This window comes from Ornithodoros turicata, chromosome 2 (genome assembly GCF_037126465.1).
Source record: "Ornithodoros turicata isolate Travis chromosome 2, ASM3712646v1, whole genome shotgun sequence".
Lineage (NCBI taxonomy): Eukaryota > Metazoa > Arthropoda > Arachnida > Ixodida > Argasidae > Ornithodoros > Ornithodoros turicata.
The window spans coordinates 58,928,224-59,065,087 of record NC_088202.1 but is presented as its reverse complement, the minus strand read 5'-3'; the positions used below and the strand labels follow the sequence as shown (position 1 = coordinate 59,065,087).

Sequence of the window (136,864 nt, the reverse complement as noted above, 5' to 3'; positions counted from 1 at the left end):
GTTCTTGAACACAGCTCGACCTACATGTGCCTGTTGCTGGGTTAATGCTCGCATGTGATGGTATTCCTTGATACGGGGTTCGATGAAGGCCACAAAAAGACAAGAAGCACAAACACTGTGCCTTTTACAACACCGCCAGGAGCATGCATTTCAGATGCCCGCAAGGCTGGATATGACAACAGCAGTAGCGACAGCACATTCAGCAATAGCTCCAAATTGAATACTATGCGAATATTAACAATGCGCGCCTTAAACTTATCAGGTAAATTGTGAATCTGATAATAATTAGTGTTTATACATCGAGAGGTTACTATGATAATGAGCGAAACCACAGTGATTGTTCTATGGCTTAATTTTACGAACTTGCGCTTCAATGCGCGCTTAAATTTAAGTTGAACTTGGATTTTCAATACTCCACTGCTGCCTTTACTATTCCGACATCGTGCCGTGCGTCACTGTGCCACGCGTTCCGTCTCTAGCACAGCACATCCTCCACGTCTGCAGAGTTACATGCTGTTTTGTTCTCCCTCTGATGACCGACGGCGTCTGCTGCCGGCAGAAGAAGATGACACAGCGTTCCCCGGAAGCTTCGGAACAATTATGCAACGCATACATAGATGCCTGCACTGCAGTGTTGCATTGGGTGCTTTTTCTCTACGTGAGGAGAAACAGAAACGGAATACAAAGTAGGAACTTTATGGAAGCTGATATTTCTTTCAGAGAATAAACTTTGACTTTAACGTCGTTTTCTCCAAAAAGGAGTGCAGGTGCTCGTCTGTTCGGATGAAACACCTGTTTTGAAAAGGAAAGGCGTTCCACTGGAGCGGATGAACACAAGTTTGCTTTTTTAAACCTTAAAAATACAGATTTCAGTGTTCACAATAACAACAAAAATTACAATATATATACCGTAATTGGAAGCTACTCTTCCAAGCGAAAGGGGAATAAAGATTGAATCCATATAATTTAATTTAGATAATTATTGCCTACTTGCAGCCACATATCGAAGCGTCAACGTCAGTCTGTCACTTGCCGGCACGCTATCGCGCATATTCGTGTGCAGCTTCGAAATACGTTTCTCTATTTTGTAGAGGATGAAATCAAATGTCTCAATGTCCATTTTCAAAATACTATGATGGGCGTTTGGATCGTCCACACGCAGATCTGGGATAAGGCTGTTTTGCATTCCATGACGTTTCTCAGTAACCCTTCCTTTGTCCACATCTTCTCTCGATGTTTCATGCGGCTGTACTCCACATCATCCATGAGGAGCGCAAGTGCAATCAGTTTTCTCATTCGTGGGTCCATCCTGCGCCAGACACAAACGAGATGCAAGCGCGAAGACAGAAACAAAATGAATCGGAAAACTCATGGCCTACAGAAAACTGACCCGTGTGAATGCTAGAAGACGAGCGAGAGTGTTCAGACGGGTGATAACCCCGCTTCTCTCAATCACCCTCTCACTCCTTCCAGATGATCTGCCGTCTGAAAACTGACCCGTGTAAATGTTGGAAGACGAGCGGGAGTGTTCAGACGGGTTATAACCCCTTTCCCTCAACCACCCTCTCACTCCTTCCAGATGATTTGCCGTCTGAAACGTGACCCGTGTGAATGCTAGAAGACGAGCGGGAGTGTTCAGACGGGTGATAACCCCGTTTCCCTCAACCACCCTCTCACTCCTTCCAGATGATCTGCCGTCTGAAAACTGACCCGTGTGAATGTTGGAAGACGAGCGGGAGTGTTCAGACGGGTTATAACCCCTTTCCCTCAACCACCCTCTCACTCCTTCCAGATGATTTGCCGTCTGAAACGTGACCCGTGTGAATGCTAGAAGACGAGCGGGAGTGTTCAGACGGGTGATAACCCCGTTTCCCTCAACCACCCTCTCACTCCTTCCAGATGATCTGCCGTCGGAAAACTAACCCGTGTGAATGCTAGAAGACGAGCGGGGGTGTTCAGACGGGTGATAACCCCTTTCCCTCAACCACCTTCTCACTCCTCCCAAATGATCTGCCGTCTGAAAACTGACCCGTGTGAATGCTAGAAGACGAGCGGGAGTGTTCAGACGGGTGGTAACCCCGTTTCCCTCAACCACCACCTCACTCCTTCCAGATGATCTGCCGTCTGAAAACTGACCCGTGTGAATGCTAGAAGACGAGCGGGAGTGTTCAGACGGGTGGTAACCCCGTTTCCCTCAACCACCACCTCACTCCTTCCAGATGATCTGCCGTCTGAAAACTGACCCGTGTGAATGCTAGAAGACGAGCGGGAGTGTTCAGACGGGTGGTAACCCCGTTTCCCTCAACCACCACCTCACTCCTTCCAGATGATCTGCCGTCTGAAAACTGACCCGTGTGAATGCTAGAAGACGAGCGGGAGTGTTCAGACGGGTGGTAACCCCGTTTCCCTCAACCACCACCTCACTCCTTCCAGATGATCTGCCGTCTGAAAACTGACCCGTGTGAATGCTAGAAGACGAGCGGGAGTGTTCAGACGGGTGGTAACCCCGTTTCCCTCAACCACCACCTCACTCCTTCCAGATGATCTGCCGTCTGAAAACTGACCCGTGTGAATGCTAGAAGACGAGCGGGAGTGTTCAGACGGTGTATAATCCCGTTTCCCTCAACCACCCTCTCACTCCTTCCAGATGATTTGCCGTCTGAAAACTGACCCGTGTGAATGTTGGAAGACGAGCGGGAGTGTTCAGACGGGTGGTAACCCCGTTTCCCTCAACCACCCTCTCACTCCTTCCAGATGATTTGCCGTCTGAAACGTGACCCGTGTGAATGCTAGAAGACGAGCGGGAGTGTTCAGACGGGTGATAACCCTGTTTCCCTCAACCACCCTCTCACTCCTTCCAGATGATCTGCCGTCTGAAAACTGACCCGTGTGAATGTTGGAAGACGAGCGGGAGTGTTCAGACGGGTTATAACCCCTTTCCCTCAACCACCCTCGCACTCCTTCCAGATGATTTGCCGTCTGAAACGTGACCCGTGTGAATGCTAGAAGACGAGCGGGAGTGTTCAGACGGGTGATAACCCCGTTTCCCTCAACCACCCTCTCACTCCTTCCAGATGATCTGCCGTCTGAAAACTAACCCGTGTGAATGCTAGAAGACGAGCGGGAGTGTTCAGACGGGTGATAACCCCTTTCCCTCAACCACCTTCTCACTCCTCCCAGATGATCTGCCGTCTGAAAACTGACCCGTGTGAATGCTAGAAGACGAGCGGGAGTGTTCAGACGGGTGGTAACCCCGTTTCCCTCAACCACCACCTCACTCCTTCCAGATGATCTGCCGTCTGAAAACTGACCCGTGTGAATGCTAGAAGACGAGCGGGAGTGTTCAGACGGGTGGTAACCCCGTTTCCCTCAACCACCACCTCACTCCTTCCAGATGATCTGCCGTCTGAAAACTGACCCGTGTGAATGCTAGAAGACGAGCGGGAGTGTTCAGACGGGTGGTAACCCCGTTTCCCTCAACCACCACCTCACTCCTCCCAGATGATCTGCCGTCTGAAAACTGACCCGTGTGAGTGCTAGAAGACGAGCGGGAGTGTTCAGACGGGTGGTAACCCCGTTTCCCTCAACCACCACCTCACTCCTTCCAGATGATCTGCCGTCTGAAAACTGACCCGTGTAAATGCTAGAAGACGAGCGGGAGTGTTCAGACGGTGTATAATCCCGTTTCCCTCAACCACCCTCTCATTCCTTCCGGTTGACCTGCCATCTGAAAGCTGACCCGTGTGAATGCTAGAAGACGAGCGGGAGTGTTCAGACGGTGTATAATCTCGTTTCCCTCAATCACCCTCTCACTCCTTCCAGATGATCTGACGTCAGAAAACTGACCCGTGTGAATGTTGGAAGACGAGCGGGAGTGTTCAGACGGGTTATAACCTCTTTCCCTCAACCACCCTCTCACTCCTTCCAGATGATCTACCGTCTGAAAACTGACCCGTGTAAATGCTAGAAGACGAGCGGGAGTGTTCAGACAGTGTAATCCCGTTTCCCTCAACCACCCTCTCACTCCTTCCAGATGATCTACCATCTGAAAACTGACCCGTGTGAATGCTAGAAGACGAGCGGGAGTGTTCAGACGGGTGATAACCCCGTTTCCCTCAACCACCCTCTCACTCCTTCCAGATGATCTGCCGTCTGAAAACTAACCCGTGTGAATGCTAGAAGACGAGCGGGAGTGTTCAGACGGGTGATAACCCCGTTTCCCTCAACCACCCTCTCACTCCTTCCAGATGATCTGCCGTCTGAAAACTAACCCGTGTGAATGCTAGAAGACGAGCGGGAGTGTTCAGACGGGTGATAACCCCGTTTCCCTCAACCACCCTCTCACTCCTTCCAGATGATCTACCATCTGAAAACTGACCCGTGTGAATGCTAGAAGACGAGCGGGAGTGTTCAGACGGGTGATAACCCCGTTTCCCTCAACCACCCTCTCACTCCTTCCAGATGATCTGCCGTCTGAAAACTAACCCGTGTGAATGCTAGAAGACGAGCGGGAGTGTTCAGACGGGTGATAACCCCTTTCCCTCAACCACCTTCTCACTCCTCCCAGATGATCTGCCGTCTGAAAACTGACCCGTGTGAATGCTAGAAGACGAGCGGGAGTGTTCAGACGGGTGGTAACCCCGTTTCCCTCAACCACCACCTCACTCCTTCCAGATGATCTGCCGTCTGAAAACTGACCCGTGTGAATGCTAGAAGACGAGCGGGAGTGTTCAGACGGGTGGTAACCCCGTTTCCCTCAACCACCACCTCACTCCTTCCAGATGATCTGCCGTCTGAAAACTGACCCGTGTGAATGCTAGAAGACGAGCGGGAGTGTTCAGACGGGTGGTAACCCCGTTTCCCTCAACCACCACCTCACTCCTTCCAGATGATCTGCCGTCTGAAAACTGACCCGTGTGAATGCTAGAAGACGAGCGGGAGTGTTCAGACGGGTGGTAACCCCGTTTCCCTCAACCACCACCTCACTCCTTCCAGATGATCTGCCGTCTGAAAACTGACCCGTGTGAATGCTAGAAGACGAGCGGGAGTGTTCAGACGGTGTATAATCCCGTTTCCCTCAACCACCCTCTCATTCCTTCCGGTTGACCTGCCATCTGAAAGCTGACCCGTGTGAATGCTAGAAGACGAGCGGGAGTGTTCAGACGGTGTATAATCTCGTTTCCCTCAATCACCCTCTCACTCCTTCCAGATGATCTGACGTCAGAAAACTGACCCGTGTGAATGTTGGAAGACGAGCGGGAGTGTTCAGACGGGTTATAACCTCTTTCCCTCAACCACCCTCTCACTCCTTCCAGATGATCTGCCGTCTGAAAACTGACCCGTGTAAATGCTAGAAGACGAGCGGGAGTGTTCAGACAGTGTAATCCCGTTTCCCTCAACCACCCTCTCACTCCTTCCAGATGATCTACCATCTGAAAACTGACCCGTGTGAATGCTAGAAGACGAGCGGGAGTGTTCAGACGGGTGATAACCCCGTTTCCCTCAACCACCCTCTCACTCCTTCCAGATGATCTGCCGTCTGAAACTGACCCGTGTGAATGCTAGAAGACGAGCGGGAGTGTTCAGACGGGTGATAACCCCGTTTCCCTCAACCACCCTCTCACTCCTTCCAGATGATCTGCCGTCAGAAAACATCGCTGATGCATAGGCTCCGTCTCCGGGTTGTGTTCATCCCCCATTTCAAGCATCTGCTCGGCCGCTCCGACTCCATGCTCTGCTCTCGCTGTGCCGTTTTGGTAGATATCAAGCATTTGCTACCATGTAATGTTATCTTGACAAGTCCCAGAGAGCAGCACTTCAGTGTCTCCTAAAATCGATTGCTGCCGCACCATTCACATCGGCAACAATCCTCTGCCCTTGATCTAACATGATCAAACATCATTGTGCTCTGCAGTATTTTCTTATCTTCCTCCGTGACACCGGTATCCTCTCTATCCTATGATGTGCCTGCGTACCCCTGTGTGCTGTGTGTTTTTGTGTGTTGCGTTTTTGTCTAGTGTTTTGTTGATGTTCTCGACGCCCCTAATGTTGACTCACCGACTCCGCTGACTGTCAGCCACTTACTTCAACGTCGTACATCGCTCATCATCATGTCACATCTCATTCCCTCCATTCTGCCTTCGGGTAGTGGGCCGCACCACATGTGGCGAATTTCCATATTCATCATCATCAATTTGTATGTTTTTTTTTTCTTGTTGTTGTGCTGAAATTACTGTACAAGGGCCAGCATGTGTAATGTCACTTGCAGGGGAACACACGTCTAAGCACGACGTGTCTGTTTGCCAGAGTCATGCCTGTGTAGTAACTTTGATGTACATTTTGAGTGACTTTTGAGCTACCGGAATGCGGAAAACGGTAACGAGATTATTTTGTTTCAAATTCCGGCACAAGCTCCCGTGACATAGTGGTTAGTATGATCGCTTTCCACGCCGAGACTGGGATGTGACACGAGTTCGAATCCTGTCACCGGGTGTGCTGTCTGAGGTTTTCCCTGTGTTTTCCGAAGACTTTCCAGACGAATGTCGGCACAGTTCCACCTGAAGTCGGCCCAGGACGTATAATAACTCCCCTGTCCCCCACTCCTTCCTGCTGTCCTGTCTCCATCTGTACGCTCATAGCCACAGTTGCTTCGCGGCGCTAACACGGAACTAAAAAAATCAATTTCCGGCAACGCTCATGTTTCAAGTGATAAGACACCGTGACTTTGCTCAGGCTTCCATTCACGTAACGTTTTCACTTATTTGCTTAGTTATTTATAATGCTTCTGGGATTAAATTCACTGTAGCGCATTTCCTGCAATGGGGAACGTTTCGCACGATCGAATTTTCGAATTTCCGAAAATTTTCCAATTTCGAAACGTTTCCCAGTCAGGTGACTACAGTTGATGCTTCCACATTGTTCCTGAGCGTTTCCGAAAGTTCCCGAATGCTTTGTTCTTTCACGCCAGATGAAGCTCATGTCAACCTCAACCGAAGTGATTCTCGGCCTCGAGCACGTCACTTGTTCCTCGTTGAATTAGGGTGCCTATATAGGGGTACAGCTTAGGGACAAAGGCTTACGCAACACGGTACTGGCATATTTCTTCATCGGAGCGGCGCCCAGCTAGCCATTAGGAAGAGACCGAATAAGAAACTGGTGATCGGCTTTGCTGTTTGTTTCGCAATATGTGTGTCCGCCCCTGCTTGCTGCTAGGGTGCCGCCCCAGTGGAGAAATGCGACACCCTGGTGTTCCGTAAACCTTGGTCCCAAGCTGCACATGAAGACTAGTCTAGCAGAAACTGTTTTGAATAGCAAAAAGCAAACGTGGTTGCGTTGGTATTGACCTATATTCTGCTCCACAGAACTTCAGGAGGAGGAGAAGCTAGTGTTATCCTGAAGCTATGAAACAGCTGAGAACAGTGTGTGGACTACCTTTAACAACTCCGTCCAGGGCAGTACATATGCTAACATCGAGGGTGCTCGAGAACCGAGCCTGTATCATCTCGTACCATAATTCAGCCATAGCAGTTGAGGCTGCAACAGAACCAGATACACAGACAATTTGGGAACGTGCTCACAAGCCATCGTAGCCGCTATACTGTGGAAGACGCGACCGCTATTCACCCTCGTACGAAAAAGAAAGGAAAATCAAGGAGAGCTAGTGAATAGGCGGAAAATATGGGAAAACCCTTGCGTATATACCACTATATGCATTATATGCATTGTTTAATGGGCGTTTTTTAAACATTTTTTTAATAAACATATAGGCGCAACATATATGTCATTTTTGCAATTATACGGTCAGGCGGACATCCTCTTGAATAAATATGCAACTAGAAGACGTAATTATCTAAAATTAATTAATTATCTCTTTAATTAGAGAATTTCGAGCAAAGGCGAGATAGCAGAATGGGAGACAATCCCCGTTGAAAGCGATTCTATGCTTTCCAAATTGGGAAACGTGCACGTGCGTTGAAATATACATCGTTGAGTGTTGATACGCAAATCAGCCGAAAGCGAAACCGCGGCGACCTGGAGCGCCACGGAGCACAGCTCTCAGCAGGCGCTGATCTGCTTCTTTCTTAAATACAGAACGGAGTAGCAAGCCGCTTTATCTAGCTGAGCTCTCCGGAAACCCATAAACCAACGAACGAACGAACAACCGCTTTCCGCTCTGATAGACATGCGTCGGCGAAGGGGTGTGCTCCTGGTGCGCGCTGTATTGGTTTCCGCTCATTTGCATGATCGAATTCAGCTATGGATATCTCGTACCATGCGCTCATGTCAGGATTTATAGAAGGCACAATGGTTTTCAACGAGGATTATCCCCCATTCTGCTATCTCGGTGTTGCAAGTAAATGACAACGGTGCACTTTTTGGTTGAGAAGCGTGCCATACGCGAGGCGCTCGTGTTTTACTTCGGTTTTGGGATTAAAGACTCTGCAGTGTCTTTGGTCTCTTTATCCTTCACTTTGGTGCCGAAACCCGGGACCCCCTTCGTCGAGTAATGAAATCGAGTGAGTAATGTCTGAAGCAGACACGCAGCTGCCTCCGCTCATTTCTGACAAAGACTATGGGTCAGCTCAGTGAGCTGCTCACCAAGACAAACCCCTCATAGGCCGACGTTGAAGTTACGTTGGAGTACTAAGCGCCAACTTCTATATGAGCTTGACTGACAAATTTCACAACTGACGGTTAAAGAAGAGTTGGCACCCGAGCTCGACGGCGTCTTCCAGTATGAACGAAACCTCGAGGACGTCATCTCACGTGCACGTCGGAGGCTAAGACTTCAGCAGAACCAGCCCCTTCAGCAACGTTGCGAAGTCTCAAAGTCTGTTGTTCTTCCCAAGGTCCAAGTAATCAAGTTTTCCGGTAAGATCCATGACTGGCATCACTTTTGGGAGCACTTTGACGTCACGATCCACTCAAACACGTCGCTAGCGCTCGTTGAGAAGTTCGAGTACCTCGCCAATTAGCTTACCGACCAGGCTAAACGCGCTATCTACGACATTCGAATCAGTGAAGACAATTACGCTGCTGCAGTGGATCTTCTCAAGCACAGATTTCGCCGTCCCGACTTGCTTCCGGCGAAGCATATTGATCGTTTGCTGGCTCTTCGCCCCATCACCAGTTTCGAAAATGTTGCCCAGCTTCGACTTCTGCTCGATGAAGTAACCTCTCGGATAACGGCCTCGGACGCCCTTGGCATCTCTAAGGAGCACTATGCGGTGGTTCTGTATCGTGTCATCACGCGTTGTCTTCCCGAACCGCTTTGCGTTCTCTTTCGGCAGAAGAGGGTGGAAGTAAGCAGCCAGACCGCCACTAATCCGGAGTGTGCCAGGTGCCCGGCAGAAGATATTCAGGCGTTAATTTCCTTTCTCAAGGTGTAAGTCGAGACGTGGTAAGACGTCTCCCTAAATCATATACCGGTGCAAGCTTCCTGTCCCCAGAGGCTCAAGCAATACCGGTGGCCCTCCCACAGCTTCTGCCTTAGCTGCCACAAGCAGAGGTGGGCAAAACTCCTCACGGTCTTTGCCCTCACCTCGATTTTCCTGGACGGAGCTTTGTCCTCACCTCACCTCACCTCAACTACTTTTCGGAGAAGTTCCCTCACCTCACCTCACCTCAAAAAATATTCAGAGAATTTTCCTCGCCTCACCTCACCTCAAAACATTACCAGAAAAATTTCCTCACCTCACCTCAAAACCTTTTCAGAGAATTTCCCTCACTTCACCTCACCTCAGCCTTGCATAAAAAAATTTTCCCTCACCTCACCTCACCTCAAATTCCATGAGGTGAGGGGTTCAAGGCGCCCTCACCTCACTTGCAGTTAGGAGGGTGCCCCTCCCTGCTCGAGGTCGACGCTTCTCACTTTTTTAAATGACGAAAGTACGCAGCGTAAAGCAAGTATCGAGACTAAAGCATCAGGTCCCGACTCTCTGTTTCAGTGGTAGATTGTGACTGTAGGTGTTTGTGGCGCAAGCGCAACAGAGGCCAGAAAGCGCCACGACTGCGGTGAGTACCTGATGAATGGCGATGATAGCTAAAATTATTTACGGATCATGTCCTACGCATTATATCATGGCCGCTCGCCATTAGCTAGTGGGATGGCATGTGCATTGCTAATTGTCTCGTTCACCGCCTTCGCATGACATCCGATAGGGTGAGCGCTACAGTGGTGGCCGAATCGAAGTGCAGCTTTGTGAATCATAATCGTATGAGTGTCACGTCATCAGTGCACCCAATGTCGTGCCCATATTGCCCCCTACTTTCTGTGGGATGTGCAGCCAGAGTCTAGACCCATCGTCAGGACTCAGGACCAGCCAATAAGCAGCGATTATTGATAGTTCGGTTTACAACAGTCACTGAAAAAACAAATAAAGTAAAGTAAAGACAGCCCTAGCAACTACCTTTTGCCGACTTGCTTCATATCACCTAAAAATTTTCGGACAAATTTTCCATTTTCTTCTCTCGATATACGAAAAAAAGTCCTTACCTCACATGAAAAACGAATCCTCACCTCAGAAAATTTTAACAAAATTTTCCTCACCTCACCTCACCTCAAAAATTTTTCGGAAAATGTATCTCATCCCACCTCACCTCAGCCTTTCTCGAGAAAAAGTTTCCTCACCTCACCTCAAAAAGTTTTTCAGAAAATTTTCCTCACCTCACTTCACCTCAGCGTCTTCTAGGAAGATTTTTCCTCACCTCACCTCACCTCAAATTCCGTGAGGTGAGGGTGAGATGAGGGTGAGGGAGCCCTCACCCTCACAAGCCCTCGCGAGGGTGCCCACCTCTGGCCACAAGCGAGGCTTGTAGAGGAGCTGGTGTTCCGCTACGTGAGTCCTGACCGGCGATGATGGAATGTCCCAGCAGCCAAATGTGCGTGGCCTCACGCTAGGACGGTGCCAGCAGAACTGGCTGCGAAGCGCAGTGGCGCGCCAGCAGAGGCACGTCGTCATCGTCGTCCACGGGCCGCCACATCACTCCCCCCCTCAGACGCGAAGCGGCGAAGACCTAGCTGTTGAGGTCCGCGTCGATACGTGAAGAGGAGAAAGAGGGGCGTCACGTGGAACAGGGACGTCTGGGCTTGAGTCTTGTTCAGGACTTGCAGTAGCAGAGGAATGAATGGCGTGGGCGAATTCCACTGGCGGGCCGAAGTGGCGTGGGCGTAAGGGCGACAGTACCGCGACCGGTACGTGAGCGGTTAGCTCCAAGGGTTGTCGCCTGTGGATTGCGGGGAGGACCGTCGTGAAGCGCGTGGACACCGGGACTAGGACTCACTGTGGCCTCTATGCGTGTCCCCGGTGGAACGGTGGTCCCAGTGCCTCTTGCCTACCAGAAGCTGGTTGACTGCTGGGTTGCCGATGATTAGGACCGACGTGGAAGGTCATGTGGGCAGATGGCGCGGGCTGGATTCCTGGACCATTAGCGTAGGAGATGCAGGTGTCACGGTCGATAGCGGCATACCGCGGCAGGTACAGGAGCGGGTGGCTCTGACAGCTCAGCAAAATTGTCTGGCAGCTCTGCAACACTCTGGAAGTGTATAACAGCTCTGGAACACTGTCTGGTAGCTCTGCAACACTGTCAGTCAGTGTCTGACAGCTCTGCAAGACTGTCTAACAGTGTCTGGCAGCTCTTCAACACTGCCTGGCAGCCTTCCTACATGTCTGACAGCTCCTCAACATCTCTAGCAGTTCTGCAACACTGACTGGCAGTTGTGCAACTCTGTCTGGCAGTGTATGCAGATCTACCACATTGTTTGGTAGCTTTGCAGCACTGACTGGCAGTGTCTGGCAGCTCTTCAACACTGTCTGGCAGCCCTCCTACATGTCTGACAGCTCTGCAACGTTGTCTGGCAGTGTCTAGCACCTCTGCAATATTATCTGGCAACTCCGCAACACGGTCTGTCAGTGACTGGCAGCTTTGTAACACAGTCTGTCACCTCTCCAACACTGTCCGGCAGTGTCTGGTTGCTCTGGAACACTGTCTGACAGTGTATGGCAGGTCTTCAACATTGTTTTGGAGCCCTGCAACACTGTATGGCAGTGTTTGGAATCTCCGCAGTATTGTCTGGCAGTGTCTGGCTGCTCTGCAAGACTGTCTGGCAGTGTGTGGTTCCTTTGCAGCACTGTCTGGCAGTGTCTGGCTGCTCTGCAACACTTTCTTGTTGTGTCTTGCAGCTCCGCAACACTATCTGACAGTGTATGGCAGCTCTTCAACTCTGTCTTGCAGTGTCTGGCTGCTCTGCAACACTGTCTGGCAATGTCTGGTAGCTCTGCAATATTCTCTGGCAACTCCTCAACACTGTCTGACAGCTCTTCAACTCTGCCTGGCAGTGTCTGGCAGCACTGCAAAACCGCCTCGCAGTGCCTGGCAGTTTTGCAACACTCGCTGGCAGCTCTGGACCACTGTCTGCAAGTGTCTGGCAGTTATCCAACAGCGTCTGGATGTGTCTGGCAGCTCTGCAACACTGCCGGACAGTGTCTGAGAGCTCTGCAACATTCTCTGGCAATTCCGCAACACTGTCTGGCAGTATCTGGCAGCCCGGCAACACTCTCACAGTCTCTGGTAGCGTCTGGCATCCCTGCAACACTGTCTGGCAGTGTCTGGCAGTTTTGTTTCACTGTCTTGCAGTGTCTGCTAGCTCTGCAACACTGTCTGACAGTGTCTGGCTGCGCTACAACACTCTATCAGTGTGTGACAGCTCTTCAACACTGTCTGGCAGCCGTGCTACATGTCCTGCAGGTCCTCAACATGTCTGGCAGTTCTGCAACTCTATCTGGCAGTTCTGAAACGCTGTCTTGCACTCTATGGCAGCTCTGCAAGAATGTCTCGCAGGTCTGCAACACTGTCTTTCAGCTCTGTAACACACTGGGAGCTCTACAACACTGTCTGGCTGTCCCTAGCAGCTCTGCAACACTGTCTGGCAGTGTCTGGCAAATCTGCAAAACGGCCTTGCAGTGTCTGGCAGCTCTGCAACACTGTCTGATAGTGTCTAGCAGCTATTCAACACTGTTGTTTAAAGTAGAGGTGGCGTCTATGAAGTAGCAGGTTGCAAAGATGATGCTTTAATAGCTGAAACAGATGATGAGAGTGAGAGCACGCCCTCTTGGGCTTGCGCCACATGCACATAGATGCACGCGAAGGCGGAAAACAGGCCTTGTCTTCGTCAACAATTGTCCGGCAGAACCGCTACATGTCTTGCAGATCCGCAACATCTCCTGCAGTGTCTGGCAGTTCTGCAACAGCGTCCGGTAGTGTCTGACATTTCTGGAACACTGTCTGGTAGCCCTGCAACACTGTCTTGCAGTGTCTGGCTGCTCCGCGACAGAGTCTGGCAATGTCTGGCAGCTCTGGAACACTGTCTGACAGTGTCTTGTGGCTCTGCAACACTGTCTGACAGTGTCTGGCACTTCAACACTGTCTGGCAGTCCTACTACATGTCTGGCAATTCCACAACATGTCTTGCAGTTCTGCAACACTGTCTATAGTAGCTCTGGAACTTTGTCTGGTAGTTCTGAAACGCTGTCCTGCACTGTCTGGCAGCTCTGGCAGTGTCTGCTGGCTCTGCAATATTCTCTGGCAGTGTTCGGCGCCTCTGCAACAATGTCTGGCAGCTCTACAACATTGTCTAGCAGTGTCTGCCAGCTCTGCAACACTGCCTGGCAGTGCCTGGCAGCTCTACAACATTGTCTGGCAGCGTCTGCCAGCTGTGCAACACACGGCAGTGTCTGGTATCTCTGCAACCCTGTCTGGCAGCGCTGCTACACTGCCTCGCTGCTCTGCAACACTGTCTGGCAGCTCTTCAACACTGTCTGCTAGTGCCTGGCAGTTTTGCAACACTTCTGGCAGTGTGGCAGATCTGCGACACTGTCTGGGAGTGTCTGGCCGCTCTACAACACTGTCTGGCAGTGTCTGGGAGCTCTTCAACACTGTTCTTTAAAGTAGAGGAAGCGTCTACGAGGGAGCAGGTTGCAAAGCAGATGCTTTAATAGCTGAAACAGATTATGAGAATGAGAGCACGTCCTCTTGGGCTTGCGTCACATGCACGTAGATGCACGCGAAGGTGGAAAACAGTCCTTGTTTTCGTCAACAACTGTCTGGCAGACACGCTACATGTCTGGCAGTTCCGGAACATCTCTGGCAGTTCTGCAATATTGTCTGGCAGTGTTCGGCAGTTCTGCAACAATGTCTCACAGCTCGGCAACACTGTGTGACAGTGTGTGTCTGCTGCTCAACATTATCTGGCTGCGTCTGGGAGCTCTGCAACACTGTCGGGCAGTGTCTGGTAGCTCTGAAATATTGTCTGGCAACTCCGCAACACTGTCTCTGTGGTGAATGAGCTTGTTCACCTCATGGTGAGCTGGCCCACACCTGTTGTGGGGAGCATGGTGGGAAACACTGAGGCGTAAGCACAAAAGAGGGTTTAGAACGTGGTTTTACTGGCTGGAGGTTTGGGCTGGCAGAGACGTCGCAGAACCAGACCGGGTACCGCACAAGGTAACTGGATCCGTGTCCAATGGATGGCTGAACCGACGGAGGACACACGGAAGATGCGGCAGCGATGCGACAGCTGGAGTGGACCGTGGAGCGCAGTGTAGGTTGAAGTCGACCAACGTGCACAACCGAGAGCCGGGGCCCGCAAAAGGCTGCTGTTCCTTTCTCGCGAAGCCACCCTGCACCTTTCCTCGTGCTGCACCTGCAAGGTACAGTCCCGGCAGCTTCTCTTCCTCCTTCTTCCAGCACTACCATGCACGAGCGCCACCACAGTCTGGTCCTTGTTCCAAAATGGTAGAACAACGAAATATATGACATTGACCGCTAAGTCCGCTGCCATTTCGATAACTAAAGTTTAATCTCGTGCTATTTACTCATCGTCTTCCTCTGTATTCAACACACTCCCGGGCCGACGGGGTGGCTGCGTCGACCGCGATCATATCCGTGCAGTGTTCTACTGACGACAGCCGGGGACGTGGCGGATCAAGGAAGGCGTCCTCTCGGTCTGGGTTTACAAAGATTTGCAATCTTTCCGTCATCCGCGACGTCGTCTGACGTGACTGAACTCTGCAACACTATCTGGCAGTGTCTGGCAGCTCCGCAGCACTCTCTGCCAGTATCTGGCAGCTCTGCAACACTATCTGGTAGTGTTTGCAGCTCAGCAACACTGTCTGGTAGTGTTTGCAGCTCTGCAGCATTGACTGGCAGTGTCTGGTAGCTCTCCAACACTCTCTGGGACTGTCTGGCAGCCCTGCAACAGGTCTGGCTGCTCTGCAACACTATCTGGCAGCTTTTCAACACTGTCTGGCAGCCCTACTACATGTCTAGCAGTCTCTCGAACAATGTGTGGCAGCTCTGTAACAATATATGACCGTGTCTGGCAGCTCTGCAAGGCTGTCTCACAGTGTCGGGCAGTGTTTGGCAGCTCGGCAACAAAGTCTGGCAGATCCTAAACACTATCAGCTCTGACAACACTGCCTGGATGTGCCTGGCAGCTCTACAACATCGTCTATAAGTGTCTGCCAGCTCTGCAACACTGCCTGTCAGTGTCTGACATTTCTGCAACACTGTCTGGCAGTGTCTGGCAGCTCTGCAACACTACCTAGCTGCTATGTAACACTGTCTAGCAGCTGTGCAACACTGTCTGACAGTGTCTGGATGCTCTTCAACACTCTCTGGCAGTGTCTGGGAACTCTGCAACACTGTCTGGCAGCCCTGCTACATGTCTGACGGCTCCGCAACACTGTCTAACAGTGTCTGGCAGCTGTGCAACACTGTCTGGTAGTGTCTGGCAGCTGTGCAACACTGTCTGGTAGTGTCTGGCAGCTGTGCAACACTGTCTGACAGTGTCAGGTAGCTCCGCAATATTATCTGGCAGTGTAGTGTCTGGCTGCTCTGCAACACTGTCTGGCTGCTCTGCAACAATGTCTGGCAGCTCAGCAACTGTCTGGCAGCTCAGCAACAAGGTCAATAAACTCTGCAACACTGTCTGGTATGTCAGCAGCACTGACTGGCACTGCCTGGCAGCTCTGCAACAGTGTCTGGCTGCTCCGCAACACTGTCTGTCGGTGTCTGGCAGCTCTGCAACACTGCCTAATAGTGTCTGCCACCTGTTCAACACAGTCTCACAGCACTGCAACATGTCTGACAGTTGTACAACACTGTCTGGCAGCTCTGCGACACTCTCTGACAGTGTATGCTTACTGTGGTTCTGCAAGATTGCCTGCCAGTGTCTGGCATATCTGCAACACTGTCTGGGAGTGTCTTGCAGCTCTGCAACACTGGATGACAGTGTATGGCAGCTCTGCAATATTGTCTTTCAACTCGGCCAAACTGTCTGGCAGTGTCTGGCAGCCCTGCAACACTATCTGGTACTATGTGGTATATCTGCAACACTGTCTGATAGTGTCTGGCTGCTCTGCAACACTCTCTGGGAGTGCCTAGGTGCTCTGCAACAATGTCAGTGTCTGACTGCTCTGCAACAATGTCAGTGTCTGACTGCTCTGCAACACTGTCTAACAGTGTCTTGCAGCTCTTCAACGCTGTCTGGCAGTATCTGGCAGCTCTGCAACACTGGTAGTGTCTGGCAGCTATGCAACACTGTCTGGCAGTGTATCGTAGCTCCACAATATTGTCTGGCAGTGTCTGGCTGCTCTGCAACACTCTCTGGCAGTGTCTGGCTGGTTTGCAACACTGTCTGGCAGTGTCTGGCTGCTCTGCAACACTTTCTGGCTGTGTCTTCTACCTCTACAATATTATCGGCAGTGTCTGGCAGCTTCGTAACACTGTCTGGCAGTGTCTGGAAGCTCTGTGACACTGTCTGGCAGTTCTGCAAAACAGCCTCGCAGTGTCTGGCACTTTTGCCACACTATCTGGCAGTCAAGTAGCTCTGGTCCACTGTCTGGCAGCATCTGGCAGCTCTACACCACCGTATGGCAGCCCTACAACACTCTCTGGTTGTGTTTGGCATCTCTGCAGCCCTCTTGCTGTGTCTGGCTGCTTTGCAACACCGTCTGGCAGTGTCTTGCAGCTTTGTAACACTGTCTGGAAGTGTCTGGAAGCTCCGCAACACTGTCTGGCAGTGTCTGGCTGCTCTGCAAAACAGCCTCGTAGTGTCTGTAAGTTTTGCAACACTCTCTCGGGCAGTGTCTGATAGCTCTGGCCCGCTGTCTGGCAGTGCCTGGCAGCCCTGCAACACTCTCTGGTAGTGTCTGGCATATCTGCAACCCTCTGGCAACTCTTCAACACTGCCTGGCAGCCCTGCTACATGTCTGTCAGCTTTGCAACACTGTCGGGCAGTGTTTGGTAGCTTCCAAATATTGCCTGTCACTGTCTGGCTGCTCTGCAACACTGTCTGGGACTGTCTGGCGTCTCTGCAATATTATCTTGCAGCTCAGCAACACTATATGGCGCCTCTGCAACACTCTCTGACAGAATCTAGCAGCTCTTCAACACTGTCTGGCAGTGTCTGGCATCCTTCCAACATTGTCTGACAGCTATACAACACTGTATAACAGTATATGGGAGCTCTTCAGCACTGCCTGGTGGTCTCGGCAACAATGTTTCGCAGCTCTGCAACATTGTATGAGAGTGTCTCGCAGCTCTGCAACGCTGTCTATAGCTCGGGAACACTGTCTGGTAGTGTCTGCCAGTTCTGCAACACTGCATGACAGTGTCTGGCAGCTCTGAAACACTGTCTGGTAGCTCTGCAAAACTGTCTGCCAGATCTTCAACACTCTGTGGTAGCTCTGCAACACTGTCTGTCTGTGTGTCGCAGCTCGCACCACTGTCTGGTAGTATCCGGCAGCTCTGCTACACTGTGTGGCGGCTCCGCAACACTGTCTGTCAGTATCTGGCAGCTCTCCAACATTGTCTAACAGTGTCTACCACTTCTTCAACACTCTCTGGCAGCTTTGCAACGCTGTCTGGCAGTGTTTGCTAGCTCTGCAATATTGTCTGGCACTGTTCGGCAGCTCTGCAACAATTTCTGGAAGATCTGCAACACTGTCTGGCACCTCTGCAACACTGTCTGGCAGCTCTGCAACACTGTCTATCAACTCTGGGACTCTGTCTGGTAGCTCCGCAACACTGTCTGGCAGCTCTCTAACACTGTGGCATTGTTTAGTAACTCTGCAACACTGCCTGGCAGCTCTGAAACACTGTCTTGGAGCGCTGCAACGCTTTCTTGCAGCTCTGCAACAATGTCTGGCAGTATCTGGCAGCTCTAGAACACTGTCTAGAAGTGGCTGGCAATTTTGCAACGCTGTCTTGCAACTCTGCAACAGTGTGGATTGGTGTCTGGCAGCTCTACAATATTGTCTTACAGCTATGCGACACTGTCTTGCAGTGTCTGGCAGCTCCGCAACACTCTCTGGTGCCTCTGTAGCACTGTCTGGCAGTGGCTGGCAGCTCTGCTACACTGTCTAACAATGTCTGGCAGCCCTGCTAGATGTCAGGCAGCCCTGCAACATGCCTGGCAGTTCTCCGGCACTGTCTGGCAGTGTCTGCTAGCTCCGCAATATTATCTAGCAGTGTTCGGCAGCTCTGCAACAATGTCTGGCAGCTCTGCAACACTCTGCCAGCTCTGCAACACTGCCTGGCAGTGCCTGGCAGGTCTACAACATTGTCTGGCAGGGTCTTCCAGATCTGCAACACCGTCTGGCACTGTCTGGTAGTCCCTTCAACAATGTCTGGCAGCTCTGCAACACTGGAATCGTCTGACAGCTCCGCGACACTCGCTGGTACTGTCTGACAGTGTCTCGTAGCAATGTTGTCTGTCAGTGTCTGGCACCTCTTGAACACTGTCTGGTTGCTCTGCAACAGTTTCTGGCATTGTCTAGTAGTTCTACAGCACTGTCTTGTAGCTCTGCACACTGTCTGGCCGTGTTTGGCAGCTGTGCAACACTGTCTGGAAGCTCTGCAATACTGTCTGCAGCCCTGCAACACTGTCGGACTGCACTCCTACACCGTCTGGCAGCCCTCCAGCATGTCTGGCGGCTGTGCAACATGTCTCACAGCTATGCGACGCTGTCTGGCAATTCTGAAACGTTGTCTTTTAGCAATGAAATCCTATCTGGCAGCTCTGCAACACTGGATGTGTCAGGCAGCTCTGAAATACTGCAAGTGTCTGGCAGCTTTGCAACACTGAATGTGTCTGGCAGCTCTGCAACACTGTCCGGCAGTGTCAGGCAGCTCTGCAACTCTGTTTGACAGTGTCTGGCAACTGTGCAACACTGTCTGGCAGTGTCTGGTAGCTCGGCAACACTGTCTGGCAGTGTCTGGCAGGTCTGGAACACTGGTACCTCTGCAACACTGTCCCGCAGTGTTTGGCAGCTCTCCAACACTGTCAGTTTCTGACAGCTCTAAAACACTGTCAGTTTCTGGCAGCTCTGAAACACTGTCTCCTAGTATCTAGCAGCTCTGCAGTAGCCAGGCAGTTCCGCAACACTCTCTGGCAGTGCCTGGCAGATCGGCAATACTGTCTGGCAGCCCTGCTACATGTTCTGCCGCAATTGCAAAAACGTCTGGCAGCTCTGCAACTTTCTCTGTCAGCTCTGCAACACTGTATGGCAGTGTGTGCCAGCTCTGCACCTCTGTCTCACATCTGGCACACGTCTCTGTCTCACGTCTCTGCACATGTCTCACAGCTATGCAACACCGTCTGGCAACTCTGAAACGCTGTCTGGCAGCAATGCAACACTGTCTTGCAGTTCTGAAACGCTGTGTGGCGGCAATGCAACACTGTCTGGCAGCTCTGCCACACTGAAAGTGTCTGGCAGCTCTGCAAAACTGTCTCACAGTGTCTGGCGGTTCTGCAACACTGTCTCCCAGTGTCAGGCAGCCCTGCATCACTGTCCAGCAGTGTGTGGTAGCTGTGCAAAACTGTCTCGCAGTGTCTGGCAGTTCTGCATTACTCTCTGGTTGTGTCTGGCAACTCTGCAACATTCTGTGGTAGCTCTGCAACACTGTCTGGGAGTGTCTAGCAGATCTGCAACACTGTGTGGCAGTGTCTGGCCACTGCAACACTGCAGTTCTGAAATACTGACTGGTAGCTCTGCAACACTGTCTGGCAGCAATGCAACACTGGCAGTGTCTGGCAAATCTGCAACACTGTGTGGCAGTGTCTGGTAGCTCTGCAAAACTGTCTCGCAGTGTCTGCCAGTTCTGAAACACTGTCTGCCAGTATCTGGCAGCTCTGCAACACCGTCTGGTAGTGTCTGGCAGCTCTGCAGCACTGCCTAGAAGAGTCTGACAGCTCTGCAACAGTGTCTCGCGGCCGTGCAACATGTCGGGCTGCTCTACAGCGCTATCCTGCAGTTCTGCAATACTGTCTGGCAGGTCTGCAACGATGTCCTGCAGTTCTAAAACGCTGTCTGGCATCGATGCAAATCAAGTCGATGTGCAGCGGTTATATCGCCATTGCCATCCGGCACATCTTCACCATCATGTTCTGTGGCACGGCCTCTAGACCTTGCACCTAGGTTATCTGTGCACGTACTTTCATCTAGCATTAAAACATCAGTCCATTGTAGAGTAGAGTCATGTTCCCTTCCTCTACATTTGATGACCCGGACGATGAACATCTAGTTCGGCGCAATTAGGCCCTTCACCACCCCCAATTTCTGACGACACCATCGACGAGCACTACCAGGGCAAGCTGCCCCTAGAAGCCACCGCCATTACTCGACGTGTAGAGGAGATGGAGTCCCTCTACCTGAGCACTGACCGGTGAAGGTGATATGCCATGGAGAGGCGATGGCCGCGTCCGTGGAACTGAAGCCGCTGCTCCAGGAGCGTGGCTCCCCCCAGACGCGGAGCGGCGAGAAAGAAGAACCACGTCTGCACCGGAGGAGGAAAGCAAGGCCGAAACAGCTGTCCAATGCTGGTGTGGCGACGTTTGGGACTTATAAACATATGTTCAACGTGCAGCCAAAGAGCGTATACTATTTTTCTTCATTTAATACTTTACTGGCTTCGCACTGGGCTTTCAGAGGTGAGTCACGTACCCTGACGGGAGGACATCACGTTCCACGTGACCTTCCGACGCCACTCGCTCAAACGTCGCCCACCTACGCATTGCTGATGAAGGCCGAAATAGCTGTCCAATGCTGGTGTGGCGACGTTTGGGACTTATAAACGTATGTTCAACGTGCAGCCAAAGAGCGTATACTATTTTTCTTCATTTAATACTTTACTGGCTTCGCACTGGGCTTTCAGAGGTGAGTCACTTACCCTGACGGGAGGACATCACGTTCCACGTGACCTTCCGACGCCACTCGCTCAAACGTCGCCCACCTACGCATTGCTGATGAAGGCCCAATAAGGCCGAAACAGCTGTCCAATGCTGGTGTGGCGACGTTTGGGACTTATAAACAGTTGATCAAGTGTAGTGTGGCGTATCTCGTTTGCAACGGTGCGAATGTCGCTACAGTTAACTTGTGTGTCTGCAAACGACGTCAGCGTATGCCTGCGAACGTTCCTGACACCCAATCCTGGCAAATATTGTTTTTTTTAATTCAAGCTGCCGTGTATAATGTGATTACTGGGTAAATACAGTTGTAAGTCCCCGTTTGCTTACGTCATGCTTCTCAGGGTCACGTGTCCTAAACGTCTCCGAAAAATAACGCGCGCTTGCTCCTTTCTTTTTTACATCTACCAGATGTCCCAGGGATATAGAAAGTAAGAGACTTTTCGAAATCACATGGTGAACGTACAGGTAACGTCGCACAGACGTGGCGGACATGTGCGACGTGTGCGCCCTTTGTGGGACGTACATGGGATATTTCTGGTTTACTGGGGTGCTTCTTTCGATTCGACCATTTGTAGTGCTTGCTTTCCATCGACCGTTCCTACTGCTTGCCTTCCATCGGCCATCTTAAGTGCTTCTTTTGATTCGACCATTCTTAGTGCTTGTTGCCCATCGGCCACACCTGTTGTTTGGTTTCCATCGGACATTTCCAAGTGATTCTTTCTACTCTACCATTCCTAGTGCTTGTTTGATTGATTGATTGATTGATTTGTAAAAGAAAAAAATGGAGATGTTAGTCTCGAGCCACTCGGGACTGGCTAAGCCAGGACGCGTTATTCAGAAAAGAAAGGGAAACTACACAAATCGATACACTGTGAAACGGAATGGAAAGGGAATGAATGAAAACATCACCACAAAACTTGGCACCAAAAGCAACAGTGTAGGAGAGACCACGTGCGAAATCTCAATGCACAAAAAACAAAGAGCGTCACAATGTGTCAAAGAGGTCCGTCGAGACGTGAAATTGCACAAGAGCGCGCATGGCAGGTATGAGCATATTTGCTGGCCAGCACCCAAGAACCTTTTCGGTGGAGTATGGCCGATTATCCAGGCGGGTCAGCGACGACGCAAGGGTACAACGGTGTGCACTGTACCTCGAGCAGTCTTCGAGTATATGATCCACGTCCTCAACTACATCACACAGACCGCAGTTTGGGGACGGCACCATGCCGAGCTTAAACAAAAGTCGTCCACTATATGTCACGTTGAGGCGAAGCCTGTATGACGTGATGGGTCGAGGAAGCGCTGACGGCATATAAAAACGGAGATCTGGGTCCACCTTGCGCACGAACGATGTAGAAGGGACACTTCGTCGCCAGTGTTCACTGCACAGACGTCTCATAAGAGTACCAATTGCTTGCTTCGCGTCCGCTTGGGTGAAATACGTAGGGTGCGTCCGTATGCCACGTGCCACATGAGCCTGTCTCGCAAGTAGGTCGGCAGCCTCATTCCCAGGGACGCCACAATGACCTGGGATCCACTGCAAGGTGATGCTATGTGTCTGTGTGACAGCTCACGAATACTCTCTGAGGATGTCACACACCAGTGGAGCGAGAGAGCTGGAGCCCATGGTTCACTGAGGTTTTGGAGTCACTGTATATGGTCCAGTGCATCGGTGGTTGACGGGACACAATGAAGGAAATCGCCATAAGAATGGAATGCAGCTCGGCCACAGCAGCCGACGTCGGGTGCGCCAGCCTTGCGCTTCTTTCAATCGACAGCTCAGGGATTACGAATGCACAGGTAGAGCCGGTCTGTGTCGATGAGCCATCAGTAAAGATTTTAATTCTGCCTTCGTCGCGATGAAGCAGGCTCAGACTGAGTTGGCGAAGAACAATCGTTGTAGCTGATTTTCTGGAAGCCAAGCCAGGGACATTGACATGCACAGGTGGTGCCTGAAGGGCCCATGGTGGGACTGCGGGTAGAGTCAGTTTTTTATGCTTGGGAATGAGGCTGCGGTGAGCTAAAACAGCTTGGCAGTATCCGAATGCTGGTCGCCGAAGAATGTCGCGCACTAATGCGTGACGGTAATGGCGAGTGGAGAGCCTCATGTAGTGCCCAAGAGATTGTGCCGTCCGCATGAAGACCAGCGAAGGCTTCTTGGCTTCAGCCATGACAGGGGCAGTTGGCGTTGATTTGTGGACACCAAGACACTGTTTCATGGTCTTTGCAAGGACGGTTTCATCTGTTCAACATTTGTTCGGACGAGGGACAAAGGTAATGCAACACCGGAAGATGATACATCAACATCTGTCGTATGAGGGATCGCTGTAGACCAAGCAATACCCTTGTAGAAAGTCCCCAGCGGGCACCACAGAGGTATCGCAGGACATTCAGCCGAGACTCAGCTCTACCTCTCAGACAACGAACGTCCGCTCTGTAGGACAGACAGCGGTCAAGAACCACACCAAGAAACTTATGGAGTGTAACACACCTCACGACATGCCCACTTATATGAAGCTGAAAGTTCTTCAAATGACGGCGAGTGAACGGCAAAAATAGTCTTCTCACGAGAGAGGTCCATGCCTGTGTTTTCCAGGAAAGCAGCAACATCATCAAGGGCACACTATAAGCGGCACTGTAGCGCTGGCCACTGCCGCAAATGCGGGGAGCTGTGGAGGCCTGGCCCAGACCAGGCCTCCACAGCTCCCCGCATTTGCGGCAGTAGAAAAATAAAATCACGTCACACTCACGTGGTATTACATCGTCAGGCATCATGACGGATGCCCATTGGCCGAAGGAGGATGCGCGCTCCGGGATTGGTTGATAAAGTTTCGAAATATCTGACAGCCCACTTTTCGCGGGCAGTCGGCCAGGCGGACAGCTCCAAGCAAGGTCGCTGCGTCTCCGCGGCTCGCCGATGTCGGTTGACCACAACGACCTAAGAGAAGTGTATGCGTGGGTTTGTTCGTGAGTTATAGTGACTCTGGCCACGTACTGATCTCCGATAAAGTGTCAACCTAAGGACATTCTTGTCGGGTCGGAACTGGAATGCTTGGTGAGCTGACGCCTGAGGAACACTTTCGAGCGCAGCCGCATTTTCAAATACAGTTACTAAGAAGAGAGTGTTCGTAACGACAAAAGTATTTCCCGTGACTGTGTGACCTACGGTGCATCGCCAGAATGAGAAGAAGATGCTAATCTGTGAAACGCACGAATTCGTGGACTTCGCAAGCCTCCAGAAGTAGACTGTGTGTGTGCTGTGCAAGTTCGAACTTGGTTTGGTAGCTGTCTATTCAAGGAAGGAAACGTCCTGTACGCACGGTGAATATATGAGTCAAACATTTGAGTCCATATGTTGCATCAATAAATATGTATTTAGCCTATCAAAAATGTCGTAGTTACTGTATTTTGGAATAACGGGCGCCAGGTATGAAACCCAGTAGAAGTCAATGGCAGCCAGGGCCGGCCGAAAGCCGAGCCAAACGGAGAGGTTGCTGATTGGTTGACTGCTAGGCATCACGACGCATTTTCATTGGTCGTATGTCCAGTGTTGCCTGAATTATCTCAAACTATGGGCTCTATGGGGAGCTGTGGGAGCCTGGCCCAGACTGCCCGCGAAAAGTGAGCTGTCAGATATTTCGAAACTTTATCAACCAATCCCGGAGCGCGCATCCTCCTTTGGCCAATGGGCATCCGTCATGATGCCTGACGATGTAATACCACGTGACTGTGACGTGATTTTATTTTTCTACTGCCGCAAATGCTGTGGAGGCCTGGTTTCGGTGATGTCAATAGGCAGAACAGTTTGTGATTCTACGCGTGTTGTGCTGTTCCTGGAAACGACTATTATGCCACGTACAGTCTATCAACTACGGAACTGGAATGCTTCATGGGCTGGTGCGGTTGGAGCGTGAAGAACGCGTTCGGGCGCCGTCGGATTGTGAGGCCTGACAACAAAGACAGGGTTACGATTACGTGCCACACAAGCGTCTTTTCCGCTCTGCAAACAACGAAAGAAGATGCTCATCATAAAATGGGCCGGCAAGGCGTCCTGTTGTTTTCCGTGTTTCGGTGATGTCAATCGAACAGTTTGTAGAAGTGTTAGCTGGTTTATTCATGCGTCGATGTGATTCAACGTGTGTTGTGCTGTTCCTGGACACGACTATTATCCCACGAGCAGTCTATTAACTCCGGAACTGGAATGCTTCGTGGGTTGGAGCGGTTGGAGAGTGAAGAACAAGCGCGGGCCCCGTCGGATTGCGAGAGCTGTGTTCGTTTTGCTTCAAGTTCGAACTTAGTTACAGTGCGTCAGCAACGCAGTGGACTTTGTATTCACAGTGCACCCATCTATCAGGTCTTTGAATGAGTACTTTGTGTCAAATAAATATTTCTTTTAGCCAAAAGAAGCTTCAGGTGTTTTGTATATCGGGTAACGGCGGTAGGCGTGAAATCCGGTAGAAGTCGATGGTAGCCAGAACCGGTCGAAAGGTCAGCCAAAGTTAAGGCTCCTGATTGGCCGACTGGTATTGCATAATTTCTACAACGTTGCACTCTCATTGGTCGTGTGCCCGGTGTTGTGTGAATTATCTCAAACTATGGGGAGCTGTTGGAGCCTTGTTCCGCTTCCGGCGGTTGCGAATGACGGCGATGCCCCGTACTTGGCTTGGCCTTGCCTCCGCATTGAAGAATTTGGCCAGCGCACGATGATGGCGCCACCGTTTTACGTAGTTTTCGCAGTATTTTGTATTACGGTAACACGCCGTCGTCAGATCTATTAAACGCCCGTAGAAATCACAGTATTTTTTTACAGTGCAGGCGTGCCTCATGTCTGCATACGCTTACCACCGTTTTGGTCTCGCAGCCCGTTCATCTGGTTTCAGCAAGTCGAGGCACAATTTCTCCTTGCTGGTATAACATCACAGATAACCAGGTACCGTCATCTCCTCGTCTCCCTTCCCCCAGAGATCGCCATGGATGTCGCCGACGTCATTGCCAACCCTCCGGCGCAGAATCCCTACGACCATCTGAAGAGCTCAATCCTCCAGCGCACCACCATTTCTGAGCGAACGCGCCTCCAACAGCTGTTGCACTCTGAAGAACTGGGGGACCGAAGACCCTCCCAGCTACTCCGCGCCATGCAAGACCTGCTGGCCGACAGAGCTTCTCTTGACGACGATCTGCTTCGCGAACTGTTTCTGTCGAGGCCCCCATCCTCAGTGCAAATGGTCCTCGCTACGGCCACTGCCTTACCTCTGGCCCAGCTCGCACAACTGGCTGACAAGGTGACGGAAGTAGCAAAACCGAGCCCGCCCATTGCAGCCGTTTCCGAGTCGTGTCGCCTTTCCACCTCCCGCTGCCAGCCACCGGTTTCAACGGCCCCGTCTACGTTCGCCGAGGAGCTTTCGTCTTGCGCGCGGACATTCACCGCCTTTCCGACACAGTCGCCGCGCTCCAGTTCCGTGACAACCACAGCCGCTCCCCAAGTCGTCCTGGCGGATTCAGAAGATTCCGCCGTTCCCCACGGCGTTACTCCCACCGCAGCGTTTCTCCAGCTCATGATCAGAACCCAGCACCCTGCTGGTACCACGAACGCTTCGGTCAGGCCGCCATGCGATGCACGCATCCCTGTAGTTGGTCGGGAAACGCTCCCGGGAACCGATGACGGCGACCACCGCTTTCCCTTCTCCCGCCACAAGTCGCCTTTTCTTTGTTGCGGACCGCTCCAGCAAGACTCGTTTCCTCGTGGACACTGGAGCTGCCATCAGCGTTCTACCTGCCTTATCCAGCGACCGGCGCGGAAACTCAATCTATCACCTTAGGGCTGTGAACAACAGCGCCATACCCGTCTACCATGAAAAGCTGCTCACCCTTAATCTTGGCCTGCGAAAAGTGTTTCCTTGGGTGTTTCGCGTTGCCGCAGTCTCTCACGCTATCCTCGGAGCCGACTTTTTGCACCATTTCGCCCTCTCCGTACATGTCTCACGACGCCTTCTGGTCGATACCCAGACCCGGCTATCGGCCCACGCGATCCCTGCCGCTCCCCACCTTGCACGTGATGTTCGTTGTAGGGTATGAAAGAACCCGTATAAAATTTAAGGATATAGATGTATGCACTAACAAAACTCTTTTTTTTTTCAACAGATAATTCATATGAGATTTCCATCCCATATTACTGTCCAAATAAAGCCCAATATATTTAACTGTGGACGAATACCCGGCCGGACTACACCTGCAGTCAGGGCAGTTCTCCATATGTAGGTAAACGTTTGTGGTGTTCGTAAATCGTAAGGAACTTGTGTGGATTATGGAAGCAAACTAACTTCGTCGTGTTAGTGTTAACTGATATTCGGTTGCTGTTGTACCATTTCATGATCTTACATATGTCATTTTGCATTCTTATTGTGCCGTCCCTCAGGTTCTGGCAAGGAATAAGCAAAGCTGTATGATCCGCATATTGAAATAGTTTGTCATTTAACTGCATTTGAGCAATGTCACTTGCGTATATGTTAAAAAGTAATGGCCCTAAAACGGAACCTTGGGGTACTCCATATTTCATTAGAATTGTATTACTTCTAAACCCACAAATTGACACTACTTGCTGTCTGTCGGTTAAATAATTAATAGATTCAGAAAGGTGCCTCTGAAACCATGCTTATCTAGTTTATAATACAAAATGTCGTGTATTATTGTGTCAAAAGCTTTACTTAGATCTAGCAATAAGCACAGTGCTATCCTATTGTCATCAATGTAATGGATGATACAACATCATAGAAATATTCAAGTAGAGAAATTATGCTTTTTCCTTCTGTATGCCCATATTGAACTACAGAATTTAACTTGTGCCGTGTTAAAAAAATTTAAATAATTTTATTTACTAACTTTTCTATAATAATAGTGATAACTGTATCTATATGGGCCGATAATTTGTTACGTCCTTCTTCTTACCACCCTTGTACAATGGCCTGATAAGGGCTGTTTTGAGTTTGGCTAGAAAGGTTCCTGTTGCAAGGACGCCATTACATATATACAGAGCAGTGTTTTCTTGAAAATGTGTTGATGTTCCACAATATCTCTTGGGCGAATGTTGTCATATCCGAGGTCTTTGCCCACATCAACTGTACTAATAATTGCATTCAGGTCGTTCTCATCCATAGGAGGCAAGTACGGTGAATTAGGACTGGATTTCCGTGATACTCAAAAGTTCCCCCGATTTGATCTAAATGTACGCTGTTCAATTGGCTTTCAAATGACTTGGCAAATTTGTCTGACAATGTCTTGAAATCATTTATGCTACCAAAATTAGCTCTTATGGTGTCGTCAATGCTGCTTTTTGGTTTATGTCTGACAAGTTCATTTATTACGGACCATGTTTGCTTTACATTAAATATGCTGACGTTTTGCCTTTCGACTTTCAGTGTTTACTTTTTTCTTGATATCAATATATTTTTGTATTAACTTATAACACTTGGGGCTTCTTGCGGCTCAACTTCCATGGTTCGTTTTTTTTTTTTTTCATTAATTAGTTTGAGAACATGATGATTCAGCCATACACTTTCTGGTTTTCTACGCTTCAGCACGACCTGGTTACTGGCACGAAAATAGATATCGCTTAGCTTCTGCTGAAATTTATAATATGTTGCCAAATGATGGTCGTTCGTCACACAGTCATCCCAATTATATTCAGCAATTAATGTGTCTACTAACTGATTATTACTATGTTTCGCATTTTGTTCGGATTGTAGTTGTTGCACTGCACAGTGTAAATTCCATGTGACTGCTACTCCATAACGATCAGCTATCTTTTCTTTGATAATGGCAGTTGTATATTCGCCTTCTGTTAACCGGACATTAAGGATACAAAACATATCTAACAAAAATATAAGCACAAGTCGGCACGAATCCCCTTCAACCCGTCCATCCTCTCTCCTCTCTGCTCGTCACCTCTCTCCTACATGACACGATCCAGTGTTGTTCGATGATTGAGATGTTTTCACCAGAAAAAGGAAAAGATCTAGAGGCAGACGAACTCAACACGGAATTCACGAAAACGTCAATGAGTGCCAGCGCCTGGGGCCAGCGCCGCGGCTCCTTTGCCTATCTGAGGCAGACGAGTCGGGTACACAGACTCAGCGTTGCCGTCTACAGTGCCCATGCGCTCGTTTCAGGCGTGAACGACAGGGCGCATGCGCATGCGGTGAACGAGCGCATGCGCAACACCTCCTAGATAAACTATTTTGCATTCCATCTCGCCACATGGATATAACTTTGCAGGAAGATAAATCTGCCTGACGCTGTGCCGTGTCTGTTAGATATATAGGTCCGATCCTTTGAAACTGCAAAAATGGGGCTCATTTTTTTGCACTGGGAACTCCTTGTCAACATCAAGACATGTGAAAATGGACTTGCACCCGAGACTTGTGTGCAGGTGATATGTAGTTCATGTGGCAACAAACATTTCGTTTTAAACAACCTCTGTAAGGTAAACAATAATGATTTCATTCAAGACCGAGCACAAAAGAAGGTTGAAGCCAGAAAGGCGAGTACACTAAAAGAGAAATAAGGAGAAGCCATTAGCACCCTTGACTTTCATTAAAAGTGGCTCAGTGTGATGCTTTTTAACACATGTACTTGTCACCAGGGTGTAAATTGCTCTAAATGTCCGCATGGTTGATGTCGGAGCAACATAGCACGAAATGTTTACTGGATATGCGCAATTTAAAAGAGCTATTTGATTAATTGAAGCATGCAGGTGAGTATCGGATGCTCTACTTGTTATGCAGACGGCAAATGGACGTAATACTCGGTTATATTGCCCTTATTCCATGATTGATGCAAAACATCATGCTTGGTTTTGAGTAACAAACGTGCATAGGCTTCAGGATGTTTATTTATCTATGCATTTATTTATTTATTTAATGGGGTCAAGGAGAATGTTTACTCAGGTAAGAGGCGGATCCAGAGGGGGGGGGGGGGGGGGGGGGCGGTTGGGCGATCGCCCCCAAAATCGTCAGTTTATACATTGAATTTCCCTCTCTTCCCTCCCCCACTACGCACTCCGACGACGAAACCGCCCTCCCCCCAATCCGAGGGTCTGGATCCGCCTCGAGAGGGGCTCCAGTGATTACTCCCGCTGAGAAGCTGTCTAGCGACAAAATTTTGCATTTGGGATTAGCGGATTTTTTGGTGACTTTCCGATATGTTCAGCGACTTTCTAGCGACACGAATATTCCTTCACAAAGTCAGGTTTCTTTGAGCTGTTTCCACTTTGCCCCATTTCTCACGCGTCGCATAGATTAGACGCACGCGCTTTCCAAAATGCCTCCTAAGTATTCCAAAAGCACCGCAAGAGCCGGCGGGTGATGCTGACAGTATTCGAGGGATAGCTGCGTCTAGCTGCGTCCAGTCACAGACTGTGACACAAGGGCGCAGTGTATCTTTTGCAAGTGTGATATTTATGCGAGACTGTCAGATATAAAGAAACATAGTAGGTCGCAAAAACACGAGAAGGCATCGGAACCTTTTGCAAGGAACAAACTGTGGCGGTAGTGATGGTGGTGGTGAAAGTTCAGAAAAACGGAAGTGTTTAAAAGTCGTAAGTTAGGGGTTCTTCTTTATAAGGAAGCGTTACTGATAAAACAGGCAGGCGATAGTTGTATTAGCGTGCCTTTCGTGTTGTTGACTGATAAAATCCAGCAATTCATTGAAAACTATCAGGTGGACTGGTTCCGGGGAGTGGGGGTGGTTCCTTAGTTGTTCTTGTTTTGTGTGATAACGGGTTTTGTGATTGCAGCATGTTGGCCTTGCTTCTCCTACGGGTCGATCAGAACAGTGGTGCATGTCTGATGCGTTAAAAAATCGTTTGTCAGTCAGTGCTTTGCGTGTCGCCTTTTTGTTCCCCTGCACTGGGGTTTTATCGCTTTTAAAGAGGTGATGGAAGGGCTTGCCGCGTTGTCGGCCTCAGAGGTGGGCAACATCACGACTAACGCGCTGGGGGAATGTGCGCCGTTGGCCGACTTCTAAGAGAACTGTGCCGACATATGTCTCAAACAAACAAGCAACAAACAAACCACCATTACGTTCGGTGGCTCCAATAACAAAACGAGAGAAAACTATGCAGAAGATGATGCAGAAAGTAAATGAAATCGGAACCTTGAACATCGATGTTCAAGGTTCCGAATTCCATTTACTTTCTCTCATTCTTATCCACTCCATCCATTTGTCATGTCCTCTTTTGGCAGTTTAACACGCTCATTCGCTGAAATATTCGGTAGGTCTGTCACCACATTAATAGTTTCGTAACGTGCAACGAACAAAAAGTGCAGAGTAGCGGCAGCGACTTTTTTTTAGCGACTTTCACTTTCAATTTTAGCGACTTTTCGGGACGCCAGTAGCGACTTCCTGTGAATGAGATTTGGCAACACTGCCACTGCGACTGCGCTATCCTTACTTCTCCTCTGTGATCCAATCCAATTCAATCCAAATTTGATGTCGTCTACTCTGAAACACGGAGTGGTCTGAAAAGCGGTGTTGTGCTATCGAGGAGCTCCGAAACCATGAATATTATAGGGCTAATTGCGAAGTTCTCGAACGTCAGGTGCGTGGATAACATCCTGCATATTAGTAGGACTCAATCGCAGTCAAGTTACTGAGTCGTGCGTTACTGCTGCGGTAAACGAGGGCGCGTCTCGTGGTTAAAGCTGAGCGACCAGAATCTGTTTACTCCATGGGTGCTTCACGGTGTAGTAATTTATCAATATTACATCGATAAAACTGCCACCGAGGCATTCCGTTCCTCTTATTCCCGCGCTTTTTGCGATATCCTTGTGAAATACTTTGGTTGGTAACAGAGCGGGGTTAGCAATTTCCCCACTTCTCTAGCGCGTAAATAAATGAATGTATGCGTAAGGAAATGTCGTTTTAACAGGATTTCGTCAGTTTACCAACTGCGTTCACTTGTGCCAACAACATACAGCGCTTTTCATACGTCCGCTCAACTCAAGTAAGTTTCTTGTACTGTCTCTAGAACGCGATTTGCTGATCAAATGTGCGATGTACCTTTCGCAGTGCAGAACCTTTGAAGAAGAAAAAACGAGTCGATCCAGCGGTCCTGAGAATGCGAGAAGAAAGACGAAAGCGCAAGCTTGAAAAAGGCATTCGCCAACTAAAAAAACACGGGAAAAAGTTAAAACCTATTGATGAGATGGAGGTACCACCTACACTGCAGAGAGAAATCAGGTAGGTCTTTAGTAACTTTCATGCTTCCATGACGCAGTAAGGAGCTGTTTTTTTTTTTTAGAAATCGTTCTTGTGAATGCCTCTCAAAGACCATGTTGTGTTGTGTGGAATTATTGTTGTAAATATTTTCCGAGTGTGTGCGGCCAAATATACAGGGTGATACTCCATAAATGTTCACCTGTGTTTGCACGTCATGCTCGACAATTACTCGAAGCAGCGTCGCAACTGCTCTTAGCAGCACCTCCATTTTGATAGTTTTGAATACGGGATTCGTACGTTTTGGATTGTAACCTTGCGCCACGGTGTTCAACTTTGAAATTTGCGAGAATTGAATCTCCTTCAGAGCTTTATACTGTACTGTTCCACATTAGCTGGCACGCCCCAAAACCCCGTATTTTGCGGCATACCGTAAAATCTATGGGAAACATTGTTTTGTCATAAAGAAGGAAGCACCACAAAGTGTGTCTTTCGAACAAGGATTATTGTATGGGCTGCCCCGTGACTATGAGGAACCAGTATGTTTGCACACCTAGGTCAGATGTGGTACAAAAGTATTGGGGAGGTATGTACGACACTGGCTCACGTCCGTAGACACTGCTATATCTATTTTTCGAAATCAGTTCAAGCATAAGACGGGACAAAGGTGGACAGAAGTGAAAACTCTGGTAACAAGCAGTCTGATGCACAAGCTGTAGGAACATGAGTGACAGATGGAGGACAATGCATGCGCTCTCACACTAGAATCTTTAAGCTTGACGTTCTAAAAACACCGGAAGCCATAGGAGGCAACACAAGTGCTACCGCATCTTGTAGTGTCCGTGGAGTTCGTACTTCCCTCGTCGCCAGTAATATAACTTCTCATTTATTCAGTTAATGACAAAACTTAGTACATTTTAGCGAAAGCCCGTCCCATGCTCCGGGCAAGCTTCGCTTCGAACAGAAGAATGCGCGAGCGCAAACACTTCGTTGTCGACCTCCTTGTCCGGTCTATCTCAGCCTCTGACACTTCTGGTATTCCTTGTCGGCGTGTGAAACGGGATGAAAAGTATGAGATCTGTTAAGGGTCTGCACTGAAACTGATGACACTTCCATACGGAAGAGAAGGAACCTGTTGCTCTTTGAAGAAAGGCAAAGAAACAAACTAAGTTCCCCAATGTGGTGAAGGAACTGTCAATCTGAATATAGCTCCGATGCAAGAATGACTTTCTGGTCTCTTCAAGCACGATAAAGGCACGTGCCCAGCAACTAGTGAATGAAGATGCTCAATCCGAGAACTTTTAAGCCTTGATGATTGTTGGAGAGGCACAGTATTGCGAGCAGGGCAGTGACAGGTTCAGGATAGAAAGTGCCAAAGAATGGGAATTTGTTGCACCGCAAGTTTTACAGCGACAACTGTTGAGGGCTCAATTTCGTGAAGATCTTGTCCCGTATGTCGCACTGCCGAAACACAAAAGAGAAGAAAGTTGCAAGACTCAGGTGAGGGTTCCACCCGGAAACCCATCTATGAAACCGATACCACTATGTTCGGCATCGACCAGAGTTCGAGGTAATTCGTTACTGTAACTAAGTTCCTTTTTTTTGGTAACTTGTAACTTAACTCGGTACTTTTGCGCCGTGATAACTTTCAGAGGAATTCGTTCCTTTTTCTGGTAATTTTGCCAAAGTAACTTAAGTTAAGTTCCAAGTTCAGCGTGAACCGCATGGCCCGAAAAGCGTCCGAATTCTTTCCGAACCGAATTCGGGATCGAACTTTTTTCGGAGAACAGAATTCCGGGCCGCTTTCGGCTCGGTCTGGCCAAGCCAGATTTCTCCTCCAAAATGGGACGAGACGCCAACCAAAAAAGTAGAAGCATCCAATGGCTATTCAGCCAGAAGGAGAACCATAGCAACGATGACGTAGCAATCGGGTCGACTGTTGCCGTGTGTGCGACTTCTACATGAATACAGGGATTATCTCATTGAGCTGGATGGTTGAAAGGCAATGTTCCCCAAGGCCAGAAGTCTTCGGCCGAAATTTGGGGTGCATTTCTGTAGCATGCGGTGATGCACAGAAAAAAGTTCGGTCCCGATTTCGGTTCGGACAGTTTTTCGTGCCATGCGGTTCACGCTTTACTTTTAACTCGCTTTTCACTCACGTCCACATATTTTCTTGCTTTCTCACTGGTTCCTTCATGGTATTTTTTTGCCATAAAATGTGATATTCAGTCAATGACAGTATTTTATTCAGGAAGTAAGCACCGCTGCCATTGAAATGAAGCTGAACCATTGTGCGCCCACAGGGAGTAAGATGCAAAGCATTCGAATAGACCTCTACCAGATAAACGTCATCATGACATTGGTAGACAGACTGAAATCGAAACAAATCGGAAGGAGAGGGCTGGGTTCCACGAACGGGCACTTGTTCGCTGCCTCCCATTGAAAGAAAAGCAGGACCAAGGGTCACATCCCTTTAAGAGACCCTATCGCAATCCCCTCAAGACCGTGACTTTCGGGCGCGACCTTCACCTCTAGCTTCGAGTGTAGTTCAATTCAACAAAATTTGTGGCGCTGTCGAACACTATGACGTGAGTCATTTGTTTACAGACAGGGAGAGGTCTATTGTTGGACATAAATGAAAACGATCTAAGCGTATTGCACTCCTCCTCAGCCAACTCAAGGCCTAACTCAACTGCTCACGTGCGCTGCACCCGTGTAATGCTATTTTGTGTCCGAAGTAACTTGGAAGTAATTCGTTCTTTTTTTTAAGTAACTCAGTAACTGCGAGTTACATTTCAGGCTGAAGAACTTCGTCATTAACTTAGTTACATTTTGCACACGGTAACTTGTAATAAGTTCTTTTTGACGGGTAACTTCTCAATCTATGGCATCGACCGACAATCTACCTGACTAATTTTTTCATTTTAAAAGTGCTTGGATATTAAAGAAAGAAATTTTTAAAGATCAGCGCTTCAGTTGACGCAGAAGCTCCAACAGTGCAACGTCACTTCCCAAGTGGAGGAATGAGAGCGAGGTGCTCAGAGGAGGAAAGGGGGCCGTCCAGACGCCCTGTAGCCAGGGAAGGGTAGCGGTAATGGTAACGGAAACAGAAACAGTGTATTACTGAAATTGGAGATGGTTACGGAAACAGAAACGCGTACCACGGTCCTCCATTACCAGAAACTGAAACGGGTTGTCGCTGCGCCACAAGACTCCCAATCATCATCATCATCAGAGACGGAAATTATCGTCCGGTATTGAATTCGGGTAATGGCGATTCGGGTATAGAGATGACATTTGAGTGACTTTTAATTTTATGCTGTAATGCTCTAAATACTACACGAGAGCATGGAAAGAAAGCACGATGCTGGACCTCGAGGGTACGTCACCCAGTTACCTCGTCCCAGTCCTCATAATTCCATGACATCAACAGATCGCTGTAATGCACCATAGCACGAGGATGACAGCCTACGATTTTGTACTTGTTTTTTCGTTTCACCGTGGCCATGGCAGTATTATTTATTACCGAGAGTGTCCGCTTATGAATGCGACATTGGATGAAGGTCACGCCCATCTTGAGTTGCTGGACTCCGAGTGACTGAAGACATGTTTGCACATTTTTGAGAAAGTTTTGCAAGATGTGCGCATCCCAACGACGTAAAATTACTTCTGTAGTGTGTACGCGTGACACCGAAGCAGCACTTGGGGGAAAAAACAGGGTGCTGACAGAGCCGGACAGGCTGTCCTCCACCAGCTCTGTAACAGCCGTTCCGTTACCGGAAACAATAACGGAAACGTAATGGAAACGAAAATATAGCAGTAACGAAAATGGAAACGGTAACGAAATATATCCGTTATCCTTCCCTGCCTGTAACTCTGAGACGGCCACGACATTCCTTTTCTCAAGGTCGCTTCTGACGTCTTCTCGTTTTTCCAGAGGGGAAATTGCATCATACTCTCAACATCCGGCGTCTGCTCTTGTCATGTATGCCGTCAAATAACAGTTAAACTACGCCACTATTTTCTGTGGGATTTTCGACAGCGTGGTCAGTGGTCCAGGAGGAATAAAATGACACTGTACTTTTAAAATCTACGGGAATGGATGTGACCATCCCTTTAAAAGGAGACTATGGACACTGTGGCCATGAAGGGGAGTATATGATGTCAGAAATCATGAAGACAAAAAAGACAGGAAGTAGGATGCACAGCCAGGAGCCCATCTTTCCAGACCAAAATCATTCTTGTGATTGATAGCCTACCGTTTGGAGAACACTGCAAAGAGAATCTTTAAGCAGAACTATATAGCATAGCTTTGTCAGTGATCCTGGTGGTTTGACACCACTTCTATGGCCTACAGACTTTGCGTGGAACAGACCACTTAAAGCTGCTATGAAAGAATTGTGGCTTCATACTGTAAAAAAAGCCTTAGTTCGGGCAAAGAAAGAGAAAGCAAAAGAAGGACTCAAAGATGGTTTACTACTCAAAAGTGGCCTAAAGTAGCACAGAAGTCATTTTTAACACCCAGTTTTCTTCCTATAAAACTGTTAAGTAGGCCAGTAAGATGCACCATGCGAAGTAATTTACACCACAGAGTTGTAATTATTGCAGAAATTGAATTTAAAATACGCCGCAAAAAGCAATCATGTGCAACGGCGGTGAAGAGCAGTACCAGCCTGGGATCTGCCTGGAACCTCGCGCTGACGCTATAAGGGGAACGCTCGCTGATTGGCCTAGAGAAATGTTGTCTGCTACTCGGCTGTTCGGGGTTCTGATAAAGCCTTTCTCCTTGCTCGGTAATGCTTCGGCCGCTCCTTCTATCCCCAATTCTCTGGGAGAACTGGCAAAACAGGTTTACGGCGGCAAAGGGACAAGGCGCTGACCCCCAGTTACCGGCGAACCAGAACGAGTTCTCCTCATACCTCCTCATCCTCGTTTTAGCTGGAGTGGCGAGTTAAGGGTGAACGCGCGCAGCTATGTTTATGTGAGTTTTTTTTCTGGGAAACAAATGGCACACATCAAAACCTTTCGCGCTATTCGGTATAATGACACACACACTTTCATCAGATGTCTTAATCTGAAATTTTTTTGGATGGCCCTCTGTACTCCTTTAATTCGCTGCTCATTGGTGAGGCAAAGGCAAACAGCAGTGTGCTTCACACCTGATGATCACACAATGGGTAAAATAAGCACGTGCGCCAACTACTATTCAAAGAGTCATTTGTGGAGTGCATACTGGTTGTGCATCAGGACGAGGACTTGTTGCAAAGCAACTTGCGTGAAGCAACAATAAGGTCAAGTACTACTGGCCATGAAGAGAGATAAATGTTGAGGCCTCAGACACACATACAGGTACTCAGAGGACGAAGAAGAATGTGAATAAATACGATGAAGTTTGTACATACAAAATGATACAGTTAAGCTTTCCTTACAAGTAAATTTTTGTGTATGCACATACACCAGCATCTCTCACTCGGACCTCGAAATTTGCGCTATGCCAGCAAAGGCCAGCTTTTGGAAACGCTGTAGCTGGACTCCCTCCAATAATAATTTGGAGGAATACGACATCTAGACGCCACAACTTTCCACGTGCATCGAATAATTACCGTGCAATGCATGCTGGTGCGAGTGGACTCTTATAGGGTACACCCTGTATACTAATTGTGCCCAGTGGCATAGCTACCGGCAGTGGAGGTCAGCTACTGCTGCCGTGGCCCAGCCGAGAAAGGATTCCCCATCATGCAGATCTGCTTGCCTCTCTACCACAGTTTGCACTGCCAGCAGAGCTTTCACACTACTGCTAAACCTGATAATGTAAAGCAGAGATCATTGTATCTGGAAGGGGGCGGGATGAGACATTCGCATCCCGTTGACAGGCTCTGAAAAAGGTGCTATGCCACTGGTTGTACTACATGGTGGAAATTAATGTTCTGAGACTGGAACCCAGAATAAGGGACAACAACACACAAAGCCTCAAGTGCCTAAGACTTTGTTTCAGTGATTTCCTTCTTTCTTTGTACTACACGTCCAGGACCCTCGTCATAAGAGAGGCGAGCTGAAATACAAAGGATAGGTACATTAAGAACTTTATAGAGAAACAAAAAAGAAAAGTGTAACAGAACTGCACTGCGTGCAGAATAACTCCAAATATGTTAAATGGCTTAAACTTTCAGCGTTTGGTTAATTAGGCAACAGCTAGTCTTTGTGTACATGAATAATAGATATCTTGAGGTGTGGAATGTGTTGTGTGTCAAAGAGGTAGTGGCAGTGACTATGATTATGTAAATTAAATATTTCCTTGAGTTTGAGGAAATGTTGTTTGCATCGTGTAACTACCAGCTTGCTTGCTACTTTGCTCATTCTTATTTCCCATGCCCCCCCCCCCCCCCCAAAAGAAAATAGGTAGAAACATTGCCTGCAGTGTGCAAAATTCATACAAGTGAGCATATAAAGTCCATAAAAATCTTTCCGATAACATGGAATACCATCACCAGGCATGAATGGGAGCGTTGCATCTCCCCTTGCCCTGATCATCCCACCCTTCTCTACATGTCTGTTGCATTATGCTGCTTTGTGTTGCGGTAATGGTAGTGAGTTTTCAACTGAAAAGGGCTCCCTGAATCTCAGCAGATGCTATAGACCCATGCTTAGACAGCATCTTACAATGTGTGCTCCTCAAAAGTGCTAGTATATCTGTATAGTGTTGAAAAATTTGTTAGTGGCACAGCACAGTAGTAGTTATTTTGTGTCCTGTTAAGCTTGCAGAAATGTACATTTTGAATGTCGAATTCATGCCTAAGGAGCTCACAGCTGCTCCAAAGGCATACACAGTGCATAATTTTGTTCCAACAGCAAGAGGAGAAGAGGTGCACCTGTTCTCACCTATGAGACCTGTCAGGAACGAGCGGCACTGCAACGTGCATGGACGACATATCGCCAGCAGATGCATCGCTGCGAGGCCTCAATGATAGAAAGGGTTGTTGCTGCACAATCCAGAGCACTAGAGGAGTTGTACAACGAGTCACCTGAGCTTTATCAAGCAGCAATTCAGGTAATGACTAGGCGTACTCATTTTTGTACTACAGTGAATTGCAAAGTAAGCCCAATAATTTCACAGCAAAGTATGGTCGAGCTTTTCCAGAACAAAACTGAAAGGTGGGGTTAAAGCTGTAATGTGGGCAGGTTCGTACATATCAACAGAGAGGGAACAGCACGAGAAATGGGACAAGAAGGAAACAACCTTCTCTTCATCCATATTGTTGTTTCCTTCTTGTCCAGTTTTTTGTGCTGTTCCTTCTCTGTTGAAGAGGGGGAATGCGCTGGCATTGATGTCGTTCCAGCAGAGCAACACAGAGCACTTACTGCCATATTTTCACTCAGCCCTGAGGGATCCCTGTGCTTTGAGGGACCCTTCCAGTAGCTTTGGCAATGCATTGGGCATGTGCTGGAAGCACTGCCGAAGCTACTAAGAGGGTCCCCGAAGTACAGGGATCCCTTGGGGATGAGAGTGAACACGGCGGATAGACTAGTTGTAGCTTTCAAGCTGCAATAAATGTATTCAAGTAAAAAAGGCATCACAATGGACACAGACTCCTTTTACATATTGTCACGAAGCGAAATGGGTCGGCGAGTCGTCCAATAAACTGCGAATGTCCCTGCTCTGGAAGTTTCTCGAAGATGATTCGTGGCAATATGTTAGGTGGAGGAAGTATATTTGACAATCAGCCACATGTGGCAACATTTGATAGAAGGTTACCCTGTATTCACACGAGTCAGTTTTCTGCCGGCTGACGCTCAGGCGGCAGAGAACGTCACCGCCCTCTGGTGCCACGTGACCGTCGCTCTTGGCGACGTCACCACTTTCTGATCTCTGGAGCGGCAGTCGGAGGCAGCCGGATATCTTGTCCTCCCGGCACAGATTCTGACGACCGACGGCGTCTGCTGCCGGCAGAAGGAGAAGGTGACGCAACGGATACTTATCGCGCTTGCTTTTTATTTCATCAGGATTGTTCTGTATGTGTCCCATACAACGGCATTCACTGTACTATGGCCAATTCTGAATTGGAACGCCAACGATGCTTGGCTTTACCGCGAAAGTGGTGCAACGACACACCGGCGCAGCAGCTTTGGAACAATTATGTTGCCTAGGATAGATGCCTACAATGCAGTGTTGCATAGGAAGCTTTTTCTCTACGTCAGACGAAACAGACACGGAATACAAAGCATGAATTTTATAAACGCGGATATTTCTTTCGCTGAACAGACGTTGACTACACACAATCGTTCGCTTGCACCTTTCCAATACATGTATAAAAACATAATAATTCGAAGCTACTCATCCTACCGAAAGGAAAATAAAAATTGATTTGATTTAATTTAATTTAATTAATTCTTGACTTCCTGTAGCTCGACATCACAGCTTCATCGCTAGTCCATCACTTGTCGGCACGCTGTAGCGCCTATATTGATGCTCCGCATCGAGATACGCTTCATCAGTGGAAAATAAAACCAAATGTGACGTCTATTATCAAAATACTCCGATAGACGTTTGGGTCGTCCACACGGAGATTTGGGTTAATGCTGTTTTACATTCCATAGCGCTTCTTCGGAACTTTGGCCCATATCTTGTCCCGTTTCTCACGTGAATGCACTCTGAACCATCCACAAGGAGCCCAAGCGCAAGAAGTTTTTTCTTTCATTGGTCGATCCTACGCTAGACATGAAATTCAAGCGCGAATACAGAAGGGATCAGAAAACTGACAGCCGCCGGGAAAATGACTCGTGTGAATGCTAGATAACGAGCGGGCGTCTTCAGACGCGTAGCGACCTCGTTTATCTCGGATATCCTCTCACTCCTTCCCGACTTGCTGCCGGCAGAAAACTGACTCGTGTGAATACAGGGTTAAAGTGACCACGATGAGATTCTGCAAACCTCTGCAAGCATATACCATGTGGTGTATGAACCAGACATTGGTTAGAAGAACAGAGATATTAACTAAAATCCAGGACCAAAACAAAGGCGACTTCTGTGACCCGACTGCGGCCGTAGCAGTAGAAACTAGGCGTGACATCACAAGCAAGTGATCTGAGCAAGTGCTGACAGGCTGCTTGTAGGGGACCTGGCAGGTGGCTACTTGCAGCTTTTTTTTTCTTCAGAACTGCAACAGCGTGGGATGCAAATGGATGCAAAGTAAAACTGCACTTTTCAGATCCAAGTCATTCTTGAGAATCCTTCACTGCTGAAGAACTCAGTTTCCTAGAATCTCTTCATGGTTCCTTAAAAGCAACACAGAAGATATTCTCTTGTGATATTTCTCCACGGGGTGATGTTTAGAAGAAGTGCAGTAAGCCTGCTCGTAATTGGCAGCTCGGCGCACCAAGGGGCAGGGTGAAAGGAGGACGAGAAAGATGGTGGTGGTACAGTAGAGGGAGATTTCTCTCCGGCTTCTATGTAACAGCTAGCCTCAGTTTTGTTTCTTAATATGCTAAATCAAAGACACCTAAGGGCAGTCAGGACTGTAGTTTGAAGAACATAGAAAACAATGACTCTAAAACATGAGAAAGTGCATCCAGTTGCATGAAAGCTTGTACTGTAGTAACAACAACAACAACTACTTTATTGTGAAATGATGAATGAGAAGTTTCAACACCAGGGCGATAGTCTAACCCATTGCTGGTAGTGATGTGGGGAATGAAATAATGAGCCCCTTCACAATAACGATCTAAGTCCTATGGTGTCCAAAAAGGTGAAAAGAGCTTTGAGAGAAAGAGAGAGGACGAGAGTCCAGCTGATCAAGAGATGTAATAAATTCATGAACATCTTTAGTGTTTTTGTTTTCTATGTTCTTTATGCTAAATCAACTAATTTTAGCCCCTTTTTCTTTGTATTCCTCTAGCCAGACCATACCCTTCTGCCTTTCTGTCTAAAGGCCATTGTTGAAACCCCACCAATCAAGGGTTACGAAGTTCCAGATGGTCTGTACGAGGACACCACTAAGAAATGGAGGCCTTGATGTTTTCACCACAATGCCGTAGCATGTTGCAACAAATTTACCAAGTCCCGTGGACGAAGTGTCCTCATCTAGATATTTCTGTGAAAGCAGACTTGTGCGTGCAGCTGGTGTCAGTCATTGCTAGTGAAATGTCTGCTGTAGGGTGCCTGAAAAATAAAGCTTTCTTCCCCCATGAGGAACCACATGGATTTGACTAGGGCCTGTTATTTTAGGCATTTGCCTATAAATGTTGCCTGTTTTTTTATCGACTCTATTGAATTGTGGCCTTTCTACGGGTGAAAGTGCGAGTGTGCCTTTCAGGCTCATGTTGAGTGCGGCACTTTGCTTTTTGTTTCTGCGTGCTTCTGCCTTTTGTTCTTTTTTTTTGTTTGGTTTTCTTCAGTACCTTGGTTTGCTAGAAGGGGTTCATGTTCTAGGGCTGTGCAAGTGCTCGAAATTTCAAGTTCGAGCCGGGTCGATCTCGTACTCGACTCGAAAAATAATGACTCGTCAACTTTCGAGTACTTGATATCGTGCCAAGCTCACGTTACATCCACATTAAAATCCATCACATATAACCTTCCGCAACGATTCCACCTTGGAAACAAGCATTCGGTGCAGCCCTGATCGAGATTCCTTCCTGCCGATCAATCAAGGATCACCGTCAATATCAAGAATTCCGCCTTCTTGGTTTCGCTATTAGCTTCGGCTAACATTGACTCGGCTACGGACTGTGTAGTGGCTATGAATGGCAAACCATCTTCAACTGGCTACTGCCCTATAGACGAGTTGCGCCCCTACATCATTGATTACGTAACGCCACTGCGCAAAGTATGCTGGTGGGCACTATGAGCTTTACAGCCTATCAGCTGATGCGTTTTTTCCGCTTCTTGTCCACCACAGGAAACCTCGAACCGATCTTCTCATGACGTCAAGTTTGCAAACAGAAAGTCGTCTTGCGCGCGCGCGCGCGTGCGTGTGTAAATGGGAGGAGTGCATGTCGCAGTTTCGTTTCTTTGGCGGGTGCGTCTTTTTCGGATCCTAGTAGTTCATAAAACTCGGGGATGTCTCACAAGAGTGAAGAAAGTGCACCTGCACATCAACCGAAAAGGGTTAGAAGTCTTCGGGGGGGGGGGCTACTTTACAAAAATTTCCAGTACGAATGCTTCGTGCAATGCGTGCTCCGCTACTTCGAATATGCCAACAAGTTCAACTACGGCCTTTGTGCGGCATTTGAATGCTCACCCAGTAGCAATAGCAGAATATATGAAGAAAAGTGGGGACAGCATCCGTTCGGTGAACCAACCAAAGATAACAGATATTTTGAAACAAGATGAACTGCTTCCAGCAAGCAAGGTGAAAGCTCTGAATTGAAAGGGAGTAGAGCTTATAGCCTTGGACTATCAGCCGCCATCTATAGTGGGAGAAGGGGCTTCAGTGCTTTAATGAAAGAAGCTGTGCCCAACTACGAGCTGCCTTTGCGTACCACTGTTTCCCGCACCCTGATTCCACGTATCTGTGATGACACGAGGAAACTTGTTGACAGTGAGCTTCGCGCGGCGATGGACGATGTAGTGTGCTCTCTATGTTCACATCAGATATGTGGACATCGAGAGCTAATGACTCATACATAAGCCTCACATGCCACTTTCTGACACCAGACTTCACCATGAAGAGGTACGTACTAAATGTGAGACACTTCCCCCGAGAAACACTTCTCTCTGCTGCTGCTTTGAATGCACTGTGAAGAATGGGGCAAATAGAGAAACAAACTTTATATTGTCGCTGACAATGGAAGGAACATTCGTGCCGCTATAAAGAAACTGATATGGTGTGAACGCTCAAAATGCCAAACAAGAGTTCTCGACTTTAAATGCCTTATGCACAAAGGGCAGGCCAATAGTTGGGCGCTAAAAACACAGTCCAGCAGCACAAAAAAGCTTGCATGATATGTTGCTGCAAATGAAAAAACCTGCTCTCCACGTGGTGCAAGAACTTGACACATGTTGGAACATCCAGTATTTGATGCTTTCAAGACTCCTGGAGCTTAAAGAAGCCGTTACTGTCGAGCTCGCAACATCTGACGCAGGTATTCAATGCTTTTCATCTTCAGAATGATGAGAAGTTGCTGACTTTGTGGAGATGTTGAAGCCCCTGTATGATGCCACAACACTTCTGAGTGGTGAGAAATATGCCACATTACCCAGCCAAATACCCATAATTCATGGGTTTCTAGAATGCGGGTCGCAGCAGAAACAAGTCGCAAGTCGCGTAGAAACAACTAGCTTTGCTGGAATCTTTGCAGGAGCTATTACTGCCGAGTTCCCACAACCCAATCTTGATGAAACTGCTGCTATGTCTTGGACCCTTGCCATAAAGCAACTGTGTATGTTCCAAGTACTCACAAGGTGACATGGGTCGAAGACACTGTGCAGCACCATGCCACACTGCCTATGGAGTATATTTCTGAGCCCCCAACAAGTGTACCCCAACCAAGCCCTCATCACAAGGGGTTTGGGAGACTCTTGACAAGCTGGCTTCAAACGTTACTGTGCCCGGACGTTTACCTGTCGAGAAAGAAATGAGTGGCTATAGTGAGGAAGGCCTTCTGCCACGAGAGAAGGACCCACTTCAGTGGTGGAAGTGTACAGGGTCACACAAGTACCCGCAACTTTCGAGGCTGGCCACGGAATACTTAGCCATACCGGCCACCTCGGTCAGAGAACAGAGCGAGCACAAGAAGAGAATGCCTTAAACCGCACCTTGTAAAAAGACTAGTTTTCCTACACAGTAGCTTGTAAATCTCTTGAAGCGAGGCGACAGGAGGTGAAGAACAACACAGACATCGACGTCGCATGTCTGTGTTGTTCTTCGCCTCCTGTCGCCTCACTTCAAGATATGTACCAACCGGCCCCATACATCCTGTGACTTGTAAATCTCTTCATGCTTCTTATGGTTCCAACAGACATTCAGCAGTGTTGTCCTTAGATGGCACATTGTTTTAATAAAGCGTTTATAATTTTATATCTGTCTTCTATGCTTTACCTATCATTTAGTGGTACGCCAAGTACTCAAAATAGACTCTATACTCGAAACAATGATTTGGAATTACCCGAACTTGACTCCAGCTAGAAAATTTTGCTACCCGCACAGCCCTAGTTCATGTATATTTAATCAAAAGATTTGACCTTTCTTGGTCTTTTAAGATCATTGAGGGCGAAGAACTCGAAGTATTATTCGATATAGCTTGGTTCGAGGCCGCTTCAGCATTCATGTAGCACAAGTCAAAGCTTGTAGTGTACCGCAGCCTTTAAATGAGCACGTTTTCCTGGATGAAGTGTTCTGAAACAGTAACATAGCTATAGAGTGTACTAAATTAACCTGCCTATTTTTGTGTTTTTGAGGGTCTAAATGCCTGCCTATTTCCATCGCTTTTAGTGCCTAAATTTCCGGGCCCTACTTATGACAAACAACATACAGCAAGAATGACGTTCTGCATGTCACATGGCGTAGTGCGCTGTTCTGAGGAAGTAAAATGTTGATTTGTTCTTTACGTCAATAATATCCCAGCTCAATAGTACACGAGCAGCTGAAGCTGGGCTAGTTGGGAGATACATGTCGACACATGAAGCATGACAGTCACTCGTCAGTAATGAAGAGCAAATTTGTTGCGGAAGATGATTAAAATAATAGGTGTGGGTGATGAAGGTCTAGGCTTGCTGTATTCCATGTTCAGTGGGATCACTGGTGACAAGAACAAGTCAGTGTTTAAACATTTGAAGGATTTCAACCTTGTAGCTGATGCCTAATCAAGCAAAATTTATACCAACCAAGCAAAGAGATGACCTTCATTTCAAAGTGGATGGCAACAGTGAAATGGCATCCTGCCCATTAGATTATGCAGGCCTTTTACTAAACTTTTGAGGAGCATCGAGCATTTCAAAAATTCCTTCAAACTGCACGAGATGGGGGGGCCCTTGGAATCAGTTTCCACCCTCGAGATCCCCAGGTCCATAGGTTTGTACATCGAGCTATGACACTTACAGGGGAGGGGTAGAGAAAGGCATTTCAATTTTGGGTTTCACACGAAGGTTTAGTGCACACATTGCTGAACTACTGTCACACTAGTTTTATTTCACTCACACACAAAATAAAGCACATCATTCAGTACCCTGTGCTTGTGCAGCATTTATTCAATATTTGTAGGGTGCAAATTTCTACATGCAGGTAGGTATGAATGTGTCAGGACTTCATAAAGAAGTCTTACATGGCATAACATCACTACTTTGACCAGGTACTTTATGACCTAGCACATTCCACACAAAAGCAGTCCACAAAGCAGCAGTTCAAAATGTCACTTCGTAAAATTTTTGTTCACAAGAACCAAATATGTGCATTTTTGCGCATATGTGTTTGTGGGTTCACAGGGACCAGAGTCCCAACTTTCTTCCGAATTTGCCTCTAAAGGACAAGGAAGGTGCCGAATTTGCAAGAGAAGGGGTTCTAAATTAAAATACTTACATGAATGTTTGTAGAGCATGGTAAGATCACTGATACAGTGAGCCATCAAACGTTGTGCCTTTTCTTTCCATGTTCATCTTTATGCACTTATGTGTGTGACACACATTCATTTGCTCCATAAGACCATCCTAACCAGCCCCAAACCAAGTAGGAACATGTTACCTTGTAATCCAGGCACGAGAACACACAGAGAGCATTTACATGAACATCCACATTTGAAACTACAAGCCTGCCTAGCTCCTTGTAATGTGAAACCACTTTCATATGTCACACACCAGTGACATATATGGGTTTTCTTATTTTTTTCCCCTCTGCGCACCCTCCCAGACATGTGCTTCGCTTCCTACCCTTCTCTCTTATAACACAAAAAAGCAATCTCTCCCCCCAAATGTTTGGCGTAACCATAGCGAGAGACATCATGCCTTCAGTCTCCCTTTACACCGTCCGCACAGATGTAAATATTAGTGGGATCATGTTCGTTCTGGCACAAGGTGGAGGCTAACATTTGGTGATGTGCTAATGAGCTATAGTCGTGTTCAACCCAAAAACAACACATCTAAGTCCCACCCTACACTTGTTTCTATTGGCTGCTATGCAAGGGCTAGCACACCATTTTGGATTCACCGCATGCTCTAGTGTGCTGTCACTTATGGGGGACGTCTGCAGATACACTAATGCTTATTTGCGGATAACATGCAGACATCTGTGGATCTGGATACCTGTTTTATGCACATTTTATTCGCGTGGACTTCAAAACGCTACATCTCAATCCGCAAACAAACGTGGCGCGGATCTGTGGATATACCCAAACCTGTCCACCCCTGTCACCTGTTTTTTGTAACATCCCAGCTGCGCTTGTGGTTGTGGATAAACCACTGCACCTGATGGTGAGGCCATATAATTCCCCTGCCAGAGTAACTCTGTCAGGGTTTCTGAGCTTCATTTTATGCCGCCATTAGGTTGAACATGGGCATACCGCTCTCTAAGTTGAACTTTGTAGGAGGCTCGTCCGTGAGCTGTGACCAGCACCATAAGCTTCACCAAGCTTCACCAAGCATCACCATAGGGAGCAACAACATTGCAACTCAGGCAGACTACAGCATGGTGTGCATCGAACAAATATTGACTGGCACACTATTGTTCAATCCGCAACAATTTTGGGAGATAAAAACATATGTCACGGATAAGCATCCTGTGAAGAGTTAACCAAAGCTGGCCTTAATTTGTTTAAACTTACTGCTTTGGACAGCAAATGTTCTAGTCTTGCCCTGCCTGATCAGATAGCATTTTCTTCGGCTACTATGAAGACCCTCTCTAGTGAAGCCCACTATATCTAGGGTCTGAGGTTTTCGAGTTTTACCCGATTCTTCCCCGAATTTACCCCCGAATCGCACATTTAGTGATTCGAATAAAACCCGATTTCTCCCCGAACCGTGGGTCTTTTTGTCGCGCGGCGCGGAACCACGGCGCACGATTACGGTAGTGGGAAACAGGGAGGGATCACCGGCGGAAGGAGGTGACACCGCAGCCGCGACGGCGAAGCGCATGGGACGCGCACGGACGTTCCCGGGGCGTCAAAACGTCGCGCGCACGCCGTGACATTGTACGCGCGGCGAAGAGACGCTCGCTGACGACCACCCGAAACGCATGGGACGCAGACATAGCGAGTGATGGGCGGCAATGTTGCCACTTCGTCGCCCACAAGCGTTCGCGCGCGAACCTCAGTAGTCGAAAGATTCTGGCGTACAGGCTTCGCACGCGAAAAAATTTGGTTTTCCGAGGTCACGCGCGCGCTTCTTCAAATCGTCGGGAAAACATTGCGGCGCACATGGCTTCCTGCAGCCCGTTCGCGATGGCTGTACCGCACCGCGGCCAAACCAACGCCAAGCAGCTTAGTAGCAACTTAGCTTTAGATAGTTCTGAAAACAATGAAGTTGCTGAAGAATCGCCGAACGTAACGGAATTCCGACGGTCTTCTGTCCTACTTGGACGCGGAAACGAAAGCGTTTCTCACGTGAAGACTTGTAACAGCGTTACAAGTTACAACAGCGTACTCGAATCCATTTGCAGATTTGCGATTACAATGCAGATTTGTATTACCATATATTTTTTAACACAGTCCTCTTCTTGTTACAGGCAGTGTTACTACATATTTTGGAAGCTGTTTTCTTTTTACATTTGTGATATGTATCACAAGCCTGAAAAACCCGATTTTTCCCTGTATCACATAATTCAAAAAAAAAATTCCACCCGAATTGGATGCTGCCATTCGCCACTTGACTTTAACCCCCCCCCCCCTCCCCCCCAATTTGGCAAAAAATATCTCCCAAAAACCTCAGACCCTAACTATATCTGTAACCACACTGAGGAAATAAATGGGTGTTTGTGAGGCAAAATATAATATGATAATGGACAAATGGCTGAAGTGGGTGACAGTGCATTTTTATTAGATAAAATTGCAAGTAACTGATGTTGGTGGAGTCATTCGGTGGCGTAACCACTCTGCATTCGTAGGTGCGCTATGAGAAACCTACCTTATGTATAAGCAAATAGAAAAGGAAAATATATATACATATATATTGTAGGACTAATGCCAAGCTCACCACCTTCGAGACTGGATTGAATATTGAAAATGAGGAGAAAGAGAGACATTGGGTGGACAGCAGTCGTGGGCTGTGCATTTTTGATTATGTTGTGCAATATCTGAACGGTACCTAAAACTGGTGTTCTCGAGCACTCGCTGCTATCCAACATAGAAATACAGTCATGTCTCGCTTGTCCAAAACTCAGTTAGCCGGAAGATTCATTATCCAGTCTGCGTGATAAGGGCAAACTTGCTAACATTAGTTTTTATCCCGTTATTCAGAATTTGTTCTTTGTACCAGGATGTCAAGTACTGGTGTGGACAGACAGTATGATGGCTACCGAGAAGTGCTAGAGGTGTCCAGCTTCTACTGGGGCACAAAAAGTCTGCATGCGATTGTTGGCTATCCCAACCATGTGAAAGTATTTCTAGCCTTCATGCCTGGACGAGAAAAGCACTGGGTGATGATGTCGCAAAAGCTACGATCTAGAACATTCTCCAGGAAAAATCTAAAAATGTGTAAGTCTCTAAAATAGCGTGTCCTAGAAGATCATTTTCTCTCTTTTTGTTTCCCCGGTGTGACCGACTGGATTAATGGAACTGCATGCATCCGTGCACTTGATCTGCTTATCCAGAAATTCGCTGTCGAGATAAGCGAGACATGACCGTACATGACAACGAATCAGTACAGATTTCCTGCAGATTTGCTCTATATGGTGTTTCACTACATGTATAGGATCACCACAAAAGGCTGCTGTGCTCACTTGCATTTAGAAGATGCAAAGCTTGTATCACACTGATTTCAGAATCCAAATTTTGCCGTTCACGTGCAGACCCTGCAGGCCATGTCCTACTTGGTGTCGTTTACAGAGTAACACAGTAATGCAGGGACACTGTGATGCATGTACTGGTGAGCAATTTTTTGTCACAATTTGTGGTCATCTAGCTCAAAGTAATTTATGATGCGTGACTACTACGTTACAACAACACTACTTCTGAAGTGCGAGCAAACTCGTGTGCTCCCAAAATTAAAACAATGCACTTAAACATGCACCCCTGTTCGATTCTAACCTGTTCCAGGGAACGTTGCTTGAACTCCACACGAACAGAGTTGTATTACCTATGAGGACAAATGAAGCTTCCAGCATGCATCCTCACTTGCATTCAGCCAGTGAAGATCCTCAAAGTTCACATGTTTAGCATAGAGCTGCTATATCTGGACACGATCGATATGATGCTTGAAAGATGGCTGTTGAGTAGGTCACCTTCGAAGTCTCACTATTTCACGTAGCAGTTGTTGGCACATTTGGCACCACAAAATTCTGTGCCCACGGGTGCCTATATCGAACCTTGTGCACCTTCAACATGTGCCTCCGTACTGCCTGAGAGGTAGCAAAAGCTTTAGTGCACACGGAACACTCGAAGTATCGGGGCCCAATGTGGACGATGGCATGGGCCCGAACACCGTTCAAAGTGGGAAATGTGGAGGGACACTTGGAGCACTGGTAAGGGGGGCCACTCTTTGTCTGGGCCTCAAATTCGGCCAGTTTTGCTTCTAGGTCATGGTCCCATTCCTCATCATCTTTGTCCGCAGTTGCCTCATGGAGAGGGGGAGATTCGTTTTCTATATCTTTTTCTGTGCATGAAATAAGTTTGGATTAGGCGACTGATTGGAGAGGCTTCAAGATACGTGTACTTTACCATTAGGTGAGTCTGTGAGATTTTCATGGTTTGTTGGGGCTGCAACAGGTTCCGCAGGTGTGGCACCTGTGCCTTCGTCTGATGGTTTTTCTCCCTTTTTAGAACCTTTTCCTGCATTGTGAAAAAAAAAGACACTGTAAGCATAATTGTGACTACAGGTTTTCCCGTCGTATTTAATCCTTATATCGCGGAATTTAATCCTTATACCGTGGAATTTAATCCTCATACCGTGGGATTTAATCCTCCTACCAATTTTAATCCTAAACTCTCGGGTTATCTTTTCAATCTCTTTTCACTACAATGCGACAGTGTGGGACTACCTGTACATTCACATAATGATTTATTACCTGTTTTGACAATTTTCTCGTTTACAGCCATACACTGACTTTTTGTAACTATGCCATCTATGCACTACTATGGGATGGTAGGGACTACTGCATGATTTATGACCTGATATGACTCTTTCCTTGTTTATGGCTATAAATTTACTTTTTGTGACTATCACTGCTCAATGTACTACTATGTGATAGCATGTGACTACCTGTATGATTTATAACCTGGTAGGAGTATTTCCTTGCTTACGGTTATAAATTGACTTTTTTGTAACTATCGCTGCTGAGTGCACTGCTATGTGATTGTATGGGACTACCTCCACGATTTATGGCCTGATATGACTATTTCCTTGTTTACGGGTATAAATTGACTTTTTTATGACTATGCCTACTCTATGCACTACTATGGGATGGTATGGGACTACCTGCATGATTTATTACCTGTTTTGACTATTTCCTTGTTTAGGGCTATAAATTCAATTTTTATGACTGCCTCCTCCTCCATGCACTACTATGGGGAAATGTGGGACTACCTGCAATGTTTATGACCAGTTATGACTATTACCTCGTTTGCAGCTATACATTGACTATCGCTGGTAAATGCACTACTATGCAATAGTATGGGAGCACCTCGGTGATCTATAACCTGTTATGGCTATTTCTTTGTTGTTGAGGGAAAATTTATTATGAACGTAATACACAAGCTGTACTCAACTCTTGTTTACAACAATAAATTCATTTTCTATGACCATGAGTATTATTTGAACTACCATGGGATAATTTAAGGTATCTGAATGGCTTATGACCTTTTATGACTATTTCCTCGTTTGTAGCTACAAATTGATTTTTATGCATACAACTATTATAAGAGTACCTACATAATCTATGACCTGTTATGAAAATTCCCTAGTTTACAGCTACAAATGATCTTTTTGTGACTATGACTACAGTGTGCACCACGATGGAATACGACAACAGCAACAACTTTGTTTCAAGATGACGAATGGGGAGTTTCATGGCCAGAAGCGATACTCTACCCTATTGCTGATGGTGATGTGGGAAATTAAATAATGAGCCCCTTGACAATAAGGATCGAAGTCCGATTGTGTCCAGAAAGGTCAAAAGAGCTTTGAGCGCAGAGTGTTGGTGGGCTGGATTCGGCAACGAATAGTATGAGACTACCTGCACAATTTATGACATGTTATGACTGTTTCATCTTTGCAGCTTCAAATGAACTTTTTATAAATACGACTAGTATACTTCTTGCACTCCAATGGGACTGCTTGATTTATGGCATGTTCTGACACTTTCCTGGTTTACAGGTACAAATGAATTTCTTATAATTACGACTACTCCTTACACCCCGGTGGGATAGTATAAGGCTACTTTCACAATAACACTTGCTATGTGAGAATTCAAGAACTGGGCTCACGTCACTTTAACATAGAAGGCCTGTGACGCGCAAAGAGGTCAATGAAGCAATAAATTGTAGAAAAACATGAAGAGCATTATAAAGAACTGATGACCAGGATGTGGTACCGTGATGTGCATGTCATTGCTGACCAACTTACATTTGGAAAGAGGCATGAAAAAGAAGGGGGTTTTTCGATGAATGTCATATTTCAACTGTTCTTGTTCCTAGGCAACTGGACGGTTTTGTTGTGTTCGTCTGTTCCAGCTTCAAAGCAACTACTTTCCAGGTAGTTCGCATTAGTTCCAGGTAGTCCCAAACTATCCCACAGTAGTGCACATAGTAGTCATAGTCATGAAAGTTCACTGATAGGCATAAACAAGGAAATACTGATAACGTGTCATATATGATGCAGGTCGTCCCATCCCATCCCTTGTAGTGCATAGAGCAGTCACAAAAAGTCAATTTATAGTTAGAAATAGTCATAACAGGTCATACATGATACAGGTAGTCCCATACTATCCCATAGTAGTGCCTAGAGAAGTCAGAGTCACGCAAAGTCAGTTTATGGCTGTACACGAGGAAACAGTCAAAATAGGTCACAAATCATGCAGGCAGTGGTATACCTTCCCAGAGTAGTGCATAGAGTAGGCATAGTCATAAAAAGTCTATTTATAGCCATAAACAAGGAAATAGTCCAAACAGGTGACATATTATGCAGGCAGTCCCATACCATCCCATAGTAGTGCATGTAGTAGTCAGTCTTAAAAAGTCCATTTATAGGTGTAAACAAGGAAATAGTCATAACATGCCATATATGATGCAGGTAGTCCCATACTACCCCATTGCAGTGCATAGAGTAATCATAGTAGTAATCATAGAGTAGTCATAAAAAATCAAATTACTATAGCCGTAAGGAAGGAAATAGTCAAAACAGGTCATAAACCATGCACATAGTCATATACCATCCCATTGTAGTGCGAAGAGCAGTAATTTTGCACGAAATCAATTTATAGTTATAAACAAGGAAATAGTCATAACAGGTCATACATCATGCTGGTAGCCTATGCCATCCCATGGCAGCGCATAGAGTAGGCACAGTCAAAAAAAGTAAATTTAAGGCTGTAAACGAGGAAATAATCAAAACAGGTTTGATAATAACCGGTAATAATCAAATCATGCCGGTAGTCCCATACCATCCCATAGTAGTGCATAGAGTAGGCATAGTCATAAAAAGTCAATTTATAGCCATAAACAAGGAAATAGTCATAATAGGTCATAAATCATGCAGTAGTCCCTACCATCCCATAGTAGTGCATAGAGTAGGCATTGTCATAAAAAGTCAATTTATAGCCATAAACAAGGAAATAGTCATAATAGGTCATAAATTCTGCAGGTAGTCCCATAGCATCCCATAGATGGGTAGAAATCCAGCGAACCGGCAGAGATGTAGTAAGGGAGTTGCCTCAGGACAGAAGCCGCCAATATTTCGAACAGAGACTGCTCTTCTTCTGGGCAGAAGAAGAACAGTCTCTGTTCGAAATATCGGTGGCTTCTGTCCTGAGGCAACTCCCTTCCTACATAGTGTCCCATAGTACTGCATAGAGTAGGCGTAGTCATAAAAAGTCAATTTATAGCCGTAAACAAGGATATAGTCATAACAGGTCATAAATTATGCAGGTAGTCCCATACTATCACATAGTAGTGCATTGAGCAGTGATAGTCACAAAAAAGGCAGTGTATGGCTGTAAACAAGGAAATAGTCAAAACATGTCATAAATCATACAGGTAGTCCCACACTGTCGCAGAAAAGAGTAATGAAAAGATAACCTGAGAATTTAGGATTAAATTCCATGGCATAAGGATTAAAATTGGTAGCACAAGGATTAAATTTAACAGAAGCAGGATTAAATCCCACGGTATAAGGATTAAAAGTGACGACATCAGGATTAAATCCAGCGAAACAAAGATTAAAAGTGGCGGCATGAGGATTAAATTCCACGATATGAGCATTAAATTCTGCGGTGTAAGGATTAAATACGAAGGGAAAACCTATAGAGGCTCGTATCATGTACAAATCTTGAAACTGAGCAAACATTAGATGAAATCCGGTACATGGTGGGCATTTACTCCTTCTACAGCAGAAAACAGTCATTGTGTCAAGCACCTATACGGCCCCAGAAACCATCCAATAGTGTTCTTAAAGGGCGACCCGCATACGACGTTTTCTCGACGCAAGAACGCCGAGTGCTCAGCATTTTTACGTTCAGCTCCACGAACAATAGCCGTCAAGCGGGGACGCCGTCAAGCGGGGACGCCGTCAAGCGGGGACGCCGACATCTGAGGCGAACAGATCGGAGTGGCAAGCGCAGGAAGCGACGTGTCCGTCTTGACCAATCGCATGCCTGGCCGGAAACGACTGTCTGCACAGCCGCTCAGCTGTGTGGGCATAGACGGTGTGGTCGCGAAGTATGCGCAAGTGGAAGACAGAATGAAGTGGACCTGGCAGAACTGGCTGCAAATGAAACTAATTGGGGACACGGGAGCGACAAAACGCATACTATCCCACTTGCTAGCCATTGTTCGATTGTCGTTTCCCTCTGGCCTAGATATCGCTGCACCCAGTAGAGTATTCTGGACGGTCTTCTTCAATCCTTCTATGGCAACAACTGTTGCTTTTAGAGAAGCAGCAGTTTTTTCTTTTATAACAGCAGCAGCAATTTTCGCTGTTGGTCCATACTGGAAGACGCGGGAGAACAGCGAACGGAAGCGGAAGTACAAGCAAGAGGTTTCCAAGTTGATGGTCGGCGTGCCTTGTTTATTGCCTTTGGTTACCAGATATTGTATTTCTAAAAAGTTATACTGCACGTTTATCAAGTGATATCTGTCGCGTATTTTATTCCAGCCTATAATAGCGAGAAATGCCGCCAGGGGCCTCGAGTACAAACTTTGCGCCGGCTCCTAGGCTGCGCCGAGAAAACGTCGTTTGCGGTTCCCGCTTAACTAATAAATAGCCACAGCATTTTGGAAGGGTCTGCCAGAATGCTAATAACTATGGTTTCCAGTGATTATATTTTCCGAGGTGTTACAAGACAGGGTGAAGATAGGTTACAGAGAAGTTATCCTGTTATTTGATGATGTTATAAGCCAATTCAAACTTGTACCACTCTAATTTGGTTTTTCGTCCAATTCTGCCATGTTTCGGGAAGTCTGAAAAATTATAGTCACCAAAATCCAGGAACGCTAACACAGTCGCCGACCAATCTTTCGGACTTTCCAATTTTTCGGACAAGGCTTTTGGCACCATCACAAGCCCCCCTAGAGCCAATGTATTTCCCTTTCCAATATTTTGGACCCTGTTTCGGATGGACTGCCCGGAGTTTCGTACTCATCTTGCTCCAAGCATGCCTATTTTGTCCGATTTTTTGTCTTCCAAGAGCCAAAACAGACTCACTACAGTGCGTTTCAGGATTCCATATTTTGGACCACATCACGAAGGGAAGCGTGCCAGCCCAACGCACATGTGGAAGCGCAGCACACATGTGCACGAAGGCGGAGCCTAGTATTGCGTGCGTTGCCGCTCAGTTTCAGACGCATTCCAAAACTTCAGGATAGCTGACGGAATGTCGTCAAGTGAAGATGATCAAATGTGGATTTCGAATGCCGAGTTCTACCCAGAACTAACTGATAACGACATCATTGGCCAAGTTCTTGATCTGCTGCCGGAGGTTTCAGACGACAGTGGCAGCGACGAAGAGGTGGCCGTTGTGTCCCCGTCAACCACGGTGACCCTTATAGCTGTTTATGCGCTGAAAGCTATACTAGCGGAAACTCATCGTGATGCATCATCCCGTGTCCGTATGGCACTTTGCCAAGCTAGTTTTTGCGGTTCTTCAGGTTTATCACTAAAATAAGAGGTCCTGCGTACAGCTGTAAAAATAGAGGACTACCTGCTTGCAAACTACCATAGTCCAAAATTCACTGAAGAATCACCACCTAGCATGTATGTAGACCTTCAAACACGTTTGCTTTTTCCATTTGTCTAGAATTCTCCAGAACGCTAGCGATAAATTTTTAAATATAAATGTTAATTATGCGCATTCTTTGCAAAATAAGCTGACCAGGAAGTGTGTATATTAATATACAGATGGAAAACGAATAAAAAAAGCACAGCAGCTGTTTTAACTCGACAGTACACGCACTCACGTTTCTTAGGTTGGAGGTGTATTCTCATGTAATGACGCTTTGCACCTGATGATGTCGTGAATGCTTCTGGGCACCCTTCAGCTGGGCACCGGAATGGTCTCTCACCTGTGTGCGTTCGCTTGTGGGCAATCAAGTGGCACCTGTAATGCACACAAAATTCATCGCAGAATAAGGGCATTAAAGGAGCAGGAAGTGACATTTACGAGTGTATGAAACCGAGTAAAATAATGGAAATTATACTGTTCTAGGGCTGGAGTACACAACCTGACAAACACAACACAAGCCTCAAGATGCCTAAGGACATGAAAAATAGGACACGATAGACAAGCTGAGCGGTGCCTTATCATTGAGTGATTCAGCTTACAAAAAATGTCCTAAAAAACATATGTTCATAGCGGTGTCACTTTGCTTGCCAAGCTGGAGCTTTCACCTGTTTGGCATAAAGAAATTTTTGAAGAGTGTTGCACTTACTAGCATGTCTACAAAAGTATGGTTTTGCTCTGTTATGTTTGCCATCATTACAGTGCAGATAGATATGCACTAACAACTAGAGAAATATGCATGCAAGTATGGACTGAAAATCTTCTAAATATGCAGTAAAAATTCTCAATATATGCAATGTTGTAGGTTGTTGTTGGTACGAAAGCAATGCACTAAATGCCTTTTTAAAACAATGAGTGTTTTATTAGGGATAACATTGTAAAATAAAGCGCCTTTGTTCTGCAGTACACAACAAAGGATACTTGCACCACATCATGGAATGGAAGGCTTTGTGTTTGTGATTGGTAAAATAATGTAATGCAGGATAGCTGGTGGATGAAACCCATGACAAAACAAGCCTGAGCATGGCATGTATTTGTGTTCGGCACTGCATCATGATGATTAAAATGCAAACACCACCCGTCTCTGTATTGGTAATGTGGCTATGCTGAAGTACGGCCCATGCGCCTTGCACGCAGCGGAGGATGGAACAGCCAGGGTGCATCACCCCACCGAAACATGGAAAATATTCGATTCGGACCCAAATTTCTGCGAAAGTCGACCCAATGCCTTCCCAAAACCAGCAAACCGTCCATGAAAAAAAGGGTAAGCTCTACCACCTGAAAACATGGCAAAATATGTAGGTACTTTTCATGCACTTTTTTATTTTTATTTATTTAAAGTACCCCAAAGGCTCATCAGAGCGCTACATGGGGGAGTAGGATGGTACATGCATGTCAGCAACACAAAAACGATGAGAGAGAGAAAAAAAAAAAGTACAAAACACTGAACCAGTCATATTGCCTGGCTGGCTCGAAAAGTAGAGCATACAATAGAAAAACATAATAGTACATTATAAAAAGAATACAAACATCAAACGGAAAGTTGGCCACGGAAATTATCGTAGTCAACGAGCTCAGCTAGGTCAGAGGGAAGATCGTTCCAGTTAATTGCGGTTCGACAAAAAAATTATTTCACAAAGATGTCTGTTCGACATTGAAAACGATTTACTTTGTATCGATGGTCGAAACGTGGGAACATAACTGTAGAGCGGGTAAGCGGAGAAATGTTAGGTGGGATACTGTGGACGAATCTGTGAAAAAGTGATAACCTTGCGACGGTTCGGCGACTGTCCAGGCTAGGGAGCTCAAGTAGCTGTTTAATTGCCGTTACTGAGGAACTTCGCGAGTAGTTGCTGACAATAAAACGAGCTGCTCTGTTCTGGACAGCCTCTAAAGCAGAGCACAAGTACCGCTGAGGGGGATCCCAGATAGCTGAACCATACTCCAATTTGGATCTAACTAGAGAAACGTATGCTAATTTTCTGATACCCTGTGGGGCCGACTTAAGGTGACATCTAATGTACCCCAGGGAGCGATTAGCATTCTTAATTATTGATTCGATGTGTTTGTTCCAAGATAAATCCTGGGAAAGATGAATACCGAGATATTTGTAAGAGTCGACCCTGACAAGAACGTAGCTGTCAAGCGAATAAGGAAATGAAAACATTTGGTTAGGACTGTGACGAAGAAAAGATATGAGGTTACATTTATCAAGATTAAGAGGCATGTCCCAAGTCAGGCACCAGGAGTGAATTAGAGAGATGTCATATTGTAATGCAACCTGGTCGGGAGGTGATGAGATTTTCCTATAGATTACACAGTCATCTGCGAAAAGACGTATAGTGGAGGAAATGTTCTTAGGGAGATCATTGATGAAGATTAGAAAAAGAAAGGGACCAAGTACCGAGCCCTGGGGGATACCAGACGTCATAGCAAAGAAGGAAGAAGGACAGTCGTTGCACATTACAAATGAGGAACGGTTAGTGAGAAACTCTCTGATCCAGTTGTAAGACTTAGAGTCAATATGTGTCACGCAGAGCTTTTCGAAAAGGTAATGGTGAGGTACCGTGTCGAACGCCTTGCGAAAATCTAAAAAAATGGCGTCAGTTTGTGAAATTTCATGTGAAAAAAACTTTCATGTGAAATATGCCACAACTTGCAAAACATGCACTTATATGCAGCATAGACCATTTCTGATCGGTCCCACACCAAGACCAAAAGTGTTTTTCGTCGTCCAGATACGAAACCATATAAAGAAAAAAAAACAAAAAAAACATGCATTTGCATAAAAATCAGCGCTTTATTTATCACGTAACATAACTTTCTTTAATGACTATCATGGTTGTAGTTTGCAAGCGGGTCAGCTGTCTGTGCAGCTCCCCGGTTTCCCTCTCTTCCCTACTCTCTGTGGAGCGATCTCATTGGTCCCTCTCCCAAATAAGGGGGTAAGATTTCAAGGTGGGGCGCACATGGTTTCGTCTACGGACCAATGACGGTCTACATACGCGGTCTGCATGCAGTCACAATGGCTGCCTTGTGAGTGGACACACTTCGCCACATGGTTCCTCCAAACTTTACCCTCTATCCTACACAGAGACAGAGAGCATATATGAATAGGGCATGACTTTTCAGGGTTAACCCGATTACGCATGATACATATTTACCCCCCCTCCCTCCCCCCATTTTTTCTTCCTCTATCACGTCACATCTCTACTGGTGTGTCATGTGTACGTATTATTAAACTGAAGATTTACTCCTGATTCAATCCGACTCAACCGGAATGGCGTTGAATCAGGTTCTGCTGAACCCGATTATACCCGAATTACCAAAGCAAAATACAACCCAATATTTACTCCCCACTGTTGCTGAAAAATATAACCCTAACATATAGAGAACGGTACTAGTGCTGTTCTAGTGACACATGACATGTATTAAAGGAGTACAGAGGGCCATCTAAAAAAAATTCAGATTAAGACATCTGATGAAAGTGTGTGTGTAATTATACCGAATAGCGCGAAAGGTTTTGATGTGTGCAATTTGTTTCCCAGAAAAAACTCACATAAACATAGCTCCACGCCTTCACCCTTAACTCGCCACTCCAGCTATAACGAGGATGAGGAGGTATGATGGCACGTCACCGATGACGGCATAAGGAGACTCGTTCTGGTTTGCTGGTTAGTGGGGGTCAGCGCATTGTCCCTTTGCCGCCGTAAACCTGTTTTGCCAGTTCTCCCGGAGAATTGGGGATAGAAGGAGCGGCCGAAGCATTACCGAGCAAGGAGAAAGGCTTTATCAGAACCCCGAACAGCCGAGTAGCAGACGACAGCGGAGTAGCAGACAACATTTCTCTAGGCCAATCAGCGAGCATTCTCCTTATAGCATCAGCGCGAGGTTCCAGGCAGATCACAGGCTGGTACCGCTCTTCACCACCGTTGCGCACGGTCGCTTTTTGCGGTGTATTTTAAATTCAGTTTCTGCGATAATTATGACTCTGTGGTGTAAATTACTTCGTATGGTGCATCTTACTGGCAAACTTAACAGTTTTATAGGAAGAAAACTGGGTGTTAAAAATGACTTACTGTTATCCCAGGTAAACATAAAAGATCGTTCTCTGCACGATGTGAACCTACATTGAAAGTTTCAAAGAGGGTAATAGAAGCAGAGAAAATAGGCAGCGCGAATATCGAAACTCATGCGGTTCTGACAGAACCTCGCAGCTGCCAGTGAGGCAGCGCACTAGAAGTCGCATGCTTACGGCTGCCAAAGTGGGTGAACAAAACTCTAAGCTGTGTGACGTCTGCGCTTTGCTCGGGAGTGTGTTTGAGGGCTTCTATCTCGCTAAGTACGACACGTAGATGAATTATTCTTTTTTTCTCAGTATTCTGGCGTGCGGTACAATGTGTCCATGATGTAATGAATCACATCGATGAAAGTGTTCCAACCCCTTCAAGTCAAACAGTACATATGACCCAAACTGCCATATTCTACATTTCAATCCTACATTTTATTCGTTTTATATTTTTCTCCTACAATTAATTAAACACAACATCAAACAGAGTGCTCCCGTAGAAAAGTGGTGCCATTGCAAAGTGGCTCCCTATACGTACCGTAATGTGAAACTGCTGCCACATGTGGTGCACTGGTGTGGCCTTTCTCCTGTGTGCGTGAGCATATGCTTCTTGAGGACTGACAGGGTGAGGTAGCGTTTGTTACAGACTTTGCACCCATACTCCCGGCTGCCACCGTGCCGTGCCATGTGACTACGCAGGCTCTCAGACTGCATGAACCCTTGGCCGCACACTTTGCATATGTGAGTTGGCCTGCGTGGGTGTTGCGCTTTGTGGGCCATCAGCTCTTTGTACCTGCATGTCGGTGCAGTTGTCACTGAAAGCTGACAGCGTTACATCCGTCTTACAAAACACTTCTGTTTTGCACAGATCCACGGCTTCTAATCAAAAACAGAAAGGTGTATCCTGGGTGCCTTCCAGAATTTATTGTTCGAATTTCTTAGGCATCATCACCTGTGTCCATTTGCCATACCTAGGGTACTAATCTTCAGAGTCTTCACCAAGAAAATTAGGAGGGCATTTATCGGGTCTCTCTGGATGTTCAGAAAACATTAGCACAAATAAGAAAACCAAGAAAAAGATTTAAAAATTCAGTGGTGATTTAGAGGTAAATGCGTCAGCATTAAACGCCTTTTCCAGACCATACTTGACTTCCGGGTATCCACTTCCTGTCTAAACCTGACTTCCGGTTGTCTGTCTCCAGTCTATACTTGACCTCTCGTCCGCCGCTTTTGATTACTATATGTATGTCCATTTAATTAACCTCTAATTCACCTCAGTTACTTTCAATTACCCTTTGATTACCAACGGTAACCGCAGGATACCTGAGGTAAACTTGAATTTCATTTAATTCCCCTTAATTATTTTGATTTGACTTAATTACTCTCAATTCCCCCTTAATTGACATTACTTACAATTAATCACATTTAATTACCTTCGGCAATCTTTAATTTCATTCTCTTTCTCTTAATTGCATATATCTTGCATTCATTACCTTTAAACTCAACTTTCTTGCTTTTGAATACATCTAACTACTTTCAGTTACCCTTACCTCTTACTGTTAATTACCTTTGACTACTTCAATTTCAAATCATTTATCTCCATTTACATTTACCCTCTTATATTCGCTTTACATGTCGCCTCATACCACTGCCTCGGTGAGGCTTCACCATCTCACACACGGACACACACACATACATTCAGCTTTTTCCATTCTGACACTCCTAATGCTAACGCATTAAAAGTGCTGCAATCTTGTATCCAGCTCACATTGTGAATACAAAAGAAGTAATAAAAGTATAAATATCACTTTGGTGTTTTGTACGTTGACATTTTGAAGGGAGAGCCCAAAAGGTAGCTGAGACAAATGGGAAAAAGTGAAGGATTTGCAAGAAGGTGGCATCCTCTCCTGATGCCCAAGATGGTATACAGCCAACCCTTGATTTACGAATTCCCTTGGTTTATGAACTGCGTCACAAGGAACCAAACTTTTTCCATGTATTTCTCTCTCTGTTTATGACCCCCCCCCCACCCTATATCTGAACTGCGGACAGATTTTCAACGAACCGCAAAAACGTGTTCTGACTGGGAAGTACTGGGATTGTGTCAGATGAACAGTGCAGATGGACGTGCAGTGTCCCACAGCCATAGGAATTACCAGAGGTGACTCACCTGTTTTGTGAGTAGAAAAAGTTTACTTCCCGTGTGACCTGTGACGGCCGAGCTGCAGTCAGTTTCAATCGTATATAAGACGGAAACACCTTGTGGCACCCAGAGAAAGTAATCATCTCTAGCAGCCGGTGACAAATGGGATATTTGCCGTTGGAAACAGTCCCACCCCTCGGCTAACATGAAGAATGCCGTCCTGAATTAGATTCACCATGACCGTGGAAATAAACGTAATCTAGTGCATTTCCTCTCGTGTTTCAGCCCATTTCTCTTCTGCACCCCTTGTACCTCGATTTATGGACGATTTTTCGAGAAACGAAGGGTGTTCATCAATTGAGGGTTGACTGTACAGGAATGATAGATGCGACCTCCACTGCTGTGACATTACATCTCCACTGCAAAGGAGTGGAAGTATGGTTTTGTGGAGCTCATTTGTCCGAACGTTAGGTGGGGATGGTGTGTAGCACTAGGGCAAAGCAACTCACGCAACAAACGACTCCTGACACACGGTGCACTTGTATTGTTTTTCCTGCTGTTCGTGCAAAGCGAGGTGCTCTTTCAGTGCATCTTCCCTGGTGAAGTTGGTGCCACAGATGGTGCAGGGCAGTGCAGGCTTTCGGCCTTTGCCCTGATGCAGGGCAATGTGGCGGTCCAGAGACACGCTGTCAATGTACTTTGCGTCACAGTGTGGACACTGCAGGCTGGATGCATCCTGTCGCAAGTGACGTCGCAGATGCCGTACATAATTTATACGCTGCGGCGTCTTGAAAGGACACCGTGGGCACTCGAGCATGGGCCCGGAGGTATTGTTGCCATTGGGGTCTGAAATGCGAAAGGCATGTTGGGTGACTCCTGCTCCTGTTTGGCACTTGGCACTAAGAGAAAAGGGGAACTTCTAGCTTATCTAATGAACGAGAGTTCTCTAGAAATTTAATGATGCTGTACTAAACAGGAACGTACTTACATAAATAAAGGAAAATAAAGGAAACACAAGTTCCTTCCTTTTGAGTTATACTATTTGGAAATGAGTTCTTTACTTTCTATCCATTGAAGCAACAGTCTGTAACCAAGCCAAATCTAAGCAAATGCTGTTAGTGTGTGAGATATTTCTATTAAATTTGCAGCCAATTTTTGCCAAATGGCCAACTGACGTTTATAGCCAGTGGTTTTGCTGCAACAACGCCACTGTCAGTGACTGTGCGTTCATACGAGTGACATCCTCACGAAAGATGCTTGTGGAAGAAAAAGCGAGAGCGTTGCTCACAGAGCCAAAGTTCCGTCCCGTGTTATGTTAAGCATTCACACAGTGCAGGAATATAGGGAATGTCGTAGTGCGCACATAGCAAATCTTTTCCAGTTGTCTGCTACGGAATATCTTATAGCTGTGCCACAGGATATTCACCACGGTTAGCAGCGTGCGTGAAGATACAACGCTGAGCGCTTTCGCACACGTGACAGCAAGAAGCTATGACATTTTTTCGTATATTCTGCTGTAGTATTGTGAGAAATGTCGCTCATGTGAATACACTGTAACTGGCGGTTTCTGTTCTACCAAGCAATTGAACCACCACTGGTTCACGACAAAACTTGCTGATTATGTTTCACCATACGAAAAAAGAAAAAAAAAAGCCCTCAATAGCTTTTACATCTGTCCCGCACCCTTGTGACGTCTGCCATGGTGGTTACGTCACAGTGAAACTAGATATCGATATGACGTTCGTCTTTCTCATTTGCCTAAAAAAACTATGCTGCACTGGATGAAATTTTGCACTTTGCATCTGTTTATGTGACGTGGGGATGTATTGAGTTGAGAATTTCTATACTGCTTAACAAGATTAAAATTTGCGTCTGAGTGCATCCTTATTTTGTGAGTGATCGCGAAACTGAAAAAGCACGAAATGCGATCTTTTGTCATCTCCTGAGAATCTGTAAAAGTCTTCTAAGTCAATCCTCATTATGCGCTATAAATCACAGAAATCTACCAGCCAAGCAATATTTAACACACACACGATTTTTAAAATGTGCAGGGAATACCATAGATGCTGAATGGTGTCACGCATTATGCTTAGTGTTACTTTTTGGTTTCAGTTTCTGGAACATTTTGACTTTTTCGGAGATACCTGCAGAGAGCATCTAAGTAACTCCAAATTTTCCAAAAACTCAGGGCTCCAGTGGGCGTCACCGGAGCTTTGCAAAATGAGAGCACCGAAAAGTCAGGGCCATAGTTATGCTTAAACAGACGGTCGCATTCGGAAACCCATCTATGAAACAGATGCCACTATGTTCGGCGGCGGCCGACAATCTACGCGGCAAATTTTTTTCGGCCGAAAAGTGCTCAGATATTAAATAAGCAAATTTTAAAGATAAGTGTTGCTTCTGCTGCTGCAGAGGCTCCAGTGGCGTGACATCACTGCCTAAATGGAGGAGTCAGAGGGCGGCGCTCAAAGGAGAAAGGAGCATAACTCTGAGAGACACCCGCACGGCCTCAGCATTCCTTTTCTCAGGGTCTTAGGGAGTGACGTTTTTCTCATTTTTCCATTGTACGAATCCTGGCATATTCTCAACATCCAGTGTCTGCTCTTGTCATGTATTCCAGCGAATAACAGACAAACTATGGCATACTTTCGCGTGGGATTTTTGATACCGTGGTCAGTGGTTCATGAGGAATAAAATGACACTGTATTTCAAAACCAATGGAAACTGACCGTCCGATCGACTGATGCGACCATCCCATTAACTCACATGACCCAAATTACCATGGCCTACATCATGCATACATCATACTGCAACTGAAATCAGTCGTACAAGGAAATGTGCTAACCACAGTCACCTTCTGCATCGTTTTCTGGGTCGTCATTTCCGGAATGTTTGACGTGAGCATCACGCATGCTCTCCTCATCTGAAAAGCAAAGGAGAAAAAATGACATGGTTTCCGAGTGATCAGGTACACACACACAGGGAAGATGCAATTAGCAGATGACGAAATACACTGGAACATCTACGCCTATGACTGACAAGTGGAAATGCTGATGCCTGTCCCCAACACTCCTGGTGTGGTCATGGTGTTTCACACATCATCAAGAAGTGTCACAAGGATTTGCAATTATCTCAGCCATCTTAAGAAACTCTCAAAATCATGGCCAACAGTTCAATGACTGCAGCCTGCAAGATACTTAATAGAAAGAAGCAAGTGGCATGCCAGGTACGATACACGATTCCTCCCCCACATTCAACAAAATTGGCAAAACTGTAGCTAGCCGAAATCACGGCCGCGCTCAAGTACATGCGGAGGTGGCATATTTTTCCATCTCTCATGGTCCATCATGCAAGCTTGTTGTGGTTTCTATTTTTGTTTTATTCCTCGTTAGTACCGCAAAGCAACTGTGGCTGCAAGTGGCGTACAGATGTGGACAAATGGAGAGAGGGCAGCAGGGGTAAGCAACCTGGGCCCTTGAAGTCGGCCCAGGACTCATACTTTATTTATTTTTGATTTATTAAGCTGCCCAAAAACAGCACGTGGCGTGAAGCTTACTCACTTTGGTCTACACCTTTCCAATTTAGACCACCAGCACATTCTCATTAATTCATTGGATTCATTATATAAACTCATTAAGGATTGTGTTGCCTGTCCAAATTATTTTTTATCTGAGTAGGTCACAGCCCAATATAGGTATATGCAGTGCAGTTTTTGAAGGAAAAACACCACTTCGATTTCTGAAACTTTTGGTCCACTACTACTGACACTCCCTGTATGTTACAGGATTCAATGTTATGTAATGAGCTCTCAAGCAAGTCAGGCGGTGCCTCTTTGATTTCCCCACAAAATATGGAAGAGGCAAAACACAGAAGATCAAGTGAGGTCCACAACAAATGGCACAAACAGCTTCAGTGAAGCTACATAAGCACATCCTTCTATGTACCTTCTGAACCGCTCTCACTATCGCAAAAGAAATTAAAAGGCTCCACTTCAATGACTGACACGAATGGTTCTTCATCGGCTGTGCAGTGCCCTCCTTCTGCAAGGAAGAAAGACAAACTAAACTAAAGAAATAGTCGTACTGCACATTCCAGCAATACACCATACACAGAATGTTTCTTCAAGGAAAATGAGATACGTATATGAAGGCACACTCATATTGTGCAGCCTGCTTACAGTGCACTCCGTGGGAACATGGGAATGGTTACAGTGTGTACTGATAAGGGCACCACTATGGAATAATAGCGACACATTTCCAAAGCCAAAGACGACGCCTGGGAAAGACTAATGTGGGCACATACATAGGCAGAGCAGTGCAAATAGCAAAATTTCCAAATCAAATTGAATACAAGTATCTCACACAAAATGTGAATTGAATTCGAGTCAGTTATTTCAATTTCAAATCAAGTTGGGATATTCATAAAAAAGCACATTCCAAATATTTTAAACATCTCACTCTGTAAAATTTCATAACTTTGTGCTCATTGATCCCCTTTGTGTGCCTTGACACTGACGTGGCTGGTATATGTCGGATTTCAAAGAGATGCCTCCCATGACATCCATAATGAAGGTGCCTGAGGCAATGGGCACAAAACAGGTAAAACACAACATGAAGCACTCAACATTTTTTCTGCCCTCTGCCCATTGCTCAGGCACCTTCATTATGGAGTTTGTCCACCAGCCAGACTGTACCTATCCCATTTTATCATACCCATGACATCTTTTGTACTTTCACCGTTCGCTTGAGTAAACCTTAGTAAAGCTTCGGTATAGTAACTCAAGCTGTTCTTGAAGGCAAGAATATAATCCGGGACAGCTTCAGACATTAGTTCGCAAAATTCACAATCTTTGATGACAGGGAATGGTTGGAGGTCAGCAGCAATCATTTCTGCAAAGTTTGCATTCACAGGAGCCTTTTTTCCCATAGGAATCAATCTTGGGGCTTCACAATTTCGGTTATTTCCAGCAGATTTCTTTGCACCTGGAAGCAGCCCATTTAGTGTCTCCATATCCCTTACGAACACTACGATAGCGCAAGTGAAGGTAATGACTTCTCAATGTTGTAGAGTCAGTATGCTATGCTGCCACTTTTGGTTTGCAGTCCACTCTGCACTGCTGCCAGGATGGATGCAAGACGTGGCTGTAGTTCACTGTGACAACCAAAATGCTACGATGACGATGTCAATCGAGTGGATTATGTTAAAATGCCACTGTTTTTGCGTCTGGTGTGGTGCCATCCACAGCGCTGATGTGAAAGTGTGCCGACGAATGTGCTACACCTCGTTCCAATAATAATTAGGAAATATTCGAAAACTATGAATACTCAAAATAGTCTGTGAATACTATTCTAACAGTATTCAATATGAATTCACACTTCTGAATATTTGTGCAGCTCGTACTATATATCTAGATAAAAAGATACATTACTACTACAGAAATTAGGAGCGATGTTCTTTGTCAGTCAAACAGCATCACCATCGTGCTTCACCTAACATGTGTCAGAGGAAGCATCTTTCACAACTTGCACATCATCACGGGTCAAGTGCTATGCTGGTGTTTTATTGAGCTGTCTAACAAGAATTATGTTAAGCTACTTTCTGATTGTTTGTTTGGGTACTTGAACGACTTTTGGGAGGCTTGACAGGGAGGTTCACTATAACACCATGGCCTGGAAAGGAAGATACTTCGTTACGTACGGTATGAAAACAGATCGAGTTCAATACAGGTGCGACAATACACAAAACAAAGATAAGGCTACATAGACTATTTTAGTACGTACACGACTCCTATGGTCCCCTACACACGTGTGCACTGCATATTCATGATTTATGCATGCAAAACTACTGCTGCTACCAAGTGGTGTAGCCAGAGAGGGGGTTTCAGGGGTTCAAAATCTCTGAAATCATACCTTTAGTTATGCATTTGAGAGAGGGAAATGAGGGAGAAATCCTCCCAGCATGTAAAGTCGCCAAGAACCCCTCCCAAAATATTTTCCTGGCTATGTCACTGTCTGCTACCATATCTAGCTACAGCCAACACTGATTTACAATTTTTTTTTTTTTTCCTATAATCAAACTCAAACTCAAACCAACAGTTAATGTCCCTGAAGAAACCATTCACAAATCGAAGTTTGGAACAAAGAGGGGAAGTGTCTTGTGCCAGAGTGCAGGTTTGGAGGGAGGACCTTGAATCTTACATAGTAAGTGTGGGTCGTAGAGCCATTGGATGGTCATAATTACCTTATTGGCAACCACTACTTTCCTCCTCGTTACAGCACAAAATGTTTCTGTGACCATATTGAACAACTAAGTGAAGTGCTAGATGTTTCAAAGTACAAGGTGCACATACAGGGTGTCCCAGAAAACGCGTCATTGAGTTATAATAAAAAACTACGCCACCTAGAATCATGCGGTGAACAACATTTGTTCTTATTAGGTTTTTGCCACCTCCTGATGTGAATGTCATGTATCGTAAGTTTAATTATGTAAATATTTACGAACTGAACTCGGAAATATGCAAAGTAAAGGTCACTTTTTTTACTCCACCAATATGAAGAGCCTGCCGAATTCACTCAAATTCATGATAATTGACAGTGATATTCACGAGCTATCCCATCAGAAAAAATAGCCGAACATCATGCTTTTCGGGGAAACGGACCATAACACGCGATGACTTTTTGAGCACAATCGCTCTCAATCCGACGAAAGGAGGTTCGAAACCCAGGCCCACAGTGTGATAGTAGAAAAAGCAACAGTCCCTGAAATTGGGAGAGGGAAAGCATTATTCCATTCCAAACGAAAGTCGGACGTGATAAGCCATGCCTGTGTTATCTCTTTCTGCGATGCTGGGGTGGGCTGGGTTTCCAACCCCCTTTCGTCGGACTGACAAAGATTGCGCCGAAAAAATTTGTTGTGCGCAATCTTGTGGGAGCTCTGTAGAGCATGATGTTTGGCTATTTTTTCCGATGGGATAGCTCCGGAATACCCCTGGCAATTATCATTCATTTGAGTAAATTAGACATGCATGCTCTTCACATTGGTGGGGTAAAAAAGTGACCTTTACTTGGGAAATTTCCCACTTCAGTTCGCAAAAATTTACATAATTAAACTTACGTTACATGACATTCACATCAGGAGGTGGCAAAAACCTAGTAAGAACAAATGCCATTGACAGCATGACTCTAGGTGGTGGTGTTTTTTATTATAATTCAATGACACGTTTTCTGGGATACCCTGTATACGAAGATTTCGAATTTCCTGGAATTGAAAGGTCAGTTGGATACTACTCCCGTATTGGATCGTGGGATGTTGATAAGGCCAATTGTCTGCTCAATTTTATGAACTTCTTTGGGTTTAGTTAACATAATACACTACTGAACTGTTCGAGTAACATTCCTGACCTGTTATTTGCCAATTCCTGTATTGATAGTGTCACACCTGCTGACTACCCTATTGTCAGAAATTTTCATGAAATGAATTTCATGAATTTTCATGAAAATTGAAATATGGCCATAAATCCTAGGAGGCTGCCAGACGGTATCTGTGAGGGTATTTTGCTGATGATGTTTACACCAAAACACACATCTTCAAATGCTGAATGAAATGTACTGAAATCACATTTGTTCTCTGCATGAGGTTGGTTTGCACTTAGCCAATTTGAAAAATACAGCAGCAAACAATATTTGTTTTGAAGCAATTTCGATGCTTTGTTGTGCGTGTACGTGTGTACGATATGTCATGAGTCATACGCAAGTACACACTGTGTTTTTCTTTTTTACTAACAAAAGCATCGATAGAGAGAATCACAGATTGTTAAAGGTAACGTAAAGTGAATGGCAAACCTGTAGAAACTGTGTACTTTTCCGAAAGCTTGTAACTTGGTTGCTTCAGATACGTAACAGCTCTGCTGTACACTGAGCATTTTTCCAAAATCAGATATCAAAGATAGTTGCGCGAAGCAAAACTTGCAGACTCCCAAGACGCACGAACCCTGAGGCGACTAGCATGCCATCTATTGAGAGCGCAAGCAACTAGGTGAGCCATCTGGTAGGTCATGGCATTGTGTTGCCAAACGTGCATGGTTGGTGCATCCCGGAACACCAAAACGTAAACCACACGTCCATAGAAAGTGCCTGGATGCAAGGTTTTGCACACAAACGCGATACCAAGTGACTCCCACAGCTGTCATCTTCCGCTCGCACTACTCCCACCAGGACCGTGGACAACGGCGGAGCACATCGAACACACCTTTAGGGATACAACCGTTACAACAGTTCGCACAGAACTTTTCAAAAGTTGCTGTTGTCCTTCAAAACTGATCTAATAGCAATTAGTAACCTGTCTCTTTTGCGTTACATAGTACATCAACATTACATATCTGTCCACCAATACGGGGCCGACTTCCACTTTGTCGGTGGAGAACGTAGAAGGTCGCCACTGTTCAGTTTCTGTAAGTGTTCAAAATTAGTGTGAAACGTATGAAGATACAAATAAGAGGTGGCAACTTATGTGTGTCATTTCACAGCCAAGTTCTACATGATGGTGTTTTAAAACATGGTGGTTATATTTCATTAACAGTTTCTTTAAGCTATCAATGTACGGAATATACGGTGAGCTGCTAGACTGCTTTGAATCTTACTTGAGTTGTCGTAAAAATGTTGTGCAGGTGGGTAACAGCGGCTCTGATGCTTATGTGTGTTTGCCGGGTGTACCACAGGGGTCCAACTTGGGCGCTTTGCTGTTTTGTGTCTTTATTAACGACACTGTTCCTGTTATTTAACATTAAAAAGTGTTGCTTTATGCAGATGATATTAAAATTATTGCCCATGTATGCAACTCCAGTGACTGTCAACTACTGCAGCATGATATTCAGAATATTACTAAATGGTGAAAGAATAACAAGCTCTGCTAAAACAAAAGTCACAATGCTGTGTAGAAAGTGAGAGCATTTAATGCACACATATCCTGGTACTCAGGACTAGGGTGTTTTTATATTTTCCACTCTCTCGTTCACAGATCATGTGCGCATTAAATGTGGCATGTGGTATTAAATGCGCATGTGCGCTTGTGTTTGAGTGCCGCCATGCGATTACTGGGATCCTTGTGCCACATGACATGGCATTTTAAAAGTTTCAATTGTATTGTTAGATTGCCCTGTCTACCCTTATAGGTTCCAAGCTTGAGTTTAAATCAGTTGTATGGAATTGTTTGCCGAAATGCTATGAAAGACAGATTGAGAATATCCAAAGACGCCTTGTTTGGTCTGTCCATGATAGGTAATTTGACCACAGATGGTACTATGGCTACGTGCAGATTTGATGGAGGATTGAAATGAAGACAATTTATAGCAGATACGAGACAGTATTTTTCTGTACAAAGTAGTTAATGGCAGTCTTTCATGTAAATACTTTCTAAGTTCACTGTCTTTTGATGCACTGCTCAGGCACAATAGACACATCTTGCTCTTTTCCCCAACAAATCAGTTCTTTGAATATATTCCAAACGCCGGGAATCACCGCTACCTTGCCTACCACTAATCACGCCTACTGCTTGCAACACCAACCGTGGCCCACTCCCCGACGTATACAAAGACTTAACTGGTTTTCGGTCACTCATTCCCTCCCAAGGGTGCGCTGATGATGTCTCCCGTATGGGAGATGAAACGTCTGATTAAATTGGTTATTTTGTTATGTTAAATCTGTGTTATTTTTTCCTTCTTGCAAATCAGTTCTTGCTATCACCGTCATCGAGACTACAGGTTACCTTCAATTCTCTTCCATGTAATGTCGACTTTTCACTAATTTGAATGTCTTTAAGAGGACTGTTGATGTGCATATAGGGAACATATAGACTGCCCATAGACTGTCTTAGAGCATATTTATGGTCGTTATTGTTACTCAAAAACTAAACAAAAATAAACCACTCTTGAAGCGAGCGTATTTGTAAATCGAGGGATTACTGTACTATAAAACACATGGTGCAACCTAATAAACAAGTGATGGGTGGAAGACACCTTACCATCTGCATTACCTCCACTGGGAGACTCACGGAGATCCGCGCTAACAGTGGATGAAAACGACGACTCATCCGCTGTTGAATCCATCTGTAGGCGTCCTGAAGAGATGTACGATGGGGATCAGCTGAGGTCATACTTTGGCAAAATTCACTCTCAGCATACTCATTCATGCTCACTCATGCTCAATGTGGTGAATGAGCTGAGCATGAATGAGAAAACGGCAAGCTGGGGCAGTGGAGAGCAAAGGGACAGCTGAGCGGTGAGTGAATGAGTATGAGTGAGCAAACAAGGGGCTGAGCATGAGTGTGCAGGAGTCACAAGTGCCAACCTCTGGCTGAGGCACAAGCAGCTGGTCAGCATAGATGCTACGGCAGTCTGTCTGCACGTTAGAGGGTGTTAAAGCTTGGGGAATCCATGAGACTAAGTGTCTGTCCACTCTCAAGGTAGCAATAAGGTGGTATTCACAGATCGACATGGCACTCTGCTCGGATTTACAGGAGAAGCCATGTACGCCTAACCTTGGGCAGCAACCACCTTATTTGGGAGAGGGACCAGTGAGACCCCTCCACGAGCAATACGGGAGAGAGGGGAACTGGGGAGCTGCACAGACGGCTGACCTACTTGCATGAAATATTATTAGACTGAGCAAATATTGCGGGTTCCACAGCTCTATTTAAAAAGAAAAAGAAACATCTACACAGTTGCAAGTTTCAAAGCTTGGGATTTTATGTTTTGTGCAGAGGGAAGAATGAATGGTATGTTTTGTACAGTAATGGTGTAATTAAAGAATGGTGGTTGATGCAAACGCACCCGGCGTGCGGTCTGAACCCACATCCTCCAATTTTTGGTCAGGGACACCACCAGTTACACCACGCTATCTACCCTCCCTCCCAGAAGCCCGAAAATGTGGGTTCTAATCCCACTCCTGGTGCCTTTTCATCAGCTGTCATTCTTTAATTGAATTATGTGACGAGACATTGTGAGACTGAAGTGTTTGCCTTTGTATGTTTTGTTGCTCTGCCCTGTGGTCTCTATACTTCTGACATACTTAAAACTAATGGCAAGCAATTATGTGTATTGTTGAAAAATTATTCAGATGACGTGAATGATCAGTTTTGGGATCTTGTAGGATAGCTAACAATTTTTCCAATTTGGATTACTTTTATCTGTGCTGTTTTCAGACATCGTTTTTCACTGAATTGCCTACGAATGCATAGAGCACAGATCCCTTTTGGACGCAACATTGCAATAACTCAAACTGCAGGATTACTACAGACAGAGAGTCTCCTTTCCGTACATTTCTGTGGCTTTTCTCCTTTCCTATTTTACTCCTTCAAAGTCCACCAGTGCTCTTACCTACAGTGAATTCCGCCTCCGTTGTTTGGAAAGGCAGTCACAACCACTGCTTGGCCAGGCTGCGATACGCAGTATGCTTTCTACATGGGAGACCTTAGATCAAGGCAAACGTAGTGCTCTACTGGCTCGCAGGACACGCCTACGCAGAGATCACAACAAAATATTCAAATATTTGCGGTATAGGCCATATCAGTATTTGTGCTCCATGAGAAACAGGCGCTATTAATTTTGGTTTCAGCAGTCGATCCGCATCAAAAGCAACCAGAAAATCTGGTGTGAAACATTACAATGTCACTCACAGCTGCTTGCTTGTACGACATCGTTTCGCTGTATTGCTCGCTATATATCCATCATGTCCAAACAGCTATTCCGCTACCAAACGGAGGCGAAATTGTGGTGAAATTCCTGGAAGCGGCGTCAAAACATCATGCGTGCAATGAGAACTTTAAAACCAAAGGACATCCAGTATAGAACAATAACAAAGGCAGCTACCCTTAATATGTATTTCGGCTGCTGCAGCGAGGCCGCAAGGGTCGCTACTGTACAGGTCGTATTTACGTTTTGTGTTTACAGTGCATTCGTGTATTCATGCAAGAATTGCTTTTAAGTGTTCCTCGTATTGTGCTATCCAACAACATTTATGTAACTTTCTGAGTGCACCTGCAATGATTAATGTGCGAGGAGAGAGCTATATATCATATACTTAGTGCAAACCAGATGATTGAAAGAGCAGACGACTGTGCGTAAGTTACATCTCATAATGCAATGAAAACCAGACAGTAATGTCTTGTTCTTTTAAATAAAAATCCCAATATAAAGCGTGTACGATGTGCATACATATATCAATGAGTCTTTGCTTTGAAGAATTCAATTTCGCTCGAGAATTTTCACTTTCAAAGTCATGGCGAAACGGTGAAACCGCAGAGCTTCCGCTTCCTAGTTTTTCCGCTGTGCGTGGAAGTTTAAAATTAGTGCTACAAGTATGTTTTCGGTTGTAATAAACATTGTTCTATCACTATGACGGTAAGTACAGCTCTGCACGTAATGTGGTCGAGCATGCAATACAGCTGTCAATAACTGTGCAGCTTCAATGCCATATTTTATACGCAGACATTAAACAATGAAAGTCGACATATCTGACGCCCAGCCTTAGCTTGCTGTAGACGTTTGTAGTCCATGCTTTTCGAATGAATTACTTTCTAAACCTAGGTCCTACGTATTTCGGGAATTCATAAAGCGACACGCATGTTGCATCGGAAAAAGATGCCAAAGAATGACAATGGAAAGTCTTGTCGCGCGACTGCGAAATTCGGATACAGTTCGCCTAACTTTTCGTTATCAAGCCTTCCATGTGTGTGCAGATTACAAAGAGGAAGTTAAGTTGCAGATTTACACACACACGTAGGCAATGCGCGCGGTGATCTGCATGATATTTGATACACAATATAAGTTGCCTGCAAGTTGTCTAGGGAGGCTTGAAGCGAGGTGCTATGGGTAAGGCTGTTCGTAGTCCACGTAAACGATGTTCTGACTCAAACTGCTCAACAAATGATCAATTGAATTCAAAACTCCATTCATCCTGCCTGTCAGCCATGCTATGTATCAGGCTTGCAGATACCATGTTCAGTCCCAGGGGTTTTGCGAGGTAAAACTGAAGTGTACTGATGACATGTGATGGAATTGCAGATAGGCTAACGCTGCAAACGAAAACGTGGATGGTGTTCAAGACCCAAGAATGACAACAGGAAGCTCACCAGGACAGGTACAAGTCCACTGACATAATTTTAAAGTGTACACTTTGATAACATCGAGAGCCGGGGGTTGTTTCATAAACTGAGGGGCAGTCTCCACGAAGCTACAGAATAAGGCAAATGAGAATACCTGTTGTGGTTGTCATAGTTGTTCTCCAGTAGCATTTACAGTCATGCCTATCACTTATCCACAGCTCTGTTGGCCGAAAAACTCATTACCCGGTCTGCATGACTGGGAACAAACTTGCTAGCATTGGTTTTTTATATGGTTATCCAAAATTCATGTAATTCCGAATGTTGTCCTTATTTGTACCCGGACGCTAAGTACGGAGAGACGGACCGAGGCTCCAGATGACTAACCCCAACAAGCTTTAATCAACAAGTGCCCCGAATCCCAACTCGAGCCAGGCGCCGCGCGCTCATCGCAATCCCATGCACCTGGTCGCCCATCGTCCTCCTCTAAGTTACGCAACACACTCCCGCGCCGACAGGGTGACCGCGTTGGCGGCGATCATATCTGTGCAGTGTCCAAGTGACGTCAGGTGGGGACGTGGCCGATCGAGGCAGGTGTCCTCACGGTCTGGGTTTACGAAGACTTGCAATATTTCAATCGTCCGCGTCGTCGTCTGACGTGAAGACCCCAAAACATCCGAAACATCCTCGCGGTGCGGCACAGGGTGTGGTGTGCTGTACAGTAGTCCTTGGCGAACCGTCTGTGGTCTGTGGCAGCTGCCGCTGGGTCGCTGAGTGTCATAAAGGAGACCGATGCGGGTGTCTGCTGACTCGTGCAAACGTGGACGACTGTGGGCAAAGGTGTGGCTTCTAAAGCGCTGCCAAGGTCCTCCGCCGATTGCGGTTGAGCGTTGATTCTGCTGCCGACGTTCGACGACATTCTCCCTATCTTAGAGCTCGCTTCAATATGAACTGGAGGGATTATTTCTCTTTTAGCGAAGAGCTGCGAAGATTGTTGGTGCCTTTGCACAACGTCGTGCGAATCACATTCGGAGTTCGACGATTTTTGTGCTATGTTGCTCGTGTAGACGGGAGGTAGGCCTTCCGACAACCTGGTTTGAACTAGTGAATCCTTACAGTCAGTGCAGTCTTTCCCTGGTCGCGTACTGAGGTTGCAGTCCTCTGGCCATACCTTTGCATCACACTGACCCTCAGCGGTTTCCCGGTGTTCTGTGTTCGTGCTGTCCGTACGCTGCCATAGCCATTCCTCGAAAGATGCCTCAATGTTTGCTGTGAGGTCCGACTGGTGTGGATGGCGTGACATCGAGCGTTCTTGAATTGTGTCACTCTCTGTCGAATTTGAGTGACCTTCAATTGCGCCAGCTGGAGAAGCAGGAGGCTGGCTCACCGAGACTTGACTTCCGAGCTGACCAGCTGTAGTGAGATGAACTGTTCCGCTGGTCCACACAGTGAACGTCCCAGTAGGCAAGGTAGGCAAGAGACCCAGGCGGAGTGCGCTTCTCGCTTTCGAAATTGCCAGTTCCACTTGCCATTCTTGCTCCAGTATATCTTGCAGTTCGTCATCGAATCTCTCATCACTTATCAAACCCATGACCTGGGCATCCAGCTCCGCTAGGGCTGCCTTCCCGGCAATCAGGCATCGGAGGTCTGCTTCAATTGCTGCCTTAACTTTTACCGGTCGAGACAGAAGTACGGCGAGATGTTCGGTGGCATGGGTGACCCCGTCGCGGGTTCCTGCCCGAGTACGCAGTAGGCCGTCGAGTGCTTCGCTTGACATCCGGAGCGCGGTCCGAATCCCGGGTTTCGGCACCAAAATGTGTTACGTAAATGAGACAGACGGACCGAGGCTCCAGATGACTAACCCCAACACTGCGAACTGTGTTCCAGAATAAGTGTAATTCTGATTCACTCATACAGAAACATGTCAATAACTTCCGTCCTTGGTCCTTGGCATTTCCTGCCTGTCGGCTTGTCCCTGAGGAATGTAGCCTCCTACGTAAGTTCTACACTACGATCCCTTTTTGATCAGAGGTCAGTCACTGAGGTCTGGTGTGGACAGGAAGTAGCAGTGGCTCCCAAGAAGCACAAGAGATGTCCGATTTCGACTGTGCACAAAAAGTCGATATGTGAGCATCGGCTATCCAAACCAAGTGAAAGTATTCCTAGCCTTCAAGCATGGGTTAGAGGAGCACAGGATGTTGATGTCAAAAAGCGAATGATGTGCAGTATTTTACGGGAACAAGAGAAGTACTGTACCAATCAAGTGCATGCATTCCTGCACTTGATTCATTTATCCAGACAATAAATGTACCAAGGCGTGCAGATAAGCGATATATGTCTGGATACCGGCTTGATACCCCCAGTGACATTCCCATAGTTGTGCTTGCTAACGCTTACATCATTCTAATGTAAAACTGCATGTGCAAATGTGGTTTTTGTTGTCTATCTCTCAAACCACTGTGCTTCACTATATTGAATTTATGTACGGCCCTTGCACATGCTTCACGGCTTGATAACTGCTTGAATTTCATAATCAGTGGGAGTTTCCAACCTGCCTCTTAAAAGGACTGTAATGTGAAATGCATCTACCATGTTTTTATGTGCCATCAGGTAGAACTTCACTTTGTGATGACACACACAAGCCATCATGTCTCAATCCTTCATATTTTTCGTACTAACGAATTTCAAACACCGATAATTTTGCGACCGCGACGTCCACAGACATTCGCCATGGGAAACATTGGAGGCCTTCCAGGATTGGCGCACAGATATCACGTGATATTGAAGAACTACTATGTAACACATTTGGGACAGGTTACTAATCACTATCATGGGCATTCCCGGGATCTTTTCCAAGGGGAGGCAAAGCGCTTCCAATGGGGGGGGGGGGCATTGAAGAAGAAGAAGGCGGTGATATTGAAGAACTACTATGTAACACATTTGGGACAGGTTACTAATCACTATCATGGGCATTCCCGGGATCTTTTCCAAGGGGAGGCAAAGCGCTTCCAATGGGGGGGGGGGGGGGGGGCAAGAGTGCAAACCCCCACCCCCTACCACATCTTTTTCTGGAGGCGGACGTTGCACACTATGTGGGTGTTCAGAGGTTCCTATCATGACATCTGAGAATAATCATTATGACCTATGACTAAAGCGCACACTATTTTCACAAGCGACCTTGGAGTTTCCGGGGGGGGGGGGGGGGGGGCTGCCCTCCCTCCTTGCCGGTACGCCCATGATTACTATTAGACCTGTTATGAAGAGTAACAGCAACTCTAGATCAGCATGGTTTAAACTGTTGTAACCCATAAGGGTATCTGCACGATGTGTTCCATCAGTTGGCCTTTCTCTCTCTTTCCTTGTCCCCGTGTTGTCTGCTCCTCTGCCATTGCCCGTGGTCCCGGCGTGCAGTGGCATAGCCGGCGGGGGTTCAACCCCCTGAAATGGTGCCCTTGATAGTGCATTTAGAAGAGGGAAACGAGGGTGAAATCTTCCTCCCCATGTAAAGTCCCCATAGAACCCCTCCCAAAATATTTTTTTGACTGCGTTACTGCCGGCATGAGTAGGGTGGCCAGGAGATGAGAGGTGTGAAAGCCGCTTGGTATCACTGCTGTGTGCAAAACCTTGCTTCCAGGTGGTTTCCACGGATGTCTGGCTTTCATTCTAATGTTCCTAGATGCACGAACCATGCACCTTTGATGGTGAAGCGCACATTGCAGCTGCCCACGACCTGCCAGATAGCTAGTCTACTTGCTTGCGTTTTAAATAGATACATTGCGGAGAATAAGCACTAGGGAACAAAAGCACACAGAAAAGACGAGAACAACACATGCAGCGCTTATTCTCCACAGTGAATCTATACCAAGAGGCCCAAACAGGTGTTTTGATTCTCAATATATGGCGCACGAGTCAGGGTTGCTGCAGAGTCATATATAGAGTGAGTTTGGCCATCTTTTGCTGCTTCACGGCAGGAGCCTGTTTTGACGTCAGAGTTGCTGTTTGCACCGCCAAAACGCGTGAATCCAAGCGAAATCCTCTTATCAGCCAGCACGTAGGTGCCATTTTGATGCAGTCCACCGGCTAGTCGACAGGTAGTTTTGTAATGCTCAATGTAATATACAGGAATTGCCAACTTATCACCCACAGGTGCCTATGATAAGGGGGCTTTGTTAGCAAACTGAAAGGATTCAAGGGCGAAGGGTTCTCGAAGGGCGCCCTACACACGTGTCTTCCCCCCTTGCATCGTGAACAGCACTTTGCATCAACATGGCGTTGGCGACTGATTGACGACTGGACAACAATAGAGCGCATCGAGGGAGGTCGTTCAGCCGTGACGTCGCATGACGTGGTTCAAGTCAGTTACTCCTAATGGCCAAACTCTCTCAATAAACGGCTCTGGGTTGCTGTGTCTTGGGCTATGCAAATTTTGATTAGTGCAGCAATCTTTGAAATTAGATTGCTAAAAAAATGCTCAATGCACAGCAGAGCTACTACGTATCTGAAGCGTCCAGCTACAATGTTTCAGAAAAGCACTGTTTACCGTTCACTTTACAGTCCCTTTAAGGGGATAAGACGGGAAATATAACCACCATGTAGAACTCACCTTGTTGATGATACACACAAAGCATTAGTTCTCAGTTCTTAATACTTTTCATCCTAACTACCAGCTCCCGTGGCATAACGGTTCAGATGATCGCTTTTCACGCCAAGACTGGGAGGTGACGCCGGTTCGAATCCTGTCACCGGCTGTGCTTGTCTGAGGTTTTCACTGGGTTTTTCGAAGACCTTCCAGACGAATGTCGGCACAGTTCCCCCTGAAGTTGGCCCAGGATGCACACTATTCTCCCCCCGCTCCTTCCTGCTGTCCTCTCTCCATCTGTCCACATCTGTACGCCGCTCGTAGCCACAGTTGCATCACAGAATTAAAAAAAAACAATAATCGTAACGATTTTCTAACAGCAATATTTTGCTGGTCATGGTGCCCCTGGACATCTGCTTTGAGGAGCAGAGGGACACCGCCCCCATAGGCGGACAGCTACCACATGATAGCGAAGTACCGTGTGATGCATTAGAGATAGATTGCTAGTTACTGTTAGGTTTCCGTTGGAAAACGGCTCTTGAGCAGTTTGATTTAGATAGATGAGTGGTAGCCAATTATGTTCGCGTCCCCAGTTTGTGGAAACCGATTCGAAGGTACACTCCAGAAATCCAGGTGTTGAGGTGATTTTAATCCGAATGCCACCAGAACAGGAAAAAGGGGCGTGACACGAGTGAGCAAGCTAAACCAGGGAAGGGTAACGGAAACACATACCACGGTCCTCCATTACTGGAAACAGAAATGGAAACGAAAATTATCTTCCGGTATTGAATTCGGCTAATGGCTGTTCCTGTTGTGCGATAGAATTTGAGTGACTTTCCATTTTAGTTTTTGTATTTTGATGACTCCATTCCCTGTAATGCTCTACATAGTACACAAGAGCATGGAAAGAAGGCACAATAATGGATCTCGAGGGTGCATCCCTAGTTTACCTCGTCCCAGTCTTCGTAACTCCATGACATCAACACATGACTATACTCCACCATAGCACGAGGATGAGAACCTACAATTTTTAGTTACTTATTTCGTACTTTTTTTCATTTCACCGTGACCATGGCAGTATTATTTACTACTGAGAGCGTCCGCTTATGAATGCGACATTGGATGAAGGTTACGCCCATCTTGAGTTGCTGGACTCCGAGTGACCAAAGACATGTTCCTACATTATTTATTTTAAGGCTCGCAAGATGTGGGCATCCCAACGACGCAAAATTACTTATGTAGTGTGTACGCGTGACACCGAAGCAGCACTTGGGCAAAACAGGGTGCTAATAGAGCCGGACGGGCTGTCCTCCCGCAGCTCTGTAACAGCCGTTCCATTACCGGAAACAGTAACGGAAACGTAACGGAAACGAAATTGAAAGGCAGGTATCAGAAACGGATAACGGAAACGAAAATATAGCAGTAACGAAAATTAAAACTGTAACGAAAATATGTACGTTATCCTTCCCTGAACTAAGCATCCTCTGGCCCTAGGTCCGGTGGCGGCCGCCACAGCTGTAATCTGCAGGAACACCCCACCCTTTACTTCCCCCTCTGTTTTTGCATTGTTGGCTCTCACTGCCGTCACTCATTATACCCAGCATGATTAGAGTGCCCTGAACGTGAGTGCCACTTCTCACTTGGTCTTGTGTGCAAAACTTAGCTTCCAGCCCATTCACACGGATGCCTGCTCTACGATGTACCATCTGTGCACCTTTGACGACGGTATATCAAAATTTCAAGAGTTTCAGGCAGGCTGGTTAGGTTGTTCTGTGCGTTCTCAATAGATGGCACCACAAGTGGCGTCTGTGGTGCTGGATGACGGAGTCTGCTACTTTTGCATTGCAAAACAGTCTTTTCACTTAAATTTCTAAAATAAAGAAAACTGCTGATCAGTGTAGTACTGCAGAGCTATCATATCATGTATCCGAAGCACATACTAAGTGACAAGCATTCAGAACATACAGTTTCTATGGGCTTGCCATTTACTCTACTGTCTTTTTAAGACATACTTCATGTCGCACCTTTCCCTACATTTCTTTAATGTACACGCTGCTCACGTTTTACAGTGGCACACTGTAACTGGCTGCAGCTCCGCAAATGAGGATGAGGAAGTCTATCCTGCCATGTTTGTGGAGTCCCTTTTTGAACCACCAGAGGACAACTACTTGGACAGGGGGAAGCTCCTTGAGAACCTGCTCACAATCTCACATAGTAAGTAGAACTTGAAAGAACGTGCAGAATGCCCTTGAACTGAATGGGAAGTTTGAACGCATGTTGCCGGAAACATCCTTCTGTGCGATATTGTAGGAAAAATTATTGTCTTCAAATGCCGAGGAAGGTATTTTTCTGCCCAATTGAAATTCAGATTCCGGGGGGAGTGATGGGGGTACTGTTAGGAGTGCACAAGTCGCGAAAAAAATGAGCTGCAAACATTTACTGGTTCCTACGGGAGAATCTTGTCGAATGATCTTCAGGGGAGGTGGTCGGAGGACTAACATAGATCTGTGGTGCAATTGCTGAATGTTTCTGTAGACAGACGCTCCAGAGAGAACACTCAATAACTGTATACGAAATAGCCTTTGCAGTGCTTCCTGCACGTGCAGCAAGTGTGTGCCTACGCTATTGAGAGGTGCCATGCGCTATTGGAAGTTCCATCCCATGGAAGGAATTTGCTATATCGAGGTGTGAAATACAAAAGAACAAAAAAGTTGGGAAAAACTTCGTTACATGGAGGATTTCGCTAAATCGAGGTTCGTTATATCGAGGCTTAAAGGAGTTGGGACACTTTGATAGATGCGGTTCATTACATCATGAATGCATTGTACTGCATGCCAGAATACTGAAGATAAAAGAATTATTCTTCAATGTGTCGTACTTAACGAGATAAAAACCCTCGAACACACTCCCGAGCAAAGCGCAGACGTCACAGGGTTCAGAGTTGCGTCCATTCCCATTGGCAGCCGCAAGCACGTGACTTCTTGTGCGCTGCCTCACTGGCGGTGGTGAGGGCTGTGATGTCAGCGCCGCATGAGTTTCGATATTCACGGTGCCCATTTTCTCCGCTTCTATTACCCTCTTCACTGTGAAACTTTCAATGCAGGTTCACATCGGTGCAAAGACCCCTCTTTTACGTTTATCTGGGATAACTTGGGATGACTTGTCACAACCCCTTTAACTGTACCTGTTGATTTAGGGTACTGAATCATTAATATTTCAGAACCAAGCCTGTTTTTTTTAGTGTTGAGTTCCAACCGTTTGCTCGTGCAGTTAAATGAGCATTAAAACACCCTCCAGAAGTTCATTTGGAATTACTTTGTTCATTTCATCGTGAGTGTTATAGTAGGACCCGTTTATTACGATCTTCGATATAACGATAACTCCGATATTGCAATCAAATTGTTGGTTCCCGTCAGCTCGCCCTATGAAGACATCGATATAACTATCGCCGCAAAAGCGTTTGCTCACGTATAGCGATCAGAAATCAGAAAAGGAGGAGGTTCCCTCTTCCCATCGTTCTCTCGCCATCAAGTTTTTTCTGGTTTGCTGCGAGCTACGATGGCGTCTGCGGTTCCGAGACGCGTTTTGGCGAGGAAAGGTTTGTGGCTTGACCCGACGTTGCATATGCTCGACAGATTTTGTACTGGTGCAAAACGTCGTCACAAGGTACAGTGGCTTCCAAAATGTGAGTTGGCAGACAGTTGCATGTCACCACCCAAACATGTGTCAACGAATTTCCTGTGGGCGAAGTGCGTCCTGATGGACAATGCAATTCCGATAGTGAGAACGATAATGACTACGGCACTGCATGACAAGCAATTAACAAAGTTGCCAATCTCGGAAGGAGCCTCATGTGGTATCGCCATGTATGTTGTCCTTGAAAATTCTTCGACACAAAGCTGTGTCCTTTGCGCTAGCAACAAACGCGTGCATGTCCAGCGGCGTTCTACTTGTGCCATCCTACTTTATTGATGTGATCCCGACCGGCGATTTCGTGAAAGCTCGTTTTTAATGATACTCTGATATAACGATCGGATTTCGCGTTCCAGTCAATATCGTTATAACTGGGCTCGACTGTATAGCTCACTTGTGAGTGTTCAGTTATGAAGCTACAACGAAAATAATACCAATCTGTTATTTGTATCGGTACCACTCCACGGCCTTCATTTCACTTCATGCCCGTAAGTTACACTGCCGGATGCATGTGCCCTGCTTCGGAGCACAGTTTGATTTGAAGAAATCGTACACTGTATGAACCGAAATCGTGTTGGCCATTGGCAAGTGCTGGAGCGATGTACTGTCGGGGACACGGTTAGCTAAAATCGCCTGTCAGTACTTTGCCATCCAATATTGCCTCTGTTGCACTTGAAAGTGTTGTGCCACTATTGTATTTGAAGGTGGACCATGTGCTGTATGTGTTTAATACGCGAAATAAATAATATTGCAACATTTGGAGATTTGAGATGAGATAAACCACGAAGTGCTGATTTTAGACAGCCGTGTCCACAACAGTACATATAATCGACAGCAGCAGGACATTTCTCATTAATGCTGTGGATGGCATTTAATTATGTAATATTTAAACACTTGTAGTAATGGACATGGTGCAGCATACTTATACAAGGTCCCAGACAAGTTGCGTTCAAAACGCAGAGATGCACAATACCTGCATGCACACGGTTGGCCGCCGTCAACAATGGCATTTTTCATCGATGTTTCAAAAGCATTTTTATGCCAAACAGTAGTATTAGGTAAACTAATTTTGGTTGCATAGTGCTTATTGGAACTCCAACTTTAATCTGAGAAGAAGTCTTTTTTGTGTTTTAGACTTTTAGTGCTTCTTTAACACGCCCCTTTTACAGCACTAGGTCTTTGGCTATAGGAGTGTGTGAACTATCCGAGTAAATACAGTGATTTTATCCACCCATGAAGTTAGTAAAGCTGCAGCAGAGATATGAGTTGATCCCGGATCCTCTGATAGTACCTCGCCTACTGAGTGATTGCTTTACACCATGAGAATTTGCTGCAAGCTGTCTTTCAAAACCATTCTATTCAGCAGGGTGACCGATGATTTGGCTGCACAAATATCGACATTTATATAGAAACGTAAACAGGTAACTTTTGTAAGCACAAAATTTACCTGTAGTTACACAACTTCGTTTTGTGAACATGTTTAGAAATGTGTGCTATTCTGAAGTCTAATTGCTGTGAGTTACTGTGAAGCGGTGCTCTAATAAATACTCCACTCTACTTTACTCTATGAAATAACAGAGAAATATGATCTGTGCAGATGGCATGCCGGTAATTCAAGAGCGAACAGAGTATCCATGTCCACTGTGCCACTGCAACTTTGGAAACCTGCAGGACCTGGTGCTGCATGAGTGCCCTGCAGAGGGCCCCATCAAGGAGTCCCTGTCCTGCTGTTTCTGCTACTACTCCACACATTCTCATTCAGAGTTCAGAACACACCTCAAAGTGAGATCCTACCTTGGCATTTTTTGTTGAGAACATTTAATCAGCACTGTTAAGTTTTATCTTAGTTGTGACAAGAGGGATGAAAGTTGATTGAAAATGCAAGTTATCATACTTTGCATCAGTACAGCAGGGTGTTTACCAACCTGGAAGACCTAGAAAACAGGGAATTATTGGGGAATTTTGATGTGACTGGAAAAGTCTGGGTATTGTCAGGGAATTTGCCAAAAAGGCAGCCGAAGTCAGGGAAAATTGCGGACAAGTGCCGTCACGATGCACAGTGAATCGCGAGTGCTGATGAGCGGTTGAGTGGCCCTGCACCAGCAACGTTGCTGCGAGTAGCAGTTTTCCAATATGGCAAGCTCGGAGGCAGAAAAGTAGGACAGTTTTTCTAATTTCTCAATAAATGATCTGTTTTATGGAGGATCGGTATCAAAACGTCGCTGCAGGCACCAAGTCCCCTTTTTGTTTTGGTCAGGGAGTTTGCTTGAAATTGTCAGTGAAAACCTGGAAAAGTCAGGGAATTTGAAGGCTACAGCTTAGTGGACACCCTGGTACAGGAGAAATTCGTTAGGGTTGTGCTCCTCACCTGAAATTTGTGTGAAGCGGTCATTGGTTTATCTAGAACCACAAACACAGTGGGGTACTGACAAAAAAAAAAGAAAAAGAAAGAAAGGAGGCGGGGGGGGGGGGGGGGGGGGGTCATGATTAGAGCTACATTGTAACTGCTCTATGAATCATTTCTGACATGTGTAAAGCTAAAAATAATGTCATAAAGGGTAAAGAAATGTATAAAGCTGTTCTGCGTTACCCGCACCGTGTGTTGTCGGCTCACCGGTGGCGAACGACGACTGCATACCCAGTTACTGAGGCAGTGCAACCAAGCGATGGGTAGGTGTAATGCTTCAGGTGCAAGTGCAGGAGATGCACACAGTCCTGAAAAGTGTTCACACAGTCGCCGACCAATTTTTGGGACTTGAAGGAGCGACAGAGTCAGTCCTAATAATCGAGCAGTCCGAATTTTTAAACAAAGGCATAAATCTTGCATCTTTTAAAAAAATGAATTTAAGCACTCACAGTGGCTTACAATGACTACAGTCGAACCCGCATATATCGAACTCGAAGGGGATCGGCAAATAATTCGATATATCGATAATTCGATATATAAAGCGTTCGTATTTTAACTGACATTCGCGTGTGCCGTATTAATTGACATTTAATTGGGATAGTATGAAACAGGAGCTTACCGATTTGCATGAGCGAGAGCAGAAACTGCACAAACAAAGCGGGCAACAGGACAGTTAACAACATTTATTTGGGACGGAAGAACTCCGTGAGTTGCGCTTGTCTCTTGTTGCGAGCCATGAAGTCCATTACACTATTTTCGATCTTCTCGAGGCCTCCTAAATGAGAAAGTTCAGCTCCTTCTATTGCCCTGCAGCAGCGACGAATGGTAGCGAAAGCCGAAGCGATCTCTGTGACTGTAGGCATGACATCGTCGCCGTTAAGACCTCCCAGTGAGCCTTCATCGCCGCTTGAATCGCCGTTGTCACCAGCAATGTCCGCTATGATGTCCGCATCCGTCATCTCTGCCACAATGTGTACATTGTCGTCGGCGCCTACAAAATCATGTGCCGTCAGATCAGTGGGAACGGCTTCTGGGAACTCTGCGACCTTTCGAAGCTCGTCGTCCAGAGCGTACTTGAAGTCATCATCGTTGTCCGAGGCATCCGCACACGCCTCATCTGCAACTGCTACGAAGCGCGCTTTGCGAAAGCAGTTCGCTACTGTTTCCATTCTCAACACGTCGGATGATGTCGAGCTTGGTCGCGAAGTCCAGGTTCTTCCTTTTCTTAGCGTCCATGGCTGCCTCATTCGTGCCAACTTTTAAATGGTGGCGCCTACAAAAGGAATGCTCCGACGCCAGTCACCACTGCGCACGTCTCGGCCACGCGCTGCGCACGGCCGGCATGGACGATTCCATTGCAGGTCGCGTGCTTGGGGAAGGTAGCATGACGCATGACCCCGTGATTTCTCACTTCGGAGCGTGCGAAACAAAGCTCCGTGGGGTCACTAACTTCTCCCGTTGGCAGCCTGCCCTCATTGCCAACTCCTTTTCGTGTGGATGACTTCATCCCTAATCTCCAAGCCGCGCTTTGTCCTTTTCAATCGCGAAAAATGTGCGGAAGTTACTAAGGGCACGTCATAGGATTCTAGCGGTAGTGTGATATAGCCGATGACAGCGGTGCCCGCTGTTCGATATAGACGTACAGCACGCCTATACATTTACATGCTATTTTCAAGGGGATGTTTCTTACGTTCGATATAGGCAATAATTTGATATAACCGGGTTCGATATAGTCGGGTTCAACTGTATCGACATGAGTTTGCTTGGCCGTGCGGCCATGGGATAATGCGTCACTGTGAAATTTTGCTAGCGTAGCCTTGCCACGATAGGCTAACATGAGCTTAGTAACAGCCGTAAGGATCGCCGTGGTCGACGGGGACGCAACGGCAACCTCTTTGTCGCTGCCACTGTCCTCGGAACCTTCCGGCGACAGATCGAGGACCTGGCCGACGATGTCGGCATCAGTTAGTTCTGGGAAGATTTCAGCATTGTTGTCCACGTCTGATCATTTTTGCTTGACGACATTCCGTCAGCTATCCTGAAGTTTTAGAATGTGTCTGAAAGGGAGAAGTCCGAAAAAAATAGGCATGCTAGGAGCGAAATGAGTATGAAAAAACTTGGCAGTCCTTCCGAAACATGGTCCGAAATATTGGAAGCGGAAATACACTGGCTCTATGGGGTGTTTGTGGAAAGTCCAAATTTTTGGAGTCCGAAATATCAGTCGGCGACTGTACTATCATGAACGTGACAAGTTATAACATAGGGCCCTGCATTGTAGGGTAAGACCCAGTAAAGCCCGTTGTTACCCCCCAATTTGCATCATAATCACTTACAATAAAACCTAAAAAAAAAAAAACGAAAATGAGCTTGACAAAGTGCCAATTCAGCCACCAATACTGGCACTGGAGAACTCTAAGCATTGGACACTCAACACAGCTGCTCTGCATCTCATATTAATCTGAAATGCGAGATGCACTTTTTTTTTTTTTTTTTTTCCACCCGAAGATCTACTTTTCCTTCTGATATCACCTGATTTTACCTGATTTTATGGCTCTTGAAATAAAACCCGATTTTTAAACCCCCTCCCCAATTTTCAAAAAAACATAAAACCCGGAAATGCAGGGCCCTAGTACATAACACAATCCGGCCCGGACTTTTAAGAAATTCATATCCATGATAGTGTCATCAGGATTCTGTGTTTTGTTTAGCAGTCTTTTTAGCAGCTTTGTACGAATGTGTCTCTCATATTTCTGTGCGTGTTGATCAACAGCTCCATACATCCACGGTACTACGTTGTGGCCACTGCAATGCTATCTTTGGAAGAGAGGGTGAAATTGCTCTTCACCTCCAGAAACACGACCCAAATGGTGACCTCAAGCACCTTATCCCCCACCAGACATTTATGCTCCAGTCTTCCCAAGTCTCTCTTTCTTCAAAGAACGGAGCTATTCCCATATCTCCCACTGTTATCATACCTTGTGAGTTACTGCTATAGGTATTTGCAACTTTCTTATAAGGATGTGGAGTGCGACTTGAGACAGCTTGCATGAACGTTGAGGAAATTCCTCGTTGGTATGCTCAGTAGCTTTGGTAGAACTTGGAGCACGCGCTACTGACCTCAATGCTTCTTTTTCATAGAGCACTAGCAAGGCTACTGAGGACGGCACTGTGGAATTTGCTGAATGTTTGTGTCAGCAGGCCCAAGTGCAAATGACAACTGGCTCTGTTGAAAGACATTTTCTTCCTGCAATGTCTCTTCTTTGCATATTTAAGGTCCTTTGTTGTGAAAACAATATCTGAACTCGGTAATGTTGTATTTGTGCTGAATGTGTTAAAGATTATCAATACATTTTTCTAAATTAGGACTTTAAAAAAGGCTCTAGCAACACTGTGCAATGGTGTCATTTAACACTGCATGGTCAGGAATATTTTTCAAAGAACGAATTGAAATCCTGGTTATCACTATACCTTGAAACCCTTGCATACCCTGGAATTTGAAAACACTGTTTTCAAGGTCAGGAAATCGTGGAACTTTACCACAGTCCTTGAAAACTCTTCATTTCGCATCTTTTTCTTGTTCTCGCAGAGCTATTTTTCAGATCACACTAGCTACTGTGATCACAGCAGTGATCACATAGTAGCTGATTGGAAGAGTAGAAGCATCCCAGGATCCAAAAGGATATAAAAAATTGCAGGAGGAGCAGGTTTAAAAGTGGTCGAGAATAGCATGTGGGTGTTGCCTTGCACTGCACCAGAACTGCATTTTTGCGTGGATGGGTGACTAGATCACTATTTGAAATATCACACGACTTGACAGCCAACTTCATGGTGGCTTTTGGGAGCCACCCTTGTGTTTTATGTCTCATGTTGTTTTCGAAATCGAGGAGTAGATATCAGGTTTTATGTTTCGAAGCTGTGAGACGGTAAAATCTGGTGATATTATACATGTGAAAGAGCAGATTTTCCTGTGAAAAAAAAAAGAAAAGAAAAAGAAGCGTAAAGAAGAACACAAGACGGCAAGAGGGAGCGCTTAGTGTGAAGTATGTGGTGTCCGCCTGTGCCTGCACATGTGGCGAGTTTTTACCTTTGGTGAATGTGGTTCTCGGGTTTCACCGGGTTTTGCTTGAAGTGACTGCGACATTGGGGAGTAAAAATAGGTTTTGCTGGGTTTAGCCCTAAAACACAAGGCTCTGTGTACGCGGACAGATGTGGATAAAGTAAAACCCGCGGATAACGGTATCCCATGTAAAACGATGGTTTATGATTTTACTATCAAAATATACATTGTTTGTACAGGGAAACGACCCATGTACAGCGATAGAGACCTTTGTTCCGAGTACACCTATAAGGATGTTGGACGCTGTCCCATGCGCGTAACCGTGTGGGGAAAATCGCCATGATAAGACACAGAATCTCGATTATACAAATCTCACAGGCTAGAGGAAAAAATTCTTATCCGAAATTCGTATCAAAAGCATTAAACCAAAATAAAAATTGAGGCAAGAAAGTAGACAGCGACTGTTCATTTTCCAATACTGTCGGTGAAAGAGGTCGGTGGTAATGCTTTTGTGTCTCCGTATTTGGCCAATGCTCTTCAGATTCGTGAGATGATTCAAAAGGTCCAGCACGTGCTTTCCACCAATGAGTCGCGCGACAGTGTTCTAAAGCGAGCTTCTCCTAAAGCACGCAGGTGGTTAGGTGAAGCTGACTTGCGGAATGGTGACGCGGAATGTTGCCAGAAGTTGTCCTATATGTTCCCTGCTTCCCTCCACGAGTTCTGGTCGCTGTTTTCCCAAGCCAGTTCGATGTTTTTTTAGCATCTTTTTCTTTTGCTACACGCATGGTAGCGCGTGACTTTTCGGGACGCGCTATTTAGGGCAACCTTCGTTTAACGATGGAATTCGCGATTGCTGTCAGTATTGTTATATGTAGGTTTCACTGTGTACGGATTTATGTTTAAAGGGACAGTCGCATCCAGAAACCCATCTATGAAACCGATACCGCAACGTTCGTCATCCGCTGACAATCTGCTTGGCAAAGTTTTTCGTCCGAAAACTGCTTAGATATTAAATAATCAAATTTTAAGGATCAGCGCTGCTTTCGTAACTGCAGAGGCTTCGGCGGCGTGACATCACTCCCGAAGCAGAGGAGTGAGGTAGCCTGGCTCAGAAGAGAAAGATGACGTCTAGATGCCCCGTTACTCTGATATGCCCGCACGGCTGCGGCATGCCTTTTCTCAAAGTCACGCCCTCGTTGGTTCTTAGGGAGTGAAATTTTCTCATTTATCCAGAGAGGGAATTCCAGCATACCCTAAACATTCGACGCCTGCTCTTGTAATGTATTCCATCAAATAACAGTGAAACTACACCACCCTTTTGCGTGGGATTTTCATTACCATGGTCTGTGGTCCACAAGGAATAAAATGACACTATAGATTTGAAATCGACTGGAACGGATGCGTCTGTCCCTTTAAAGTGCCCCCGACGGACTGAATTTCGTGTTTCCAGAATCAGATGCCATTGCAATCCCATTTCAGTGCCTTTGCATTTATGCTTTGATACTTGGTCTTCGAGTGAGGTTGACCTGTATCACAAACTAAAATAAGTATTTTTTTTTAGTCCGTAGTGGCACTTCAATACTCACAAATCTCAATGGATATCATTGCAGCTCTTGAAGCATCTTACGCAAGATACCTGTGCACACTGTGCAGTGCAAGCTTTGACAGTCTTGGATTCTTGGCCAAGCACGGAATGCACCACAAGGAGTACCCCAATGTAAAGTTTCATGAGAACTGCCTAATACGAGGATACCCTCCAGCATTGCCTCATAGTGGAGGTCAGTAGATCATCACAAAGTTTTCTCACTACTGTAATGAAGCAATTTCTGCCAGATCCTCATTTGCGTATGACTAGCCATGATTAAGGCCCCTGGTTTCCTGCTGCGACAAATTCAAAATTCTGCAGCAGAGACTTGTAAATTCCGTAATTTTCCATGGCAAGCAGTCAATGGCTGCTTGAAATGGGAAACACTTTATTTTCTTGGGTAATGTGGGAATAAAAACATTTTATAAAAAATTGAAGCACTGTTGTGGCTCAGCAGTACACTCAATATCATGCGTTCTCCTCTGACAAAGAATGCCGTCTGTCGCCTGCAATCATTTTATAACTGCTAAAAGATCTTTCGGCATCTACAGAGTTTATGGGAAAATTATAGGACGGAGCTTACAATACATGCCCTGTGGAAGTTATATCTTTAGGACACCCTTTTTGTTTCTGGGCTGTAGACATTATTTAAGTCTTCAAGGCAAACTCTCAAACATCAAATCAAAATCCCCCATTGCCACTGCTACACTGCACACGAGAGGGACGCCGCTAATTCCTGAGACGGAGTATGTACAATAAACTTGGGCTAACATTATCTTAAGCTAAACTATAATCTGTCTGTGTTGGCCCTGCAGCAAGGGCAATTTTGTAAAGCAGGCTTCACCTCATGCAGGGAAGCGTCAGGTGAAGCCCACTTTCGGGAGGTGTTGTTCATATTCTGCAAATAGTCGGATATTCGGAAATCCGAATGTTGGCTATTCGATTCGCGAATGAAATACTTTGAGTTATTGATATTTGATTCGAATTCGAGAACTCGAATATCCGCACACCCCTAAAAATAAGGGATGCTGTGAAATTCCATGCCAAACTAAGGATTCCATGCTGAATTCCGGATTCCGCGATATTTCGCAGAATCGCGGAAAATTCAAGGATTCAAATGATTCCTTGTAATCTGGCCCTCATAAACAAACGAGTCCTCTGTACAATCGATCGCTTTCGTTGTACAGCACTTGAATGACGCAGCAATGACTGAGCTTGACAAATTGTGCCATGTGTCTCCGGCAGCAGCACCACGGCTCGGCAGCATTTTCCAGTTTTCCGAACGCACGTGTCCAAATCAGCACGAACCCACTATTACATGCAAAAGAACAGCATACTTTGCTTTTTGCTTTCTCTGTACTTGCTTTGTCACGTGACGCGCCGCTGTAAACTAATTGCGTTGGAGCTGGGAATGGCAGATCTGGAAACGCGGAGTCCGAGAGACCTGTGATGGCAAGTGTGGCACCTAGGTGCCATGTATAATGAGGGCCCGCATATAGTATGACCCTATTTTCGAGGGTTCATTTTCAAGGTAAAAACCTCATATAATACACGGTCAAATTCAGCAGTGCCAACATTGTCTTATGTGCTCGCTTGTGCTGCCGTTTTCGACCTTCTCCATGCAGCATTGGAACTATTTAATGTACCATTTGGTCTTGAAGAAGCATGGATTTAATTTGATATTCAAATATAAAATTAGATATTTTCTTTAGAATTCGAATATGGAATTCTCCAGCTTCCAGGAAGACATTCATAACGAACAGAAAAGAATCGTTCCAAGCTTGTAGTGGAAAATGGATTTTGCTTAGAGATACACCCTGCCAAAGAATGCTACTGTGTGTGATATTTGGCCATGGCATGCATGCAGGCACTGCTGGAGATGCAGACTCAGCTTCAGAGTTTAGTTGTACATTATACTTACGTGTGGGAAGAATAGATATACTAAAATAAGTGCTGCAGAAAATATGCTTACAGTTACACAATTCAGTTTAGCTTAAGCTAGCTCTTGGGCTCTGGTATGTGTTTGTGTGAGGGTGTGCCATAGGTGCTGCCTTATTTTGCGATGCACTATTTAGGAAACTGTAAACAAACTCCAATTTAAATATCTACAATTCTGCATAGATAAATTAACACCAGTTGCACCTGCCACGCTGTAACACATGTGGATGCAAAGTATTAGAAGTGGAAGTTTAATGAAATTGCTTCCAGGAGCAGGAGAGTCATGCATAATGGAAAACCCAGAGATTAGGGAACACGAATGGACAGACACAACACGAATACTTCATGTTGTGTCTGTCCCTTTGTGTTCCCTAGTCTCGGGGTTTTACAGTATGCATAGGGCCTGACTTTTTCGGGTTTTATTTTTGGCCAAATTCGGGGGGTAAATATGGGGTGATATTTTTCATTTGAAAATTCGGGTGTATTCGGGTGATTTTTTTTTTGTTTAATAAAAATTTGTCTTAACATGGAACTAATGTTCAGCAATGTTATCAAGCTTTATTTTAATGCACGCTTATGAGTGTGCCACGCGACCCGGATGTTTTCGGGTAGATTCGGGTTAAACCCGAATTTTACAGATTTCGTTCGGGGGGTAAATATCGGGCGGATACGGGTTTAACCCTAAAAAGTCAGGCCCTAATTATGCATCATCTTCATCAGCTGGCTTGCTTCCTAGCCATTTTTTCAGAGTCATGTTCTGTAATTGCAGTTTCGACATAAAAGTGCATCTCTGTCTTCTTCCGTGGACATACACCTACACCACTGCTAGTAATCAAAGTGAAATCTTTGTGACTCTGCTTAGCATGGAGCCACTGTGAGCCTGTTTTCTGTCCAATGATTTTGAGCTTGATTTTTCAAGCTTTTCTATGTATCATTTTACACTTTTGACAAGTAGTGCATGACAAAAGTAGGTAGGTAGTTTATTACACGACAGACTCAACTGAAGTTTTGTTGTCTAGGTCAGTAAATTTTTGGATGTGATAAGGCAGCTGTTTGCAGTAGCTGTCCTCTGTAGTACAGGATTTTGCTAACTCAATAGAAGTTTAAAAAGACACATGAAACTCTGGTAATCTTTTTTAAATATGGAACGTGACTTTATTGTTGGTTAATTCTGCTGCACTGCACTCCTATGTATACATAGCATAGGTGGTGATAAATGTACTGTGGGCTGTATGCTTAAGCAACTTTCTCATTTGTTTCAGTGGTGACATGTAGTCAGTGCAATCACAGTATGACCCATCCAGTAGAAGTTATGGCGCACCAGTGCATGCAAGCCAATTCTCAGCTGTATCAGTGTCCCTTCTGCCAGTACACCACATATGTGATGGGAAGTCTGGAGAGGCACAAGAAGCTGCACTTCAAGCATCAGTGTACCCGCTGCAATGCTCACTTTCTCAACTTGTCAGCCCTCAGGGCTCACTTCTGCCTGGGAAGGGCACCACCCACTGTCCTCATCACCCCTTGCAAAGAGAGCGAAGGTGAGTGAAGGCTGTCTTTTTGAAGTGGAATCCTGTATTTGGCGATGACCGCTGTGTACGCTTGTTATACCTCTCACCTAACCAGGAAAATTGGTGACTGAAAATTGTGTTGTAGTGACAGAAGCTTGGGACATTTGGCATTCAAACTTTTGTGGGGCTTTGAACATCTTCTACATGCGGCCAACTGAATTTTTTGGACTTCAAAATAGCAGACCTTGATGGGACGCAAGAATGTCACGAAAAAATGGGACAAAAGCAGGAGTCGACGGAGGTGTTTTTCTCCCTTCCAGATATGTATCAGCTTGCCCTGATTGCTGGCGTAAATCAGACCTTTATTTTCAAACCGTTAGAGCCAATGTACAGGGTTCGTAATGAAGACAAGATGAATAGTGTGTGCCAGAGCGGAGCTATACATTGAAAGATGTACAGTAATCCCTCGTTATAACGAAGTCGTCGGGACCGGAAAAAAATTCCTTATAAGCGGCATTTTGATAAATGCGGGAACGGCTAAAAGTGCTGCCAGTGGTGCCCGAACTGCGCGCAAACAACGGTATCCCAAAAGACACATACCTTGGGAAGTTATCAGCATGGTAGCACTTTTATTTCATTACAAAAAAAGAGGCGAGCTGCGTCTGACGCGTGGCCTTGTTGGGCGCCAGGAGGGCCTGCTCCAGTCTGTGCACGCACCGCATGCGGCCGTCGTCACCACCGCCGCACAAAATTTTATTGCGGATCAAACGGAGCATGTCCCGCGTTGGAACTTCCCGGAGCTCATCATCCGAACTATCGTCACTTTCGCATCGGCGTTCTATCACAGTGTCCACAATATCCTCGTCCCTGGTAGGAAAGACGACGGGTACGTCCGCTTCAAGTGCAAACGAAGAGAAGTCGTCGTATGCCTCCTGTCCGACGAGCTCATGCACTCGCTTGTAGAGATCGTCGCAGTCCTCTATGTCTGGGACGTGCTCTTGTTCATCGTGCACACGACCCCTAGAAAATCCGGCGTGCGCGAAGCAATTTGTGATCTTAGCTGCTGCCAGCTCCTTCCACGAAAGGCATAGTAGCCTTTTCAACTTCTTAGCGCGACTTACACTTCCTTAGGATCTTCGGTGGAGCCATTGGAAAACGCGGGAACTGCGCGGAGAGCAAGACGCCGACCGAGCGATGTGGAAACAGGGGAACGCGCGTGCTACCCTTTCCGTGTAAAAAAGAGGGGAGGGTGTGAAACTTTCGCCTCTTCTCTACGAGGGAAAGAACGGTTGCAGAGAACGCTGCCCAGCGTCTCCACCGCTCCGCGAGTCCTGCGAGTGCTGGGGGCATACGGGTCGGCTCGCGCTTCGTAAAATGAGTAGTCGGGCGACAGTATGCTTGGAATAATCCGGTTAAAACTGCATGCGCTTTATACGGGACACAGGGGAACTTCAAATAAAGCGACTTCGTTGTAACGAGGGATTACTATGTGCTAAAATTTCATATGGGGACTGCAACTTGGTCTAGCTCTTTGTGAAAAAGCTGCAAAAAATTAAAAAAAATAGAAATAAAACGCTGTGTTCTTAACATTGCCAATGGCCTATACCACCTGCTAAGCCTCGTGAATGGAATTGGAATGGAATAGCGGGAACTGTCCTAGGAATGGGAATGGAATGGTCTGGTTGTCCCGGTGGCAGTTTTGGTTTCAACGTGCTGGTTTTTGCCCTCGCACCCTTTGTACCGCATCTGCACACGGTCAAGAGTGAAATAACCTTGTCTTTGTGCTTTTTCCGTACTTGGTAATGTCAATCTCCTCTAGCACTGCTGGACTTGCCAGTATGGTTACCGGTCCTTTTCTTTTATTGAGGGAATTAACGGAATGGAATTGGGTTGCCAAGCCATTCCAGGAGTGGGAACTGACCATACCTTTTCCTTCCGAGAACTGACCTACCTTTTCCTATTCGTGAACTATTCGCAATGGAAATTTTGCTATTCGCACAGCTCTAGTTACGATACTGAATTCACGGTTTTTAACAAGTTCCCAGCATAATATGCAGTTTTGTTGTTTTGTTTTACAGCTTTCAGGAAATGCCGTATTTTCTCGATTCTAAGGACCCCCTTTTTTTCAAAACGGGGCATCTCAAAGTGCCTCCTTACAATTGAGCACCCGCGCGGAGGAGGGGGCGGTGCATGATGACTCGCGCTCGCACAAACGCCGCGCTATATAACAATGATAAGCAACTTTTGTGCACTACACACGAGACAACGCAGTTTATTTCTATCCATGTACAACTTCCTTCACTATCACTGCCGATGGAGTCATTTCAGTCGGAGTGCGAGCTGCCCTCTGTGTCTTCGGCTTCCCACAGGATGTCGTCCTCGGTTCCATCCAAGGCATTGCTGATGGCACATTTCTTGAACGATCTCACCACAATTTCTGGCTGTACTGCCTTCCAAGCATTTGACACCCACTGCGCTATGGCCGCCGCGGACGCCTTTCTTATTTTTCCGGTTGGTGTCACTTCCCGGTTGTTGGCCCGGATCCAGTCCTCATACTCCGCACGGAGGTTTGCCTTGAACGGCTTATTGACGGAAACATCAAGAGGCTGCAACACTTAGGTGAAGCCTTCAGGGATGACGACCAAGTCTGTGTTCTGTCCTTTAGACGTTGCCTTCACTTCGTCTGTCAAATGGCCACGGAACACGTCGATGGCGTACGGAAAAGTGCGCCAGGCCGCCGCTGCCACACAGTCTTCACCCAGTCGACCATCAGGTCCGACGTCGTCCAGCCCTGTTGCTGGCAACGCACGATGACATCCTTTGAGAACACTTCATTTTTAGGTAGAGTTTTCCTCTTCAGTATGATATATGGCGGCAGTTTCCTTCCGTCAGCTGTTATGCACAACATCACCGTGACACGAAGCTTCTCGTTGCCTGTTGTGCGTACTGTTACTAGCTTCGCTCCGATCTCGCTGACCGTCGTTGCCCGTGGCATATCAAGGTACAGTAGAATCTCGATGATACGAATCTCACGGGGTCGCGAAAACAATTCGTATCATCCAAAATTCGTATCAAGCGAATTAAACCAAAATAAAAATTGAGGCAAGAAAATAGACAGTGACTGTTCATTTTCCGTTACTGTCAATGAAAGAGGTCGGTTGTAACGCTTTTGTGTCTCCGTTTTTGGCCAATGCTGCCCAAATATGCGAGATGATTCAAAAGACGTAGCAAGTGCTTTTCACCCGCGAGACGCGTGACAGTGGTCTAAAGCGAGCTTCTCCTAAAGCACGCAGGCGTTAGGTGAAGCCGACTTGTGGAATAGTGACGCGTAATGTTGCCACAAGTTGTCCTGATATGTTTCCTCCACGTGTTCTGGGGTTCTGGTCGCTGTTTTCCGCCAGAGTGATGTCACACAGCTTCGCGGTTTATTGTTGCGAGGGGGGTAAAAAGGTCAAAACAGAGATAAGGTGATAAGGTTCCGGGCCGTTCAATCCCTTCGATATCTCCACCACCACCACCAAAAGGAAAGTCATTGCTTGCATTGCGCTACATGATGTAAGGGAGTTCGTGGTGAGGATCGCCCTCCCTTTTCGAAAGAAGCAGCAGCATGACTCACGCGCTCTCGCGTCACGGGGGAACGACCTCTGTCGCGTCCTTGGCTCATTCGTATCATCCGTAAAGGCAAGATAACGCGTTCGTATCATCCGAGTTCTAATACATGGGAAGAATAGGCATTCCGGCCGGGACCGGAAAAGAATTTGTATCATCCCGAAATTCGTATCATCCATGATCGTATCATCGAGATTCTACTGTATACCGCCGTTTTGTCAACATTACCAATCTGTCCCATAAGGTATTCCTTGCTGTTTCGTAGCTCGGTGACATACCGCTGAAATTCCGTGATCTTGTCCTCCATGTCTCGCGGCAGCTTCTGACAGATTGTGGTCCTTCGCCGAACGGAAAACCCTTGGCGTCGCATGAAGCGTTCGACCCATCCGCGGCTGGCTCTGAACACGTGGCGTGGAATATTCAGCCTCTTCGCGATTTCCCTGGCTTTCTCACGGATGCCGTCGCCGGTCACAGCAAGGCCGTCTCTTCTTTCTTTTCTTACGTACTCCGCAACTTCGGCTTCCAGCTCAGGATGCCTGCCTTTCTTTGGTGCCGAGAACTTCTTCCTCGTCGACGTGCAGCCGAAGATGGTGTCCCGCTGCTGGCGCCAGCGAATAACACATGTCCTTCCCAAGCTGAATTCCTCTGCCGCCTGATGACTGTTACGCGATTCCGCATACAAAATCACCTTGCGCTTGAACTGGGCAGAGTATGATGCCCTCTTCGAACTCATCATGCGCGGGTAGCTGAGCAAACCGGAAAATGAATACTGACCCTCTGGATAACTTAAACCAACTAAGACTCGGAGTGCGCGGTGGGAAAAAGAGAAAGGAGGTAAAGTCAAGGCCAATGAGGTCGCTCGTGGTCATGTGGTCGAGCACGTGGTGGAATGACTCAGGGACGCGGCTGGCTACAGAGGAGTATGGTGAAGGTGGGGTCCTTATATTCGCGGGCAAAGTTTTTTTCAAAACTAGGTTGCCCAAACTTGGGGGGGTCCTTACAATCATGGGGTCCTTAAATTTGCAAAAATATGGTATGCCTTAACGAGTTAATTATAAATCTCCTAGGATGCCCATCAGTGGGAAAAAAAGGGAAGAATTAGGTATTGACGTATATTCGGTATACAGTAAACCCTTGTTATATCGAAGTCGACGGGACCGCAAAAAAATTTGATATAAGCGGTATTTCAATAAAAGCGGAGACTGTTCAGAAACAGTAAATTCAGACACGGGAAAGCGCGAAAGCGCCATGTCAACCCGACAATATTTTATTGACGTACAAAAGACACAGTCAGCTAGGCTTGGCGCGCAGCCCCGCCACCAGCGAGGAGCTGCTCTTCCAGTTTCCGCAGACACGTCATGAGTTCATTGTCACCGCTGCTGCACTCTACGTTGTTGCGAATGAAACGCAAAATATTCCGTGTCTCTGCCGCCGTAGGGATTTCGCGAGATTCCTCTGACTCGTCGTCCGGAGTTCCTTCGTTGACATCCCGACGACTGACGACAATGTCCCCAATTTTGGCGTCCATCACAGGACTGACAACAGGAAAGTAGGTAGCATTGGCTCCGAAGGGGACCGTGATGCGTTCCTTGCTTTGCTTGGTACCTGACGGAGAGCCGTCTGCAGTTGTGTACGTCCGCTTGGGAAGGCGTTTATTAAACAATCCTGCTTCGTCAAGATTGTAGATGTCACTGTCCGGATACACTTCCAGAGGTTCCGCAAGCCGATTTCATATCCACGGTGTCCTGGTTCACGGCACCACTTTCACCGTTGACAGGTGTGCTTCGTATAGCATAACGCTTTTTGAAGCGGTTGAGCCAGCCATTGCTACATTTGAAGTTTGGCATGCCCAATTGCAACGCTAGTGTCTCGGCCTTTGCGGTGAGCGCGGGTCTGTGCACAGGGAGGTTCGCCGCCCTCGCGGAGGTTCTTCAACCACTTAAGTAGTGAGGCTTCCACCTCGGGATACTTCCAACCTGGGTCACGAACCACGCGAGCCACACCAAACGAAACCATCCATGGGGGAACCACCCACATGACCAGTCCCTCTCTCTCCCCCCCCCCCCCCCCCCCCCAGTCTCTCCCATGTCAACAAACCGTCCTTGTGCATCCTACTTTCCCACTCCTCGCTGTACGGAAGGAAAAGAGGTTGCAAGAGTGATTGTGTTTGGTGAAAATAAAGAAAAGAAGGGAAATGTGGCTTTCCGGAATGTTCTGGATGGTGACCAGCAGCCTATCGCTCGGCGCACGCTTCGTAGTATGCGGAGTTGGCTCTTCTCACACTTTGAATAATCCTGTTGTAAATACATGTAACTGCACGGGGATTTCACTGTACTTCAAATAAAGCCATAATTTGAATAAAACGACTTCGATATAACGAGGGCTTACTGTATATACAGTGGAGACCGCTTATAACATACCGTATTTAGCCGAATGTTAGTCGACCCCCCACTTCAAGATTCATGAAAATGAAAAAAAGTTTTGTGGTAGCGAAAACGTAAAAGATTTATTCATCGCCGGAAGACTCCTCCTCGATCTCATCGGAGGTGTAGCAGGCGTCGTCGTTAATAGTCACATAGTCGACACTTCTTGAATGTACGAATGACCATGTCGCACAGAGCTGCCGCCCACGCCGCCGAAACCCGTCTGCAGACCTCGGACAGAGACACGCGCTTCACCCGCCCGCCCTGTCGGAGTCATCTTGCGCCCTCCTCTTGCCAACCATTCGTTGTACAACTGTACATACATACAACTGTACATAGCTTTCGAACGGTTTGCTTAAGCTGACCTCATGCAGTGGCAGCTGGCTTGTGAGGCCGCTGGGTATCACCAGCATGCCAGTGACGGCTTGCCGTAAACTGTGCACGGCCCATTCCTTCGTCACTTGCAAGAAGCCTGGCCTCCTCTTGCAACATGTCGCACGTTACAAGGGGTTTACTGTCACGCCTTTCTTGCAGAAATGCCTTGAACTAACCTTCAATTGCTGAGTAACGTCCCGTCTTCGGTGAATCCGCAGTGAGTCCCACTGCAGCTGAAGGTCGCTTCACGTTGCTTACTTCATTGTCTGACGAGGCATTGAGAAACGCCAAATTCTCGTTCTGCAGCGCGGTTGTTGCACACTTCGGGAAACAGTATCGCACGTCACTTGAATGACGCCGGGTAGTCACGACATGTTTTAACCATGGCGGAGAACGGAAGAAGGAACTTTCGTTTTGACTGCTTTATTGCTGTCGTTGTGACATGTTCGACTCTCTCTCACCTCCTTCACTCTCTCTCTCCCTCCAAGTGAGGAAGCGAGCGCACGTGACCAGCGGCTCGGCCACAAAGCAGCGTGGGTGTGTAGATCCTGATTATAAGTCGACCCCCTACTTTGGATTGTCGATTTTGGAACAAGGGGTCGACTTACATTCGGGTAAATATGGTATGTCGCGGGACTGCTGAAAATCCACACTATAAGCGGTACCGCACTATAACCAAATATGCATATAGCCCAATTTCACTCTATTTTATAGCTCGTGAAATAATACCTGATTTTGACCCTCTGGTTTTGGAAAGACACAAAGCCTGAAAACACATGGGTCTATGTTGTACTTATTGCTCACTATTTGGAGCTATTTCCTAAACAAACAAAGCAACTGGGCATTTTGTAGGCTGGTGTTTTGGCATGAACTTGGCTGATGCACTTCTCCTGTCACTCCATAGGTGTGCGAGAACACTGATCGTCCACATCCCCAGCAATTTATCCAGAGCTCTACACCCCACTAACATCCCCAAATTTTTGGTGATGCCACACCCTGACTTCGGATCTTGTGCACCCCCTACAGGGGCCCCTGTTCTTTCAGCATTACACTACACACGTTGGCAATGTCTCATAAAGCTGTTATAGCTAGAGCTGGGCGAACAGCAAAATTTTCATTGCGAATCGAATATGAATAATTTCAGAGCAGACACACTATGAATAGATTTCAAATATTTTTTTGCAGTTGCGAATCGAATCTAATACAGTCGCCGACCGATTTTTCGGACTTCTAAAAGCCACAAAATTGGTCTGAATTATCCAGCTGTCCGAATTTTCAGTCAATGACACACATCTCTCCCAAAATGATTTTTATTCAAGAAAACTTAAAAAGGAACAAAGAAACTATCAATGCGTGTCTGCTTTTCTGCGCGTATGCGAGAAATGGCGTCGCGACATATTTCGGCTAATGTCATGTTTTCGCGGTAGACATTTCTGAGCGTATCGACGGCCACAAGTATTGCTGCCGTTGAAGGAGTAGCAATAGCACTCGCGCCGTCGTCATCGTCAGAGGTCGGAGCCTTCCGCTGGCAGGTCAAGGACTTGTGAAACGATTTGCCCATCAGTCATTTCGGCACAAAATTATGCACATTAATTCACTTCGGCGTACGTTTCAAGCGTTACACTTGCAGGTATTGTCATACCTGAGCTTCGGAGGTCCTCTACCAATGCCCGGCCGTCCGCCGATCCGTCGTCGTCGTCGATAGCGATACCAACTGTGCTCGTACTCCATACTTCCGTACTGTCCTTGCAAAATCCGGCTTCACGAAAACTGTTCGCTATAGTGCTCCCTTTCACTGCTTCCCACGACTCCCACGAGTGGCAAGAGTATGAAACGCGGCGACATGCGTAACGTTATAGTTAGTTTCGTTTTCGTAGCACAGCATAACACGCGAGAGCAGGCGGGACCGGTAGAGAACCTTGAGATTTTTTATGATTCCTTGGTCCATGGGCTGCAGGACACTTGTTGTATCAGGAGGCAAGAACTCTAAACGTATCGCCTCGAGGTTCTGTACTGCGCCATGTGCTGCACAGTCATCGATGAACATGATAACACTCCTCTTGCAGACGTGTTCGCGTCTTCGCCGCATTCGTCAGTATCCACGAAGTCGATCGAGACACCCTCAGAATCACTTGAAGGCGCAGACATTATTTCGTGGTTTCACTACTTGTCTCCAACAATAGCATGTTTATGGGTGCTTGTGGCACATGTGCATAACCTCATCAGTGATGTGTGCGCGTAAACTCCGCCTTCGTGCGCGCCTCATGCGTGCCGTCAGCAAAGGCGAAAGGAAAGAAAAAAAAAGAAAGCCGAGACGAATATGTACGAAAAATCGAACCGTACCTGCGAAAAACGGTCGAACGAAATTTTCGGACGTCAAAATGCATTGGCTCAATGGGGCATCTGGTAAAGCCACAGCTTTTGTCCCAAATACTGGAAAGTCTGAATTTTTGGAGTCCGAAAAATCGGTCGGCGACTGTAGTTGTTGATGGCAGTTCAGATATTTCGAATAACTAATTCTTGTCACAATATGTCCATCACCAAAGAGCTACTGGACCAGTGGTATGGCTCAGTGGGTTAAGGCATCCTGCTCGGTGGTGGTAGCCAAGGTTGTGCTGAAGACTGGGAGTGTGGTGGGTTTGAATCCTACCACCGGCTGTGATGTCTGAGGTTTTCCCTGGGTTTTCCAAGGGTTTTCCAGATGAATGTCGGCACAGTTCCCCCTGAGGTCTGCAAAGGGACTCCTTCCTGCTGTCCTCTCTCCATCTGTCCACATCTGTACGCCGCACATAGCAACAGTTGCTTCGTGGCGCATGGCTGCATCATTTCAGTATCTTTCGCTGATTTGTGCCTTTGCACTCTTCCTTCTCCTTCTCATAAACGTTGAAAGCTGATCTGTGTCGCTTCAAATGGTTGACGAGACCTGACCTTGAGCCCGTCGGCATGCATAGTGTTGCACCACACGTTTTACATATTCCAGCAGTTTTCCTGTAGTCAAAGTACTTCCATATGGCACTTCTTCTTTTTGACGGTGGCTCGTCAAGCATCCCCTCGTCCTCCATATGAACCGCACTGCAGCACTGCAAGCCTGCAAGATTTCTGTATCAAACGCATGCACCCACTTTCGTACCGAATGCACCTATGCACCCACCATGATGATGATGGCACTGGTGATTGTGCTGAAGCACGCCAACGGAGTTTGAAACTCGATTTGTAAACCATTCTAAAATATGGAATAGACAAAATTTATTGTGAATCCTGTTCGAATAGAGTAAACTATTCGATTTGTATTGGAAATTTGGAATATTCGCCAAGCTCTTGTTACAATGTAATTTCTGTAATATTGACCTGACCACCCCCACCCCCCCCACCCCCCCAAAAAAAATTTTGAAACACCCCCGTGCTTACAATTCTGGATCAACCACTGCATGTCCCCCTTGGGAAGGGGTAGCGTTCAGTGCCTCTAGTTTGGAATCATGCATGAGGCGATGCGTTGTCCTGAAAGGTATGTGGTAAACCATTGAGACCCCAGTCACGCATGAACACGCATGCCGAAAGCTGTAGCGAGAGAGGACATGTAACTCTTTGAGTTTAAAGCACCGACAAGGAGAAAAACGACAGTAAGTTCTGTCGTTTCTGTAGAGCTTTCTTTCGCATCTATAGAGCTCCTGTTCAGTTTTGGAGATAATGTGCTGATAAAAGTGTGTGTGGGGGGGGGGGGGTAGGCTATCTGATACTCATTTTGAAAAGCAGTTCTTAGTGTGAGCTAATAAAGCTTTTTGGTAATGCCATTTTCAACTTCATGCTTTTTGTATTTCTTTGACAGCGAATTCCAAAATTCCAATTCAAAATTGTGTATTTAGTACTCCACCATCTGTGCTGCAAGCAATCGGAAATTCTGGCGTCCGAGGCTCCTCCGCACCGTTGGTTATGGATGCGTTAATGGCTTACAAGCATGTCTTCAAAGCAGGGCACAGGCTCGTTATCCAATGGGTTCCAGCCCATTGCGGTGTCGAAGGCAATGAACAAGGTGACAGCGCCGCCGAAGCAGCTCTCTCGTCTCGGAGACGGACGTGCATTGCACTGCTGGGAGGAGATCGTCGGTCCGTACTACGACGCCTCGTGACTCCTCTGGCTACCCGCCAACGGATCGCCGACATTCTCCCCCCACCCGCCATGCTGAGCAGAGTTGACCCAGCGCTCGCTTTCCGCATGCCCGCCCATATCTCTCGTCAAGATGAAGCATTCGTTCATCGAATGCGCATCGACGTGGCCTTCACAGCACAGTGGCGCTACCACTTGAGACACCACTGCAGCCACTGCGATGCTGTTGAAGATCTAGAGCACATTCTTCTCCATTGCCCACAATACCAACCTTCCTGAACCGTACTCTCCGGATCCCTCAACGAGCAACTCCTGCCCGCTCTCTCTCACGAAATTGCTTGGTCCCTGGCCACATCCAGGACACCATGGCTCTGCCCTCAAGGCTCCCTTCACCTTTCTGGTCACCACAGGACTTTGATCCTTATTGTGAAGGGGCTCATTATTTCATTCCCCGCATCACTACCAGCAATGAGGTGGAGTATCGCCCCAGGCGATGAAATACCCCAGTCATCATCCCGTAATAAAGTTGTTCTTTGTTAGTACTCCACTCACTCACTTTTTTCTGGGTACTCAGTAACTTAAATACTTTTTGTGAGCATCTTGTACAAGCCTGGATTTTGTGTATCTAAATGTATACCTCACATACGATGAATAACTCGCTGGCACAGTATCAGAAGAGGGACTTCACAAATGCCAAATGGATGCTATACACTGGAGTGGCAGTAGCTACTTGTCCTAATGCACCCCTTTCCTTTCCAGTGAAGGTCCAAGTGCCAACTCAAATGGGAGTTACGTGCAAGACCTGCGATGAAAAGCTGCCCAGTACCACCGCTGCATTGAACCACAACTGCAAGATTTTCTGCTGTCCTGTCTGCCCCTTTGAGACTAACAAGCGAGATGGTGTGGCCATGCACGTGGAATATGCTCATACACACAAGTAAGACACCTGGAATGCGAGAAGATCCTGTAAATGAAAAATTGTATTGTTTTAGAGGACACGCTCAGTAAGTGCTGCAAAGTTCTTGGGATTCAGTTGTATCTGTCGCTGGTCCAACAGCTTGCAATTTTTTGGGGCCATCCTGCATGTTCAAAAGGTTGTACAATGCAGTCCTGTTAATTTGAACTAAAAGCAGTCTCTTTGAATGAGGGCTTGATGCACTCATAGCGCATACTAGCTGCATCGGAAACGCGACGTGGCCTGCTAGACCTTGCGGCATGGCATGTTCACGGTCACGTGGGCCGGGAATATAGGAGGCCCATTCATGTTCCAGAATACTTATTTACAGGCTAGCATCCAAAACATCGCAGGCCAGAAGATAATGTGTAATACGTGCTCGCATTCATTTCTTCAGCCACGACTCTACCAATTTTGTTAAGGATATTGAACCCAACCAAATTGAGAAACACGCGGACACGAGTGGTGTCAACGCAATTCATGAAGACAACGGCCATTGTCCACGCCTTTTTGTTGGCAGGAAGCGTCTTGAATTTAGAGGTGTGAGAATATTGAAATTTTCGAATACAAATCTAATATGAATATCTACAAAATTGCCTTCAAGTATCAAATCTAATTTCGAATGTCGCATCATAGGATAAAGGCTTCTAAGAGCAACAATTAAGCCCTGGTAAACTAACATGGTCACAGTTGTGTGCTGCTAATCCTTGGAAAAATGCCACAGGACACACACTTGAAAAGGGTTGGTGAGGAATATGTATTCATGTACCGTATTGGCTTAACACAATGCATACATGCTTATTTGCACATGCAGAGATGCGGATTTTGGCTGCGCATGCAGTGGCCCAGTGAACAGCGTTGTTCTGCTCACGGTCAAAATTTGTTTATATTTAACCACAATTCGACTGAACTGTGTGCCTCACACGAGTGTTCAGAGTGCTTTGTGAATCAACTGAAGCCGCGACTGTGCTGAAGATGCATGAAGCGTATCGCAGTTACACAATTTGCTGGGGCATGCTGTACACAACTGTGTACTAGCGTAGGTTTCAGTTAGTGACCGTGTAGCGATGCATTCGCAGATTAGCATAACAACTGTGAAAGCTCCGCATGTGGCTTTGTAGCTGTTGTGCTATTCATGTTCGGTACTGTTGCCGCAACGTACAGTTCAAGCGCACAACCCGCAACGGCTTGAACAGTAGAAACTCGTTAATTCAAAGGGCTCTGGATGTCGAAAAAAGTTTGAGTTATGCGGGTGTTCGAACTAAGCAAGCCTGGGCACATGGTGAAGGAAAATATATTTATTTGCCGATAAACTCACTTGTCTTGGTCCACCGCTTTCCGAAAATGACATCACACGTCCCCGTTCGTTCAAGATGGGCTATGAAGTCCATCATATCTCTGCACGCGTGCCGTTGGCTTAACAAATTTCCGAAAACCATGGTGTGCGCGCACATTCATTGCTACCGTCGTCGTCACTCTGTTCATTTGTGCGAGTCGTGTTCAGAACGATGTCCCCTGTGAGGCTCGCGGCACAGGTCTGTTCTGTGTCTTCTATCGTGGCGTACTCTTCGAAAGATGCGAAGCCCTGCTTGGAGATTGCATCTCCGGCAGAGGCTTACAGCATGTTGCAGATCTCGCAGCTGTGATGATCGACACTTTTTCTTTCATCATCAGCACCTTGTACTTTACCCGCAGGCTGTCTCCACAGCCCACAGGCTAGAAGTAAACTTTGAAGTGGATCTCAACAAAACACGAAACGAAAGCAAACCAAAATGCGTTTGTTCGAAAGTTTGAATATCACTTTTTGCCAATATTCGCACACAGTCTTGATCCCTCTAAAAGAGTGAGGCTTACTTGCTTTGCCGACCGGCAAAGACAATCAAAGTGCATGCCGTAAGGGGCATTGTTTCATGCCAGTCACGTTTGCACGCACCATCAAGGTGACTTGTTTCCCACTCGTCTTTCTGCTGGCAAAAGCATTGCCCTTACATAATGATCTCAGAGATAATAAGTTAACTTAATCCTCACATGTAAACACGTCCCCAACACGCTAGCAGCAGTGCGGACGGCATGTGACTCAGTGCTTCCAGGTTGATGAATCAACAACCAATTCCGGGCAATCTCGTTCGAATTAACTGTTGCGTTGCACATATTCCTGTGTTCGAACTAACGATCGTTTTCCCGCATTCTAACATACATTAATTTGACAGGATCCTTGTGTCAGTTTGTATTACCTGGAAGTTCGCAGTAAGAGATCTCGAATTACTTACCTTAACTGTTGGGTTCCAATTTTCCCCCGTATATTGAACGCACCCCTAAATAGCACAATGTTTGTGTGTACAAAATGTTTGTCTTGTATGCGAGTAAATACGGTAATGGGATAACACTGTATGTCCAAAGAGGAGACTGGCAAGTAAACAAGGGGGGGCACCGCCAGGTTGGTCACATAGGAAAGTTAAATAAATGAGTAATTTGCATTTGTCGAACCTTCCTATAATTTGGTTTCGGTTAGGGCTGTGAATAGTATCAATGTTGAATACGAATCTAATACGAGTATTGCAAATACAGTAGCCGACCGATTTTCCGGACTTGACGGCAGGGCCGGGCACGATACTTCAAGAAAGTATCTTCGATACGGATGCTCGATACCCTCAAAAATTGTATTTCCGATACAGATACAAGATACAGAGCAGAAATTGATTTTCGATACAGATACTTAATACTGTATCGTCAATATTCGATACATCACTGAAATCCCGAACATAATAAAGCTGGTGTTATGATTAGCGAAGTTTACATCACTGAAATCCCAATATAATAAAGCTGGTAATATGATTAGAGAAGTAAAAAAAATTTCTCTGTTATTTCTGGAACCTTTAGTGTATTTTTATAGCGCACACTTTCTGAAAGGGCTTAAACGTATCTTTCCGCGCAGATTTAATGAAGCTGCACTGTCTGAGCAGCTAGCCTTGTTAGAACTTTAGATTGGACTGAAGCCATGGGTACGTTGAATCGATCGCTTCCATAAGTGGCCTAGCAAAAAAACAATTCTTTAAGATAATGTTCTTCATGCGTACCAGTCTGTGAGCACTTGACTATACATACGAATAAACCTGAAACTTTTTTCTGCTGCTTTTCGTTTGGTACTGCAGTACTTACCCAGTAGCCTCTGACTTTGCTCTGTGTTAAAAGGTGCAAGCCCCGTGCACTTGGGGAACCAAACAGCAGGGGTGGAAGTGCTGTGCCATTCGCGCCATTCTGCGCCCAGCTGCTTTTCATGTGCCAACTTAAGCCGCAACATCAAAGTTGCGCCAAACTACCCCCGAGGTCCGTACCACTATGGTAACACTGCCAAAAGCCAAAAGGGAGTCACAAGCATTCATATCCGCCCCACGATGAACCCGTCCACGAAGCTCTCTTCATATCCAACAAAATCCAAAGACAGCCAATCCGAGACAATATGGTTTAATTTCAGGTCAGTTAGGCTGCTGGTCAGGCTCGTTGGGCTTATCTTTGAAGGGTGGTGCGGCAGCGGCACTTGCCGCTTTTGCGGTTCCTTTTGCCTTTGTCATCTTTTAGGTGGTGCGGGCACGCTGTGCAACGGTGAGCAGAAGTAACGATAGGCAAAAGTGACTGCTGACTTGTTTTTCTCTTCTTCTTGTCTTTGGTTAGAATCGCGGGACGGGGGCCCATGTACATTTCAGAAAGAAACACGAAATTCAACGATGACGTCTTCAAACGGATCGACTCAAATGGTGACCTCATTTCGTTGTGGTGCCAACCTAGTGTAAAATAAACCGATGCTTACTGCACTTCATGCAGCTTGGCCATATCGTGCACGCTGGTGGTTCGGCTGTCACGTGCCAGCTGCAGCATCAAAGAAACACGTGGACAGAGCAAAGAATCACAGACACGAGAGTGGCGTTCATCAAGTGCCGAAGCAAGGACCTGAACGCTTTTGAGGCCAGAGCTAACGTACAGGAAAGTTACTTTAAAAGCAGACAGTATTTTCGTACTCTAGGTGATTGCGAATTCCGCCCCTTACACATGGGGAGACGTCGCAACGGAGATTTTCCTAGCCATGTTTCCCCATTCAGAGCGGAAGAAGAAACTGTCGTACATTGTTTCCCAAACTACTACAAGGCGTACAAAGAACACCTGGAACGAGAAGAAAGAGAAACAGAACAGAGAACGCGGACTGCTGAGGATGCCCAAAATGTTCATTGAATGTCCAGTCACCGGTCAGCCAAGGTGGCAAGTCACAGGACATGCTGAAGGTGGAGAGTGCAAGCGTTCTACTGAAGGACGCAAACGCAAAATTTCCAAAGTTTCCCCAACGCATTCGAGAGATTGAGAGTTACCCGCGGAACAAGAAAAGGAGGGATCAGACGAACGTTATACTCTCAGCACTGCACGAGTAACATGATGAAACTATGGATAATTGTATCAATGTAAGCACTGCACATGGCACTCCTCAGTCAACACTAAAGCTACAACGTTCTTCTGATTGTGTATTGTGACTGCATCCCTGCAGTGCTGAAAGTTTCATTCTGTACTAGTTTTCACCAGGTGTGTGGGTATGTTTCAACTAATCAAGCCAGCTGGTCAACAAAATATGCACTAGTTTTCACCAGTGTGTATGTTTTAACTAGTCGTGCTAGCTAGTCTATAAAATTTTGTACACTGATATTTTTATGTTTACATTAAGAAAATGGTTAGTTTCTCATGATTCATGGTACAGTTGAACCTCTCAATAACGAACGTCGATTTAACGAAATCCTCTGTTTAACGAAAAATGTCCGTTGCACGAACGCATCCCTATAGACGCCAATGTATTTTTGCATTCGATTTAACGAAATACATTCGTTTGGTCACCTCTATTTAACGAAATCTCTGGGCTCTTCTGCGCGTGTCTTTCCCCTTCACCACGAAGAAAAGGAGGAGAAACCTTCCCTCTCTGTTGTCCTTACGCGAGTTTTCGTTGGTTACTTCGGTTGTCACGTGCTGTAGGCACGAGCGTGCCGACATGTGTGTCTCCGCTGCCGGTAATCGTTGCGCCGACGCTGTTTCGAAACCGGCGCGAGGGTCTCTTTGCACCTGTTTTCGGGCAAGAAAACACGCATTGCTGACATCTCGCGAAGTCTAATTTGCTTGTGTTGATGAAGACGACAGTACGTTGCGGTTTTGTGCCTTTTCATTACTTGTTTTTGTTCACGCCGCTGATGCTGACGGTGGTAAAATGGGCATGATGCCGCTGCCGTTCAAGGTTCCATCTGCGCAGACGTCTACGTGACATGTACCCGTTTCTCGTTCTTTTCGGCGGTGTACAGTTGTTCTTTCCGGACGTCATGAGTGCAAGTGAACCAACCAAGAAACTTCGATACGCGATCGCGTAGGAGAGAGCAGTCGAGGTCATCCGGAGTTACGAAGGTTATGAATGCTCAGAACGATATTGTGCACAAATTACGCGTTACCTAGCGTTATGTAATGAATAAAGCTTGATATTTTGTGCTCTTCTTACCTTAGTACCTGTTTTATGACAAATGACGTTTTGCGGTACGCGCGGCGCTGGTAGTGCGGCGGCCATCTTTGTTTAACTTGGCGTGTTCCATTTAACGAATATCTCGATTTAACGAAACAAAGAGCCAGCATTTACAAATTCGTTATATAGAGGTTCAACTGTATATCTGGCAGTATATGACAATGTGCGGATCTGAAATCTTCAAGGAGCCAATCTGCGTACTAGACATTTCTGCTCCAAATTCCGGCATATGTGCTCCAAAATGTCATTTTTCCTGCTCCATATCTGCTCCAGAAGCAGAGTTTTGCTGCTCCAATTGTAGCTCCAAAAGTCCTGACACAACTTCCACCCTTGAAACAGCTATTTTGCCAGCACTGCAATAATAGCTTGAAAGCTTGAAATTCGAAGTCGAGGAGTAGGCGCCGCTGATCGTCGTCTTACAAAAGGAACACATGGCCTTGACTCGGTCTCCATCAGTCGACGTGGCAGTAAAATATTTTCCATCAGAGATGGCACACCGGAGTTCGTCAGCCATAGCTGATACTTGATTTTCTTAGTTGGCCGTTGTGAATTGTGAGCTGTAGAACGGGTTACAGTGGTCAAGCTAAGCCGGCGGCTATTCTTTCGGCATGACAGACGTGGAATCCACACTTCAAGTTAAGTGGACGTGCTCTTGTGCACTGAGCAGAGGACATCGGGCAGCGCAGTTCCAGAAGCCGTGAGGTTGGTCCTCTGTAAGGCCGCCATGGATGACGCCGAGCGTTTTCGGCGCGCCCGCCGTTGAAAGAGACAGAAAATATTTTTCTGGAACCAACTGGAAGCCGCGAGCGTGTCCCAGAGCACGGCCCTGGGCCTCCTCTCCCAGCGACATTTACGATGGAGCGCGCACGCAGACGTAAGCTTTGAGCGAATTTATGGTCGACATGCCTACGCCGCTGCGGCCTGGCTTGTACTACAGCCTGAGCGAGCGCCGCCGACTCTAAGTCTCACAACAGCCTCAATATTTGCATCTTTTTTTAGTTTAGAGTATAGTTAAAATACACGATACACTAATAATGTATATTCGATACCGATACTTTGATACTCTCATTTTTGGTACGCGATACCTAATACCGATACACAAAATGTATGGAAATATAGTATCGAAGATACCTTCGATACTGCCCATGTCTGCTTGATGGTGACCGGAAAAGTCAGAATAATACAGCAGTTACAAAAATCCGGCAATCAGTAAATGAAACATTATTTCACCTTAACAGCACTAAAGAAACGTAATTGTGCACTGCTGCATGTCGCACATGCACATGATGATGTCTGCTAGCATTTGCACGACACGTTCGTCATACACATTTGACAATAGAGACAATGCGTTCAGTGTTTGAGGTCGACGGCTGTGGGCGGTCATCGAGATAGTCTTCAGAGTGACGGCTACACGGGCAATTGCCGCACAATTTATGAACAGGCATGGCCATGGCATTGAAAGCTGATAAGCAGCAAAAGTGGGCCCAAACATAAACTCGCGCAGTGTCCTGTCTCCCAGAGGTTCTGGCGCACACTCGCAAGCTCCAGCTCGCGGCTGACACCGTGGCGTCACCTAGTGGCATGGTTTGGAAATTTTAGGGCAGTTTTGCCTAAGATTCCAATTACCAATCCAATCCAAGCGCGCAGTTCAAAATGGACGTTTTGAAGTTTCCACCGTAGTGCCAAAAATAGTCCTATTGATGCTTGTCCACAAGCGTTTAAGTCCGGAAAATCGGGCCTTTGGACTTGTCCTGTCTGAAAAAATGATACTAAAAATGTATTAAAGGGACGGTCTCATCCGTTCCAGTCGACTTCGAACCCATAGTGTCGCTTAATTCCTCGTGGACCACTTACCACGGTATCCAAAATTCCACGCGAAATACTGGCGTAGTTTCACTGTTATTTGGCGGAATACATGACAAGAGCAGACGACAGATATTGAGGGTATACCGGAATTCCCTCTCTGAAAAATGAGAAAACGTCATTCCGTAACCAGCAAATGATGGCATGCTTTTGACAAAAGGAATGCTGCGGCTATGCGGGTGTCTCATAGAGTTACGTGCCGTCTGGACTGCGCCGAACACACATGCCGAACACAGTGGTATCTGTTCCATAGATGGGTTTCTGGATGCGACCGTCCCGTTAATCCTATGGTGAAGGGCACGGGAGTACAATGTATCAAATGAGTCGGATTAATCTGCATCCGAAAAATCATTCAGCTACTGTATTTAACTTCGAATATGGAATGAAATCATGACTTCAAGTAACGCTGTTTACTGGAATGTGCACATACAGCACATACAACCACAGTTTAATAACCACAGTGATACATAAGGAAGCATCAGCTGTGAAAGGATTAGGGAAAAGTTGCCACTCCCTCAAGACAGCTTACACTGCTACAGTTTGAGGTCTACCCCGCTCACTGTAAAGTTCCTCAAGGGCGGACAGTATCTGATGCAGTGTGACTGTCCCAGAATCAGGCGTTTCACATTACAGGCTGGCTCTAAGGTATGTACCACATGCTTAGCAGCAGTATCTTGAACTCGATGGTGGATGTATGAAGGTGGCAGGTCAGATTCAAAAGGCTATGGTTTGCTCGCGACGTTCACATATCACCGCTTCATCAGCGCTTGTCCCGTCAGCTTAACCTGCCCTTTTTTGTCGTGGCAGGTGATAGAGGTGCGTCACATCTCGAAAATGACGGCATTGTTTGGCTAATTGCATCCAGGCACCGCTACTCTCATTGGAGCCTTGAACCTCCACCTCCTCGGTGCTAAAACGACACACTGAGTAGTATCATTCCAGCTATCATTCGCGTCAAAGCTGTTGCGCATCAATGCGTTGATGCGTTCAATATGAATTTCTCACGTAAAATTGCAACCATGCATTGCATGCGTTTCTCTAGTGGAGTCTCGTTACCAAGAGCAGATCCGGACTGGCGAGAAGCTGCCGCAAAATTGTTTGTGGACGTGCTTGATGTTTTTTGTGTGACACTGATGTCACAAGCATTCAACGCACCGCTACAGTGCATTCCAGTCTGGAAAATGCCGCATGGGTTTGACGTGTGAGGCTCGTGAATTTGGGAAATCTCGAGTATTTGGTTTATATTCAAAAGCCTCGAATATAAAATAGTCAAATCAAAGGGAATATGAATACTGAAAATATTCTATTTGTATTCAAAATGTCAAATATTTGCGCAGCCCTAGTTTTCATTCCTGAAATTTTGGTTCTTTGACATGATTTCAAAGTAACCCAGCACAATTGATGCCTTACAGATGTGATGGCTGTGGGTGTACCTTTATTTCACGTGAAAGGCTACAGATCCACAAAATGTATAACTGCAAGAGAAAGAAGCGACGAGGGACGGGCGCAGATGAAGAAGACATTCCATTGTCTCACCTCAAAAAACAGCAGCAGAGACACAAAGCGCAGCAGAGGCTTAGGCAGGCCAGGGCTGTCGCGAAGAGGGTCAAAGAGGCACTAGACACGCCGACCTCCTCTGATGTAAGTACTTCACATCTGCAACATTGAGAGGCATTCAGTGAAATAGTCTCATGAACATGTGTAAAGGCTTGCTTAACAAAATTGCACAGGGACGTTAAGCGGCATCCTATTGAGCTTTAAAAGATGCTACAAAACAAGAATGAGACAGTGTGTGAAGTTTGCTGGTCCTTTGGTGTTAACTGGTCTTCAGTTTTTATTGGTACAGTGCTGGACAAAAGTTAACGGAACACGCTCTGGCACATTCCTTCCTCAGAGTGATACACTTGCAGCGAATGGTACGACGGACTTGGAAACGGGTGATCGGGTTACCTAGGCACATGTCTAAGTCCGTATGGTCTCATACGTTGCTAGCGTGTCACTCTGAGGAAGGAATGTGCCAGAGCGTGTTCTGTAAACTTCTGTCCAGCACTGTACCGTATTTGTCTGCATTTAATGTGAGGTTTTTTTACCTCGGAAATGAGTCGTTAAAAACTAGCTCGCACTATATGCGGGATTGCATTATACGTGGCACTTTCATGCCAGTCACTATTACAGGCCTCTCGCGCTCCGAATTTTCAATCTGCCCTTCCCTGCTCCGCAGTGACTCTTCTAGAGCAGCGTGTCATGTGACGAAGGCGAAATGAAAGTGTTCCATGTCTCTCTTTCACATATTTGTGGTTGTGTACTGGTTTGGCCACGTGCGTTTGGAAAACTGAAAGTTCCTGAAATGTTATCCTGGAAGCTGTTATCAAGTTATCCTGGAAGCTGAGACCACCCGCCGGGCGGCTGAGGCGGCCAACTCTGTCACTGCTTTGTCAGTGGGAAGTAGACGCATGGTACAGTTTGCCACGATTGGTCATTGCTGAGTCATTGAAGTAGTGCTGTATAATGAACACGATTGATGGTACAGATGGCTTAGTTGTTTACGAGGATCCTAGTGGCAAGGAGTCATTGTAATCTTCATCAGGCAGTGATAGCAACACGGAAAACACGTAAGCGGCAAGTGTTAACCGATGTCGTTTCACTCAATAAATCATGGAAACTGTTTGCATTCTATCCACTTGTCCCGCTATGTGCAGTTGTAACTATTAACAAAGTAGCTTTTCTGCCGTGGGACAGGGAAAATGTCACTTGCCCTTATACACGGGTCCGCATTATACATAGGGCCAGAAGTTTTCGGGAAACTGATTTTCTAAAATTCGGGTGTAAAGTCGGATTCATTAATCCATGTACATTCGGGTTTAAAAACGGTGCCGATCCATGCTCATGAGCAACATTAGGGCTTTATTAAATAGTAAGATATGTGAAACACCAAAGTGTTTTCAGATAAATTTCGACTATCGAAATTACGACATTGCGACTTTGCTTGTCAGCAAACGCTTGTAGCTGTGAAAAACCTCACCTAGGTGTTTCTCCCTCAGTTGCTTCACCGACGGCATAGCTTTTTGTAAGACCGCAGTACTTCCTGATAACACGTCCCAGCTCACCGTCGGCATGCTCGAGACTACCACCCGAGAAACAGAACGCTTGCACAAAGTCATGTATTGCGCCCTGTGCCACTTTCTCTTTATCCCTCTGACTCGTGGTGATGGCAAAGGTTGTCCATTGAATTGCTTTTTCGGCCTCTGCCTTTGAGCTGTTTTCTTTCATTTTGGCATTACGCTGTGATGACAAGTGCTCCACGATTCTGTCATACGGTTTCTTCGATGGGTCAGCTGAGATTTCAACGCAGCAGTACCGGCGAACCAAGGTACACTCTGGGGTTGAAGATCCACATGGACTGTCTAAGCACGGTTTCTTGCACACGGGTTCTGAATGTAGAATAAATTTATGTGTGAGTGTGACTAAGGGCTATTTCCTTTCCCAGACCTCTTGATCTGTTGTATAACCCGAACAAAATTTTCTTCTCTTGTGTTCATTTGTGATTTGTACAGTACAACTTTGCCCTGTTCCTGAGTTTTGTATTGAACCGGTGCTTCTACACAGGCATCCACTGTGGCAACTCCAGAAGAGCCAAAAAAGCGGCGCGGAAGGCCCCCTGGTAGGCGGAAAACACCACCAAGGTAAGGGCAAATGTGTCGACTTGGTAATAGTAAAAATAATAATCTAAACATTAAACGAGTAAAGCAGGCATTGTTGCAGGTATGTTTGTTTATTTTTTATTTGTGTGCATATCGTGATCATAACATAGTAGAAAAAGGGTGTGTGAATATTGGGATTTTCTAATGTGAATCGAATACGAATCCACAAAAAATTTTCCTTCAAATATCCAATTTCGAATGGGTACACCAACTTCGGAGGTACAAGACAAACTGCAAAATTCAGGCAGGATTAATGATTCTGCATTGGTGATGCAGCATACGCAGAAGCCTGCGTGTACCCTGGGAGGAAGGTTGCACATGCTCAATCACCTGGCTTCAAAAGTGTCGTGACGGTTCACTTTGGAGACCTCATCCTTGATGTCAAGTGAAATTAGTGTTGTACCTGCTACCAAAACAAAGGAACGAAATGCTGCTACCCGCTACTCACATAAAAAAAGAGCAAAATACTAGCGCCGCTACAAATTTTACAAAGTAATGCAATACCGCTACCGAATAAAAGTGATGTAAATACTATGCTCCTACATTTGCGCTACCGTACCCTACTCTACGTAGCCTGTGGAATCGTTGGAAGTACGCATCCATCACCCGTTCCTCATTCCACACTTTATTCTCTCTCTCGGCACTTTACCATAGGCATCTCGTTTCCGAATGTGTCTAAAGACTGTGCAATATTTATGTTCAGTCACATAGGAGGCATGCCGCATAAAGTATACCACTACTTACAGCTAAGATATATTACACTGATCTTGACCTTGAAATGATGCGCATTTAAGATAATTTAATGCACATAGCACATGTCTTCATTTAATAATTTTCTTCTCAGAATGTTTAGAACACAATGCTGTTTTCCTGCAATAACAGTATTTTGCAGAGCTGTGCAAATATTCAAAATTTCGAACATGAAACGAATATCAGATGCTATTCAAATGCTATTTGCAACCTATTTTCAGTATTTGAAATTTCGAGTATTTTTCTAATCGAACTGACTCAAGGTATCCCTGTCCTGTCGCCATTCTGCATGTCGGCATCACCTCATTACACCGGTGTTACGTAAAGTCCGCTTTACACTGTTTACAATATTCTGTCACTAAAGCCTACAAATTTTGTGAGCTCATGGTCAACACTACTCTGTGCATTGCAGGTTCCTGTATATGTAGCTCAACCTCTAGAGTTATGTTCAGTAACAGGTGGAAATATGTGCTGTTTTTAAAAAAAGGTACAGGACATTCACAATGTAAGCATAGAAAATAGGAGATGCACATGAAGCAAGCAGCATGGAACATGTTGACTAACTCTCAATGCAGTTCATCCAACTAATGCATTCTAACATACACAACACAGAGGGACCTTTCTCTCACGATATGTTATGTTGGATGAAAAGGCTCACATGTTTGGAGCAGAAAATCATTGAATGAGCACACCACCACATTATATTTCACCACGGGGTATTTAAAATTACTCGAATTGCGCCTCTTCTGGTTACTGTAAAAGTGGTTAATTCTGCGGTCTTAATAACTTCCTGATTTGTGTGGAAGCTCGTTTTGGAAATATTTCGCGGGACCTTAATTTCGCGAATTCATGTGGAAGGGGACGGAAATTGCAGGATCAGGGAGATTTGGGGTTCATGACACTGCCGGCAGTCTCATAAGGCTCCTACATGCCAGCTGGCTTAGAGGCTTACCGTGAACTCCAATCCCGTGACAGTGACATACGTGGTGGTTTTGTAAAAGCAGGTATCTGCAATGCCAAGTGATACAGTATATGAATAAACTATACTGATGTTGAAGTGGTGTTTCAATTATAGCAGCGCTTTGACAAGAACGAATTTTTGAAAATAAAGATTGTCATGTTTGTCGATTTGTCTTTATGGATCTCATATCGTTGCGAATTCTAATGCCCATACTTTTTCTCCCCTGCTACCTATATTTCGTGGAACCTTAATTTTGTGGAAAAAAGTTCAATCGCAATTACTTTGCGTAACGTGACACTGTTACAAGCCTTCATGTGAGAACCGTCAACGAGATGCGTGGATTTCACTTTCGTTTCCGCGTAGAAGTAAGAGAAAAGAGCGTCAGAGTTACGTTATGTTCAGTGATTCATTGACAATGGAGCTTTTTCACAGCTGCCTATGCACATGCGCTGCGGCGTCGATGACCTTGGGTGCGCCAGACAAGGTTATCTCCGTATTCAATATATGAAGCTGGATGGGGACGACGGGGACGAGTCCCACTGGGGACCAGAGGTGGGCACCCTCACGAGGGCGTGCGAGGGTGAGGGTTTCCTCATCCTCACCTCACAATATTTGAGGTGAGGTGAGGAAAATTTTCAAAAAAATTTTGAGGTGAGGTGAGGAAAATGTTTTTAAAAAATTTTGTGGTGAGGAAAATATTTAAAAATTTTTGAGGGTGAGGTGAGGAAAACTATGGGAAAATTTTTTTAGGTGAGGCGAGGAAAAATTTATGAACGCACACTTTATGAAAACTTTTCCCGCGCGTACATGGGGTATCTTTCCTTCTTTCCGCAGCTTCTGTCTCTCATCTGGGCGGGGACTGCCCTCCTCTCTCGCCGCTGATCTGACACCCGACTTTGCGCGCCATTCGCATACCCGCAATTGAACCTCAATTTCCGCGCAACTTTTATCGGAATAACAATCGTTCCACGAAGTGTTTTCTGTGATTGACTAGGCCAATCCTCCAGCAAGAAGAAAAAAAAAGAACGTTACATTGACTAAGCAATTTAATGAGTTCAATTTCGAAAATGTATTTCAATGGCTAATTGATGAAGCTATTTGTATTTGGTGACAAACTAAATGTCCAGGAGAAAGTTGTTTATCCCATATTTTTCCGTTAAGCCGTTTTCTTAATGGTCAAATGACACGTTTCGTGCCGCACCCTGTATGCACTCAAGCTTGAGGTATATGCATTTACATTGGTAGTCACTCAAAGCCAACGCGCATCGAATGCACAATCTTCACATCAAATACACAAATAGCTTTAAAAAATTGAGATGAGGTGATATGAGGAAAATTTCGAAAAAAAATTGAGGTAAGGTGAGGAAAATTTTTCAAGAAAAAAATTGAGGTGAGGAAAATTTTTGAAAAAATTGAGGCAAGGAAAATTTTGAAAAACATTTTTGAGGTGAGGTGAGGAAAATTTTTGAATAAAAAGGTGAGGTGAGGAAAAATTTAAGAAAAATTTTGAGGTGAGGTCAGGTGAGGAAAATTTTTCTCCCAGAAAATTGAGATGAGGGCGAGGCTAGTGAGGACAAACGCCCACCTCTGCTGGGGACACTGCGTAACCGTGCGAACTTGTGGACCCCACTGGGTGGGTTTGTCTTGGCGCACGCCGAGGGTGGTTTGCTGGAGAGATGCTAGGCTTTCTTTAGCTCCTGATACCTTTCTTTTCAGAACTATTGTTTGCTTCTCGAACACCCCTTGAGGGACTTGTCACGAAGTTGCTTGGCACTGCGCATTGTTTAGGACACCGGGCAGTACGTCTGGAAACTCGTGAGCCCATTCTCCAGCAGTCCTCTTGTTGCAACATGTTACTACTAGTGAACGTATTCAGCAAACGCGTCAGCAGGCGTGACATACACAAAGCGGCTCTTAAGGCCTGAACTCAGAAGCCACGTGCGCCTCCGTGTGACACCTTACCTTCTCAGCATCATTCTGTTCTCCTTCCGTCAGCAGTCCATCCCTTCCTCTCTCCCAATACTGCAATCGTGCATTGTGCTTCAGGGTTGCATGACAAAAAGCCTCCCCGATCTGGGGAGAAAATGGGTTTTGCTGGAATTACTAAATGTGCATTTTATGTAACTTCAGGGAAGAATTCGGTAAAACATGAAAACCTCATACCTTAATTATACACAGGGTTTTTCGTTTTTGGGTTTTATCATTTTTTAAATTAAGGAGGGAAAAATCGGGTGCTATTTACACATGAGAACTCAGGAAGAAATCGGGCACTACGATCTCTGTTTGATATGTCATCATGGAATTTTCGGGTGAAATGAAAGGCATATGAAACGAGAATTTCATATTTTTAGGAGATGCTGTTTTTCTGCTCCAGGGGAGTGGAAAAACAGCTCGGCAGTGCTCAGCAGTGCGACAGCTCGGAGGAAGAGAGGCTTTATATTTCCGCTCGGAACGGGGCCAGTGAATGACCGTGGTATTCATACACTTAGCCAGGTTCCACAAAAGCTCGTCTTTGACTCCTGCAGGAGGGGATTATAAAAGGTGGACAAATAGGTCGTCACAAGTAGCTCTTTAAAACATCCTTTTGGGCTTGTTGGTGATAGACTTCCATAACGTAAAAGCGCGCTCGATGTTGTGTGTTGGTGTTCGTCCTGGTTTTAGCGCTTTTACGTTATGGAAAACAAGTAGCTCTCTTTGTTGATATTATGATTCACTTTTCCGACAGTTTACCTAGAACGACAAGTACCGCAAGGGTTTCTGGTAGATATCGGGTTTTACCCGAATCCTTGAACACTTGTTTGGGGTGGGGGAACTGTCGTGAAAAATCGGGTTTAACCCAAAAACGAAGAACCCTAATTACACAGCATTTTAACTTGGTGGTGGGTCTTTCTGTGCTCTTTGGTGTGGCTCTTACACAAGACTTCCTTTGCAGTGAACCAACCAGGGCATCCACGAGACCACGCCGATCACGAAAGCTATCGGTCCAAGTTTTGAGTGATAGTGATTAGAACAAAGACAAGACTCTGCCAGAATACTCTGGCAGGAACCGCTGTTATTCTACTTGCCTTCTAGCAACACAAGGAAAATGCGATTCATTATAAGAGCTTACAGTGCCCATTCACACCTGAACCGTGGCACACAGGATGTGACATCCAAGAAGCCTTCTGATGTTCCACATATTGCTCTGACCACAGCATCTAGTGACCTGCTGGTCTACTGCCTGACTGTAGAGTGAGCGGGAAAAAACTGTCTTGTTAAGGTAACGTTGCGAGAAACATGTAGAAGGTAATGACATACCGCCAAATATATGCCAACCTGTTTGTCTAAGACACATGAACCATCAGACAACCAAGTCACGTCCATGTGGAAATCTGATATTCAGACTCAGTTGTGTGCTAAGGAGGAGTGGGGGGGGGGGAGCGAGATATGTGGGCATGTTCCTTCTTTATTTTAAATTTTGTTCATCGTCAATCATTACAGCTCGCTCTTTTATTGAAGGCTGTCGCGTGACACGTTGTTAACTTAAGACCGCCTTTTGCAGCTTCTTTCGGGGCTCATTCTTAATTAGCACGAAGGAGAAAACGTTATTAATCGTACCTGGCTCACTTTATACATGACAAGGCATTGCCATATTCTGCTGTGTTTATTCACACTAAGTACTGGGTCTCCTTGAAATAAAATTGTGATTGCTACTTCTTAAAAGACGTGTATGTGCCACTACAAACACACTCAATTCTTGATGATTTCTTTGATGTTCTCAAATGCCACTTGAAAAGTTTGTTTATTTTTTGGAAAATACAGATGAAGAAATGCTGAGTGCAGAAAGTGGGATTGCACATTGCAGCCCGCTATGAATTATTTCTTTCAGGGCCTGATATTACATGATCTGAGGCATGCAGGACAGTTTGGGGTATACTGGTTAATTTACATTCTCTTATATTTTGCACTTCGAGACATTATCTGTGAAGTTACTTGCAGCTGTCAAAATGTTTCCACCTCACTATGGCTTTCGCTGTTTCTATGGCTGTGCCCTTTAGTTTCTTTGTTGCTCGCCCATTAGAGAGCAAAACAAATTATATTTCTGGACAGTCTGGACAATGCTTCAATTTTAGTTCCTGAAAGCTTGGTCATTGTATGTTTGGACAGTCATAAACTGTCCTTGTTTCTGTTTCGTGTGACCCTTTTATGGACAGAATTTAAATCAAGGTACCTGTTGTCAAATTTTTTTTTTTTTTCCTTTCTTGAAATTCGACATTGGTTGTGCATCACAGCGAAAAGAAAACATGCCATACATTGCTGAACTTGCTGAAATAATGTTTGGAAGTTTGCTACAGTATGTTTAATGATGTATGTCACATCTCTAGTACCCTCGTACACACACAGAAAATGCATCAGTTTACGGTAAATTGTCACATTGATCTCCTTTAATTAATTCAAACTATATCATCAAATGAGATGTCCTCATGAGGTATATTTGTTATTGCAGTAGGCAGGAATGAACTGAAAATTATTTGCGGAATGGGACCAGAGCAATTCTAACAATAAGGCAGTTCTAACAAATCAGGTTATGTTGTATCTCCACATTACTTCTTGCTGCCAGGTTGAACACAGTGACATACCATCTTATGTCACAAGCGTGTTATTTGTTTGTAAAGGTACTTGGTAGAGTGGTTGATGCTGTGTATGGTACTGCAGCCCGTGTGCCTATGTAGCATGTACATTACATGCATTTGTGGCAACAGTAATTAGTATCCTGGAGCCCTCTTCCCGCAATGTTGGAGATGGAGGGTGAAACTTTTTACAGAAACTGTGTTCATTGTAGGACATTGTTTTGCTTCACTTGTGCCCTAAAGTGTGTTATTGTTCAGGTGTGCCATGCCATATGATAATACACATTTTGTAAAAACATTCATATTTGACATTGGCTTCTGTCCATTCATTGTACACCACATCAAGTTTGCCAGTGTCATAGGGGAGCGATGTTTAGTGTCGGATAGGTCAGGAAATTGCTACTTTTTTTACTACTTTTTGAATGTGTACAATGAATTGTATATAATAGCTTGTGGTTTTTTTGTATAACGAGAGATGTGGTGATTATTTTGGTGGGAGAATGCTTTTCTCAACCACGTAGATTTACGGCATTGGCAAGTGACATTTTACAATACTGAAAACCGTACTTCACTCATCAAGCAGGATATCAGGAGCCACCGCGCAAAATATTTTCACCGAATGGTGCCTCATCACTACGCAGTGGACCTTTTCTGGGTAAGCATATGCGCATGTTCAGCCACCTGCAGGCGGCTGCCATCTCATTTTGGGGTAGGTAATCGGTGTCAAGGCTGCGTGGACGTTCGAGGCAGACACTTGACGACGCTTTGTACTCGTAATCAGTACAATACGCTTTCACTCTTTCCGCATTCTTTTTACAATCATCTTTCGCTACTTTCCCACACGACGTGCCACTCCGAAAAGCGCCCCTCGCTCATTTGGGGTTAAAAAGCGACGTTTTTCATTCCGACGCTAAGGGCGACAAGTACATGGAAATGGCCCATTGAATTGAACAAATAACTTCGAAAATTCAGCCACAAGAGGTGCGAAGTGGCCTTGCAGCCCCGGCCCGATCAGCTCGTGTGACGTAACTGATAAGTGTGACGAAGCGTGAGCGATGTGAGGACCAATGGGCTTATCAGTTGTTTTTACTAAAAATTATGTGGCTAAGAGCACTGTGCAGCACTATTTTGTGAGAATGCAGGGAATACGAAATTATCATCGCGAGCATTAGTTTGTGTCACATACCACGTGCCCTCACTCTCTGAACGACATGTTGTAAGGATACGGTCTTCCGAGAGAAGACGACGAGGAGTCAAGAGCAGAGGGCAGAGAACGAAAAAGAAGAAGACAGGAGGATTCCGATCTCAACGGAACGACTGGCAGCCGCTTGATCGGCACTGCATGGGACTTGATGATGGATTTTTGTCGTTAATTTAAGTGTGGTGGGAAAGTAAACTTGTTCTTAAACGTTCCGCCTCAGGTCTCAAGGAGTTAATTACAAGGACCTCACAATTTGGCGCAGCTGACACAGACTTCTTGGATCACCTTTTGGAACGTTCGAACGCATGCCAGGTAGACAACATGCCTCCGAAGAAAGATGCCAGCGGTGCATCTGCAACTACAAGTGGTATCAACGACGTTGACATGGAAGAAATTCTCAACGCCCTTAAGGAAGCCACTTAAGCTCTGAGTCTGGCTGTACAGACGCAGACGAGCACTTCCCGATGAACTCAAGTAAACGTGACGCCAGACTTGATCACTCATGTACGACTCTTCGACGGATCCTCAGGCGGTAGTGTTAACGACTGGTTGACTGAATTCCAGCGGATCGCAACTCTCGCGCAGTGGAATGATGAAATGCCTCTCAGTATGGCTCTCAGCAAACTTCGAAGTACTGCACAACGTTGGCATGAAACACGAGGGAAAAACCTCAAGACATGGCAACAATGGAAAACTGCATTGGTGAGTGCATTTTCTGTGGAAGAAAATCCAGCACACCTGTATGAGAAAATGCTGAAACGTGTTTAGCGTGCGTTGGAAAATGTAGCCGAGTATATGTACTGCAAAGCGAAATTTCTTCAGAAGTGCAAGATTGAGGAGACCACGCACTATCTCTAGCAGTGGAGAAAGCCACGCTCACTCAAGAAAACAAAGACCACTTCTTGCTGTGTTGCAATCGTATTCTACGGTCGTCACGGATCGGCCTGGACGCTCCACTTCTCATGTCTTCAACATTGATACAGGCGACGCAGCTCCAGTTGCTTGCAAACCTTACCCATACTCAGTCTCAAAGCAAAGAGCTATTGAGCAACAATTGGAAGCGTTACTGCAAAGGGACCTCACTCGGCCAAGCAACAGCCAGTGGGCTTTTCCAGCCGTACCTGTTAACAAGAAGAATGGTGAAGTTCGGCTTTGCGTTGACTTCAGAAAACTCAACGCCGTTATCAAGCTCAATTCTTTCCCTATTCCCAACATCGAGCACTCGTTGACGCTACTTGGAAGAGCGAAATTTCTAACGACACTGGATATGATTTCTGGGTATCACCAGATACCTGTGGCACCTTCGGATCAAGACAAACTGACTTTTATTTGCCACAAGGGCAAATTTGCATACAAAGTTATGCCGTTCGGTGTTGTCAACGATCCTGCAACGTTTCAGAAAATTGTGTCCGACGTCTTAGGTGATCTTGTTGGAAACACATGCTTTATATACATCGACGACATAATTATCTGGTCCGAAACGTTTGAAGACCATCTTCGACACATCGCTCAAGTTCGCACAGCATAACCTGACTGTCAAGCTTAACAAGTCCCGTTTTTGTAGAAAGTAGCTAGAGTATCTGGGACACGTTGTTTCGACAGATGGCATCAGCGTTGTGGGTGAAAAAGTCAAGGTGGTGACCGACTATAAGGCTCCAAGAAACCTCAAAGAGTTAAACCGCTTTTTAGGCATGAGCGGGTGGTATCAACGGTTTATACAGAACTATGCAGAGCTGGCAAGACCACTAATTGCTTTGAAAAAGAAAGGTCTCAAATGGAGCTGGACTCCAGAGTGCTAAGTTGCTTTTCAAGCCATCGAGGACGCTTTGGTGAGAGCACCTGTCCTCCAGTACCCTGATTTTACAAGGCCGTTCCAGATTACCACAGATGCAAGTGATGCAGCACTGGGAGCCGTTCTTTCTCAGCATAGCGACAGCGGTGAGCGAGTCGTGATCTATGCCAGCCAGAAGCTGTCCAACGCAGAAATCAAATACAGTGCAACGGAAAAAGAATGTATCGGTATAATTTGGGCGCTGGAGAAATGGCAACCGTACATTGAAGGTCAAAGTACAACAGTTATTACTGATCACGCTGCGCTCCAATGGCTATTCGAAAAGAACCCTGTCAAAGGACGTCTAGCACGTTGGGTTCTTCGGGTACAAGCCTTCGCTTTTACCGTCAAGCATAGAAGTGGCAAGGTCAACCCCGTCGCGGATGCGCTGTCATGTAGCACAGTTGCTGCTGTAATCACACGGGTCCAAGCGTCTGCTCAGAACGACATACAGGAAGGCGCAACACAACAGACGGATTCGGAGTATCTCGCAGTAGATCCAGATAATTTCCAAGCAGGAGAAGCCTTCAGGCAAGCTCAATTAAGGATAGATCCTTTATTGCAACTCATTTTTGAAAAATTTCACTCTGATGAACCGGTTGTTCAACACAACGGAGAGAAATTCAGCCTTCAGGAAGGCATCCTCTGCCAGCTAGTAGCCAGCAGAGATGACAAGGAACACTGGAAGCCGTTTCTTCCCAGTTCGCTACGAGAGGAGTTTTCTTGTATCATTTCACGATGCACCAACGGCCGGGCACCTTGGACTGGAAAAAACGCTTCCAAGATTGAAGAACCGAGTGGTATGTCCTAAAATGCACCGAGATCAGGAACAGTACGTAGCATCCTGTGAAAGTTGTCAACGTGCGAAAATCCCATGGCAAAAGCCCCAAGGCTACATGTCTTCGTACACAGCAAAGCAGCCACACCAGGTGTGGGCTGCTGACCTTATGGGACCGTATCCGGCAACATCGAAGGGTTTCCTGTTCCTGCTCGTTTTCGTGGACATCTTCACCAAATACGTCGAAGCCTTTCCACTCAGATCGGCCACAGCAACCGCTGTCTGTGACAAGTCACGTGAGTTATTCTCACGATGGGGAGCGCCATGCATCTTATTTACGGATAATGGCCCGCAATTCAAATCATCCAACTTGTCCGTATTGTGTGCATCATGGGGAGTTCAGAAAACATTCACTCCAACATATTGTGACAACGACAATGAGGACTCATCTCACGCGACTCATGTCACGCGCATTATCATTCTGTCCATTAAGTCATTGCCATCGCCACGCTGTGCTGCCCGTATCATTTGGTGGAGGTGCTGGCTCGTCCCGACCGACCTGCTGCTGCCATGGCCATCGACACCCCAGCCCCGACCTGCCGACAGAACTATGAGACCCAAGATGACCCGACCTGACCAGAAGCCCCCAGCCCCGTTGAGAACCGACTTCCGTGACAGCAGCACCCCGTGATGGCTCAGCTCCCGCTCTCGGACGACCGACCTTCCAGCGAGCAGCACAGCGTCCACATCGTCCACATCGGTGCCGAACGTCATTCCTAGCCCTGTGCCTTGTCGGCCACGTCGCCACCATCCATCAAGGCGGCACCGCTACCAAGGAGGCACCGGGCTACTACTGCGGGCAGCACAGCGTCACTTCATATTTCGCTCACTTGACTTCACCATCGTGCCCATTGCCCATCGTTGACCATCGACCGACATTGACCATCGTGCCCAGGGTGTCACGACTTCGAGGGGGGGGGGGGTATTGTGACGACGACAATGAGGACTCATCTCACGCGACTCATGTCACGCGCATTATCATTCCGTCCATTAAATCATTGCCATCGCCACGCTGTGCTGCCCGTATCAATATCACCCGCAACCCAATGCAACAGAGAGGTATAATCAGACACTCAAGTGCATGATCAAGGCATACCTGGAAGAAAACCCGCGACAATGGGACACGAAGCTTCCCGAACTGCTTTTCGCCCTACGGTCTGCGACGAACCCTTCAATTGGATCAGCTCCATTTGAGTTAATTCTCACCGCCCTTCCCAGAGCACCGGCAGATTCAGTGTTTCCGGTGGGATTCCTTCCCGATCACACGAATGGGACGATTGAAGAACGGCTCGAAAAAGCTAGATGCGAGCTCTCGAAGCAGTCACAGAAGCGCATCCATTACTGCAACAGATCTCGGCGATTTGCAGAATTCAATGTCGGCGACCTGGTGCTTTATCGCAACAGGGCCTTGTCGAATAAGGCCGAAGGCGAAACTTCTCGACTCGTAAAGCCATGGATTGGTCCAGCGAAAATTATCCACAGGTCGGGGAATGTCTACACTCTTGATCTTGGCTCAAGAGTCAACCCAAGGCTCCACGTACAAGATTTGAGGCGCTACATTGTGCGTCGGCACGTCAACCGATAACACTTATGCTTGGTTCACACTGTTGCATTTTCATGCGTTACGGATGCGGCGCGACACGGTTGTCATGACAACGAAGCACGACACTCCGAAAAGCACACGCACCGCAAGAGTTGAGCTCGACCGAACTCCATGCGGTACGGGCTACCTGCGGAGATGCAGCTGACCAATGAGCGAACGCGCTCCGCGCAAGCTCCCCGTGCACGGCACGTTCCTGTAGTATTTGGCGAACCCACTGTCGTCGTCGTTTGTTCCTTCTTTTCAGCAGAAGCGCTGCTGCTGCCATTTGAACAACCAGTGGCCAGTTTACGCGCTCTGTATGACGCAGATATGCTTCAATACATCTCAAAGTTTCGCCAACCACATAACGTTGCCCGTTCATGGCTGCCTGTGGAATGGAGACGTGGTGGAGTGGAGACGTGATTGGTCAACCACAAGCGTTTGACGTATCAAGAACGCATATGTCTGAACAGCGTGTCGTACGACAGCCGCCTCCGCACTGGATCCGCACCGTAACCGCAACGGAGAGAAGTTGTAGTGTGAACCACGCATTACAAATGAAGCGTGACTGTTCGGTTCCGCAGCGTATCCACCGTCAAGAGGGGGAGAAAGTGTAAGGATTCGGTCTTTCGAGAGAAGACGACGAGGAGTCAAGAGCAGAGGGCAGACAACGAAAAAGAAGACAGGAGGATTCCGATCTCAACGGAACGACTGGCAGCCGCTTGATCGGCACTGCATGGGACTTGATGATGGATTTTTGTCGTTAATTTAATTGTGGTGGGAAAGTATCGCCTGGCCAAAGCCACCTAGATACAGAAGGCCTCCTCTCCCTCCTTCACTACGTGGACACACATAGTCAGAATTCGTCTGCTATTGCGAGTCGCCGCTCTACGAATTCAAGAACTCGCAATGATTGCAGCTAAATTGGAACCTGTAGACCTGAATCTGTAGACAAAAAGTGCAACACGCTTTCCAGAAAACCAGTCTGCAGATATGGGACCGTTTTGCACTTAATTTTAACGATTTTCCAGTTAGTACGTGGGGACGTTCAATCACTACACGCAGATGACGTGGTTCGTCTCCATGGCTGCGATCGCCAAAAGCACGTTCGTGACATGGGCGTACCGAGAGAGGGGCTCGTGCCCCCCCCCCCCCCCTTGGAGCTCCAAGGTCGCTTGTGAAAATAGCGCACTCGTTAGTCCATTGGTCGTAATCATCATTCTCATGACGTATTCAATTGGGAGAGCAGATTTTGCCCCGCGCTGGGTGGGGTTTGAGTGCATACTCCCGTCGGGGTCACACGGGTTTACTTCGTCAATGGAATGCTAACAATCGTTCGAGGTACGAAGCACGCGCTGCGCATAGCGCGTGAGCCCGTGCTTTCCCGGGTTAGCTTTGGTCTCGTGGGTCAAAGACTATTGCTCTTTCGAGCAAACGTTTTGCCCTTGCTCCGCCAATGACACATTCGGCGTCTGACACGATTCTGCCAATGGAACAGCTTTTGTCCCTTCTCGGGGCAAAAATTTGACCCAGCTCTACCAATCGAATGCGCCATCAGATATCACAATAGGAACCTCTGACCACCCGCACAATCCGCAACGTCCGCCTCCAGAAAAAGATGGTAGGTGTGTGTGTTCGTGAGGGGGGGTACACACACACCTACACGGCACGCACATTCCCCCAGGGATAATTGTTTTTATGAATGAAATTCCGAGATTTCCTCAGTTTAAGGTGTTTTTTTTTCTTCTTCTTTTTTTTTTTGCGTAAGAATTCTGTGTAAAGGAACGGGAGTTAACGGTGGTTGGACATTGCAGCCTGGGGTGCAATGTCTCTCCGCGTCTTCCAAATCGATTCCAGACTCAAAGACTTCCAAAGCTGGCAGCTTGTACGGTTGCATTTGCACGGTGAAGAACATGACTATGCGACCATATGGGGCACACACCAGGTATAGACGGAAGTGTGTGCATTAACTCGCAATGTGCAGCTAACAAAGCACACAAAGCGGTTGTCTGTGTAGCGTTCTGTCTTCTTTCCGTATCATGTCAACGTTTCATCCAAACCAACTCCCTCGCGTCACGCTCTTGCAACTTTCGTTCTCTTTCCGTCGCAGAAATGTTGGTGCAGACATTCATACAGGCATCCTTTATCTGTTTATTTTAAATATGACAGAAACAACTTGGATGGGATACAACAAACAACTGCCTGTTTACAGGGAACGTGTTGCGTGTAGTAGAATTAATGTGACATCTTTTCCAGTCGGCCCACGACGCATACTACCCCCTTTGCCCCCCTCTCCTTCCTGCTGTCCTCTCTCCGTCTGTCCTCTCTCCGTCTGTCCCCATCTGTATGCCACTCATAGCACTAGCTGCTTCGCGGCGCTAACACGAAATCAACAAAAAAAATTTGTCCACACAGTGTGGCGGAAGAGCCACCCCAATTTAAGCAACTCAGGGAAAAGACTGGGCGTTTGAGGCTTACGTGTCTGTGCCCTCCCTAACTGTGGTCTGCCTCGGCCATTTCTCGTTGTTTACCACCCAAATGACAAGTATATTTATCTGCTACTGTTGCGCCTGACGCTCTTCCCTTAACATTTCTCCAATGGGTTTTTGGTTTTCTTCCGTTCTACTATGCGTACTTTGCATGATTTTCTCTAGTACATGGCTTCGTAGATCTCGGGTCCATGCAGCAGTCTCTGAAATATACAAAAAGACGCATGAAAGGGTCACCTTGTAAGAATCATATTCCTTGAGTATGGGGAGCACAGAAAAGACACATACACGGACGAGGAAACACACGAAAAGACGTCAAAACGTCTGTAAGTTCGGTTTGGTAGGCGGGTCATAATTTACGATGCAACGAAATTATGCCGAATTCCATGACGCGGTGACTCGGTGAGTAATACACCTATACACCGTTTTCCAGCCAGCCTCACACCCAGCGCCTTCGCACGCAGCACACTCCAGCAAGGAGGAAAGCCATGCCAAGGAGGAAGCACACCGACACATGAGCTTTCCCTCTCTCTGGCATGGGCAGTAAACAGTTTTCAATGTGCTCCGGCTAGACGGCGCTGCTCTTTCAATATGGCGGCGTCCACGGGAAAATGGTGGCAAAATCCGGCAGCTGACGCAATCTGTGGGGGCGGCAAGCGCCTGCGAGAGACGGAAATATACGGGTACGCGTACCTTGCGGGCAGTCTATCTCGCGAACGCGTGAAGCTAGGACGCCGATCGAGGTGTCGTTCGAAAGCGCTTGGGAGTTTCTACTTGGACCTTAAGCGATATCGGCTTTAACAACAATAACAAAAATTTCATACATTTGCAAAGCTGGAATATCAAAATTTTGCAGGAATATCGGCATATATGAAACTATAAAATATGATCGGAATCGAAGGAAACGGCAATCAAAAGAAAGGGCGACTCGAGAGGAACCCGAAAGCCCCAAAGTCCAGCATCGAGCGATCGAGAGAGCTACGGGAGTGCCTAAGAAGATCAACGGTGGAGGCAAATTCGACTGGTGGCGCCGTGCAGATTAGCCCTTACCCTCTACCAGCCGGGCGACTTGTGCGAGTGTGACATTAGAGTGCATCCAGCACCGTGGAGGAGCGAGAACCGAGCAAAGGAATCTGAGATCGTGACGTTTTCATGTGAAGCACTATAGCACGGGAACGACTGAACCAATTCCTGATTTTGACATGAAAATAAGTTCTGTGCCAGGTCAACATTTTGCGATGCAGCGAAATTATGCTGAATTTCACGACGCCATAACTCGGTGGGTAGTAAACCATTAGCAACCAAGTGGCCGAATCCAGATAGCTTTATAACGGTGGTGAACCGGGCAAGTTGGTATAAATGCATCGAGGTAAACTAGCACTTGAAACGAGGACAGGACAAACACTGTGCTAGACTTCCAACAAACAGAAGATTTATTGACAACCAAACAGGCTCCTCTTATGAATACCTCCGTTGTTATCCTTCATGTGCCACATTTGAGTCTACAATTCAAGCCCCTTTATCCCACTTCTCCAGGAACAATATCCCTTTATCATATATTCTAAGCGGTATCTTTTTAGCATCTGTAGACCGTCACGTGTGCGCAGCCTTGGTGTCTCTGGGTGATGTCCACGTGTCTAGATACGTTGATGACTATCTAGTGTACTGCAGGAATAAGAACAGATCCAATCCTCGTCCACTGGAAGACGAACATATTCTTCGAATATTCCACAATCATGGGGGAGGTCTCACCTTTACGAGTGAGGTCCCGAAGGACGGATCTTTGGAGTACGTAGACATCTGCTTACACGTAGAGCGCCAGCATGTGTGTCGGCAGTATGCACCCAGAAGTAGGAAAGGGTTGCTGCCTTACCTATCAGACCATTCGAAAATAGTGAAGAGGGTTCTGCGTAACTGCTTAAAACATGCCTTGGATCGATCATTTTACCACCGTGTCAAGGAAGCGTACGAAGGCCAAATGGAACGCGCTCGAAAAGCAGGATACCCGCAAGAACTGCTGGTAGCTGTTAGTGAGGCACTCCTCAAGTCTGTTAGAGGTGGGGGACGCACATGAAGGATATCACATGACGGACTGCCGGGTGTTGTGCCATATATGCACCGATGTCACACAATCTCAAGAAAATTGCTCGGAGTTACAACATCCCGACTGCGTTCTCTGCGCCGGAAAAGATAGAAAAACTACTAAAGATCACCGGCGGCACCAGGACAACCGGCCAGTGCAGCACAAAACACCTTACTAAGTATGCCGCATGCAAAACTAGTGTGGTCTATGACATCCCGCTATCATGTGGGAAGTCGTACATTGGACAACCTGGTCGATGCCTTAATGTAAGGCTCAGAGAACACTCTGCCACCTTGAGAGGAACGCCATCTGGCCGTCCATTGCAGTAAGTGCGGCTGCACTCCACAATTTTATAATACAGTGATTAAGGGGCGTTCAGCGCACGAGAGAGATTGTGGAAGCATTTCAAATAAGAAAAAAGGGGGTTACTATGCGTCAGCCAGGCATCCGTGGCGTTATATGATCAAGAGATATTGTTCCTGGAGAAGTGGGATAAAGGGGCCTGAATTGGACTGAAATATGACATGTGAAAGCTAACAACGGAGGTATTTATAAAGGGAGCCTGGTTGGTTGTCAATAAATTTTCTGTTTCTTGGAAGTCTAGCACAGTGTTTGTCCTCTCCCTTGTCTGTCCTCGTTTGAAGTGCTAGTTTACCTCGATCTAGATAGCTTACATGTGTAAGATTCTAGCTAACAAGGTCATTGCGGTGACTGACGCAATCTGTGGGGGTATAACATCATTCATATATATGCCACGACAAAATTATATACCTCCACAAGCAGCAAAATGTACTGAAAGTCGAGTGCAATAGGGGTGGACGGGTAGGTGGAAGGCCTTGAACAGACTCGCGAAACTAAAGAACATTGATAAGACACATACCGTCCACCCCTATTGCACTCGACTTTCAGTACATTTGCTGCTCGGGTCGCGTCTCCCAGATCGATATCTATTAATCGCTTAAGGCTGTCTGGGGAGTTTGTCAAACCAAATGGCATTCGCTTGAATTGAAACAAACCCCGGTGGCAAGTCAAAGCAGTCGTAGGGACATCACCCGGTTCTACCTCGATTTGCAGGGATCCTCTGCTACAATCGAGCGTAGAGAATATTGTAGCACGGCCCACAGAGTACATTACGGACTCAACGGACAGAAAGGGGTAGGGTCCCTTGTCCTTATTGCATTTAGCTGACTGAAGTCTACGCACAATACCGTCCGTCTTAGGAGCTAGAACAACGGGGAAAGCCCGGGACTCTGATGGTTGTACCATGTCGGTATCAATCATCTCGTGTAATGCCGCATCAAGCAAAGCACGCTTGTTGACGCTTAGAGGTCTAGGATTACAGCGTCATTGAGTGGCGTTACCGGTCGTGTGCCTGAGCACTGATGTCTTCCCGGGTTTTTCTGTAAGCATGCTCTCGAAGGCACGAATGATATCCTCTAGCTGAGAGCGATCTGTTTCGGGGCTGGGGAACTTCTTCAATGCTGTAGGAAGTCCTCCCCGAACAGTCGTCGTGGTGGCGACCTTGGGAGTGGTTTCACCTTCAGGAGTCATTGAAAGGGGAAATATTCATAGGCTGTTTTTGTAGTGTTGCATTTCAGAGTCCAGGTCGATCACCAGCCTGCGTTGTACAATGAAGTCTATACCCAGTATGACAGGTACAGCCATGCCGGGCAGATGGACAAAACGGCTGCGTCACTGACAGTGAACTCTTGAAGGTTTCACTGAAACTCAACCGGCATTACAATATCATAATCACTGAACCATGTGATATACAGGAAGACATCCGTTGATACTCGTTAGCGTCTACATTAACTTAACGTATTAGTAATATTCCTAGGATGCGTAT

The 136,864-nt window shown here is 46.3% G+C and overlaps 3 protein-coding genes across 4 annotated transcripts; 2 read left to right on the top strand and 1 right to left on the bottom strand.

Moving 5' to 3' along the window:
* Positions 1-31,701: 31,701 nt before the first annotated feature.
* Positions 31,702-42,657, top strand: LOC135385471 (large ribosomal subunit protein mL40-like). The gene is made up of 5 exons (XM_064614801.1): positions 31,702-31,844; positions 32,175-32,249; positions 32,315-32,485; positions 39,311-39,509; positions 42,355-42,657. The coding sequence occupies exons 1-5, from the start codon at positions 31,804-31,806 to the stop codon at positions 42,469-42,471; spliced, it is 603 nt and encodes a 200-aa protein (XP_064470871.1). The 5' UTR covers positions 31,702-31,803; the 3' UTR covers positions 42,472-42,657.
* A 3,966-nt stretch (positions 42,658-46,623) lies between these two features.
* On the bottom strand, positions 46,624-75,162 carry LOC135385470 (zinc finger protein 555-like). 2 transcript variants are annotated; one of them, XM_064614799.1, is made up of 11 exons: positions 75,103-75,162; positions 74,910-75,015; positions 74,611-74,749; positions 73,257-73,352; positions 67,184-67,279; positions 66,085-66,162; positions 63,749-64,085; positions 61,635-61,889; positions 57,206-57,345; positions 51,257-51,367; positions 46,624-51,191 (listed from the first exon to the last, which is right to left on the bottom strand). In XM_064614799.1, exons 4-11 carry the CDS (start codon positions 73,339-73,341, stop codon positions 50,839-50,841), a joined length of 1,455 nt encoding a protein of 484 aa, XP_064470869.1. In that variant the 5' UTR covers positions 73,342-73,352; positions 74,611-74,749; positions 74,910-75,015; positions 75,103-75,162; the 3' UTR covers positions 46,624-50,838. The 2 variants fall into 2 exon arrangements, with proteins under 2 accessions (XP_064470869.1, XP_064470870.1); XM_064614800.1 differs by lacking the exon at positions 75,103-75,162 and having other exon boundaries at positions 66,094-66,162; positions 74,910-75,096.
* A 361-nt stretch (positions 75,163-75,523) lies between these two features.
* On the top strand, positions 75,524-125,303 carry LOC135385469 (zinc finger protein 425-like). The gene is made up of 11 exons (XM_064614798.1): positions 75,524-75,633; positions 76,297-76,372; positions 82,983-83,127; positions 86,204-86,388; positions 89,784-89,991; positions 92,681-92,848; positions 95,856-96,131; positions 107,372-107,549; positions 116,385-116,613; positions 118,579-118,655; positions 123,317-125,303. The coding sequence occupies exons 2-11, from the start codon at positions 76,346-76,348 to the stop codon at positions 123,390-123,392; spliced, it is 1,569 nt and encodes a 522-aa protein (XP_064470868.1). The 5' UTR covers positions 75,524-75,633; positions 76,297-76,345; the 3' UTR covers positions 123,393-125,303.
* Positions 125,304-136,864: the final 11,561 nt, after the last annotated feature.

Bases quoted from the DNA above. Each gene is read 5' to 3' on its own strand.
- LOC135385471 (XM_064614801.1), top strand. From the start codon at position 31,804: ATGAATATTATAGGGCTAATTGCGAAGTTCTCGAACGTCAG. The intron at 32,250-32,314 runs GTAAGTTTCTTG...TACCTTTCGCAG, and splicing joins CATACGTCCGCTCAACTCAA to TGCAGAACCTTTGAAGAAGA. The intron at 32,486-39,310 runs GTAGGTCTTTAG...TTGTTCCAACAG, and splicing joins ACACTGCAGAGAGAAATCAG to CAAGAGGAGAAGAGGTGCAC.
- LOC135385470 (XM_064614799.1), bottom strand. From the start codon at position 73,341: ATGGATTCAACAGCGGATGAGTCGTCGTTTTCATCCACTGTTAGCGCG. The intron at 66,163-67,183 runs GTACATAGAAGG...TTTGCTTTTCAG, and splicing joins TAGTGAGAGCGGTTCAGAAG to ATGAGGAGAGCATGCGTGAT. The intron at 51,368-57,205 runs GTGAGTGCGTGT...TTCACAATGCAG, and splicing joins ACACCTCCAACCTAAGAAAC to GAAAAGGTTCTAAAAAGGGA.
- LOC135385469 (XM_064614798.1), top strand. From the start codon at position 76,346: ATGACAACAGGAAGCTCACCAGGACAG. The intron at 76,373-82,982 runs GTACAAGTCCAC...CACGTTTTACAG, and splicing joins CAGGAAGCTCACCAGGACAG to TGGCACACTGTAACTGGCTG. The intron at 89,992-92,680 runs GTGAGTTACTGC...ATATCATTGCAG, and splicing joins TCCCACTGTTATCATACCTT to CTCTTGAAGCATCTTACGCA.